At 41.5% G+C, this 144,179-nt stretch overlaps 4 protein-coding genes and 2 long non-coding RNA genes across 7 annotated transcripts; 4 read left to right on the top strand and 2 right to left on the bottom strand.

Moving 5' to 3' along the window:
* Positions 1-19,352: 19,352 nt before the first annotated feature.
* sox14 (SRY-box transcription factor 14) lies at positions 19,353-21,664 on the top strand. Its single transcript, XM_084354051.1, has one exon. It carries the CDS (start codon positions 19,988-19,990, stop codon positions 20,702-20,704), a length of 717 nt encoding a protein of 238 aa, XP_084210177.1. The 5' UTR covers positions 19,353-19,987; the 3' UTR covers positions 20,705-21,664.
* A 57,106-nt stretch (positions 21,665-78,770) lies between these two features.
* Positions 78,771-82,804, top strand: LOC311258147 (claudin-18-like; the record flags this gene model as incomplete). Its single annotated transcript, XM_084354235.1, has 5 exons — positions 78,771-78,990; positions 81,521-81,685; positions 81,767-81,908; positions 81,993-82,106; positions 82,625-82,804. 5 exons carry the CDS (start codon positions 78,771-78,773, stop codon positions 82,764-82,766), a joined length of 783 nt encoding a protein of 260 aa, XP_084210361.1. The 3' UTR covers positions 82,767-82,804.
* A 6,094-nt stretch (positions 82,805-88,898) lies between these two features.
* On the bottom strand, positions 88,899-96,597 carry LOC311258993. The gene is made up of 4 exons (XR_014622804.1): positions 96,529-96,597; positions 95,812-95,922; positions 94,549-94,706; positions 88,899-88,978 (listed from the first exon to the last, which is right to left on the bottom strand). It is a non-coding gene; the product is annotated as an uncharacterized lncRNA (long non-coding RNA).
* hs2st1b (heparan sulfate 2-O-sulfotransferase 1b) lies at positions 89,037-98,020 on the top strand. 2 transcript variants are annotated; one of them, XM_084355773.1, is made up of 8 exons: positions 89,067-89,105; positions 89,548-89,657; positions 91,217-91,455; positions 95,081-95,166; positions 95,561-95,699; positions 95,810-95,907; positions 96,471-96,628; positions 96,743-98,020. In XM_084355773.1, the coding sequence occupies exons 2-8, from the start codon at positions 89,552-89,554 to the stop codon at positions 96,967-96,969; spliced, it is 1,053 nt and encodes a 350-aa protein (XP_084211899.1). In that variant the 5' UTR covers positions 89,067-89,105; positions 89,548-89,551; the 3' UTR covers positions 96,970-98,020. The 2 variants fall into 2 exon arrangements, with proteins under 2 accessions (XP_084211898.1, XP_084211899.1); XM_084355772.1 differs by having other exon boundaries at positions 89,037-89,657.
* LOC311258994 lies at positions 96,671-143,748 on the bottom strand. The gene is made up of 4 exons (XR_014622805.1): positions 143,709-143,748; positions 100,868-101,045; positions 99,602-99,696; positions 96,671-96,756 (listed from the first exon to the last, which is right to left on the bottom strand). It is a non-coding gene; the product is annotated as an uncharacterized lncRNA (long non-coding RNA).
* lmo4b (LIM domain only 4b) lies at positions 127,853-139,743 on the top strand. The gene is made up of 5 exons (XM_084355774.1): positions 127,853-128,441; positions 130,050-130,290; positions 134,951-135,047; positions 136,344-136,499; positions 138,743-139,743. The coding sequence occupies exons 2-5, from the start codon at positions 130,055-130,057 to the stop codon at positions 138,749-138,751; spliced, it is 498 nt and encodes a 165-aa protein (XP_084211900.1). The 5' UTR covers positions 127,853-128,441; positions 130,050-130,054; the 3' UTR covers positions 138,752-139,743.
* Positions 143,749-144,179: the final 431 nt, after the last annotated feature.

Here is a 144,179-nt window from a genome sequence, read left to right as displayed (position 1 = left end):
TGACATTAGCATTTAGCATTTGTGTAGAGCCTCACAGAGCTGCAAGTAGTTTCTTTATGAACAGATGAATATAGATGTGTTGAGATGACTCTTCTTGTATATAATAAAATCTAAAGTGAAGATCTAAAAGAAGACTCTGACCACACTCCCCTCCTCCTGCTGTTTGTTTCTGAGGATATCATCTGCATGTCTGTGCTCTGGTAGTTCAGAGGGCAGTGTGGAGAAACTCTGTGTGCCACCAGCGATACTGCCCATCTATTTATACGTCCCTACGCACACATACATTCGCTGTCAGTGACCTTTTTTTCTGTTGTCGATAGTCTTTCTGTGAAATCACTAACTGGAGCAGGCCGAGAGAAATATATAACAAGTTGATGACACATGGGGGAGCACAAGACTGTAATCACAGTCCAGACTGTAAAGACAGACGCCGTGTGGACAATTTGCATTAATGTCCCGGAGACACAACCAGTAAAGGAAAACTCCTCCAATCTGAACATCTTGATGTAATCGATTGATTTGTAAAACTATTTCAAGTAATTTAACAACAATTAACCGAATGTTGCTGCTAAAACCGTCTCACACATGACGAGTGTCTCATTTGCTGTAGGTACACACAGTGTAATTGTTAGCCTCTGTGTAACCCTGTTTGTTGTTACATATTTTCCACTGCGCAGACCAGATGAGGAAACTAGTTGGAACAAGAACAAAGGGGAGAGGTGGTTGTCTGTGGTTCTGTCTGTCTTCACCCTGGAAATATTGATAGTTATTTTCTTTTGTTTGTTTTCACAGTTTTCCAATTCAGCCCTGAATTGTGTGTCATTTATAACTACTGTATGAACAGAGCAGTTGGAAACACCCTTCAGACTGGAGGAGTGTTTCCATGTCATGTTTACAGTATACTGACTAAAGTACTGAAGTCCTTTTTCTCCACTACATGTATTTACTTCACAGATAATTATACACACAGCATGTGATTCTCAAAGTGCTGACTACATGCATCGACAGTAATCCAGTAATATAAGTAAATACTAATATCATGCTGAGAGAGAGGCCACTTGACATGAAGAGTACCTTGATTTATGATACTTAAAGTACCGATTGCTGATACTTTTGTACTTTTATGGTTATAATGTAGAATTCAGGACTTTCACTTCACGCTAAATTGAAATTAAGAGGTAATAAGATCCTTATAAGTCCTTGTACGATGCTTATTAACATTCATAACACTATATCAGTGTTAATAACAGCAAAATAAATGTTTACTTAAGACATTTATAAGCACTTACAAGATTGCACTTATTATCAATTAACAACGCTTTTTGCAGCCAGCTATAAAAGAAAAATATCTTTAAAACAAACTGTTAACACATGCATAATAAATACAATATATCACAATATATATTGACAAGGCAAAATCAAATTACAATTTTTTTGACAAATATCTCGATGTCGATACTTCGATAATATTGTAGGGATGACTGAAGTCAGAAGTCAACACTTAACAATCAGCAGCAGCAGGAGGATGTTTTAATATCCAGACTTTTCCCAAAATGTACTTTTATTTCCTTCATTGAAATGAGGCGGCTGTGCTTCACCTCAGAGTCTTTAGTCTTTGACAGAGAGTGATGAATAAGCTGCATTTACTCAACATTAAGTTAATTACTGTCATTTGTAACAAACAGGAATGCAGGTGCCATGAAGGCAAACATGAGATCCAGTGAGGTCCTGGCTAAATATGTGTAATCTCATTCTGCAAGAGCCTGCAGGTCATTTATTTGGGATGCTAACATGTTGATGAAGTTTGTTTAATATTGCTTTTTATTTCACATTTGAATAGAGTTCCTGACTTTGGTCCAGAGAAGACGGTTTTCATAGTGATGACTTATTAGTAAAGACCAAGATCTAGACACACCGCCCAACATTACATTTCGCGCTCCTTTCTGACAGGACCGTTGTACACTCATAAAGGTTGGAGGACGTTATCAACTTCTTTGCTCTGCTCAGACACAATCCAGAATTCATTTCAGCCTTTTGCAACCTTCAGCGACGCTCAGCCGCCTTTCCCTCACCCCCTTCTTTCTCAAAGCAACATGAAACAAACCAGAGAGCAAGCAATTTTATTGTTCAGTGGTATCTTTAATTGTGATGAAAAAGGATTATGTAGATTTCTGTAAGCCTCCCTGACAAGACATATTTTAAAGTGAATAGGCCATAGAACAGGAATATGTGTCAGTGGTGGAGGCTTAGTGGAACGTCTTCTCAATAATAGGGTAATCCTGGAGTCTAGGGATCCCTCATTTACCCTCTCAGCCGAGAGACGATGTGCACTGGTCTCCAATTATAGCCCATGGTCTCTTTAAAGACAAAGGGAAGGACTCAGACTGTGTGACTAAGTGTCATAAAGATATTGCCTTTATCTCTATTACTTCTTCCATTATAGAGAAGTATAGAGCCGCTTTGCCAGTTAAAAAAAATACAATAATTGATCTTTTTTTCCAGAAAAAAACAAAGAAACAAACAACAGCGCAGCCACACACTGCGGTTCAGATTGTATGTGCCTGACACCTTTGTCCAAAATGATTTATAATAAGTGAATTCAATAAAATGAAGAGATAGACGTCAAACCTCAGAACCATAAAAGGTATTTCTTACTTATTAAAGCTGTTCAATGCGTGTAGACTAAATGTATTTCTTGATTATACATATGATTTAAGACCTTGACGTTTACAACACTTAAATCTCAGCTTGCCAAACATTTGTCTCATGATGACGAGTCACTGAGGTTTGTCGAAGGCTGTTTAAAACCATGACTGTATTATTTAAAACTTATTACGCCGAAGCTTCTCAGCCCAGCTTGTGATTTTGCCCAGTGGCCACTTGTGGTATTGCAGTGAAAAATTCTTCTGCAGGTTAAAAAATATTTTACCATTTGACCACCATTACAAAAATCTGTAAAATTGTTGACAAGCCAGCTCAAACTGCACAGACTTTGATAGATGTCACTAAGTTGTTACACGAGATGGTCTAGTCTAGGGGGAGCTTCAGATATACGTCACCAGCTCCCCTCGACCTTACCCTTGCACCACTAAGAGCCACTCTTGTCGCCGAGCAACCTTGACAGTGTCCGGGTCCCCTGTTTTTTCTAATAATTGTATCGTTAGCTATTTGAGTGACTTGAAACCCCAATCTTACATGTTAAAGTGTATTCAGCTGCTATTTGGCGTTATGTGTCCACGTTCCAACCATTACCAGCACGCGATGAATCTTGGGATACAGTGTGCCATGAAGGATGCAACGGTTGGATCCGCCACGGCAAGAAAACAAAGGTCGCATTCCTCAGGCGCATTTGATGGAGACTTCAAAATGCGACGGCCTTGTCGAGCCGCTGTGACGCACGACGAATGCGGCCCCCAACTTGAGACACAGCAATGCTAAACCAGACTTCACAAAGTTGGCTGTGCAGGTGGTGAGAAATGACATCTGTGTCAGAGACTATTTAGTTACAAACGACCCCTCACGCAAATAACCATCAAACAGACAATGCATAACAAAGCATTAAAAAGATAACGTTAGCATAGTTAAAAAGTGTTAGCTTAGCCCTTCCTGCTGTTTGCAGATAATCCCAGCCTCCTCCTTTGAATTGTATTAGTAATGAGTAGCATGTAGCCTATTACCAGAATATATCTCTGAAACCTAAAAGCTTAACAACGTGATACATTTTCTGTACAAAGATATCGATCAGTCACAAATTCCCACATTAATCCTCAAAATGTTGATCAAGCCTGACAAACATTTGCACTTTAACATAAACTGAGTCTATAAAGTCGGGGTAATCAGATTTTTGGATCATTCCAGACTTGTGATGTGTGTTTGAAGACCACCTGCTTCCCAAAATGGTACCGCCTTGGTTTCCTTTTGGATCTGAACCAAATTTCTGCAGCCTCTTTTCTTTTTAGTTCAACAAAAACACAATTTAGTGCCAATATTTTACCAGACAGTCACAGATTCAGTGAGATTCTGGTGACACTGGTAGCTCTTGAGAAAAAATGACAATACGAGCTGTTAACTGGCTTCACTGTCGCTGCTTGAAATGATCATAACTAGTCATTTTCTACAGGATCTTTCATCAAAGATGAATTGAAAGAAGAAGTTGAGTTGGCATAAAGTGAGGATCGGCTTCCTGATGTATGTGGGTCAGGCTGTGTCGACCCTCTAACTGAGATGAAACAAAGAGTGTGAAATAAAGAGTGAAAAGAGCTGTGTGATTTGTGTAAAGCATAAACAAAGACGAAGACTAATTGCTGCTGGAGGTCAGCATTCAAAAATGCATATTCAAAGCACAGGGTGTTGCCGTAAATTTATAGCAGTCACAGTTATTTAACAACCTGAATAGGCAATTTCGCAGCGGATCTGCAGAGAAAGGGGACATGAAAAGTTGTGAAGAATTGATGATGGACTCTTTGAGAGGGAGCGAGATAAAATTGACCATGAAATCTGGAGCTTGGAATTAAATTGGTTGGAAGAAGAGGTGGGGGGGAGGTGTGAGGTGTGATCACAAAGACGCAAGTGTCTTTATGAAAATGCCAAGGTTAATTTGGACATCAGCTAAATGCCTAATTAAATAGGAGAATATCTGTTTGGACAAAAAGCCCCAATAAGGAGAAATGTAGTAAATAGCTGAGATGGTTCGAGTGATTTGTGTTCAGTTTGGCATTTCGGCCTCATCGATGTGGGCGTACACAGCTCCTCGTCGTTCAGAGCCATCAGGAGTTAATGTGTAAGTATGAAACAATATTAAAATGGGCAGATGGACAAGGAGGTGTGATGTATTTGTTGACCTGTGAGAGGTCACTGAAAAAAGGAAAGAAGCTGTTGCATATGAACATTTACGTAATCACATTTAGTATCACCCTGTTTGACAACATTCATAACACTTAATTTTACATTTATGGACATTTCAAGGTAAGTAAGTAGTAATTAACAAGCAACAGATCTGGAATTACTTTGAAATGTACCCCCAAAACAACCCATTAATTACCTCAAACTTTATTGAACATTACCCCCAATATTATTTAAGAATTATATTATGTTATTTTCCAACAAGCTGTTTATAAATATCTGGTAACGTGTTCAATACATTCCCTGGAAACTTTTGACTGGTTTCTGCTCAACTTCTGCTGGTCGGTAAATTAAAGTACATGTTTTAACCATTTACACTCTCACCAATACAACAATCAACAATCTTTCTCTGTCACACTCACACAGTTATTATACACAGGTACTTAAGATTGTAAATATTATCATTTTCCCCATTATTAATTTATTTGCTTATGTATTGTCCCAAAATATAAAAAGAGTGATATTTCACTTGAGTAGTGTGAAGACATTATTATTATTATTATAAGGTCTCAACAGGCAATTAAGGAATGAAACTTTAAAAATGGGAAACTAGTCACTTAATTCTTTATTATGAAATTGTACTATTGTACTTAGCAATTATGGCGGCTGGTCTGTAAAAAAATGAAATAATTGACATTCAGGAAAATTTTTCCAAAGTACGATTTGTTTGCTCAAGTGACTGAAATTAGTAAAACTGTTAATAGTTAAAAAAAAAACTACTTTTCTGACCTGTAGAAGTTGGACAGAAACAATAGTTAGAAATTAGACTGCAACAACTCACATCAGTTCATGGCCCGCTGAGGGCAAGTTAGACAGAAATTAAAATGTCATGATCAGAAGAAGTTGAGCAGAAACCAGTTGGAACTTTCCTGGAAATGTATTTAATAAATTAATAGTTATTTATTAACTGCCTGCTGGAAAATAGCAGGGCATTATTACCAAATCATGTTGGAGGAAACTACAATCAATTTTCAGGTATTTACTATTTACCACCTACATACCATTGGCTTGAAGATCAGTAAAATGTGTCTTTATCAAGACGATATTATGACCCCACAAATCCTTGTACTTTGCTGGCCCCCCATTTCATTTCAAATGGAGCCTGAACCCACTGGTTCCCATTAATGTCAATACAGTATTAAAACCCACTTCCAGAAACTTGAAACTTGCTTGAGATATTAGATCAGTCACAGTGAATAGCAAAACTTTTGTTTCTGCCAGGGTTACAAAACTCTCCCCAGGAGCAATTGGGAGGATAAACAATGATATTCATCACATACAAAATCTGTGTCTCACCTTCGAAATCATTCACACCATTTGGGCTGTGCTCTGTGCAGGGCTACATTTGTTAAACAGAGTCAGGTCGACCGCTGAAGTGTATAATATCAGCAGCTTCACATTGAAATGAAACTGACACTGTTACCTGTTTAACTTCTAACTGTTTCAGACATGTTTTGTTACACAACAATGAGCTTAAGAAGATGTTTAAAGATGTAATTCATTATATATCCTCGGTTATTGGTTTCTTTGGGATGTTGAAGGAATTTTTAAAGATCAAGGGCATCCTGTGATATCATGATAACGACTCTCTAACAAAAACAAATTGGCTTCTGGATATAATAACCGTCAGGGGTTTCATGAACTTTTCAAACAGCAAAGTATTTAGTGAGTTTGTTGAGTTTGAAAGTTCAGAAAAGTTGGTCATCTCTCCAAAAATGTAAGACTAACATTGCAGGACATGTTGCAGTTGGAGTGTAGGATTGCAATACTAGACCATTGGACTGCTTTTCAACACCTGGCGCCTACATTACCCACAATGCGGTCTAGCCAGAGTGACATCACTGGAGGCAATATATCAGGTTATGCAGCTTCCTCTTCCTACTTTTTTCACATGTGCAGTAGCTAGAGACCTATAAACACACTTTAATGTGTAAAATTGGTGGAGTTAACCTTTAACAGTGACAATAAAGACAGTTGAAACATCAAGTTTGTAACTTAAAATCAGTACAGCAAAGTGTATGTCTTACCCTTTTGGGAAAACTTTTATTTAAAATCAAAGTCGAATGGAAATTTACAAAATTTATGATCAAAAGTTGATTCTCCATTTTCTTCCCTAATGTGGTCAATGCAGTCCTTCAGTGCATGGTTACGTATATGTTGTGAGTGCCACACTTTCTTTTTGCATACAGTGTTTGTGTTCTTGTGGCTTGATTTTACTAAAACTGTCAGGTGTAGCTCTCAAGCAGGCCTAAGCATAAAACACAGACTAAAAGGCAGATGAACAGATTTATTGCAGAGTACTGAGATGAGATGGGATGACTGGTGACGAAACAGAGAAGGGGAGGGATTGTAAAATGGACAGGAGGCAAACAAGCATTAAATCATTTTTATTTATTTATTAATAAGGACAACATGCATTCATCAACATCTCTGTATATGTGCCAGAGTTAGCCAGCTGGCTAATCTTCAACTGCAGTCCTTTGGTGAAATGTTGGAAACTTCAGGAAGACTCTCAAAGACCAACTGTGGTGATGAGTCGGAGGAAAGTCTTGGCTGATAAACTGCAAGCTGATAAGTTGATTGTATCCAGACACATAAACACACAGGTGTACAAATAGGAGGGTGAGGGTTAATCAGGATGTAGTCACTCATATTTGCCCCAGGGCCTACAAGCAGGTTCATCCAGACTGAACAGGGTGTAAACAAACCATTTACCTCCTCTGATGCAATACGGATGTCAGAGTCACTTTCTTTCATCTGGCAGAGCACTGTTTGTAGGAGAGTGAATGGAGAGATGAATATGCCCAATGGGACCGTATTTTAGAAATCATTTGATTTTAATAGTCGATGGTGAGACACCAATTTTTAAATCTCATTTGAATTGTGCAGTGGATTACACATATGATGTCTGCCAATTTAACAGATTATTTTTTTTTTACAATGTGTCACAAAGATAGTGAAATAGTTAGTTTTGTGTGAAATACATGGTCTCACTCAACATTCATCACCAACATCAACATGGGCGTCACCTCGGCACAGAGGAAGTATCCAAAAGGTGAGTTATGTGAAAGCAGAGTTAGTCAGTTCTGTGAGCGAGCTAATATAAAGGACGGCTCTACTGGTGAGTGTTAAACAAGACAACTTAACTGACACAACTGCTGTGTGTGTAGTCTTTCAAATAACACACTTTCACAATGTTAAACTTGTTTAGACACACACACACACACACACATTCATACATACACACGTACATATATACATACATACATACATAAATACATACATACACACATACACACACACACACACACACACACATTCATACATACACACATACATACATACATACATAAATACATACACACATACATATATAACACACACATACATACATACATAAATACATACATACACACACACACACATACATACATACATAAATACATACACACACATACATACATATGTACATACATACATGCATAAATACATACACACATACATACATAACACATACATACATACACACATACATACATACATAACACATACATACATACATACATATGCACATATATACACACATATATACATACACACATACACACACATACATACATACATACATACATAAAACTGTAGATAGATAGATAACTACACAAAATCCAAAATTCAAACAATTAAAAACAAATAAATACATTATAAAACCAAAATAAATATAATTAAGGTGAATGCTTGGTTAAACATGGAACAACTGCTCACATGGTTTAGAGCTATACGTAGAAAACAAGAATTTTCTGGGTTCCCAGGTGGCTCACCAGGTTGAGCAGGTAGCCCATGAACGGAGGCTGAGTCCTCGGCCGTGGCCTGGTTTGATTCCAGGCTGTGGCACTTTGCTGCATGTCTTCCCCTCTCGCTCTTTTCCCCTTTTTGCGTCCAACTCCACAAGCTATCCAGTCTAAATAAAGTCCCTTAAAAAGCCCCCCGGAAAAATAATCTGAAAACAAGATTGCCTTTTTATCTAACAAGCTGGACGCACAGACACACAGTGCACTAAGGTACTGAATCATTTTACACAATCATATTCATTCCATGCTGCAGCTACTGTATATGACTAACCACTTGGTGAATCATTGACTCTCCAGCAGCAGCGGTCCACCAGAGTCAGAGATGGGCGATATCAACCAACTTATCCGAGATTGCTTGATTCAGAAAATGGGTGTTGGATTGAGAATAAAATCGAGCATCTCATTAACATGAGACTTCATCTACATCAAAGTCACTTCCTCGACGCTGTCACTTGAAAGAGTCTGGTTAGGACCAGGGTGCAATCCGTTGCCCGGGGAGGCCCTTTGTGCATCATGGTAATAGAGAACAAAGAAGGCCAAAACCTTATGCTATTAAAATAGATTCACCAAAACCAATTGTAGTATATTAGCCTGGAAATGACACAGAGGAACTGACGAGGGTTTTTAGTGGCAAATGGAGTTTCCCCATACCATGAAATTTGTATACTTGGCTACTAAGAAAACAATTCTTGCTGGTACGTTGAGCAGCCTTCCTGTTTTCACTGAGCAAGTGACACTGGCAGAGTGAGAGAGTGTGAAGCCTCTTTAATTGCCTTTGGTCACCCACAACGTTGAACCGGAGCGCCACGCAGCTTAGCAAAGGAACCGGGCAGAGGGCCTGATAGATATTTTATCGCCCAAGTTAACGGTTAATGAATTCCCAAAGTGAAATCTGTCACTTCAAAAATAAAGAGGAAGGCAAATTAAAGGGAGATAGAGAGAGACAGGGGAAGAAAGGGACTGGAGAGGGTGACACAGTTTTAAAATGCCCTATCTTTTGGCCATCCCCGGTTTTTCAATGGAATAAAGAAAACTCAGCCTCTTTCTTCTCCTCTTTTCTTCCCCCCACTTCTTTTTTTTTCTCCCTCCCATCCTCCTATCTCTCACTCCGCTTTTCTCTGAAAAAATTCTCATGAATGATTTATATGTGTCTTGTTATCAGCAACGATTTCTATAGACCCCAACGCATTCACCAAGACATTTGTGGCGTAATTGTTAATTTTAATGCCATAATGGCTTCAGATGGGAGCCCTGATTAGACATTTATTACACAATTAAATGAAACATACTCAAGAATCACAAAAGCCTTCCGTAATTATTTCAGGCCATTAATAAAATGGGCATTAAATTATATTGGACACAAAAGAGAAGTGAAATAGATTTCCATTAGAGCAATAGAGGCAGAGAGGGGTAATAGATCCTGCCTGAATTCACTCTGAAATTAATTGTTGCCCAGCCTATTTCCACACACAGTGGAATAAATGAATGAGAAAAGAGAGGAAGAGAAGAACGAGTTGGTGGCCGTGAGAGTGAGGGGAGGGGGTTACATTAAGAGCCTCTGATAAAAAGCTTTTGTTTGACGTACTACAATGGACCCTCGATTCAAGAGAGAGAGGGAGAGGGAGTCAGACCAATTTCAATCTTAGTCCACCCCTCCAGAGTTCTGAGTCGAGGTTATATCCTCTTTTCAAGTTTGGTTTGCTTTTGAATAAACAGCTATCAAAGATCTACCTGCGAAATGCATATATCTAAATGTGACACTTATTAGAAAGCAAAGCGCGGGTCAGAACGTCAAAAAGACAACTGCCACGTAAAAAAAAAAAAGGTGGAACAAATGCATATGACAGGAAATCAATCTTTTTCTTTCACTAATAAATGACCTGACGGGTCCGAAGCAGATTCTTCGAGTGTTTGACCGTAAGTCACCTTCAAGCTGTGACATGATGGAGGTCAAGCTCCACAGACTAAATCATGGGATTCAATAAAATCTTTATCTTTTAGGTCAAATGTCAATTTTTTTTTTTACAAAATGACCAAATAACAGTCAGAGAGGATACACAGAAGTAGAGCTTTTCTTTGAAATAATAGAATTATGATCATCATATACCTCACGCTCTGTACTTTAATGAAAAGTGGTGATATTACTGTACATAAGAAGCAAAGACAAAAGTTTGACATCAATATTTCTTTGCTAATCTTTTGTGAAGTATCTGAAAATGTAATGTGAAGTCAAGAAAAAAAAAAAAAATAAGAGCACTGACAATGGAAAAATTAACAGAATTTATTTTCCGCATCTCTGAACAGTGAGATTACGACAGTTAAAGCACATCAAAGCCCAACGTATGGCAAAGACTTTCTGAAACCATTTCCAATGGGACCTCTAAATTGAACCGTCTTTTGAACTGGCGCTCTCTTGAGATCTTCTGTAAAAGTGTAGAAGAAATGGAAACTGATATCTCACAAGGCTCGAACAGATCATTCAACAAAAATTAATTAATCATTCACTGATACAGATTTGTGGAATTGTATTTTTTTTTTCTCCATCAGACAGTCGGGCTTCAAACGCTTCTACATTCTTCAACTGTCTATATTTCATTATTTATTTTTACATTCATCTGTTTTTGATTTTTACAATACCTACAGTTCAGCTCAGATTTCACGAGTCCAATAAAGGTTTTCCCCGCTTCGTAATTCAGGACGCAAATTCTGTAAACAAAACAGGGAGAAAAAGTTCAAGAGAGGTGATGTGTAGAAGTTTGAGAGCAGCACTGTGGGATATTGATTTTCAATTTCAGTCTTGAATTCATCACCTGACTCACGGGAGCTTTGCACCACGTCTCCAGGTTCAGGTCTCAGTACTGCCACTGTAGCCCTATGATGAGACATTAAAACAAGAGAGGTTGCTTGAAAAATAAGCCACACACAGTGTTAAAATGAATATGAGTGGAGGATGTTCTTATGTTTTTGTATCTAGTCTTATTGGAATTATCGACCTGTGCAGGTTTACGGCTTATACTTGAGTCTTAGTTTTACAGTTTCACAGCACATCTTTCTCAGTAAATGCCACATTTGTTTCACCTCTGGGTGTCTAGACTGTAATATAACCACCAAATCCAATTAATCAAAACATTATATTTTACAATATTCTTTGTTGTATTCCTTAAAAAGTATTTCTCCAATAATTAAAAAAAGGCCAGACGGAGCCTGAATGTCAATGCTGGGCACGCACTCCGACAGACAAATTACGTCCACTGATGAGATATAGCTTCGGGCTATAATGAGAGGTAATGAGTGAGTGTAAACGTGTCACAAGTGTTATCGTGGATATTTTATTTAAAAAGAACAGCAGTTATTTAATTTGTGAATTTCCCCAAACACAGAATGGTGTATAACGGTGAATAACATCACGGTGGTGATTTGGGAGCCAGCTGTTGTCAGAGTGGAGTCGTGCACATCATCATTTTGCTCGTCATGATCCTGTTTAGTAATGAATATTACCTCAGGCTTTGTATGGCATTAAGAAAGTGGAACTACTAATTTAAAAGAAATTAATTAATTGAAATTAAAATTAAAGGTGAGCCCAGTTATGTGTTACATAATTGACACAAAAGTGACACGAAATATCTTAAGAGTGAATTTTTCAAGTTCTCGAGGAAACAAGAACTCCATCTTGAGGACTCTGACTTGGACAATGTCTCGGTACAGTCAGGACATTAACCTTTTCTCCTGAGGACAGTGTGTTTTCCAAGTAGTTTGTTGGTAATTATAAATGGTAAATGGACTAGCATTTATACAGTGAAACTCAAGTCTACCGACTACACAAAGCACTTTACAAAACTTGTCACATTCACCCATTCATACACACATTCATACGCTGATGGCGGAGGCTACCATGCAAGGTGCTGACCTGCTCTTCCTTTACAAAGCACCCCACGATATTCCTATGCACAGGCATTCACACCGACGGAGCAGCCATTGGGAGCAATTTGGGGTTCGGTATCTTGTCCCAGTATACACTGACATGCAGCTGGGGGATCTGGGGATCGTACCACCGGCCTTACGATTAGTGGACGGCCGGTCCTACCTCCACCGCCGCCCAGTTCATTGCTTGTGATAACTCCAAGTCTTTGGTAATATGATCAGCATCCAAGATGGGCAAGCAAAGGATCTGAGAGCATTCTTTACGACCACCAGGCCCCAAGCAACTACTGCTGTGCACCCTCAGCAGACAGTGAGTTGTAAAATCAGCCAGTCCAACCGAACAGTAGCAGGAACTTAAAAGAACAATAATTTGAGACCTGCTGAGAACCTGGGAGATCTTCGGTTCAGAACTATACCTTCAGTTGTGGTATTGCAGCAGCCATGGACAAACCAAACACCAGAGCACTGTCCAAAATCAACTTGTTTCCCCCAGCCTGGTAGGAACTGCTCACATCGTTGTTGAGGAGTACTCACATCCTAGAGCTGACTTCTCCAAGTGGTAGATTCCTGGACATCAGGAAGGGAAGGTGCCCTCAAGATCCTTGTTGAAGTGTCTCATCTGGCTACTGGATTGGGGTAAAACAATGAAAATAAGATTGATGGAAGATCCCAAGAATTAGCAGAAGACTTTACAGAACTTGCATACAATATCCTGGAGAAGATGGTGCAGTTAGAAGCTATGATTGATCACGGGTTGGACTGCTTCATTGCCAGTAGAAAGCTGAGGGTGCAAGACAAAGTGGGCTGTCTTGGAGGAGATGATGATGGTGTTCCTGATGGAAGAAAACCAGTGAGCATGTGGAGATGTGGGACCATCATGGTTTCACTTCAGGCAGAGGCAGAGGAAGTTTGGACATTCGCCTCCACTGAAGACCATCAGGATAATTGCCTGAAGCAGGAAAGCGTGCAACGGACAGTATGATGACCGGTGAGGTTGAAGGAATTGAGTCATTGGAGAACCGGAGCTGGTACAGTTATTTGTGAGGTGGAGAAACAAATCCGGTTTCTGATTCTTGGAGAGTGAAATGAAAAAGTCCAAGTTGCTTGAGGAAAGGAGGGAAGGAAGCTTCTGGACCTGGGACGACCATGACACTGTTACAGAGCCATTTAAGAGCATCACAAGGTCTCAAGTCATCATCAGCCAGAAGCAGATGTGTTCTGTCTTGCAGGAAAGGTGAAAGGAAAGACGTGAAACTACTGGAAGATTCAATCTGTAAAGAAGAGCTGGGACTTTTTGTATGAGGTAGCTTAACAGAACAGTATTTCTATCAGAGCAGAGAGGTTATCCAACTTTTCTTACCTTGTTCACCTTGAAAAACTTTGTTGTGTTTGTATTTTTGGAGGGACACTCGGCAGTTTGGTCAAATCATCTATTGAATGCTTTTTTGTGGCTCCAGATGAAGCGGCATATAATCTGATAAATTGCCTCCAGTGATGTCACTTGGTGGCTAAATGGCATTGTGGGTAATGTAGGCACCAGGCTTTGAAGCATGTGTGGAATAAAAAATGGTGATATTTCTGGTTCTGCTGTATCGATTTTGATAATTTGTTTTTAAACTGTCCACAATGAGTCCAACAGTGTTATAGAAGCGTGATGCTTGAACAGTGGACTGCTTTTCGAAATATGGCACCTACATTACCCACAATGCAACTTAGCTACTAAGTGACATCACTGGAGGCGATTCATCAGATTACATGCAGCTTCCTTTAAAGGCTTTATACTACTTTTTTTTTTCCAACACATTTTTAGTAGCAATCCCCAAGTCCTGTAAACATACCTACCCCTTTAAGGTGCGAACTTGAGATGCTTAGACGGTTGCAAGAATTGAAATTAAAAAATGTTAAATGTTATCATCAAAAAATGGTTCACTCAGAATCCAAATCGATGAAAGTGTTTGACTGTTTATTGTCCAGTAAACTAAGTAGACTTACGCTCTGTATGGCATGAAACTAATGCTGAAATATGTCCAGTTCTATAACAATCATGTCTTTTTGAAAATAATTTTATGATTTATATATTTGTGTATCACTATTTGTTCTGTTCTAAAAATATATTTTGTTATTGTTTGGCAGACGTTCAGCTTCTCATTTATACTCCGTAAATCTTATCTAGTGAGTCACAGTCTCATGTAAAGGGCTCAAATCCCCCTGCAAAGCAGGCCGGCTCTAAATGAGTTTTTTTCTCTCTCTTAATGAAGGTCAGGAGAGAGTCACATCTTTCCTTTTGTGATAATTTATCCCTATCTCCTGTTATCTCTTCTGCCCCTTTAATCCTAATTGTATTGTATAATTGTGTGATGTGCACCTCGTGGTCTTTGAAGTATTGCCCCTATCCTTTCATTATTACCTGATGCCTTGAACCTTTGTTAATTTTTTTCTTTTCTGCTCTGCTCCAATGTTGCACAATATAAGCGAGAACAGCTTAAGTGTAGTCATTTCAAAAGATTTTATTCAAGTCTGATTTTACTTTGTTACCGAGAAACTGTCACCACAAAGATATGATATATATGTATATGTATTTGTAACATATACCCCATGTGGGGGATACATCTCACATACTGCTGGCTGCTGTTTTGATTGCCTCACATTGTCAATAAATGGTACTTATAAGCAGATAATGCATGAAAACATCAGTATTATGTGCTGAATTTGACTTTTGGAATTATTTCTGTAGCCTTTTCATTCAACGTTTCAAGTATAATTATCAACAATTCAAGCTCACAATTACATTTTTGTACCATTTCCAGGGACATTTTTGCCAAATCCAGTCGAAACTGGCGACAAATGCCTTGACCGTGAACACTCAGTATATTTGACGTGAAAATATAAACGAGGAAGAACCGAATTCTTTCTATAAACATGGTAGAAAAAAGGATTGTGTTATGTACCGTAGTTGTTAAATGGCTCCAATCTCAGTTAGAATATTTTATTGTGGAGGAATGTGAGCAGTGTCGTGACAGGAGTCAGTGAATTACAATTATACTGCCCTTTAAAAAGTTTTAGTTAAGATCGGAAGTACAAATTGGTGATTATGACAACAAGTGAACACTGTGTCTGTCTGTGATTGTGCACGTATTTTTTTCCAGTTGGAGTTAGTTCAAACTGAAGGTGTCGCACAGTCATTTGAGAAAATCAGTTGTTTAGACTGCAGTGTTCAGTCTGTGGAGCCACTGGAGCATTAGTGTAAAAAAAAAGCTCTGGCTAATTGCCGGCACAATGCTGCCTGCAGAACGGTCCTTCAGCCAGAGGGCACATGTTTCCATCACCTTTTTACAACAAGGTGCTCTCACTGCCTGTTGTTATAGTGCTGCTAATGTAAGAGGCTGACATGCAGACATGTGCATTTAAGGTGCCATAATTCATTAGTTCAAAATGTGGTTCAACTGCCCTTCACAGGCACTGCACAGGCTTAAAAACATTCTGCTGGAGGAGAAAGAAAAAAAAGTTAGGAAAGTTGTAGACCATGTGAGTTGTCTCAGTTTCTAATATTTTTTTTATTTTTTTTTGACAGAGAACCATCACTAAATAGGATGGAAATACAATAAAAGGCATTGAAATGTCAACCCTGGCTTTTAAGAGTTTTTTGAGGGAGGACGCAAGTGTGCAGTAAAGAAAACCTCTTACCGCTTCAGCACCATGGACAGTTACGGTGGGGGAGCTTACCTCAATGCTCTCCACGGGAGCCCAAGTTGGCTAATAGGCTCTCTGTGTGTCAGGCCGCTCCCCATTCACTTTTTAAGGCGAGATGGATGGACATGTGTCCTTAGATAATCCGAGTTTTGTGTGTGTGTGTGTGTGTGTGTGGGTGGGTGGATGGGTGGGTCGGTGGGGGTCTCGTGCGCGCGCGCCTCTTAGTAATACTGAGTTGTAATTGGTTAAAATAAACTTTCAACACTTCACAATTTTATTTATTTTTTATTAGTTGACAGCTGTGGCGCGCCCGTTTCTGTCACTCCAACTGTCTTTACCACACCAAATAAATCAAACACACACACACACAGAATATATATATATTATATTCTTATTTTCTTTACTCTTATTTTTCGCTTTCTAAATTTAGTTTCGGCTGATTTGTGTGTTCTGACAAATCAAATCGCTTCACATTTTTTTCCCAGACGCCTGGAAGTTTTGGAGACGGAGAGAAGTTTGCGCACGGTGACGCGCAGCCCACATTTTAAAAATCTATTTTTATTTACAAAAACTGTAATTTCACCTTTTATTATCTCAGACATTTAGACCCTCATATGCAGCCACGATTATATTTGAGGAGCTGCCGATGGGGAGAAATAATAATAATAATAATAATAATAATAATCATCTCAATCCCTGACAAATTAAAACCTATTGCATTTCTCATTATCCCGTTAAATTGTCGAGGGAACTTTTCAGGCGTGCGTTTATTAGACAATCCGTTTTTTGAATAAGAAAACATAGTTGACTTCTCCCTCGTGAGTAGGAGGCTCAGCCCCTAAAATAATTTCCCCCGTTATCTGATTCATTGATCTCGAAATGAAGCCTGAGCCGGCGCATGTATAGCAGCCCTAAACGCCGCGCGTCAAATTGCATATACGCTGCTCAGTCAAAGATAGCATAACACAATTTAAAACTTCAAAAATAGGCTGAAATACACAGTCCGAACATGCAGGATACTACCTCACGGCTGCTGATGGACATCATAGCCCCGCCGATTGAGGGAGAGGGTTTTTTGGGGGGAGCGTTTTCTCTTCGCAGGCATCCATCCGGTCGGCGCTCGTGTTCGGGGGGGGAAAAAGGAAAAAAAGTCGGGGGCGTCCTCTGCTGTGGGCCATATTGTTCTGGAGGTCGGGGTTAGGAGGATTTTTTCTCTCTCTCTTCTCCCCAAACGAGCATTTCTTTAACGATAATTTCAGGGTTTGTAAAGAAAGACATGATGGAAATCTTCTCGTTACAGGGAATGCCGCTCGACGCATGCGTGTGCGGGGAGACGGGGAGAGAGAGCGTGAGAAAGAGACGCAGATGGTGCTGAAATATGGGAAATATCACAGGCAGGGAGGAAAATCAACTCCATTTTGTCCTGGTTCGCTCACAATAAAAATAAAAATGAAGCAAATTTGAGCCAGAAATCCTCGTGTTGACATCTTCACATGTCTGATCTGTAAATGTACATAAACGTGTTTTAATTTAATTTAATTGTCACGTGAGCACATAAGAGACATCAGTGTGTGTGTGTGTGATGAGACTAAAATCATCTTTGAAGTGGCGTGTGTGGCCTATTTGGGACGCACACACACACATACACATTGAAAGATGAGGCGATAAATGCTATATGTGGTGCACGACATCCGCGCGTGGGAACGTGCACGCGCGCATACATACACACAGCTATATAGACGAGCTTAAATAAATGCAGCCCACTTAGCGGTGTAACTAACAAGAGACGACTCCTGAGGTTGTGTCTCCAATCACAGCCTCTGATGGCGTGAAGAGGAGAGAAAAAAAAAAAAAAAAAATCAGCTGTCGTTTTATGCGTTTCGTTTAATAATCACAGCTGAATGAATCATATATCAGGCACATTAGCCCGAGGGCTATTAGGCAATGGTCCCCTCATTGAAATTTGCATTTTAAAACGATCGCTCGGTGCCTCCTTAAAAACACACACACACACACACACACACACACACACACACACACACACACGCACACACACACACGCACACACACCACACTGTCAAATAGATGTGAGCTAATGCAACAATCACGGGGGGGCTCTCACAATGATGCTTTTTATAAACGTTTAGCAGTTGATGTAACATTTCTCTGCTGTTTGTAACTCTGTCACGACGCGCTCGAGCTCTCCATACGTCCGACGCGGAGGGCACGAGCGTTCAAAGCGCGTGTGTTCGTGTCAAAGGTCAGTTATTGTGACTTTGTGTAAAGAGTTACACGCTCAGAGGAGGTCACGTGTGCTGAAAAACTAAAGTTAAATACTACATTTGTTTTTCATCACCACGGCTGAAGCCTTTCCAGAACAGGTGTGTGTGTGTGGGGGGTTAAAGTCCTGCTGAAGTGTCCTTGAGCAAGCCTGGTAGGTGCAGAGGGGCAGCCATGTTTGGCTCTTCTTCTTCTTCTTCTTGTCCTTATAATTAAAATTATTATTATTATTATTAAAACGCATTCCCTCACGACTTTAAAAGAAATGCGCACGGATGACAGCTCCATCAAGGCCCGTCTATCTGTATTTTTTGGGGGGTTGGGGGGGTGGTGGTGCGCCCTCCACATACATTCCTGCGTGTGTGAAGCTGTACAGTAAATTGGTTGCGCGGGTGCAGTCACCTCTGTGGATTGGAGTCAGGTTTTTAACTGGGGGAAGAGGTTGAAGGTCCGTGTTTGTTGCGATTCATTACATTAAATGGAATCAGGGAGGGATCCTGAGTATTACCCCCCCACCTCCAAACACACACACACACCTCCTCCTCCCTTACTACCACCACCCGCTCTTTGTTTATGTTGTAATGTACATATATATTTTTTTTGGCGGGGGGGTGCGAAGGTATTATAATAGGCGCTCTTCGTGCTGATTGGGCGCTCAGGTTGGTGAGTGAACGCCCTGCAGATTATGTCAGATTGCGTGCAGAAACCAAACCAGCCCAGCCTTTGAACTTCACCGCTTTTGGCTCGTATTCACGCTCTTCCGCTCATTTCCAAACCAGGTGCCTGCCGACGAGCCTCAGAGAGAGAGGGAGAGAGAGCGAGAGGGGGAGAGTGCGCGTCGCAGGGAGAAGAAGAAGAAGAAGAAGAAGAGGAAGAAGAAAAAAAATAACACTTTTTTACGACTCCTGCGAAACCTGACTGCGGAACATTGCTTTCACCTTTGAGGATTTTTTTTTTTTTTTACGCGTGTGTGCATCTCGCATGTATTTTTTCCTCCTCTCCTGTATCGCCCCGACGCGCGTCTGCGAAGAGAGTTGTAACTGGACTTGAACGAACGCGCATCAGTGTTTTAACTCGGGAGGAAGAAGAATAAAAAAATAAGAAGGAGAAGAAGAAGAGGAGAAAGGCGAACCGGGCTCTGGATTTTTTTTAATTTTATTCTCTTTCATTTGTTGCTGCTCTCCGCCGCTCAGAAACATCCCCAGACGTGGCATGACTGGTATCAGGCATCAAGACAGGTGAATAGTTTCCCTTCCCTCCCGATAAGAACTTTTTCCTCGTCGTTAACATTGGGGATAAAAGCACACTTTCTTTAAAAAAGAAAAAAAAAAAAAAAAAAAAGAAAGATGTCAAAGCCAGCTGATCACATCAAGAGACCCATGAACGCGTTCATGGTCTGGTCCCGGGGCCAGAGGAGGAAAATGGCACAGGAGAATCCCAAAATGCACAACTCGGAGATCAGCAAAAGACTGGGCGCCGAGTGGAAGCTGCTGTCCGAGTCTGAGAAGAGACCTTACATCGACGAGGCCAAGAGGCTGCGGGCTCAGCACATGAAGGAGCACCCCGACTACAAGTACAGACCCAGGCGCAAACCCAAGAACCTGCTCAAGAAGGACAGGTACGTTTTCCCGCTGCCTTACCTCGGGGACACCGATCACTTGAAGGGACTTCCCGTCTCGGCCGCGGACTCTCTTTTGGGCCCCTCGGACAAAGCCAGAGCGTTTCTGCCGCCGACGTCCGCTCCTTACTCCTTCCTCGACCCGAGCCAGTTCAGCTCCAGCGCCATCCAGAAGATGACAGAGATGCCCCACGGGTTGAGCACCAGCACTTTGCCGTACGCGTCCTCGTTGGGATACCAGAACGGTGCGTTCGGCACCCTCGGGTGTCCCAGTCAGCACACCCACACCCACCCGTCGCCCACGAACCCGGGCTATGTCGTCCCGTGTAACTGCACAGCCTGGTCAACGTCAAGTTTACAGCCCCCGGTGGCCTACATACTTTTTCCAGGTATGACCAAGACTGGGATAGACCCATATTCATCCGCACATGCCGCTGCCATGTAACCCTCAAGACTCTTTTTTTCTTTTCTTTTTTTTAAAATTCACTTGAATACTGAAAATGCATGTAAATATATTATGGACAGCGCGCCCCATTATAAAGGCATGAACAGTATTAACTCGCCTTTGGACTTGTTATGGCAAAAAAACAAACAAACACAAAAAAGAGAAAAAAAAAAAAGAAAAACTTTTCCAGAAATCCAACAAGTTCGTGAGTCGAGCAGAGGAGCTGGATGTGGTGTAAAGGACGGTGCCCTGTGAACTGTAAGAAATGTAAATGTTATAACGTTTATGGCAACCAGAAAAAGGGAGGCCTTTAACTTTATTTATTGTGTACATTTCAATGCTGATATGCTGATTTTTGTGTTGATTATTGATAGGGTTACTTCTTTTATTTTGGAAAAACATTTGGCTTGCACAATTAAGCAGTCTTCTTTCCTGTATAGGCCGAAGTAGTCGACATTTTTTAAATTTTGTTTTTGGCACTCGTAATTTTTTAATGATGTTTGGATAGGGTCAAAATCAGGACCTCTAGGCTGGATTATATACGGGTCATATTGTTTATATTTATCAAAAACTGGCACATAAAACGAGACGATCTATTTAAGATGACAACACGAAGAAGAAAAAGAAAACACACCAGTCATTTAACATCCAAATGTTTTTATTTTGCTTTTGTTTTCCTTTTCTTCCCCTGTGGTTCAGTGCTGATATAGTCACACGCGTCATTTCTTATTTTATTTTTGATTTCCTTCTTTGTTTTGTTAATTTTGGTTTATTTTTTTATTGAGGATAACTTCTATTTGAATTCAAGGAGTTACATGTGTATTATCATCTAAGATGGTAATTTTAAAAATCTGTCATGTTATGGAAAGGATAATGTATCTAGAAGGTTGATACCTCCTGCTCTTTGTTCAACTGCTGAACAAAGACATTTCGAATAAAGACAATCTGTCTTCAACGCTATCAATGTTGCTGTATTTTGGGAGGTTACTGGGGGCTCGAGATGGCGCAGATAGAGAAATATTGTGCTGCGGGGAAGTTAAACCTTTCCAGAATAAAAGGCCCTAATTTAAAAAAATGTTTAAAAAATACTACAAATTAAAATAATAAATGTTGGAAATAATAATTCACCAGAAGCGAAACTTAAATGCAACAAAAGTGAGAATTACGCACGTTAGACCCAACTTGACCCCCAAACGGATCAATACTCCTGATAGGCTGAACACTTTAGAACAATAACACCAAAATCAATCCTCTTTTTCCCTGATCGATCCTCTCGCGTGTGAAGCTGTCAAACTCCTCAACAAGGCTTTTATTTAAAAAAAAAAAAAACCTCCTCCTCCTTTTGGCTCAGCGCTGCGACCTTTTACTTTTTTTTTTAAATAGTTTGGAAACAGGTTTGAGACGTGTTCACGGGCCGCTGCAGCTCCGGTGAGGTGTTTACGTGACACTGGGATGAACCGGTTGTGATCTTTTTTGATGTTTGACAGTTCAGGAGAGGCCTCCCTGGAGGGATTCCGCCTGTCCGACTCGTCTGACTGCTTAATCACTTCAAGGAGGAGAGCCTTCTGCTTAATTATAGGTTTAACTAATGGAACAAACTGAATGCGAATGTGGGGTGATGGCTTTTTTTCTTCTTCTCTCTCCTTTCTCCTCTCTTGTTGTAACTCACTGGCTCGGCTGTAAAGCAGCCCACCACTTGACTGTAGTGCGGTTTTTTTTTTTTTTTTTTAAATCCCTGCGTGTGTGTTTACTTTGCAACGAAAGAAAAGAAAAGGAAAAGGTGCTGCAGCCAAAAACCAGCCACTAAAGCCTATTACCACCAAGTCACTCACACGTGTTTAAACGTGTCTAAACTTGTGAACGATCGCTCTGACTCTCATTAGAGGGAAGACATTTAAAATGTGGATCCAGCGCATGGAGAGGAGGATTTACGCACGGAGACGGAGTGTGTGTGTGTGTGTGTGTGTGTGTGTAGGATACAAACCCCTTCCTATTAGGGGGCGACTGTAGTATTAATTAATTAAAAAAAAAAAAAAAAATCATTCCAACATCCAAATTGTTTACTTATCTGCCAGGAACATATGCTGGGGAGAAGTTAAGATTCACGATTCTTGCACTATTGCCCAAGGTGCAATTCAATCCTGGGGAGGAAGAGGAGGAGGAGGAGGAGGGAGGGAGGAAGAGGACGTGCAGATTTTTTTATGACAGACTTTAGTCTCTTATCTGCGGCTGTAAATTAGGGGTGATACTTCATTGAACCGAATGTGAAGTTTTTACATCAAACCCCCCCTGAAGCATTCAACTTCTGGAAATGAGACAGTTATAATTACTTTCAGGAGGAGACGCGGATATATTTATTTTATTACATGATGAAAATGAGGCGAATAACCTTCGTTACATACGTCTGACTATTGTTTTTAATATCCCTCCGCTATTATATTAAAGCCGTTTCAAGTTGTGCCGACTCACTCACTCACTGCGCCACCTGTAATTATCCAACTTAGTCACGGAAATTGAGTGTGGTTACAACAACGCCCTGAAATAAATAATAACCCCGGACGATAAAAACGGCGTGTGTGTGTGTGAGAGAGAGGTGTATAATGGGAGGGAGAGGGGGGGAAATTATGATTTGGAAATTATAGGCTGGGTTTTAAATCTCTCTTTTAACTCTTCCCCTCCTTTTTTTTTTTTTTTTTTTGTTACGTTTTCTTTTTTATTGGAGCACAACAGAGAGAGAATTCAATCTGGCCCCTTATCTCTCCAGGACTCCTTTTCAGAGCGAGATCAGAAGAAAAAGGAGAGGATAATTGTTCTTTATTTTATTTAATTTAACGCGACAGCCGCCGCTTTCAGGTCATTTATATGCTTCATTTGGTGATAAAAGTCAACGAGGAGGGAGGAGGAGGAAGGAGGAGGAGGAGGAGGAGAGGAGGGGAGGACACACCGAGCAGAGCAGCTCCTTCTTCTTCTTCTTCTTCTTCCTCCACTACACTTAAAGTAAGAAAAAAATATAAAACAGATGAAACAAAAATAGCAGAAGAAGAAGAAGGAGGAGGAGGAGGAGGAGGAGGAGGGAGGACAAGACGTTTTTTTTCTTTTTTTAATTAAAAGCCATGGGTCATTTACATTATTGTCTTTTAATGTCACCCTGAAATCATCTGCAGCAAATGGAGTTTGATAAGTGGCTGTTGAGAATGTGGGTTTTGTGTTAAGGCGCACTAATTTGCTAAAAAAATCAAAAAAGCCTCGAGGAGAAAAAAAAAATACTATTGATGATGATGATGATGATGAGGATGATGATGAAGAGGGTGATGCTGTTATTTCTCCTGGAACGATTAAACGCCAAAACACCCGGCTCGCTTATCAAAGATGCCTCCAATCTGTCGCGTGTCAACGCGAGATTTGACACAAATATATATTGAGAAATTATTTTTGGGGGGGATAAAAACTGATCTCATTTCAGCATATTAAATATTGTCTCCGAAAGACCAAAAAAAAAGGAAGAAAGAAAAAAAAAAGAAATCATCACTGGCTAAATCCTGGTCTATCTAAAATTGAATCTGGGATACCATTTTGACGGGGGAAAAAGTAAAAAAAAAAAAAAAAAACGTACAGTTGTGTTGTTTGAAGACGCGGGGGCTTGAATTTGGGGGTCCCTGAATTCTCATTTGAAAGAAATGAAATCGTGAACGAGCTGATAAAGAAGAAAGGGAACGGATGAGCTGAGAGAAAAGGAATCACGCCACGGTTGTTTAATGTGCTGTGCCAGACGGAAAAGTGATTTACACCAAGACTTTATTCCTCCCGACACATATAAAGACACTGCATGTCTCTCTCTCTCCCTCTCTCTCTTTTTTTAAATTTCATTTTATTTTATTTATAGGGCACGCACACACTCCTGCCACCTATATGGTCAATCCTCTGGAGTTCATCGGATGCAGATATGGAAGAAAGCGCATCTATTACACGGCTCGCTTTGGAAACACTCGCATCCATCAGCTCCATTTTTACGCGCGTAAAAAGTTCCCCCTGCACTCTGTTCCCATGAAACAATCCAGCTCGCTCTCGTTCGTGTTCGTTAACTTCTTGTTCTGCTCGAGTTTTTGCAATGTGGAAACTTTCCCTGCAGCTTTTCACTCAGGGGCCTTGAACCCTGAAGGGTCTGATGTGTGTGGTGCTGATGCTGATGATATTCAGCCCCGGGGCCGCTCATCAACACGTCCTGTAGGCCTGTTACTCACCTCATCATATTCACATGGTTTAACACTATAATTATACTTTACCATGCAACTAATGCTTTTCAGTTAAAGTGCTCAGACTGATCACACGTCCTGCAGACTTCTTAAATATTTAAATAGTTAAATTCCTGAACATTTTAGTGACAATTTCAATAAATTACCACCAATCTTTTTTTAAAATGTTTTATTTATCCAGTCAGGCAGGTTTATAATTAAAGACATACATCACATTTTATTTAATATACAAATATACTCTAACATGAAGAAGTTCTGCACACTTTGATTTTTATTTTGCAATTTCTTTGTCACAATCTTGGAAAAAAAAAGAAAATCATGCTTTCCATTTCTCACTGAAGCCGAAGGGAAACACTGATGAGTGATGGTTGATTTGACAGAAACACTCGCGTCCTCTAAACTAACTGTTCCCACCTTTTTTTATCTAACAACCCCTCAACATTAAGCTAATGTCCACTTGTGTCTCTCTCACACGCTGCATGTGTCAGTGTGCTCAGTCCCACCTCAGAGTGGTTTTATCTGCTCGTACTGTTTATCTGAAGGTCAGAAAATAATCACTTCAGGTTACATTAAAAAAAAAAGGCAGAATAAAACATAATGTTGTGCAGCAGGACTAAACACTCAGCTTGTTCTTATCTCAGCATCTCGCAGCCTCTCTGATTTATCCCATGAACCCTTGCAGTCGTCCTGACCCCTCGGTTGGGGAGCTGCTGCTCTCACCACATATCCTACATGTCTCACGCATTTAGCAGAGATTAACATTTTTTTCTCCACGCGAGGCTGTGATGCTAGTTGCCTCATTATGCAGCCCTACTTTTTTTTGTGTGTGCTCGTAGTCTTTTAAATTTATTGACAGCAGAAGCTGCTGATTCAGAGCTGCTGAGCCTCCTCCAACAAGTGACCGCACGCTCGCAGGCCACTTATCAGTCTGCCTTGATTTCCTCATGCATATTTATTACTATGCATGTCCTGCCTGCTCAGACACCTTCCATACATTAAAAACAGCGTGTCATAATTTACAGTCAGGTGTGGGTTGCGTGTGCGTTTGTGCACGGGTGTGTGTGCTCCATTTCATACGGCTACTTTTTGAGTTATTGTGCTGTGTCTTTGAATTTGAATTTTTCATGCGGCATAAACTTTCCATACATCAAATCGTGTGGATGGATGAGTTTGTGTGCTCATTAATACCCCAAGATGCTACTTGAGGAGTCCAGTTATTTATATACTGAAGACTTCTGCAGCATTTGTGTCCTTAATTTAAAAAATATTCAAAATTCTCACCACAAAAATGCTTTTAAATTAACCTTATTTTATTAAGTCATACAATAATTTTAAGCTTCTCGGCCGTGTAGAGCTAATTTTTTTGTCATATTAGATTCACCAGTCCTGCAGACCTGCTCATATTCAGTTTGGATTCCATATTGTGTTAATTTCTTCAGGATAAAACTACATTTCTCCCTCTTAAAAAAAAAGCTAATGATCTAAACTGGGCCTGTGATGCAACTGAAGATACGCAGTGTTCATTTTATGAGTTCTGAAATCTGCTCAAGGAGCTCAAAGGTTATTGAGAGTCCAGTTTAAGGTTGCAAGTGTGATACAAGACTTCACGACCACCGACCGTGATACATTTATCCGTACATTCAAAAATAAAGTTGCTTTACTCAGAAATTTCATTGCTCTGATTTATTTTTCATCTGATGCAACGTATAGTTTAAAAATATCTAGGGGGGCGATGATCTCCTGGTCACCTCCGGGATGTGATGTGTGATGTCTTCACACGTTTCTGGTACAGAAGCGTTATGATCATCGAGAAACTTGTATGAGCTCATGCGCTTACACGACTCTTCCTTTCTTTAATCACAGGCTGCTTCTTAAACGCAACAATCTGTGAAACAAATCTCGACAAAATCCCCTGTTGGAAAAACACACTGAACTATGACGTATCACAACAACATCAAATACAATGATGGTGTGGGGAGTGCTGGATAGAGAGATGGGTCTAATCAGATATGTTCAAACTTGAGTGCAGAAGTTCATCACCATGTAAACTCTGTCTCACACTCACACTTTAATGTTATTGGACCCAATGCGCAGGGCCCGTAGCTAACACTGAAGACATGGAGGTCACGGGCCTGGTAATATTTCTGTTTAATGACCTCAAGAGGACTTTTTTCAGGCGGATTCTGACTCAGGATGTGACTTTTTGACCAAATGAATTAAAATGAAAAGGACTTGAATAAATACATTTTTCAAAAAATCTTTAAAACACCTAGAAAATACGAGTTTGTTACAAAGCTCGGTCGTTGCCACGTCAACATGTCTTTGCTCTCTGGGGTCGGGTGTGTGTTTTTGGACCCATGACATCAGTCGTCCAAAAAAAACTCCGCTCCGGCCCTGACGCTGCAGCCGGATCATAACATAAAGGAGTTTTTGCAAAAAAAAAAACTGCCAATCTTGAACATTTTTAAGCTGAAATACTACGAGGAAGGTAAACAGAGGATACACACACCTTCTGATATCAAGTTGACAAACACACACCTATGCAGGGTGAATGCAGAAGTAGACACACACACACACTCCACACACACACACACACACACACACACACACTCAACACACACACAGAACTACCTGGATGATTTAGTGCCTTCAGCGACTCAGGTTGAGGGCAGCACTGGCAGTCCAAGCCCGTGGAATCCCTTGGTAAAGAGGATGCTAATCGTAGCTTCTTGTGCCTGAGCATGTCTTCCTGGGCCAAATGAGATTAGAGGGAGTGGGATATGGCGAAGCGACGTGCGTGGGGTTCTGGAGGTGAAAGGTAAAGGCACTTATCAGGAGGGTTCCCCTCGGGGTCCTCGACGGCTGACTCAATCAAAACCCTGCACGCACTTCTCACTGGATTAGACTAATCAGGAAGGAGCAGGGGATGTATAGACCACTTATCTGAAAAAAAAACATTGGGCTCTCTTTCCCTTTGAAAAGACCCTACAGAAATGTTTGTTAATTTTATTTATTACAGGATGCTTGTCGATGTGGCAATCTTCCATGGCATCATTAAAAAGGGCTCTTCCACTCACTGAAGGCACGCACTGTTTACATGCTGCAGAGATAGAGGAGCCTTTGATGTTCCACATTTCCCCCCTCGTTCACTCATTGTCATTATTATTTATATATTTACTTAAGATTTTTTTTTTTTTGCTTAATTTATTTTCTCCATTTGTGTTTTTTCTCTTGCCACAACAGATCAGACTGATGGAAGGTAGTCAACATAACAAAAGACCCTGAAAGGTATATGAATATTTATTACCGGGACGACTTCAGAGCCAGACAGGCCGTTAGCAGTCAAAGGAATAGTGAGAAGATAACAGCAATTTTCACACTTATGATTACCTTCAAATTAATCTCTATTTCTTGAAGGGATGTGGGGTAGTTGACTAGCATATCTTTCATTTTCTCGATTAAAAAAAGTTATTTAATCCAAGTTTCAGCTACTTGTTTGACAAAATAATCCAAAAACAATTGGACGTTTTAATGGGAGCACATGTAGGGAAGTTAAAATACTGGAGAAATTCAAGTGAGATCTTTCACTCTGTGGTTTATCATTTATTTTAGTACATGCAGCCTCTCAGTTCATTCCAAGGATCTGTTTTAAAGTGAGACTTTGTCATGACACGTACATACAAGTGAAAAGTTCAATCAGTGAGCAAGAAAACCCTTCTTTGTTTAATTTAATATACTCTTTCTCAACTTTATTTATTTAGCTAATGAGGGCTAATGTTTGCTAATGTTAGCAAATATTAGCAAGTACGGCTATGTATTTGTAGGGTGCAAACAGGACTGTTCCTTTTAGTTATTCAGAGCACCACATCTGAAATGGTCATCCTAGCTAAATGTAGCAACCGTTGGCTAATGGCTGAATAAGCCAAAATAATTCAATGCTTAGCTAGCTCAGAAGCTTTGAAGAAGGCTATCGGTCGCTGTTGATATGTTGAAATGTTAACACTGTTAAGCTAACGTTACATTAGTCGAGCAGACATATTTAGCTAATTTAGCTTTTAGCTTAGTTGTGGGTTTATCACAGATGAAACAGTAAAACTGGCTCACGTCATTGATGTTAACTGCTTAACTGCTAACCGATGCTACAAATGACCTGTTCGTACATTCGTGCAGAGAGTGTGTCCGATCGGATTTACGAATGCACCCATATGCATGTGTGCATTTAGCATCTTGTACTTAGTGTTTGTGGCCACAGTTGCAGCTGTTTTGCAACATGTATATAGTCTCCTGTAGCGCTTCAGTGATATACCGGTCTTAAGGTATGCTGTGGTATGAAAATTGTAGCATGCACATTTGCTTATGTACAGTATTCAATTCTGCTGTATTATTGATATTAAGAATATACTATTTAAAGTTTATATCAAGTTTTGTGTCTGTCAGCATGTACTATTTTGTGAATATTATAAAACATCCATTTTTCATTCCTTCAAGGGTCACTGCAGCTTATAATAATGATAACAATGATTGTTGTGAATGAATTGTGTAATATTTAGCCGTGAATCCTTGATATTGTACTGTGAAAATGTCACACTGTATCAACCCCTAGTCTTATGTGAACAAAACATTTGTAAATATATAAAAGTTGTCAATTATCGAACAGCGCCCTGAGTCTATTATGAGGTGCGAAACCTTTCATTTCCCGTCTCCTAGAAAATATGTATCCGCAACTAGTTTGTATAATAAATATTTTTTTAAAGGAAAAAAAAGTTTAAAGTACTTATCAAGTCGAAAGAAAGTTTGACACTGAACACAGTTAGTAAACTTCTCTATGATTTTGTTTATGCCTTCACTTCACTGAGTTTTGCTTAAAAGAAGATGATGATCTCGGTTTATTAGCACAAAAAGTCTTCAGTGACTTGAAGGACAAGACACAACGTGTCCGTTAACATTAAACAGAAACCACGATCTTCAAACATAGATGTCACAGCATAGACTCAATGTTGCCTCTCAATTATCAAAGCAGCAATTATGTTTGCCACCACAAAGTAATTAAGAAACTATTCAGTAATATATGAACCTAACTTATATACATGTGCCTTTCATTCTGCAACATGAGGCTGAAATAAAGAATAAAATAATCCACAGATAAATGGAGCTGTTATCACTTACCCTCTCTATGGCACTGTACATGTTCTGATATGGTAAGTCCCGATGAATACAAGTTGTCAAGGCCTAACACACCCTGAACTGAGCAGCTGCAGTGTCTGACGAATGCAAAGGAACAGCCTTGAGTGCCTCACATCGGTTGTTCTTAAGTCATCCATTGATAATTCTTCAACATATTAGGCCTGTATTTGCATGCTATTTAGATCATTTGCAAGGAAAAACCTTGTAGGCGAGCGGAGCGGTAATCTTTTGGTTCGCTGTATTGATTTACCTTGGCTCGGGAACAAGAGTCTGAATGAGAGGTGCTCTCTTCGCTCTCCATTCAGTCTACAGCAACGCAGAACGATGTGCACTGTACGGCGCCGTTATCACCACAAAGCAGTACAGTGTTGATTATGCCAACTAATTACGCCAGCAAATACTTGAGGAAGCGCGGAGCAGCAGATGAATGAGATATCAGCCTTGTAGAGAGGCTTGATTCGCTGTATTGTTGAATAATGTAACATTCAGGTGCCTCCCCAGTACCTGACATGATAGTGAGCTTCATACAAGAGCCTTGGTTAATTTTCACATTGTTTCAATTGTTACATTGTTTTTTGGAGACCAGATCATCGTATCACGAAGCTTTATGTTAACTGCGACGTTGCTGAGGAAGGCTGGGACACGTAATTATCTTAGTGGCGGTTCCTTCACGTGTCAATGAATGCAGTCATACCGTCGCCCTAAGGCCATGAGATGACTCAGAGGATCTGGTTCCACTGAGTATTTACATTACTCAATCACTGCTGATTTACTTTAGTCAGGTGAGGTATTTTTTAATGTCAGATTCTAACTTAAAGGGGCTCTGTGGATCGTCTGCGTTGTGCCGGACGCCAGTTGTTAGTTTGTGTTAGCGGACTCCACTTCTAGACTAACATTAGCTACTGTTGCTAGGTCTAATTTTTCAAGACATGCTACAATGTGGCCAATAAAAGAGCGATCGACACATGTTAACTGCTTCTAATTGTTACACAGAGCCCCTTTAACCTTGGTAAATTTACCGATAGTCTGATATAACAAAGAAAACAAACCAAAAAACAATCTAATTTTGAAATGAGGATGTTGCTGATGATAGTAAACATGTCCCCTCCTTTAAATAAAGCAGAACTCATCTGGGACGATCACCGAAAAATCCAGTGTGACACTCGCATCGGTGAGGGACATAATTGCAGCATGTTTTGTCAAAATGAGATCATAAATGTTATGTGTGACGAATTGATGAACAGAAATATGCAGCCTACTGGCCGCAATGTGAGGAATCACTGTAAGAATATTTCAAGAGTGGTGTGATGAGATGCAACATTGGTGTCTCCAGCACCAAAGAAATGAAGAGGACACTGAAGGACTGGAAACGCACACAATAAACCAACGAGCAAGCCAACACCACCAACAGAAAGACAGAAATGTTGAATGCACTTCAGTGTAATGTGTCCAGAAAAGGTATTCTGGGTGCAAATGAGCAGTTTCCCCTCAAAATCAACATAACCGCCATCAACTCTTCACAACACCTTGAATGCAACCAAGGCTGGATAATCAACTGGGCCGTGTGGGCACCTGCCCTCCGCTCCTGGATACTGCACTGTGCAACTAAGAAGAGAGGAACACAACATTAACAAAACAGTAAAAATGTTGTGAACTTGTGTAACGGGTCAAGGTTTGGAGAGACTCCTGGTAAGGATATGAGGCCTAAATCACAACTGGCCTGTTCCTCGTAGTCAGATTTACATTCTTAAGGCTGGATCAGACGTCCCAGTTGACTTACTTCAGTGTGGACCACTAGCTGCACAGCTAACTGTGCTAGCTAGCTAATAGCGAGGATGAATTTGAGGTGGCCAATTCTTACATATTGAGCATTTGATAGCTTAAGACCAGATGATACCGTGTCTGTTAAAGTACATTAAATAAAATCAAGCAATGTCACTGCCACTGCATTTGTCATGAACACTAAATGTTTTAAACTGTACAGTGATGTATTTTTGTGTGACAGAGCGTATAGAGAGCGACCCCTCGTCTTTGGCACTTGTCTTCACGCCGCCGCCGCCTAATGTGAGCTGCTTCCCCGACCACGTGACAAACACTCTGAAGTGCTCCAGCTGAACTTGCAGTGACTCGAGCTTCAGGGGTCGGGGATGAGCAACTTGCAGGACTACCATGAGAATGTAATGAATGTAAAAAAAAAAAAACGTTTGAGATTCTATGCGCATAAAGCCGAGGCTCAGACTTGCTCTTTGAAATGAAACGGGCCAAATAATCTGAATTCACAGCCAGGTTAGATACAACATTTTAGGTTAATGGCAAAAAAAAATCATCCTGTGCTACTGTGATATTTTTACTCGTATTGCAAATTTCTGATATGAAGCTGAAGATATTAACTCTTTTAAAATTCTTGCTTTGCACTTGGACATTTTTAAATGTACAGTAGGGATGCAGCAGCCCAGCCCAAAGTGTTGGTGACTTTTTAAAGAAGCTGCAGTGGCCACAGCATCATTGTGGGGTATTATACGGGCCTCTTTTGTCTCTCTGGAAAATGTCAAGACGTAATTGATATATTTCTCACAGCGCCCTTTATCTTTGTGCCATGTTTCAGGTCCTATGATCTGGGTTCACGCTGACCTTTACCAGTGCACTCTTTTCTCTCGCTTCTTTTTGGGCCTCACTGAAAATAGCTCAATAGGATTTCAATGGGGTGTCTTTCATTTGAGACAATCTTCTCTTCCCTTTCCTACCCGCAGCCCCTTTGACGCCGGCTATTTATTTTGAGATCCAACTTTTCAGCATGTTGTTTGATCTGAGATTTACTCCGGTGGCTTTGTCCGCTGAGGTCTGAAAGCTCAGCAGCGATGGAGGAGATGTGCTGATGCTACTGTCCTCTGCTGTTCATTTTTTTTGCTAAATGTTGTATCATCACTCCAAAAGAGCTGAAATTTAAATTGTTTTCAATATTCTTTTGGAACAGCCAGTAAAAGTGACACTGTTACAAAGTGAAGGTGCACAACATCAGGTGGTAATTACTTAGTCCGACACTCATCCTGCCATTTTCACCCTGATGTTTCATTTTAATCAGTCTCTTTCTCTGCTTTCATAACCACCTGAGCAAGGACTTGAAACTGAAACTATATTTATTTCCATGTACTGAGCACTTCCATTGTTCATCAGGTAACAGAGTTACACAGAAAAGCACCAGCCGTCATGAGCCTAATAGCATCACACCTCTCTGACTAGCGTAATTTTTCCATTTCTGCAAAGACTCAATTAAACAAAACAGTTAACCTTGAACAACAACATCTCTGCTGTGGTTGGGACACAACCATAAACTGCTCGTAAGCGTGACGACATGCATGAACTTAACTGACCAACTTGAATTTTGTTATGTATAAACAAAAGGTTAGTCAAAATGTTACAAAGATAGATGCAATTCCAAATTATACTCTAATATTTTGGACGTACAAGGGTTTTGGTTAAGAGTTGCAACATAAATTCTACTTCACTGTGGTTTGCTGTATCCATCATTTACCCACTGAATCCTTAGCCTGGAAGCAACACCTATGGACCTATGGATGAATTTACTTAAGACTCAGTGGGAGGTCATTCGTTTTATAAACTTTTCCATAGCTACTACTGCAAAATCTTACCGGCAGAATTAGAATTATTTAACCTCATGATAACCTTTACATAGTAGCATCAATCTTCTCTCTGGGATCACAAAAAAGATAGAGAAGATCAGCTGCCGTACCACCAGACTACACAGCAGCTTCACTCCCCAGGCCGCGAGACTCGTCAATTCATCAACAACATTTTTGAAACCCTTTTTATTTACTTTCCCATAGCTACAACTACAAAATCTTACCGGAGGAATTAGAATTATTTACCCTTATAGTAACCTTGACAAAGTAGCATCAATCTTCTTTTTGGGATCATAAAAAATATAGAGAAGATCAGCTGCCGTACCACCAGACTACACAGCAGCTTCACTCCCCAGGGCGTGAGTCAATTCATCATCAACACTGAGTCAAACCCTTGTGTTTTGAAAAATGTCAATAAATTTATCTTGTGACCCTGTAAATATGCTTGAAATGTATTTAAAATGTTAATGCAGGTTATGGCATTCAGATGGTCACTGATTAAAAATAAAAAATCTGAAGCATCTGTATTCAGTATTTTGTTGACCCTCTCTACTGTTGCAGCAGCCATGTTGCATCGTACATTGTGCCGTCACCTGTTGTAACTCTTTTCCTACAACGATGTGGACAGAGCTACAATTGTGCAATCTTGTGTAAGACCTCAAAAAAATAAAACCTCAGGACAACTTTTAGATGTTCATACCATGAGTGTTCAGCGCTGCTCTGGTCAACAGACACTCATCTCAGGCTGCAGCTTCACTCCTGCTGTGATTGAAGTCGCAGGCTTGAAAGGATTGCTTTCACGACCATTGGCGTTGGTCGCACAAGCATGTTAAAATAAATACATAAAAAGGTAAACAAAAAGAACAAGACACAGTATGATATGTGAGCGCTATACAACATCAAGCTAACCTAGTTTGCATGTCTTTAAGGCTATGTAGTGTATAAATTTACACCCCTTCTACATCTGTACAGTAAATATAGAGCAACAGCCAGTTAGCTTACCTTAGCATGACACAATATGGAGTTGTTACGCCTAGGTGGTGGTGTTTTTTTCACATTTATGCTAAGCTAGGCCAACCAGCTAATGTCTGTAGTTTCAAATTTAGCGTACAGAAATGACAGAATATATCAATCTTCTCATCTAACTAGTCACAAATAACTGTATTTCCCAAAATGTTGAACTAATCCTTGAATGTGATGAGCAACAATACTACAAATCAGAGTATTTAAAAATTAGGTTCCGATTCTGGATAATTTAGATTGTGTATTACTTAAAACTCAACTGCACTCAGTTGCATTTCTGGGTTGAATGTTGCACTTTCTTTCTATCCATGTGTTTGCTTCAGGTAATCTTTTTGTGGTGGAACACAGCATGTATTTGTAACTGTTTGGGTCTATTAGTCCATTATTGTGTAGCTTTTTTGTTAAACAGTGCGCCACAGATTTATTTCACCCGGCCCAGAGAACTCATCCTTTTCTCCGACCAGTCACTGCTATCCTCATCCCTCTTAGCAACATTATACTAAGTTACTGGTAAGCTCACAGTTGCCCTCCGGATGCTTGTGCCACTAGCAAAGAGTGGTGCAGAATGCTCACTTGCTCCTTGTCCTCTCCACTTCCTCCCGGTCCTTATCTCTTGGCCATCCACACAGACTTTAGCTGTCCTGGATTCTCTCTACTGCAGCATTTCTTCTGCACCGGTGACCTTTAGCTCAGGTCATCACAAATTCCTTATTCAGGCAGCCGATGGGGCGCTTCAGCTCGGTCTTCTGTTTGTGGGGAAAAAAAATCTACAGAGGTTGTAGCTGATACGCCAGTAAGTCTATAATATCATTCAATAAGCATATTCTCAACAGAGTGAGGTGAAGACATGTGGTACTGTGTTATTAAATCTGCCTATAAGATAAACTAATGTGCCGTTTAGGCATAAACACTTGCTGAGTAAGAACACGGTCTGGTCTTAGATCCTTGGATATGTCACAGATATTAATGTATTTTATATATTTCATTACATGTTGAATTTAGTTATTTAAATAGTATAAATGTTGCATTAAAGAATTAAAGCAGTTACAATGATGAATGATTACAATGAATGTTTTATGTTTTGTAATAATTCTTACTAAGGCCATGTTCATTTCAAAATTATTACGACCTCATTTTCAGGTTCACGCTTTTATTTTGTGAGTCTACTAGAAGATGTTTACATGACTTAATGGTAAAAAAAACACATTATTTTTCTCATACTGTCTCATACTTTTATGCCTATCTCTTTAAGGCCCCCCTCCCAAAGAAAAAGGAACAATCTGCTCTGATTGGTCCCCTCTCACAGGCCTGAGCAGGCACCGCCCACCATGGACCGAACGTCATGATACTTTCACAGAATTTATACGGTATCTAGACCTGCTGGAAATCAGAAAGGACATGGAAGTCTCACTTTCTACAACATGGTAAATAAGGTAAAATCAGTCTTTGTTGGAACTGGAAGCAGCTGGTACATTATATGTTTGCAACCTATAGTTAGGGGTCACAAGTAGGCATTGCTATGTTTTAAGGGGTCAAAAGGGTTGGGAACCACAGTGCAATTATTTACTTTATATCCCATTATTATAACTTTATTTGGTGACCTGCATTGTTTTATATGGTTTTATAAAAGTGCTAAAGTTCTTGAGAACACAATATTTTAAGACTAAGGAAAGCCATAAGAAATGACAAAATTGTTATATGACTGTATGGAGCGACGGTTAACTTGACTGCGACTGTCATTAGTGGATGGAGCACCTGCATCACTTGCCCTTTTTACAGACATTGAGCAATACCGCCACAATGAGGACCATTCTTTACAGCGCCTTTGTAGCATGCTGTTATTCAGCAAGAAGAGCCTGATGTCTTAAACAATGGCGTCGCTGTTTAGTGTGAAATTTTACATACGAGGTGGGTGGCACTTTCTAAACAATAATGATGGCATGACATGGCAACAAAAATCATTTACCCCCTCTGTTATACGGTGGTCGATCTGGTCCTCTCAACTGTGCGTTGTATCCCCGATTTGCCGCTCTTCTTCTTTGAGTTAGCTGCTAACTGCTGCTAGCTGCTTTTGAAAGCTCCTGGTTATAAGACAACATACAGCAATTTGACCTGATATGCGTTCACAACTGTGTCTCTTAAACAACACAATGAATTGTGTTTTGAAATCTTATTGCTGAAATTTCCAATATTTCAACATATTTTGTTTGTGCCAGTAGATGTTATGTGTCTTACCCAAACATCCTGACCGTATTTTTAAGGTGAAACACACGAGTTTCAAGGCCAATCTATACCGTGTGGTTAAAAATACTGTAATCTGTTTGTATACATTTCCCAACAGCAAAAAATGGATATTGGCTCTATGAAATTACATTCAGTGAGGAACACTGACAGATTCTTGTTATGAAGCTTGTGCAACTGTTGTCATTTCCACAAGGACTCATTGTGTGGTTGAATTTGTAATCCCTTTTGAAATGCAAAAATATGCTTTATATATGATATGGTTGAATGCATCCAATTATGGCCTTTAATTTTTAAATGATTTGCTCTTGAAACGCATTCCAGGCAAGTGTTCCTCGCTCGAAATTCGTGTTCTCTTTAATCTTGCAGCGAGTATGGACTGAAGGGAAAACTACACGGAACCAAAATGGGCTTTCATAACTTAAGTGAAAATCACCCAACCTCACACAAGTGTGAGGCTGATGGCCTTGCAGTAGTGTGTCATTAGCATTCATTATAGTCCTATAAGCCAGAGTAATTACAGGCCCAAGTGCAGGGAGGAATAGCAGTTTACACTGCTAGTAATTTGATTTGCATCTACGCTAATAACTTCTTTTGTGTGTGTTTATGTGCCGTGTCAGAACACAAGTGCCATTTGGCTGCAGGCTGTATGAGGCAAAAAAAAAAGAAGAAAAAAAAGCCTTTTAAAATTCTGAGATTGAGTTGCCTTTGCTTTCAGCACTCGAAGCTCTCAATCTGCTAAAGCGTTCAGATTAGCGTGATCACAGAACAAGTGATACTGCATTTTTCTGAAAGTCGTTTTGATGGGTTTTGAAGGAAATGTGGGGCATTAAAAAGGAAGCGGGGAAAGCAGACGGGCAGCTGAATGTTTTTCAGTGCGGCTTTTCTGTGCAACCTTCAGAACGTCTCTTTGTTCTAATCGATTCGTGAGGTGAAATGGTATCCCGGTCTTCACACCTACACGTGGTTTATGACCTTTTAAGAACAACGCTGTGGATCAGACGATCTGATTATCTCCATATAGAAGCGCAACCCTGCTCATGCCTTTTCTCCACAAAGTTTTAGGTGTGTCTTTGTATCATAACTGCTTCCTTTTATGACCCTGTTAAAGGCCATTAAAGCAAACGTTGTAAGAAATTAAATACTTTTCCATACAGTAAGAAATATACTGTAAACACCAGATCGGGATGTGAGAACAAAAGGGAAGAAACCCCTTTTGCTGTAAGTGTCATAAAGTCAGATGAGAAACAATTGCCTCTCCTCTGAGGTGTTACAGAAAGATAGATGGTAGACGACATTTACATTCTAATGAAGTAGCAAAAGGGTCACCGTCCTGGGAAAGAGACGATCCACCAAACATCAAAGGGTCATTGTTCTGGAAAGAAATGTTGTAAACCCCCACTCTGTTTGTATTTAAGTCAGAAACATTTGGAAGACGGGAGAGAACACTTCAGGTCTTCTCTCCATGCTGCATGTATTAAAGAGATCTGATTCATCACGCTGAGTCTACAATTCTTCTGAGATTTAGCAACTCTCAACCTCACAAAGGAGAATTTCCACTACAATTTGGCGACGAGGATGGGATGGACGCTCTGCTGATTGACGCCTGAGCCTGGACTGAAGGGAGCTGCCGGCAGGGAAAGTTCCGCTCCGACAAACGGAGGACTGGATCCCACCTGAAGTCAGGCACGGGTGGCGGACAGCGGACGCTCCATCTAAACAGTGAGTACAGCGTTTTGAATCATTTGCTCAATTTGAAATCCTAGGTTGCTCACATAGGTAGTGAGTTCACATGTGTAAGGGATCCTGGGGGTCGCCTTCTGCCATATAAGTCCCTGGGGGTATTGGCTATTTGTGTGTTTTTTGCCTTGTAAGTCCCTGGGGGTATTGGCTATTTGTGTATTGTGTTCCATGTAAGACCCTGGGGGTATTGGACTAGAAAAAGAAAAAAAAAAAAAAAGAACTAAAGAAACTAAAGTAACAACGCAGCAAGAGGCTGTTGTAATCTACTAAGTAAAGCTTGCAAAAGAACTGATTATTATATATATACAGTGTGCTTTTCAAGAGGCTAAAGGAGTTCTAGATAATCCTTATAGTCGACTAAGAAAGTGAATATGAGTGTTTGGTGCAGACCTGATAACAGGTAATATAATAATATAATATAATGATATGATCCTATATGAGATACTGTAATATAATAATATGAGTATGAGTACAGTATTCTATTTATGATAGGCCCCACTACAATGAAATGGGCGTATGAGTGAAAATATATATGAAATACGTATAAAACAATGAACTTTGTGGTGACATTCAGTGACTAGTATACAGCTTGTATACTACAAGGGTGCGTTGCTCGGAACGAATGTGTCATACAAACCACCTGGCTGAATAAGTTACACAAAGGCAGTGTCTGTTTGATGAGATCCAACCATACTTTGTATGGGAAGATCAGTGTGATTGTGAAGTTTGTGTGAATGATAAGCCCATTGGAAGTTTTAAGCAAATCTGTCCCAGTGAGTCATTTCAAAACATGGGGAACAAAACGGGGAAATTAGAAGCTCTAGCTGACCCTCTTACAGGCCCTGCTAAAATAATGGCAGAAAAATGGGGAAAGAGTGTGGTTGAGGATGTTCCACTTTGGCACCATATAACTCAGGGGGTGTTTCCATTGAAAGGCACATTAAGCATAGAATGTTTAGGAAGGTGTAGAGTTATGTTAGAAGAAAGGAAGAAGAAAGTAGGGAAGAAAGGTATTCACTGGCAGGCTTTCCAAAAGTGGGAAAGAGAAGCAGAAATTAAGGAAGCTAAATCGCTAGCAGGATTAATGATAAAACAGAAGGTAGGAGAAGAAGAAGAAGAGGAAGTTTTGAAACGTAGGGCAAGAGAAAGAAATCTACCTCCTCCTTATGCCGTCTCCCCACGGACAGCCCCCCCATCAACAACACCTCCAACAAAAGCGGGGGACACAACCCCTGTAGCCAAGACACCACATGATGACTCTGAAAGAGAGGGGGAAGGGAACCAGGTATACCCCGACCTTGCAGCTCTCTCTCTGCCCCCAAAACCACCACAGACTAACTTTGTTCCTCCAAAAAAGACTTGTTCTCCAATGACAGCTTCTTCTGACTACTGGTTGCGGAGTCAAGGTGGCAAACAAGATGTGCACCAAATGCCCATGATGATGTTCCCTAACCCCCAGCCACGGCCAACAGGTGAAGAGGAACAGTCCCACTGGGATCCAGAAGTGTGGGTATACAGACCATGGCAGCCAGATGAACTGAAGGAGGTTGCAGAGACATTACCTGATCCACGAAAGACCGGAGGTGAGAAATGGACCATAGCAATGCAACAATTATTGACCATGTATGAACCAACCCTGCAGGAGGTGGAAGCAGTTTGTCGCAGGGCTTTTAAACTCCGATGGGCCAACATTCGACCAACAGACTGGTCCACACAGCCGAGGGCTAGATCAAGGGAGTTTGGGGACATGATGACCAAACTGTATGATGCTGTGAAGAGCGCTTTTCCACTGAGAGTTTGTTGGCCTGAAATCCACAACACAAAACAGAAGGAGGGTGAGTCGGCTGTTGATTATCGTACACGCATGGAGACTGTCTTTGCAGCTCACTCTGGCATTGATGAAGAAAATGAGGCATACAGCGCCCTGATGAAGACTGCTCTGATAAATGGCCTCCATCCAAGCCTCAAGAACCGTGTCATGGCCACATGTGTGGGCTGGGAGACTGAGCCCATGACAACTGTATGGACACATGTTTTACACGCAGAAAGAAATCAGGTAGACTTGGATTGTAAACAAACAAAGAAACTCCATTCTGCTCAGATGATGTTTTACCAGCAGGGGACCCCACATAAACCAGGACAAAAATGGCAGTCCCACCAGAACAGCAATGGCAGTTGGGGCAGAGGAAGGAGGAGACCAGGACCACATGTGTCGTCACAAGGGAAGTATGACATAAATGACAGAAGAAAGTTACAATGCTACAAATGTGAAGGTTTTGGACATCTGGCACGTGATTGTGCTACACCAGAACATTCTCGAGGAGGAAAGAGAGAGTCAGGGGAATACTGGCCACATGCACCGCCACAAGGACTCTCTGTTGAGGCTCCAGGATTCCCGTTGACACAACCATAGGAGACGGTGGAGGCAGGTCAGATCATTGAGCAGCACACAGACATGCACACACAATTAGACACACATGATAGCACAGATAGCACAGACAAACCAATTATAACGTACCAGCAATGTGTACAGTTAACATTAGACTCCAGGACACCCCCTAGTTTGATTCTTAAGGTACATAATGTTAATGTGACATTCCTTGTAGACTCAGGAGCAGAGGTCTCTGTAATCCAATCTAAAGTACTCCCTAATGCCCCTAAAACGACTAAAGTCCTAAAAACAATAGGAGCATCAGGCATTCCAGGATTTGAACCTGTATCTGAACCATTAACTGTATGTTTTGGGGAGTACAAAGGAGAGCACCCATTTCTCCTTTCTGATGTGTGCCCTGTTAATTTACTGGGCCGAGACCTCATGTGTGCTTTAAGCATTGAAGTGCACTGTGACCCTGCAGGGATCAAATTAACATGTGTTACTGCTGGTCTATACCCGATTTGCATTTCTGAGAGTCATTGTCATTCAGGCATACACTCTGTTGTTCACACACACTCAGAAAAAGTTAATCTTATGCCATTGACTGCTGAAGAGGAAGCATTGCTTTTGACAGTACCTGATAAGTTATGGGCTAAAAGCAAGGTTGATTTTGGAGATATAAAAGGTGCAAGTCCTGTTATTGTCCAGTCAAAATCAACTTTTAGACCCTGTAAAAGGCAATACCCCCTCAGTGCTGAAGCTGTTCAAGGCATTGCTCCTGTCATTCAGTCTCTCATAGATAAAGGTGCCGTTGTGGAATGCCCTAATTCACCATGTAACACCCCCATCCTACCTGTAAAGAAACCAAATGGGACATGGAGACCAGTCCAAGATCTCAGGGCAATTAATGAAGCTGTTCAACACCCAGCCCCCACTGTGCCAAATGTTACAACAATGATGTCACAGGTTCCAGCAGATTCATGTTGGTTTACTGTTATTGATTTAGCAAATGCTTATTTTAGCATTCCTGTTCATCCTGACTCACAGTTCTGGTTTGCTTTCACTTTCAATGGTAAGAGGTATACTTGGACGCGAATGCCACAGGGTTTCGCCTCTAGTCCCACTCTATTTGCTATAGCTGTAGCCGAGAATCTGTCGCATTGGCGGCCGGTGTGTAACAGTACACTCGTACAGTATTTTGATGATCTTTTGATTTGTTCTCCTACACAGAAGGATTGTCAAACCGACACAGTGTCTTTGCTATGTTTTTTGGCAGAAAATGGTCACAAGGTATCAAAAGACAAGCTGCAGCTTGTTGCGCAATCAGTGCGTTATCTTGGCCATATAATCACACCAGAAGGTCGTAAATTGGGGCCTGAACGCATCCAAGCAATCTTGGATGTTCCAAAACCACAAACGAAAAAACAAATGATGTCCTTCTTGGGTTTAGCAGGCTATTGCCGTCCATGGATTCGTGATTTTGCGGAGATCTCCCAACCCCTGTTAGACATCACACATGGGGGTAAACATTTGGCCATGACTGACTTTTTGACTTGGACTCCTGATGCAGAAAAAGCTTTGACTGACTTAAAACAAGCTTTATCAAGTTCCCCTTGTCTAGGGCTACCTGACACTTCTAAATCATTTAATCTCTTTGTGTCTGAACGTAATGGTTTTATGACAGCAGTTCTAACGCAGTCACATGGTGACAAACAACGACCAGTGGGATACTATTCAAAAAGGATTTCCACCACAGAGAGAGCTATGGTTTCATGTCTAAGATCGGTTGCAGCTGCTACTGAAGCAGTATTGTCCACAGCTGACATTGTTGCTATGTGTCCTCTTACTGTGCACGTTCCACATGCTGTACACTCTCTCATCCTACAGGCAAAAACCGCCCACCTGACTCCAGCGAGGCTGTTGCACTGGCAAAATGTCTTGTTGACAATGGCTCATGTCACCTTAAAGCGATGTACTGTTCTTAACCCATCAACTTTGCTCCCTATAGCTCAAGATGGAGAACCACATCTATGTCAGGAAGTAGTTGACACTGTGTCAAAACCAAGAGATGCATTGTTTGACACACCCCTCATTAACCCTGATTCTGTTTTCTTTGTAGATGGTTCTGCGATGAGGAATCCAACAGATGGATCCCCTTGTGTTTCATATGCAGTATGCAATGAGCATGCAGTAATTGAAAGTGCTAAACTTCCAAATAACCTGTCTGCTCAGGCAGCTGAATTATTTGCATTAACTCGAGCTTTTATTCTAGGAACAGGACAAAACATCACAGTTCACACTGACTCTCAATATGCATTCAATGTGTGTCATAACTTCCATGCATTATGGAAAAATCGAGGTTTTCTTACTTCCACAGGCAAACCTATAGCACATAGAAGTCTCATCATCAACCTTTTGTCTGCATTACTGCTACCTGCGTCTGTAGCGGTATGCAAATGTCAAGCTCATACAGGTGCTGTTGACCCAGTATCACAGGGCAATGCAGCTGCGGACGCAGCTGCAAAGACAGCTGCTCTTTCACCTGTCTCCCCCACATTGCAAATGCCTTTGTCTGTCCAACATGATGTTTTTTCCCTTAATGATGTCTCTTTACTTCAAATAGGAGCTGATGTTGGTGAAAAAACTCTATGGAAAAAGAAAAAGTGTAATGAACTCGCATCTGGCCTCTGGGTTGGCACGAACGGCCTCCCAGTGTTGCCAAAATCCATATTCCCTTTTCTGGCAAAATTGACACATGGTCATGACCATGTATCAAAAGGGGGAATGTTGGATATTGTAAATAGTTTGTGGTATGCGCCAGGATTTTCATCTTTTGCTGAACATTTTTGTAAAAATTGTGTAATTTGTGCAACTAACAATGTTGGCAGAGGTGTAGCAATGCCCCTGTCAGCCCATCCTAAACCTGAAGGTCCTTTTGAGCATTTAATGATGGATTTTATTGAACTTACTCCATGTAGGGGATATAAATATTGCCTTGTTATTGTTGACATGTTTTCAAAATGGATCGAATGTTTCCCATGTAAACATGCTACAGCTGTCGCAGTAGCAAAAGCATTGTTGAGAGAAATAATTCCACGTTGGGGTCTTCCCTCAAAATTAACAAGCGATAATGGGTCTCATTTTGTAAATAATGTAATTCAAAGCCTCTCCGAAAGCCTGCAGATAAACCTGAAAACACATTGTGCCTACCATCCAGCTAGTGGAGGTGCAGTAGAGAGAGCTAACCAGACCCTAAAAACAAAACTGACAAAATTAATGGCAGAAACAGATTTATCATGGGTTGAAGTTTTACCTCTGGCATTAATGTTTATGAGAGGCCGGCAACATAAGACAACTGGACTGTCTCCTTATGAGGTTCTCACTGGCCGTCCAATGAGAATGATTAACACCCCGTTTCCTCAAAACAGGTTAACTTTGACAGGAATGGATGATGATATGATAAGGTATTGTTGTGCACTTAACCATGCTTTGAAGCTTATCTTCCCTAAGGTGAAAGCTGCCCTTCCTGAGCCTACGTTGGTACAACTCCACAACATCCAGCCGGGCGATTGGTTAGTGGTAAAGGACCTCAGGAGGAAACATTGGCGCCAACCCCGGTGGACAGGACCATACCAGGTGCTGCTGACAACACCCACTGCTGTCCGGATAGCTGAGAGGGACACGTGGATACACGCATCCCAGTGCAAGCCGTTTCCAAACCATGCCGCTGACGGGAGGACCACGACCTAGTTCTCGGAGTGCTGAGAAAGGATACTGTTGGAAGATCATGGCTGCGTTTTTCATCGTGGGATTGGTCACCACAGTGATCATTACCCAATCATGGGTCATAGCAGAGCAAAAATTGGACTCCAAACGTCCTCATATATTCATACCTATCACACCACCCACTGATTCACTTGCAGTCACCAATCACACTGATGCCAATTTTACAGATACGCAGACACCCCATCCATCACAGAAGGGTGAAAATGGACTGTTCTCAACAAAAGTGAAAGAAGACACACAAAGGACAGATGACATTAACATCCCAAAAGGACATGGAATCGAACCTGTTACAACAGAGCAGCTGATCCGAAAAAAGAGAGAATTGTTTAAACAAAATGATTGGAAACCCTGGGGGTTCGATGCTGGTGAACTTATTGATAATTATAAAGAGAAAAATAGTTGGTACGCTTTTATTAGGTGGATGAAGTCTAGAATGTACAGTGCCAATATGACTATTTTAGCCATTCAGAGCCCTCCAGCAAATTGGCATTCTCTTTTTCAACTTGAGGTGAGACACTGTCCTTGCTTAGATCCAGTTGTTAGTTTAGTTCAATATTATGCTAACCATCCACACATGGATGAGAGTACACGAAAGTTTTGCAAGTTTTCCCACTATACATGGTATAATTCAAATAAGAAACTACATAATCATACAACAGATCAAACAAAAGTATATTTGTCTTGTATAGCATGGTTCTGTGATCATATGCTCCCACAAGCAGTCCCTTTCAAATCTACCTACTCAGAACCAACTGAAATTCCTATAGACCAGAGTATTTCACATAGTATTTGTGTATGTTCAAATGGTAATGGTCAATTTATGGGCGTGTCACATTGTCCAAATCCTGTGGCTAGTCTAACTGCATACAATTCAAATTTAGATACTACTAACATTACATTTAGAAATGGAGAAACAGTGATTATTAATAATTTTCTTCAAGCTCCAGCACATAAAGGCATACCACCTATCGGAAATTTCTATTGGTTGTGTGGCAAGGAGGCATTCATTTTCTTACCTCCAGAGTGGTCTGGATGTTGTTATTTTGTTAACCTGACCATTACAAACTTAGCGTTACTTCCTATAAATCTAAACCAACATTCAGAGAAAGGTCACATTCACAAACGGGAGTTGGCACAGTTTGCTAACCTTGAATCTTATCACTGGCGTGTTTCTTTAGGTGAAAAATGGGGTATTGGTTTATTCCCATGGTATGGTGTAACATTCCTAGCTGACCACATTGATAATATAACTTATTCGATGTCCGCTTTTGCAAATGAAACAATTAAAGGTTTCCAGTATCTAGGTGCAAATGATAAATCCCACAGATTAACCCTGTTAAAACACGAGATGGCTCTTGATTATATTTTGGCAAAAACCGGAGGTCTATGCATGACACTAAATTTTACTGGTGAGGCATGTGTCACACTCATCCCTGATAATTCTGAAAATATTACCAGTGTGATCACAGCACTTGAAAAGATTCGCGATGCATTTGGTCCTTCTGAATCAGCAGGTTTTAGTTTAAACAAATGGCTAAATAACTACTTTGGCCCCTGGGGTACTCTAATCATTCATGTTTTAATTCCTGTTGTGATTGTGTTTGGTATTGGTTTATGTTTTTGTACCTGTGCACTCACGTGTATGCGCGCCCTCATATACAGATGGATAAGTGGGGTAGTTGGAGGAGAAAAGACTTTATATGTTAAAATACCACTTGAGTCAACCAATGATGATGAAGAAAATGTTCATTCCATGATGGAATGGGCCCCAGGAAATCCATATGATGATTCAAATGACGAGTTGGTATAGTTTTTCATTTTCTTTTGTATTTTTCATTATTTGTTTTTAGAGTGTATTGCTTTTTACTTTTTTATTTTTCTATTTACTGTACCAAAGAGTCAAGTCAGTGAGTTTGTTGTTGTATTTTTTTTGGTTTTGTAGTTATTAATGATTTTTGTTTTATTTTTATTTTAATTCATTAATTGATTCTTTTTTAAATGTGTTTTTTGTATTTTCTATTTTCCTGTAATGAAAAATCATAATTTTGAGGTCAATTTCAGTGAATTTTTGTTATTAATTTTTCATTTTATTTTTATTTCAATTTTTCTAAATTTAATTCCCAGAAATGTGTGTTGACACTTTGTGTCAAAAGGGAGGAATGTAAGAAATTAAATACTTTTCCATACAGTAAGAAATATACTGTAAACACCAGATCGGGATGTGAGAACAAAAGGGAAGAAACCCCTTTTGCTGTAAGTGTCATAAAGTCAGATGAGAAACAATTGCCTCTCCTCTGAGGTGTTACAGAAAGATAGATGGTAGACGACATTTACATTCTAATGAAGTAGCAAAAGGGTCACCGTCCTGGGAAAGAGACGATCCACCAAACATCAAAGGGTCATTGTTCTGGAAAGAAATGTTGTAAACCCCCACTCTGTTTGTATTTAAGTCAGAAACATTTGGAAGACGGGAGAGAACACTTCAGGTCTTCTCTCCATGCTGCATGTATTAAAGAGATCTGATTCATCACGCTGAGTCTACAATTCTTCTGAGATTTAGCAACTCTCAACCTCACAAAGGAGAATTTCCACTACAACGTCTGTGTTGCCTGCAAGTTGCAGTGCTTGTATCCTGTTCTACAAGTGCACCGGCAGGCCCAGAGGGAACTAATACCTGTGGTGTCTGTGCGCTGTCTTGAAAAGAGCCCGGCTCCTTCTTCTGATGACTGACTGAAAATAGAGAAGCATTCCCCAAAGCTGATGAGGTCGGAGGGTTAAGACTATGCTTTTGTCGCGGGACAATAACATCCTATTTACCTGGCGGGGTCCCGCTTTCTTCTCCATGCAACTGTGACCTCGGTGTGAAAACCAGACCTTTGTCTCGCTGACAAATAGAGGCTCAACGTTCAGATTCGCTTGGTTACACCTCAGTGGCCCCTCGCAGCGAGGCCTGCGGGCTCCTTATGTGGTCACAATGTTAGCCTCTGCTGAAAATCTACCTGGGTTTTTCATTAGGTTTGCAGGTCCTAGCAGTATGACCTGAAACCCAGGTATGTATATATTATCTTAAAGATCATACTGCATGTGTTTGACCAGTTCTTCAGTCTGGGGGAGCTGCTATAATCAATAATTGAATGGATCAGCTGAGTGTGAGTATTTAAGTTCCTGTGTTCTTTTGGTAATTGTTCAGTTAACACTTGGTAAATGCCCAAAAACCAGTTGAGGCGTTATTATGGATCCAACTGCGTTTCTTGCTAAGACCCGTCTCACTCTGCGCTGATTGGTTTGCTTTGTTTTGTTTTGGCAGCTGCTGAAAACGATTGACGCAGGTTGACTAGCTAACTTCTCACAGCCTGTCAAATAAAACCACACTGAGTATTAGTTTGTCGGTTGCAGTAGCTAGCAAAGCATCATTAATCAGAGCTTTGTCTGGATGACGGTCGCCAGTGAAACCTTTGTTCCTGGATCTAACAATGTGGTTTGACACAGATATGTCACATTACCGACGTTACTGTTGACCACAGTCTGTGCACCTACTTGACTTCTTTCAAAGAGCTCTCAATAACTCTCCTGATTAAAAGTGTGAGTAGCGTGATTTAGGGCGACTAGCTTCATTATATAAAACTACAGTTGAGGCGCTATTATGGATCCCACTGCTTTTCTTCCTAAGACCCGCCCCACTCTGTGCTGATTGGTTTTGCCTTGTTGGTTGGGTTGGTTAGGTTTAGCAAAGGGGAAGAAGCCAAAAGTCAATGTTGAGTTATTTTAACTTACAAACGTAGTTAAGTTATGATGTTTACGTGTACGCAAACACACAATGTTTGGCGCAGGGTGACGAGCTAACGCCTCAAATAAAACCACGCTGAGTATTAGCTTGTGGGTTGCAGTAGCTAGCAAAGCATCATTAATCAGAGCTGCGTCTTGATGACAGTCGCCAGTAAGAAAACGATGTTAACAATGCAAAATAATTTCTTCCTCTATTAGATCAAATAAAACCAGATATGTCACATTACAGCAGCTACTGTCCGTGCACCTACCTCTAAAAATAATTCCTCGACAGGTTTAATCATTATTTTTCTCTCCCGAACGAAGTTCTTTCAAAAAGCTCTCGATTACTCTCCTGATTAAAAGTGTGAGGAATATATCTGGGTGATATCGGCATGTTTACCAGCTGCTGCTGATGGAATCTAGTGGCACCGTCCCAGCTGCTTTATTATTAAGGAGAAGCCGGGGCCGTGCCGGAGCAATTGCCAGCAAGCCAGTAAGTGAAGAGTCTTAACTTGTTAAATGGGGCGATGCCGTGACCATTAATTCAGCCACCCACTTTGCCTTTATGCTCTGCTGATGTATTGGCACTGTCAGCGCTCGGATAGAAGTAAATAAGACAATCGAGGTGAAGCTGTTCATTCTGAGACGGAGGAGTTCAAGGCTTTGATAACTTTTTAAAGAATATAACAAAGAGCATCTTCTATCTGTTGTTTTCTGGTCTTTTACCCATGATTTAGACTGTTTGATAAGCAAGTTTAAACCAAGATCTGCTCTCTAGCCCTGGCTGGTCATCTGAGGATGTCAGTTATAAAAAGCCACCTGATAGCTAGCCCCCCGAGCCCTTCTTCTTTCCGTTTACCCGTTCTCCTAATCCGCCGCTAATGGTTAGCAATGGAGGCCCAGAGGAAGATTCAACCGTTGGTGTGTGGAAATCCCTGCTGGAGTGGGAGTGTCGCGCTTGAGGAAGTGCTCAGCGAAGCGCGCCAGAGACAGCGACGGGACCCTCATGCCATGTGCACCAAAACGCTCAAGGTGACCCGGCAACACAAATGTACCAGCCGCGACCTCACACACACACACACACACACACAAAGAGACACACTTTTGATTGCGATCGGTGGCAAAAGCTGCCTTGTAAAGTAGGGATCTCTTTCTGGAAATGTTTCCAAATGTGTCACATTGTCGAGGGTGAACTTAATGTGTTCTTGTGATGAGTTCTCATGTATTCTGAGAGGAGGATATCTGACGCAAGTATCAACTTGAAGCGTGTAAACCCAGGCGCCGACCAAAACAAAAGGCATGGAAGGAGTGCTCAGTATCAAACCTGCTACAAACCGCTCCAGGTGTTTAGGTTGATTGTAGAGGAGTGGTGGCAGAGATGTGATATAGCATGATAGTACATAAACTGCTAATTAAATGTTTCAGGGTTGCAGCCGTGTAATTTCCTTCATCGGCTGATAAGGGACTTAAAGGTTTGTTCTCGCCGTCTTCCTCGCAGTGCTTTGGCCTCAGCTTTGTTCGCCTTTGATGGATGGTTTCATGTCATTATTTCACAGGGTGACTCCTCATACGGACTTATTGTCGCGGCCCGCGTGCGAGGGACCCGGCGGAGGCAGAGTCGTTTCACCTCATTGTTTTAACCCCGGGGCCCGAGGGTCACGCTCAGATGCCATTTGTTAGCGTCCGCGTAAGTGTTGGAGGTCTGAACTTTGACCCTGCTTATGTCTGAGTGGGATGCTGGTGTCAGGGCTGAACAATGGCAGGGTGACAGGACAGACTGATACGGGTGTTGTCGAGGACGTTGCCACAGGCCTTTTTGGGCCGGCAGTCGTGTCAGTACGGTGAAACACAAACCTGGATGTGTTTCAAGTCAACCGTTGCTTCCTGTTTTTATTTAAAGGGGCTCTGTGTAATAATTTGTTTAACATTTAGAGGTGTTAATCACTTTTTTATCGACTTTAAGTGAGCGAGACCTTCTCCATCTCTGTAGGTTCCCTATCAAAGCCTTTGGACAATTTGTTTAAGCTGTTTAAAAGGTGTATTATTTGAAAATTGACCGCCTGTCGAAGTCATATTCAAAACAAATAGGGGACAGCACATCACCAGAGTAACCACTAACTAGCTAGTTAGCTCAGTTAGCCGTGCAGCTAGCGATTTGGACTGAGAGCTGGGTTGTAACTCCATACCTGTTATTTCATCACATTCTGTTGATAATTTTAGTAATTGTTTGTACGTTATCATCTAAAATTCTTACATATTTCAGCTATAATGCTGCTGGACTGTAGATTTTTTCGTGAGGGTCTCGGGTCGGATTTTCCACGACAGTCCAAAGGATGTGACTCGTCTCAGTGCCTCTCTCCGTTCTGCTAACAGAGAGCAACAGCAGCTAGCGTCAGCTAACGTAACCTAACAACCAGAAGATCCACAGAGCTCCTTTCACTTTGAACACAACCATTGTTCAATTGTGCATTTTTTCCCCCCCGCACATTATAAACTTAACACCCAAGAAGAAATCTTGGACATGTTCCAGTTTTAAATGTGTGTTTATGTGTATGACTGCACGGGGGAGAGTTGATTTGCATGGCATTAACTTATGTGAGCTTTATTTAGACGCGTGTGCGCTCACAAAAATACCAATTTAGGATTTTATTCTTCGACAGCAAAGTATGTTTCACACTGTCCTCTTTAGACCAAAATGAATGTCAGAATGGGGGAAAAAGAGAGGTGCTAATCTCAATGAAGAGAAGGGTAAAAAAGGAGATTGATATTAATATCAAATCAGGGCATGTGTGGGAGAGGCAGCGTAGCGCGAAATGCTCAATCTAAACCGCGGGGACGTCCGTCGAGGAAGCACTAAATGTGGACTGACCTCCTTAACCCATCCACCAGGATCCTTTTTGCTGTAATAAATAATAGAGGATTGGTTGGGTCAAGCAAAGCACCGCTGGGTGCCCTCTCCTCCCTCGCGAAGGGGTCCGTTTGCTGATCACCCCCGAAGACACAATACACAATGTGTCCCAGAAGCCTCAATCAATTATTGATGCTTGATGAGAGAGGAGCCAAGACAATCTCTTAACTTCTAACTTCTTGGTGATATGAAAGTGAGATTGAATGGTCCTGGAGTACACGGCACACCCTGCAGGTTAATTGTGGTTAAGCATCATTTGTGTGCACGCAGCGTGATTGCTGCCCAGCACAGCTGAGATGAGACTGACCCCGAAATGGGCGCTTTGAAATTGGTTCTGAGCACAGATTTTGTCTGGAGTCCTATTAAATTGTGAATTTATTTGAGCTCAATCTAGCAAGTGTGCATGCCTCGCACACTTGCCTAAAATACTCCTCGCTTGCAAGTTTCAGTTTTTTCCGCCTCTTCCCGCTCCCTTTTTTCCCTCTCTGCTCTCTGCAGCCGCCCGTGTTTCGCTACTTCATCCCAGGAACCGGTCGCCGCCTGATACAAGCGCTGAACAAACATGTTCAGATCAAAAAAAACAACTCCCATGTAGTCTCACATTTCAGCCCTAAATGCATGTAGTGTCCTAAACAGAGATTATCTGGGCAGCTGATCTTGATTGTCTTCCCCTTTTCGCTCCCAGGTGGCGGAGCGAGGTCCACATGTTTGCACAGGCACAGCAGCAGTCCCTTGGGGCCAATGCTACTGCAGCTAAACTCTCTGATGCTTCTGATTGCACATCACTCTGTGTGCGTGTGTGTGTGTGCGTGTGTACATGTGTGTGTTTATCTATCTATGCATGCAACACGCGGACACATACACACACTGACGGTGCAGTTGATAGACTATATCGCACCCTATTATGCCACAAAAAGATTGAGATAGCACCTGGTTTGTACGATGCTAATCTCCTTCGTGGAAACGCAGTTTTACCTGAAAACTCGCGCGATAATCAAACGCGAGACTTCTTAATCTGGCTGTTAGATTATAATAGATATAATATTATGATGAAGTAATGAACAGTCAAATTGCATTAGTGGCTTTGTGCTGTGAAAGCTGACTGATTTGCCATCACTTGGATCCATGACAGTTGTTTATTGATGCCTTGGGGCCAGACGACAAAATGATGAATAGAGAGGAAGTAATCAGAGGCACTCTTGAGATGCACCACAGATACGCTGTCTCCACAGGGTCTGCTACAGTGCCATATAACAATTAGACTGCCGGATGATTTTATTAATAGTATTATTCTCATTAAAATGCATCCTGTCGGAGGGAAAAAAAAGTCACATCGAGCTGAATTTTCATTGGATTTTTAAAAAAAAGAAAATCAAGAAAATCTAGCGAATCTGCATGTGAACAATGTGGAGAAACAAGTTTATTTCCACTCGTGCTTTTATCTGGAGGGCCTCACACAGTCGTGGTCTGCGTGGGGATCTCGGGTGCCCAAGGTTAAAGCACGTTACGTCTGCGTTTCGGCAGCCAGTTTGCTCAGCTTTACACAATTAAAGAGAATTAAAGTCTGTTTTTTTCTTTTCCCCCAAACATAATTACAGGGTATGAAATGAGTCATAGCGGAGTGTTAGAGACTCAACAATGGCGGAGGAAAAACTTGTTCATCCGATTGTGACTGCCAGAACATTGCCCCGTGGAGACAGGAAGGGAAACAAACACACACGTAAACACACACAAACACAAACACACACATGCAGATATAACAACAACAAAAAAAGAAAAACATCCAAATTCATATCCTCATTCTTTCATTCTTTTATTTGAACACAGATGCATTCACTCCTGTGTCAGTCACTCTTTCAAAAAGGCTCGTCTTGACTTTTTTTCCCTTTTTCTTTACAGTAAAGCTGTGTTTACTGTTTTTTTGGGGGGTGCTGAATGCCAAAGATTTGGTCTTATTATGACAAAGTGGCAGACTAACCCCCCCTCCCCTCCTCCCCGAACTCTTCTTCTTTTCTCGGGTAAATAGAAACACAAGGACACAAAGTGTGATGGGGGGGTGGGAGGGTGGGAGAGGAGCGAGAGGTTGCTCGCCCTGTGGGAGGATTTGCCCGCGAAAATATTTTTGCAATCAGGAATGAATCAAAAAGATAATAAGTGTTTAAGAATCTGTGAACCCTATGGAGCGTGTTCCCTTCCCCTTTTATCTGATGCAACTATCGGTTGTCTTGTCTTTATCAGCTTACAGTATGGGATGCCACACAGCAGCAGCAGCAGCAGCATCAAGCAGCAGCAGCAGAGAGCACATGTCGGAGGGGGGGAAAATGCTTGGCAGCAGTGCCCTCTTGTGGCGGCTGGCGGCACTTGTGGAAACTTTAGAGAAGTCCTCAAAAGAGGAGCCTGAAGTTGAGTTCAAGCAGAGGAGAAAACGTGACATTATCTCGACTTTTGTTGCTCAGAAACATGAACTCAAAGAGGACATTTTTTTGATCATCTCTTTAAGTTTGGAGATTCACTGTGACTGAACCATCAGAAGAAGAAGAAGAAGCATCAGAGCTGCAGAGAAGACTGACTGTTGTGGTCAAGTTTTAAAGTCTTGACTCTGTCTGAGCCAAAAGCCTTGTTTGGATCCTTTTGTCCGCCGCCTGCCCAAATGAGCCTCTCTTCCCTGCCACGGGGGATGAGAAGACAGGAGATAGGATTATGCGATGACTTGTGTTCGAACGATGATGAACAAGCCCTCGTTAGCGAGCACTTTAATGTGCGGACAGATAGCGTGCTCATTAGCTCTAGTAATGACCACTTCACAGTGTATTGCCGCTCTAATTGCATGTTTTGTTCTCGGCCGAGGCTGCGCCGCCGCAGAGTGGGAGACATCTCTCTGCCTTCTCCCTTCCAAGAGGCGGCCGCTATCGCTCTCGAACTTACCCGTCTTTTCTCTTCCCCCTGCCTCGGCCATCTATCACGGTTTGGGTGCACGCGGCGTATTTGTGGTCACCGCTCTGTCTGAATGAGGCACGGCAGATTAGAAGCTCTGAAAATCATGTCGGCTAAATGGAACAGATGAGACTGGATGAAAACCTCGGTATTGTGCCTGTAGCTAGGGCAACAGAGGTTCCAACTCAATTGTACTTCTGGCGATTAATTCAGTTATGCGGCAGTAATAATTTTTGAAGATATTGAACGATACCATGGAGCAACCAGGAATATGAAAAACTTAAGATCTCACCTTTTGATGCAGAAAAAAAAATATGACTAGCTCGCAGCATCAAAAGCCCTAATCACATCATATTTTCTGAACATAAAAGGCTCTCTTCCTTTTCCCCATTTTATTTCCCCCGCTGTAGTGATATGTCATGTCAATCGTTATATTATGCACAAGTGCTGTCTTTTTTATTGTGAATTCCAGATCGGGTGGGACATTTGATATGGAGGCTCTGAGGATTCTGATGCCCTTCTATTTTCCTTGATTTCGTTACCAGTGGGACATTTTTGCCTCCGTAGTCTTTCATGTCCCTCCCTGCTCTGAAAGTAAGTTGTTTATTCTCGACGATGACTATCTGCGGCTCAAAAAATATCTTCTGAAAAGACTTCTGAGCAAATCTGTCCAGGCTTGGTCCCTTTCTAAATCTAAAGCTTGGGTAGAAGCCTACAATGGCTTAGAGTCCTTGGAGGAGGCAGCTTTCTTTTACTCTCTTTCTCCATTCCCCGTCATCTTTGTGATACTTGTGAACACACAGCTTTATGACAAGGAGCTAACTTAAATCAATTTAAAACAGCTTTTGAAATGCCTTTCGATATGCCATTGTGTTTACTTGAAAAAGAATGAAAAGAAAATCTGAATTGTAACATCTGTCATATTGGGTGCCCCCCTCCCGTGCAGCTTTCGTCACACGCACAATGAGGTATTGATCGATTCAAGTCCATTTAGGGTTTTGAAATAAATATATAAGAAAAAAAAAAAAAAAAAAAAAGGAGAACGTATAATCTATCCGGGCTAGAAAGCAGAGAAAGCAGGGAGAAAGAATCGGAGGGCCTGCAGGCAAACAAACGCATTAAAGACATCCAGAGCACAGAGGCAGCCAAGCTATGCTAAGCCAGCAGGATGATTCATTTAAGCACATCTCTCGTCTCTGTAAGCGCCACAGTCATTGTTGCTCGGCTGTGTACACTGCAGTGAACAGGGGGGCTTTAAGTGGAAGAAGAACTGCGGTGGTCATTCTTTGGAACAACAGTAAAAACTATCAAAGTTTGCTGAATAAAGAGCCGCTCGCTCAGTTCATCTGGTTACTGTATTTCAGACCTAGGCTTGAGTGCTTTTCGCTCCCCGAGAGGATCAAGTGCCACTCCAAATCGTAGGGAGGTACTGACCATGAAAAAGACCTTAGCCTCATGTTCCACATTATATCTCATACACCATCAGCCTGGCGCACAATGCGACTCGAGACCCTTCAAGTGACATCTTAGTACGGAACAGAGCGGGTAGAATTGCGGCGAAATACCTCTTTGCAGAAGCCAACCTGAGCTACAAGCAAATCCTTTTAATCCAGTACAGTATACTTAAGGACTGACCATTGGTAAACCCCTCGAGAAGAGAGAAGTATTAATAAGCTGTCACAAGGCTTACTCATTCTGTGATTTCCACAGACACTTAACTGCCATGGTGAGAGGCAGGGGAGGGCTCGGGGATGAGTGCTCACCCCTGATCTTTACCCCTCTTAAAGCAGTAGGGAAAATGGAGGCAGGCAGGGGATTATGGAGTGCAGTAATTGTGGAGAGGTGTTGGAGTCAGGATGCAGCGTTTCTGCTGGATTAAGACAAGAAGACAGGCTAATCTTGGATTGGGAGAGGAGACACAAGGGTCGGAGTTGTTCTGGAGCCCTGAGGCCGTTTGGAAAGCTTAAGTGGCGAAAAAAAAGAGAGAGAGAGAGAGAGAGAGAGAGAGAGAGAGAGGGACCGCTTATCCATATACCTCTCTTGTGCTGCGAGACGGCCCCTCTTCAAAAAATCATCTCCGAGCGCCTGAAACGCTCCTATATGTTGTCGTTTAGGATGATAGAAAGCAGGCTCGGCGCTGAAGTCTAATTTCAGTGCTTCTAATGCTAAAAGGATGAGGTTTTTGGGAGAATGGTCACTTTCTTTTCCCACCGTGCTGACATTCAGCAGCCCTTGATGCTTATTAGCAATAATAATAATGACGGAAAACGCTGGCAAATTGCATTTCTCCCACTTTATTTCCCCCCTTCGTTTTGCTCGTCTTCCTCCGGATGCCTTTTGTGCCGCCACAGTCCCCCGGTTGCTTCCTCACTCCAGTTTGTTGTTGTGCCTCCATTGTCTCCCTGAGGGGAGGTGACCCCGTGTCTGTTGGTTGTATCAGCAGCCCTGCATTGTACTCAGGGGGGGATTTAGACTCTCAAAGCATCTTCCCGCTGCAGCTTTCCCAGCAAACACCCAAAGTGGTATCTCGCCTTTTCTCTCGCTCAGACATTAATCTTGCTCTACCCTTCTACATCAAAAATGCTTGTATTGTCAGGGAGCGCTAATGTTTGCCTCCTATTCACTATATATACACATATATGTATTTTTGTGTCTGAGGGAATCAGTCGAATGCATTGTTCCCAAATCATTGTAATATCTATTTAGAGTGGCAACAGCACTGGCTGCCGATGCTCAGTATTCATGGAGCATAAACCAGCCTTAAGACTTAGAAAAGCTGAAAGGGCTTATCCCTATATTCTTAAACTCCCCTCTTTTATGTTGGTCTTAGGCATTAAGGATAGGATTGTGAATAGCAATTGTTCAACTGCTGCACTGAGAGTGAGTGTGTATACGTGGGTGGGGGTGTTTTATTCCCTGGCAAAATCCTTTTCCCTTTCTCCCGGTTTTTTTCAACTGTAAATATTAACTGTGTTCTTAACTCTTAACGGTGTATGGGACAGAGTAATGTGCTTTTAAGGATATATTATGTGAAAGATTTTCCACTGCATACACTGCTGCTTGAAATAAGAAAAGGCTATTTTATGGAGCCTGAAAACAAATTTGCCACGGCAGAAGAAAAAGATGAAGAAGAAGAAGAAGAGGGGAGAGGGAAAAAAAAAAGCAGATAGAACTTCGCAGTATCAAGTCGTCAGCAAACAATGAAGACGAGATCTCGAGGGGGCTGGGCGAATCTCTTTAAAAAATGATTGCATCCCGCTTTTTCTTTCTTCCTTTCTCTCGTTCTCTTTTTTCCCCCGCTCCCTCGCTATGTTTCAAATCCGTGCTTGGTCTTTCTTCAGAAAGTGTGTAGTGCTAATGCATTTCAAAAGCCCTTTTTCAAAGCACAATAGAAATATCGCCATAGAAGTTTAGCGGTTCCGCTGAAGAAAGTGGCTCAGTCATTGAGAGCTGTACTCCATTGTGCCGGAGCCTAAGACATTCTCGCTGAGAAGTCGCCCCATCGTTTTGCAGTTTTCATAGCTGTGGCTGGAGTTAAAAAGGTTGTCGAAAAAGCTTACATACTTCTGTGTTGCCTCATAACCTGTTATAATAATTACCATTGTGGATCTAATTGTGTTGCGGATCTGGTTCATAAAGAAGCGGCGAAAAAAAAGAGCACAGATTTCAAGTTAAGTTCTGCGCGATCGTTGTCCTGGACGCCGAACTTCGTAGCGTAGCGTAGCCTGTACACGCTTTATTTAGGTGTAAGAGGCAGACTGAGGAAGCCACCATCACTTGTACTGTAAAGTGCAGCCAACTGTGTGTAATCAAAATGGAGAGTGGCACTTGGGGGATTGTGACAGCTGCAGCCACTCCTGTTGATATCAAAGAAGACCTTCTGAAACCTTGAGGATGAGTTAGCATGAAACAAATTGCTCCTAATTGTCAGGAGGATAAATTGTGACTGTGAGCGTTTGTAATTCTGTCAAGCTACCATTCACCCCCTCATCTCCATTCATCTGGGCTCAAGCGCTTTAATTGAGAGGGTCTGGACCGGCTGAGTGAATTGGTAATAGAAATAAGGGACCCAGTGTGGATATTTTAATCAGCACTGACTTCTGTACCGGGGCAGAAATGAGCCGGCGCACCGTGGAGCGGCGGGGCCATCCATCTCCAGAGCCTCATGTGGAGATGGAGGAGTGGCTTCTCCATTGGATGCGACAGTCACTCAGGGGTGCTAATGGCTCGGCAGTCACTCCTGATGGTTATTGGGATTTATGCTCCCCATCAAAAACAATAAAGTTACCTCTCTGATTCAGCTCAGGCGGCACACAGAGAGGTTATTGTTGCACCAGTGCATTTACTCAAGTACTGTACTTCAATATACTTTAGGGACGTGCACTTTATTTCCCTTTTCTGCTGGTTTTTACTTGTATTCCCCTACATTAGAGGGTAGTAGGGTACTTTTTAGGCTGCTTGATATCAGTTGTTTAACAGCTATAGTTACCTTCAATCCAGATGTTATGCAGTAGTGTGCGGTACTATGTGGTAGTTTCACTTATAGCAATAGTTCTGTCACACACATGGACCCAAATGCAGACCACCAGTCCAAATGATCCAGAATCCAAGAGAAGATAAGCAAACAGACAAAACAGAGAACAAACCATATACCCAAGGTTGAACACATGAGGAAAAGACACAGGACTGCAGGATAACAGGAGTTACAAGAGGATGTGAACTGAACAGACGGACCAACAAAGAGTGAAGAAACAACACAGGCTTAAATACAAACAAACCTAATGAGGGGATGAGCTGCAGGTGGAGCGAGGCGGAGAAACATAGGTGAGGGGAAAGTAACGGAAAAACACTATGACAGGACAGGACTGTGACAGGTTCAACATTTTGCAAGAAAACACTTACTTGCGTTCTCGCCCAGAGTTAGATGAGAAGGTTGATACAGTCTTCACAGCTGTACACAAAATATGAAGCTACGTCCAGGAGGTGGTTAGCTTAGCTTAAAGCATCTCAGGAACTTTCATACTGTGTTGCTCTGGTGGCCTCTGTGGACAAGAGTGGAACGAGCACTACCGTCTCCTGTCATGAAGCACTTGATATGCCAGCGCTAACTTTCTGTTTTGAACACAGCTGTGTGAGATGCAAGATGACGAGGTAATGTTTATATTTGTGACCATGTAAGATTAATAACTGTAATATGTTGATGGTGAAACACAAAGTAAACTATGTTTTAGTGCTGATCGTAGGTTTTTCTATAACATAAATTTGTTGAGAAAAAGCTAAGTTAGCAAGCACTGGTGCATGTCCAGCCCAGTGACAACAGTATCCAGTATCACTGCCCTGAAATATGACAAAATAGAAACATCAGAAGGAATAACGTTAAGATAATCAGCTAAAAATGATGTGCAACTTTTAGATGTAAAGTTAAACTGTCTTGTTTCAATGCTGCATACTTTTCAAGAGTTCATTAGTCAATTCATGACTCAATCTAAGAATAAGTTTGACATATCAATATGTGAAAACATGGATTAACCTCGCACAGGAATTTAATTATTTCTATTTATTACCTGGGTTACGTTTTTGCCGTAAATTTGTGTGTTGTTCTTCAGAACCTTTTTTTAATATCAATGTTGGTCCCCAGTATCCCCAGTCACATCTGTGGATATTGGCACATAGGCCTAAGCTCCTGAAACCAGGGTGAGCTTTTCTACCTTCATATCAGAGACAGGCCATCTGTTCCCTACTCCCAGACTTTAGGCTTCATATTTACAAGCTTACAAGATATATTTATTGTCTCTAAACAACAAAACTCAATCATTTGTGCTACATTATGTGGACGATGAACTGACGAGTCTCACAGCCGGCAGCAGATACTTCTGTATCTTTTGTCAGATGGCAGAAAGGTGAACAGACTGTGGCTGGCTGGATGTCATGTTTTAGTATCCTTTGGGCTCTGTGCAGACGTCTAGCTTCACCGATGTAGCTGATGCTCTACCCACTGTAGTGTCTTCCTGTCCTGGATCCGGTCCCGGGTCCTGTCCTGGTCCGTGTATGAGCCATACCAGTTTGTGATGTTTCCACTCAGGATGCTTTCTATTGCTCCTCTGTAAAAGTTGACAGATTTATTAATGGACAGACATTCGAGTAGTGTCTTCTCATCAGGTAGTCTGTATTTTTAAATATTATAAGTATGGTTTTGACTAAACAAGACTATTATTAACCTCTGGTGTCTGTACTTCCTGAGTGCTTCTTCCATCACTGATGCTAGCTCAGTTTTGCTGTATCAGTGCTGATGGCTGGATGTTTAATGCTAATCATTCACCCCACGTCTGCAGTAATATCACACATGACAGCTGAAGCTGTTGTCCATATAAAAACACACGTACCCTAGTAGTCCATAAATAGGCCGACAGGACTATTTATAAAATTGGACGACGGGGAACAGATGAGAATGGATGTCTATTTATTTAGCTCGGGGATATTTGGCGTGGTCGGCACATGCTAACTTCTGCATATTCTAATTTGTCCTTGTCATGTTTATCATTAATCTTTGGCCCTGCTTTGCTTGAGACATGGTGATTTGTTGAGATGTCCCCTGGGAGAACTAAAAACATTCTCCAATATGATAATGGCATTATGCCCGCCTCAGTGAAAATGTGTCATATAAATTATACATTATCAGTGACTACATGCATCATATGTTGATATGACAGTCCTCATTCTGCGGAAAAACACTTGGATGTGTCACTTTTAATGCATTTTTCACCGTCCCCGGGCTCCAGTTAGGTCACCTATCAAAGCTCGAGTGTGGTCTTTGATTATAAATCATAGAAACAGTTCATTTTTATTCAATGAAGAACGAACAGAAGCCAAATGACAATGCAAAAAAAACAACATGAAATAACACCCGTCAAGAACGTCACTGCTCGGTTTTTATCAAGCGGCGTACAGGGTTTCTTTTTTGCCTTACAAGAGATGGACAATCATAATTTTACCATTATGCGGCGGACATATTGACAACGACGATGCATTAAGTTTACATAAAAATGATCCTGTTTGAGGTGATATTAGCCTCCTTTTCATTCATCACTCATGCGACAGAAGCGTAAACTGTTTTAGGCTGTCGCTTGACAAAACTCATCAATCAAAGCGATACTGTTACAGCACGCTTGATTTTATTGAGCATTATTCACCATTGTCCCTCCGTGAGCACTCTTTCTGAACACAGTGGGCTCGTATATCAATAACACACATTGTTAACTATCGATTATTTTAACCATCACAAGATTAAAGGTGCATTATGTAGTTTTTGGGGAGGAATTTTAATCGGAAGCGAAAGATGTTTTATGCCTAAACAAACTCTATGTTTTCATGATTGAATAAACTGAATAAACAGTTTATATGTGGCGGACCCTGCCACCTTTCTAGCTTCAAACATTGTTCTTGGGACCTTATTTTCCTCTGAGAACAGCTTGTTTACTCAGTTATGGAAAAATAAATATTTCTTAGTTTGTATTGTTACTTCATTAATATTATAAATATTAAAATTCTGAGTTTGAATTTCTTCTCCCAAACGACATACTGCCCCTTTAAGGATCAATGATTAATCACAGGAGTTTTTCTTGTTGTTTCATCAGTCCGGTGCAGACCCTTTCTTGTTGTGATCAGTGTTACTTTTTGCATTAGAAGCAAAGAAGCTGAATCAGAGCTCTTATAGGCCTCATTTTGGTGCAGTCGGGGAAGAAAAGGAAAGTAGAGACATGCTGCTGGCAGAGATGAATTAGAGCTGTGGAGAAAAAGCACTCTGATACTAGCAGGTGACATTTTTTCGCCCGGCCTCTCTGTTCCCTCTCTCTTCCATTTTCTCTCCACCAAAAAAAAGGGAACAGAGGGTAAAAAGGGTTGCATTGTGCGAAATGGGACAAAGTATAGAACGTATTCAAAGAAAGTATGAAATTCCCCCAACTTCAGAAAAGCCATTTAGATCATCCGTCCGAGTGACGTAAGGGAAAATAATATACTTGACCCTTTTGTCTGTGCACTTTGAGAAGTTTGTTATAATGGCAAGCCCTGTAATAATTCACTGTACCTCATGTATATTAAGTAGAAATTCACTGGCTTTTATGATAAATTGCCAGAGTAACGCCAGGACACCTCTTTTGCATTTCAATGCGAGAGAGTGTCAGATTCTTATTTCATTACCAGGCGACACATTAGCTGATGGATTTTAATTTTCTTTTTTTTTTTTTTTTCCCTCCTGCAAGCAAGAATCCACAGAGACCGGCCCCGAAACAGAAAGGGGGTTTGAATATGAGGATAGGTGCAGAATGAAATAAATAAATACAAATCAGTGTCAAGAGCCCTTTATTGCAATTTTGAGGCCATCACCTGAAAGAAAAAAAAAAAAAAAAAAGGGTGGAGAGTCAGTTTATGTTCCTTTGCATACCTTTGCGGATTGCCTGTCCGCAGCGTGAAGCGATGTATCCCCGGCATCACCGGCGGAGCTCTCTTGCTGAGTGGACAGAAAAAAAATCAAGGTTTAATTCATATTGTGATAAAAATCTGGATGTGGTTGAATCTGAGACATGCTGAGCAGGGGCAATGTGGAGCAGACCTGAGGACGTAGCCCCTTTCACGGCGTCACGCAGCGGGGCGCTGAGCTGCTCCTCGGCCCTCTCCGCCCTTTTCGCTATAAAGCCCCCAAACTCTTGCCGAGGGATCCTTCCCGCTCGGCTACGGGGAGACGAGCACAAAACACAGGTGCCAAAAGCAATTATCAAATTACCTAAGCCTTTCTTGCTCCTGTTTAATCTGTTTGTAGCAAATCCAGCTAATAATACATGAGGGTATTAAATGTGGCCCTCTATAGAGGTAATAATTACACCAGCTTGAGTTTTCAATGGAAGAGAAAGAATGAACAAAAACTAGGTCAGTGTGAAAACTCCGCTAAAACATAACTTCTCTGTCGGGTCCCGGCCTCTCTGTTGTTTGGGGGAGTTTTACCGGCGGAGGAAAGTAAATGAGAAGTGCTCACAACTCTATCAACATGAATGTGCCCTGAAGCAAGGCACATGACCTTTAATAGTTACAGTGAATGGGAGTATGCTAGCCTTATGCAGTAGCAGCCCATTAAGGTCATTATGGTACTAAGCTTACCTTTACCTGTCAGCACATGGCGAGCTACAGCACGCATACATGTATATGCATGTCCAGTATGTGTATTGTATTTATTAGGGATAATATTGTGCCGATGCCGATACTGAAATATACACATATTATTTTCCACCTTATTGTCCCCCCTGTAACTGAGTTAACATATTGTTAAACTTGGCAGACGCTGATTTCCAACTACTTAGTCAACAGTTTGCGTTGCATGCACATAATTGAAGCGTCATCGCCCTGACACATCGGCAGAGATGTTCACTTCGGGTCGATGGCTATATTTCATCTTAAAGTCTGATATCGATGATGTGCCCATATTATCGTGTATCTCAAGTGTTTATGTTTAATATCTAAAAGTGTTCTTTTTTTCAGAATTATGAAGTAAAGTCACAGTCAAACACAAGACTGGTAGGTAACTTAAGTCTCACCACAGAGCCACGTCGTAGCTGCCCTGGAGCTTTTGATCATATCACATGATCTTCATCAGCAGATGAAGTTTGCACAGTTGTCACGGCATTTCGATGTTTAGATGCAACAACTACTGCATGTCTGTCCGTCCTGGGAGAGGGATCCTCCTCTGTGGCTCTTCCTGAGGGTTTTTCCCTCAATATGGCAACTTTTCCCTCACTTGAATCGAGGGTCTGAGGACAGAGGATGTCGTCCACTGTACAGATTGTAAAGCCCACTGAGGCAGTGTGATTGTGATTTTGGGCTATATAAATAAAATGTATTTGATTTGATTTACATTTGCTTTAGCTTCTTGAAAATGAATGAATGCATGCATTGATTTATTTATTTGATGAGTAGGTAAAAAAAAAAGCACAGCAGTCAATACATGCATTAACAATCACAGAGGATGAAAACACATAAAGCCAAAAGGCTTATTCCCATTGTGATCCTCTTGTATACCACATAACATACCACAAAATACCAGCAGAACAACAGCAGGACAGCAGGCAAGACAATGAACATATAAAAGGAAATAGCAGGCGGCAGGATGGCTAAGTCTACATGCTCTTGTTTTCTTCTTTCAGAGGGAAATAAAATTCAAGTTGTACGACTCTGTAACCGTTCCCTGAAGGCATGTTTGATTGTCCTCAGTCGAATACTCAATTTTAAGTTTGTGGGGAATTGTTTTCATTGTGCTGCTGCACTGTAGAGAAATGTGTTTATGTATTTGAAATGTGTCTCTTTTTCAGACTTCTCATTCATGTTGGCTTGTAAAGCTGAAGTTTTAATGAAATGACAGAAAATGATTTGTTTAATGGCAGATATTAGATAGGAAGAACGGAAAAAATAAAGCAAAAAAAGGAAGAATGAGCAAAACATTTTTTTTACTTCTCTATAAACCTTCGCTTTGCCCAGTTTAATCAAATTTTTGGCCTTTGTTTCTCTTCTGTCCACAGGGGGCGCCAGAAACAACAACAAAGGAAAGTTCCCTGTAGCAGCTTTAAGTTCCTTCAAGTTCAAATTGTATTTACTGAGCTCAATATCACACATATTGAATAGGGAAACAATTTAAAAATGTAGGCATACTTTCAGAATAAGCAACATGAGATGTACAATGTGGGTCACCAAACATCTGATTATGCTAACCTAGCTGCTATCAGGTTATCTAGGCAAATATTATAGCTATTACGATGCCATTTGTGAAATGTAAATTAAAAATAACCACATCATTTCATTAAGTTTCAGATAGAATTCAAAGTACAATCTTTGTAGCAAGCTAATGTTGCGTTAGTCAGTAAGATCAGTTAGTAGCAGCTCTCCAGCACCTGGTGCTACTGGGTGTAAATACTTAGCAAAAGCTAATCTCTATGTAAGAACTAGTTTGATGCAATGTGAGAACCTCCACTTAAACATTTGCAAATAGGCGCTCCACGGCCACAGTATATCATTGCTAACTGGATCCGTCCAGTAGGATAGCGGGCTGTCATCAGCTCCTCGTATGTAGCTGTTGGTATTCGGCCCAAACCAGTTCTGTATGTTGAATATTTCCATAACTCCGAGGAGCAGCGCTGCAGCCTTTCTGCCTCCCACATCCGACTATATTCACACTCAATGACAACAAGAACCTCCCTCCTTTCATACCCAGTCCCTCCGTCTGTGGAAGCGTGTTCCTACCATTCATTGTCACCGCATTAACCGTAGGCTAGCATAAAAGTAATTGGAAACTGATGCAAGCCAAAGCTTCAATTAATGCACCACCAAAGTCCCCGTTCTGTGTAATCGGCAATAATGGTTTCATGTTTGGGAGGGCGCTTGGTCACTCGCATTCAGCACTCACCTCCTGACAGAGACTGTTAAACCCTGCTCAAAATCCCCACTCCACAGTAATCTTCATTTCAGTCATTTTCCTTCTTTTTCCATCTCTGATGACAGCTCCAGTGTCTTCGCATTGCTTGCAGTCAGATCGTGCGCCCGAGTGAACAGGAGGTGTAATTGACTACTGACAACTCAGCGACAGGATTCTTAATTATTACTCTAGGGTATGGTGGCTGGCTGGCCTGGGTTCAGCTCTCTTACTGAGTATGCTAACAGAGTCATTTTTCCTCTTCTCTGTGGATATTGAAATGCAGTTTTGTTCGCTGCATTTCCGCGTCAGACCCCGAGACTTTGAATTTAGGGGATGATTGCAAATGAAAATGCATGTGCTGTTAGTTTAATGCTGCACAGATTTTTTTCCACAAGTGCACTGCGGGCTACAGAAGTGGGTCTCTGGCACTACAACCGTATCAATTACTGACCCTTTCAGTTCTGCTACAACCGAGTGTATTAACAAGATAATGCAGATGTCCTTTGTGGGACTTCTGAATCTGATATACTTTTTATTATCGACTATTACTTTAAATAAAATATATAAAACGTTAAGGCTGTGAACATGAGGATACACGACACCTTTTGTTTCCTTTTGCCTTTGTGTGTCAATACTTCATCTGCCCTTACAGTGATAAGACGTTACACTGACTGCTTCTTCTTCTGCTACTACTACTACTACACAAGAGCATAATTCCTCTGGTCCTTGCCTGTTTGTGCCTGCACTGGGCCTGCTGAGTGTGATAGAGCAAGAGTAAAGCGGGTGAGCATCGCTTTGTGCCGCAGTCTGTATCTTTTGTGCGGGTGGATATGGAAGAGGGCGTGAAACAATTGGACAAAATGGCCCTAATGTGCTTAAAGAATCTTCTGTCTTTAATCAAAGCTCACACACATGCACCACAAAGGCAGACAGAGCAAACCCAATTCTCCGCTGCTTTTGCCGAGTGACTGTTCCTCTCCTGGCTTCAGTGCTTCTCCCCTTTGTGCTGGAAATCAGGATCAGGTTGGCTTTGTGGAGTTTTTTTTTCTCTCAGCTGTCATTCTCACAGATTCATTGCCTCATCTCTTAAGGCAGGGACAACAGGGATTTTGGCTTTAAGAGCAGACAGCGAAGTGTAACTTTGTATATGTGTTGTCGTGATTATATCCCCATTGTTTGTTCCCTTGATCCACTCAGGGGTCACAATTTACCAGCCACCTATTTCTCGTATTCATCTCGCCTCACAAAGTGGCTGAACTTAGGAGTGAATACAGTCATGATTCAAACTGAAATGACCACTAGCTAAAACCCTTGAACAGTGATTGTCATTGTAAGAGCAACTCGGTGCAGAAGCCCTGTCAAGCTTAGGATTTGTGCATGTGTCAGAGCAGTGTGCTTGGAGCTGAAGTCAGACGAGTGTCTTTTATTTTAGCTTTTCAAAAAAAAAGAGCAAAAGTGTAAAGAATGGATTAAACCAACACGTCCTCATAGGCCTCGCTACATGACTAAATAGGTCTATTGCCAATGACTTCCAGAATGACTTCCTGTGTATCACAGCCCTAAAACAATGTGACCGTTACAACACCTTTGTCATGTGGTCATGCTACAAAACACACTAAAAACTACAGGACAACATTGTGGTTTGGGTTAAAATGAGTAAGTTAGGTATACATGACATAAACCTATACGTAACTTAAGTCAAAATAACTCTATAACTTCCTCCTTTGCTGCTGTTATGATGGCTATGGCCACTAGAGGCCGCCACCGAACAATAAACGTGAATATGAGTCGTAATAAGCTGCTTGCACCGTCAACCTATATGGACGTTTCTGATGAGGATGGGTTGGAATGAGAATCAGAAATACTTTATTGATCCCAGAGGGGAAATTGCTTAATAATAACTCCCCTGCTGGCCTTTAGAAATAATGCAGCAATAATGATAATCTTTCTACTAACAAGGCAAAGGAGCATGAGAGCAAAGAGCATGTGCTGGGAGTGACTACTAGGCTCTGCCCTGCTGTACACAGCACCTTTAGCCAGCATTACCCATGTTGCATCTCTCAGTAATCATACTAAGAGTCTTGTAATCTTAAAAGTGATAACATACTATAATAATACATATACAAGTACTGGACGTGGCTTCTGGGTCTGAAAAGTGCCTTAATCATGTATTCTTCTTCAACTGGGTCGACTCCACTGGCAGCAAAAATAAGTCCAAATGTATGTAAGCTCATGAGAAAATGACCCCACTTCTCACTTCAGTTACAACCTCAGTTGACAGTTTACTAATGAGTTTATGGTCTCAATCAGTAGTTGTAAGTCATCTTCAACACAGCATGAAGCTGATTTTGTAAATTATGGTTACATAAAGATAGACAATAAAGCGGGGTATGCTTTTGAGCGTGTCCTCAAGCTGTCAGTCAGATCCAATCAGGATAGAGGTGTAGCAATACGCTTATGTTAAAATGAAATAACAGTTTATCTCTTACATTTTTCTTATCATACTGACTACAAAAGCTCTACACTGCAATTCAAAAACATTTTCTTTCTTAATGATGTCTTCTATGTTGAATCTCCAACTGGTGAGGAGGATACTGGCTTTTTCCTGGGATGTGCAACGTTAGCCTCGAACTTTTAGCGTGATATCATGCTCGTAGCCATCAAGTTGCATAACTAAGACCCCTGTTGAAGATAACTTGAAGGAGTTAGCCGGGAACATTAAAAAGTTAGTCAAATAACAAATTTCTGGAGCTATCTTGACTTCAGTTCAATGGTTGCCAGTTAGAAATGAGGAGCTGTTTTTGCCTACCTCCTGTCTGAAGTCAATTATTTTAGAAACCACTGAGAAGCATTACCATTTGAAGTGCTCATAGCCTAGGCCAGATGAGAACAGTAAGAGTGACATGCTCAGCAATAGTAAGTAAACGGGGGGATGGGATTTAGCGAACGGTCAATTGTGACTTTTAAAACGTATTCAGGCTTTGTTTATGATCAGCGGGCACAGTTCACGCGGCTATAGCGATTACCTGATGGCCCACTGACATCGAATTTTCTTTTATTCCTGGTCCTGCCTATCCGGCACAGTTAAGAGATCAAGGGAGCGATCAGAAATGGCAGCTCATCCCATCTGTAATTTGATGATGAAATAGATGGGAATGAAAGGAAGAAGAAGAAAAAAAAAAGGGTGCATACCTGGGAGCATAAAAAAAAGGCATGATGGTTGCTTCATGACCGCTCCTCTTGCCCTTAGTGTAACATTCAGGGGAAGAGTGTCCCTTTGTTATCGCCCCCCTCTCCCTGGCAATTATCACAAACTCCACTTCCCCTGCCCTCCGGAGCCCAGAGAACTGAGCGGCCGGAGTGGGAGAATAGCTACATTTATAATTTTTTTTCTTCTCTCTTTCCATAGATTAATTTTCTAGGAAGCCCTGTCACTGCCGTACAGGAAAGCGGAGAGAGAGGAATAGAGTGTAAAAAAAAAAAAAGAAAGAGGGGGAGACGGGGGAGGGTTGGGGTGGAGAGATTGGGGCTACAGTGCACAAGCCTTTTTCGTTTTCGCTCTTTTTTTTTTTTTTTCCTTGACAGATCATTTTCCATGCAGGGGTATCAGGGGGTCTGGCCGATAATTGGCATGCAGATTGCAGCTGATGGCGTCCCGCAACAGAAGAAAAGAACTGGCTAGTTAGAATAATGAGCCAGCCTGCCTGATGGATGGGCGAGGGAGGAGGTCATACAAAATGTTTCAGACACAATTCCTACCTCCCCCCCCTTCCTCCTCCTTCCTCCTCCCAACCGCACCGCTACCTGCACCTCCCATTTTTATTTTTCTATTTTCCAACAAAGCCCTGATATTTCATTATTTCCTCCTCTCTCTACCCTTCTAGGGCAATGAAAGCATCCCATCTTCCTCTTTCTTCCCCTCTCTCCTTCCTTTTATTTATTTATTTTTTTCCCTTCTTCTTCTTCTTCTTCTTCCGAGCCCAGCTGTGAACACTTCCTCTGCCACAGTGACAGTACAGTTTTGGGTACGCGGAGCCTCTAAAAAAATGTCACAGCTCATTAGGAGCCTGACACCCTTAAGAGACTCTAGTGTTTTAATTACAGTAAAGGAGTTAATTACTGGCCTCTCAATGGATTTCTGTTTCCTCACCCTCCGCTAGCTATAGGAGAGTTTCAAATACAGGGAGCAGGCCGAAATATAAGCTCACAAACGTAAGGAATGTACTTTTTTTTGTTGAAAACTTTTAATGGGATTTCCAAGCGGGATGGGATGATTGCTTTTACTTGATTGTAATTCCCAGTCGTGAATACTATAGCGAAGTAAACTTTCCTGCATTGCTTCATCATCAAGGACATAATGTAGCCAAAATGGATACTTCAGCCCAGTCGCCAGCGTGAGATGTAGTGTAGGCAGTTAACGTCTCTGTAAACCACTGATGCATTCACATGTATACATGTCAAAGGCCATGTACAAACTGTGTGATCTCACATTCACATTACATTTTTATGAGCTGACTTTCATACCTGGTGGTGGAGGAGGTGGTGGGGGAGTTACAGGCGAGAAGGCTGACCATGGTTCAAGACTGTGTTTCAACATTTGAAGTGTAACATCACTGGTTATAGTGATTTATTTCCACAGAATTTAAACAACGGTAAGCGTGAGGAGAGTCAGGACATCTCCAGTCGCGTATGTGTCGACAAAACTGGGTGTTGTTAACGGGACCTCGGGACATCGCTAGCCGTGTTTCTGGCAATAAAAGCGAATATTTGTGATGAGCAGTCAGGACATCCCCAGCCAAGTTGGTGATGACAAAAAGTGGATATTTGTTACAAGAGGTTGGAACATCTTTAGTCGTATTTGTGGCGCAAAAAACAGGTGTTTTTAACGAGACCTCAGGACGTCTCTAGCCGACAAAAAGCAGGTATTTGTGATGAGAAGTAGGAACATCTCTAGCCGTAGTATTTTAAGCTAAACATGATCTTTTCCTAACCCTAACCAAGGAGGTTTTGTGCCTGAACCTAACCAGATCATAAGCTTGGCGTTATGATCATAAAATAGAAAATGTCACCTGCAGTTATGTTACGTTTCAACATATGTGTTGTTTGCAGAAACGTACATTGCCAACATTTATTCTGGTGGTTGTTTTGAACACTGTAAAATCATAATAAAGTACATTTGATCTTTGATGTGAGGATAAATTCCTCTGATTCAGATCTTACGTTAACTTTAAACTCGGCTTTTGTTCTTTGCATGAGTCGCAGTTAGTATTACATCCCGGGTCCTACCCTGCTCTTACCTCTTCAACACCCTCATGGTTGCATTTTATTGTGAATTCCTCTAATCCGTGCGGCTTTACAGATAATTAACCCAGACTGTCATTTTAACTGCGCACGTCACCGCGCTTTTGATCTGCCTTCCAGGTCAGGTAGGTAAACAAAGGAATTATAATAGCCTGTAAGTGTTATTAAGTACCTCGTCGTGCATGAGAGGATCAAGCACTTCTGCTTGTTTTGTTTGTTTTACTGACAGTTTGCTGACTGATCCTTACCTCCGCCCCGGAGCCACCACCCATGAGTTCACTGTGGTGTGTTCGGAAAGTATGAAGTCAGAGTCAGAGTTCAGAGTAAAGTTGTGTTGAGCTACACAGGATGTGTGTGTTTAATATATTTACAGTAAGGTGTGTATGTCATGCAACTTGAACATGAGCCTGATTATCAGGGATGGAAGGTAAATATGTACTTAATTATTGTACTACGCTACTGTTATACTTCTACTTGATGATATTTAAAATTTCAATCTTGTACTCTTTACTTCACTACATTTGCATGAAGAGAAAGAAACTAAGGTTGCAAGCAAACACACGACACCCAGATGTCTCCCAGTTCATTATTACATGCCTGTTGTACCAGAGCCTCACTGGCATATTATCGGCCGATATTGGCCTCTCACTGATGTTGTCCGATATGCACCGATATATGAATTGGGTTTTTTTTCACAGAACATAACTTTCACTGTTTGTTTAATTCAGTTCAATTAAGTTTATTGTTGTTTATGTGCTGCCTCCATTACGTACATATCTTTGTGTTTGATGACCACATTTGAGAGATTCTTGCGAAAAGCGTGTTTATGTGTATATTCTGTACATATAAGAGTAATTGCCATTGTATTGATATCGGCACTGACACCAAGAATCCAGTGTCACTCGAGCTCTCTCGTACAGTACACACCATTTACTAATTATCCTTGCGTGCTGTCAGTATTGTTGAACAACTATTATAAATAATTAGTTTCAAATTAGTCAACATACTGGCAAGCACACGCAATACGTGTGGATACTGACGGATGGGTTCATTTGATGTTGTGCAGCTTTATTCATCTGATCACACAAACGGTAGAAGAACTACAAGCATGTGTTTTAAAACAATGGGCAGAATTTGTAATAAAGTCATTATTTACATTACATAGGTAAATATCAAAATCTATAAATGTTTGCAGATGAACACACAACTCAAAAAAAGGATTTAAAGTGTGCTGAAACAAGTTTGATACTGGATTAGGTTTGATTAAGTCAAAGGGGGATGTTGGGCCTTGGCAGAGGTATGCACTCTACTCCGTACCATTCTAGTTTTCTCTTCAAGTATTTTGTTCTCCAAGATATTTTTGGAGCTGTTGAACCGTCTGCAGTTCTTATTTTGTAAGTAGCTCCTCCATTTTTCTTCATGCATTGCATTGTGGGACGATAGTGTCCATCAACAGCATGCTGGAAATTAACATTATATTCTGATAAATGTTTGTGTTTACTTATTGTCTCTTTTGCTGTTTGAGTAGACAACTTAAACAAAACCTGACTGCTATTGATTTACATTATGGCGCTCAGACACGAAAAATGGGGCAGATTACAGTCGTTTCTTGAGGTCGGTCATCTCAGAAATGTCACAATATGTCAGGTTCATCCTCTCTTAACATCACTAATGCATTACACATAAGTATCTCTGTCACTGTGGACGAATATAAGTTGATAAAATAAAAGTTTGACGCTGGAAGGAGCAACAAAATCTCAACCGATGTTTGATCAACTTCTGCAGCGGCGGCGGCGGCGGCTCTTCCCAGCAGCCCTGCGAGCTTAATCTCACTTGCACCCTCATCAACACAACACAGAAGGGAACAAATTTACTGTTTCATCCTCATTCTTCCGTGCACGCTAAGGAGCTGTATACAGTACACACCAGATCAAAGCCTTAATTGAAAAATAATTATAGGTACTTAATCATAGAAAGCACTGGGCTAATTGAAGTGAAAACAAGGAGGCAAACGCAGACCCTCAGAATCGTGGCAGAAAGAGGATATTGTAAAAGCTTCTTCTTCAATCCCCATTGTCTTCCAGATTAAATAGGAGAGGGCTATTAGCAGAGTTAATTGGCTCTCTAATTTAGATCTCGCCCCACTGAAAGCATAACGGATGCGAGCCTGTCGACCAATGATGTGTGCACTCTGTCACACTGTCCTGCTGGACTGTGATTGGTTAATTGCTCAGGGATTTTTGAAGTTTCCTCTCATTCTTCAAATGTAACAGATTTGTGGTGGCAGTGGCGGCGGCGGCGGCGGTGGTGGTAAGGGGGGGGTGTTTGTCTCCCTGGCTGCCCAGGTAGCGCTCATTGTTCGGGAGGTTTGAAGTGGGGACTCATTTACCACGACTAGATCACTCGCTCTGCCTTCTGGTTTCGAATTAAACCTGTTTTATTCTGTTGAACAGTTTTAATTCTGTCACATGCAGCCTCACGCACAAAAGGAAATATATATATGAAAATCCTGATTGTCCTCCTCCTGACCTGCTCTCATTCTGCAGAAGTTCCCGATGCCCTCAGAGAAATAGCACATTCACTCCAGGCTCTGTGACGTGAAAAGGCCTCTCTTATCACACTCCCAGCAAGTTTGCTCCCCGCTGCGACAGCCCGCCTGCGTTTCTCTGCACTCGCTCTGCCCTCTAGTGTCCGCCGGACCGCAGTGCACGGATCACTGAGTAAAAATCCATTTAGACGCCCCAAAAAAAAGGGAAGGAAGAAAGTAAATGGACCATTTTTCTACCATTTTTTTCCCCCCGAGACAGCCTTTCATCATTTCAGCACATCTCTTTCTAGTGTTTTCTTATTGTAGGCTGAGTGGTAATGGAGCTCTTGACTGGAGTTCAAAATCGAAGTCGGTGTGTGGACATTTTCTTTCAAGGTCTGTCATGAAACAACTTTTTAACAAAAGTCGGAGGAAATGACAGCAGATTGTGCTGCGTGCAGGTTATATGATGTATGTTGGACTGTATCAGGAAGCATTTGCTGTCAAGTTTTAACCCTTTAATATAGTATTTTCTCTTTTGTTTCCACTAAATCTGCTTTTTATTTTTAGCCAGTGTTAGCAACATGCTAGCAGCGTGGCTCTAGGTTGGTCTCTTTGTTCCCATATCTGAACTAATTACTGAATGGACATTTATGGTCCCCAGATTATTGTTTTAGTAAAATGTCTTGAGTAAAAGATACAAAAGATTTACCCCTATGACCTGATCACCGGCCTGTGTGAGCTGATGGGTACTGTGCATGTGCACCTCTCAACAGAGACGACAAAGAAGACAGATGTCTCACTCCACAGCTGCCTCCATCATCAGCTCCAGGGGAAAACAGATAATATTGAGTAAGACTTTTTAAAACAAGTTTCATGACCTCTGGGCGCAGTCTGATGGGGTTTATGATCTACGAAGGGAGAAGTTTAACACGCTTCGGCCTCCTCACATGGAGTCGACAGCCTGTCCAGTGCTCTCAGCGTAGATCGTTCTAGTATCAAGTGCAACTTCAGAAATACAGTCTGCAGTATAGAGGAGCACTCCTGGAACAGAAAGGTAGGTGGGTGACAGTTTATTAAATGAGTAACATTTTGAAGCCATGTGCATCTTTCTTTGGCATGTTTGTGGCGTCAACCACGCCACACCTCAAATAAAAACAGAAATGAAAGCATATAAAAGCTAATTTTGCTGTAAAAAGTAATAATAGTGAAGCATTTAGCAGCTAAAGAGCGAGATTTTTCTGGGAGACGTCCGACAGCCTGCAAAGCTGAGACACCTGAGGGCATCAATTGTTCAGGACAATCAGTAGTGGTCTCACAAGCTTGTACATGAAGTGCATCATCAGGGAAAAATGATTGTATCATGTTCAGTATCAGCTTGTTCCAGCTCTTCACTGGAGCTTTACCAGACCATTCTCACTTCATTCATCACATGCAGCAGTCTGGTCACTGGCCTTATGCTCACGTTGTGTTGGCTTGAACGTCATTCGGACGTGGACCTTGAGTTTGTATTGACCGGCCCAGTGGTAGACTGCTACCACATGGCATTGACTTATTGCTTTTTTTCCAGTACTTAAGAAAACCTGCTTATTCACAGCAAACGACATCTTTACAGCTAACGGGCAAATCCCTGTGTGTGAAGTAGCTTCTCTTTTCATGTACATTTGTAAGGGGCGGCTCATGATAAGTAAACAGTGGCTCCTACAGATGCTGAAAAGTTGTTTGCTCAAGGTTCAGCCTGCTGGGAGACAAATGGCTTTGCACAGCAGACAGCAAAAATCATTAGCGCCGCACGCAGCATGCTAATGTTATTTCTATAGACAGTGATCGAATCAGGTCGCCGGGGAGAGAGAGCAGTGTGTGTGCTGCACTGGGTGGGTCATTTGAACTACTTTCACAATACTTTCATCAGTGATTTACTGTGCAAAGAGCGACCTGAGAGGTCACGTCTGCCTTTAAACACATTACTTTAACCTGATTCGCCACTTCTTTTCAGCTCCTGTGGATTTTTCTCCTATCAGCATGTTAAATATTTATTTAGCTCTTGCCCTGGAGGTAAACGCTGAGACTTATTATGTGAAATAAATAGACATCAGCTGCGGTTAACTTTAAGGTCTATAACGTCCATGTCACATCATATCATTCTCAAATTACTGAAGAATATTTGAAGATTGAAGTTTTGAATATTTTGAATTTGAGGTGAGAACACAACACAACTTGTATCCTACTCTTACTTCCTGTGTGTGTGTTATACATACGAATACTTGGCTGTGTGTTACTCTCAACGAGGCCTCAGCCCAGTTTCGACCCAGTCCCGCCGTCTCACATGTTTCTCGTCGACATATCAGCCGCAGGCAAATTGGTTTCAGTTCACTACAATCATATCAGTATTTACTCTCGCCTGACTGGCTGCCGGTGCCACCAACGATACAGAGCACCCACCCCGACCACAGAGTCAGAGTATCGCTTTAACACAGACGGTTAATGTTCTGCTTCAAAACAAAACAGTCCAGTTACAAATATGTACTTAATAACACTGAAATAACCTCGTGACTGGCTCCGTCGAACATATCAAGATGTTGCATACAAAGAGTCTTCCTATACTCTTCTGTAATGTTCAGTGTGTTACTTTGTAAAGCTTTAAAAGGGAGAAGATATTTACATATGTGAGAATCCTGGCTGGTATTCCTACATACCAGTCCAACCCGTCACATTCATGTTTCCCATCTTATGTTTATGACTCAACCAAGATGCTGCAAACAGGATACAGTTTTCTTCACGTGGGCTTAAAGATGTGACTGAATGTCTCGTGGCAGCTGGTGAAAGCAGGTTTTTTTAAAGCCCCTGAAAATATTACGGAGGCTATTTACCTAAAACACAGAGCGCAACATCACATGTTAATGACTAAGAAAGCAACAATTTAAGTTAAGAAAAAATAACTTAAAGTATTTATTAAAGGCATTCTCATACAATGAAAGAAATAAGCTTATTCACCTTCCTTCAGGGCTCCAGCAGCTGTTAGCTTAACTTAGCACCAAAACAGCTGGAATGGTTCGATACAAAGGAAACAAATGCAACAGATGGTTTGTCGCACAGCACCGTCTCAAAAGTCGTCCTTGGGAAACGTTTGGAAAAGTGCAGGTGCCATCTGTCTTTCACAGGCTAACTTCCACCAGAAGAGCAAGAAAAACATATTTTCCATTGAGAAAAGCCTTCAGTGTCATTCTTTGCTCTTCTTTCAATGAAATTTACTCTCCAGGTCTGATATAACTGATGCTATAGCAGCAGCTACGCTAACCTCTTGAGAAGGCGCCATTGTTGAACAGACGCTCCTCTCGCTGGTCGTCGCGCCCGATCAACACCTGTAGCTGTCAGCGGTTCCTCAGAGGATGCTGTTTGGTTCAAACCCCTGTATTAGGCCACAAGCACACAGCTTGAAGCTTGTGCCTCACAAAGTAATATTCAGTTGTTGGGGAGGTGTTAAAGCTGCTGTTAGTGTTATTTTCCTATTACAATAAGTGTTAAATAGCTCTATATTCAGTCTGTATTCAGTCTGTATTCTCACAGTAATCACTGTTATCGAGTGTTTGGCCAGTAGTCCATGTCTCTCCTCCTCCTGCTCATGCAGTAAATGCAGTCAATGCAGAAGCTAAGCGGAAAGACAGTCGAGTCATTTTGGCTTCATGCGCCGCTGAGCAGCTTTCATAGAAATGAATGGGACTTTGCCTCCGTGGCTGTGTCCAGGTATTATTATGACATCCTTGCTTTAAACCAATCTCATGGTTGTGCAGTAGGCTAAATAAAGGGCAACAGCCAGCAGCTGGTTAGCTTAGCCTTCTACAAAAACTACGAACGTGGGAAACAGCTAGCATGACTCTGTATGAAGGTAACAGTTGCACCTAGCAGCACCTCGAAATCTCTCACATATTATCCTACTGTGTGTTTGTTCCTGACAAAAAACATGTTATAGAAGAGTCAGTTAGCCAGCTATTTGCTGTTTGTTAGCTTTTTGCGCTCACCTAGCCACAGCCAAAACAATAGCCATGCTAGCCTCCAGGATTTTACTACTCCAAGACAAGAAATAACTGGAAAAAACAACTTTAAAACCGTAAATTCTCCTTTCTACACTTTTTATGTGTAGATTAAAAAAAACAACAACTTGTTAATGGTCAGCTTTATGTGTAAATGCAGGAATATTTTGTTAATTCACAGGAGCAGGCTAGCTGTACCCCCTATTTACAGTCTTTATGCTAACTGGCTGCTAGGTGTCGCCTAAGTGGTTCCTGACCAGAAAGCAAATTAGCTAATTTCCCACAATGTCAAACTATTGCAATAATAGTTTGACCCCCCAAACCGTAGATACTAAACTGCTTCCTCAAGACTTGAAAACATTGACTACACAAGTGTCACAGGTTAATTCAGATATTGCTCAATCCTGAGTGACACCAAGTTCTTTTACAAACTGATTCAAAACAATGACGAGAAAACGGACAATAAAACAAACACACAAAAGGTTTCATGTGAAATAATCAAGGCTGTTGTAACTTTGGGGGTTTCAGTCCAGCTTTAACCAACAAAAGTAGAATCTAGATCATGTTGTGTAGCTCTGACAACAGGACACATCAGCAGCAGCTGTACAGTCGTACTAACTTCATATTCAAAGAAAATTCCAATGACTGTGTGTTTAGCCCTCTGGGAACCACCTCATGTTCACCCTTTACCAACCAGAATTAGTAAGCAACATTAACCTTATTTCATTTATCACCCTCGCTCCACCCAACTCCTTCTGTACGTGACTGTGTGCAAACAAGCAGGGTCACTTTTGGCTTCACACCTGCTGATATCATATTCAAACACGCTGCCGCAGCGCTCAGGAGAGGCCGTTAGCTCTTTGAATTCAGGACTGTTTGAGGAAAAAAGACGGCAGGATGGCGGCTACTCTCTGTCAGGTGATGGGCTTCGTGCTGAGTTTGATCGGGATAGCGGGAATAATTGCGGCGACGGCGATGGACCAGTGGGCGACGGAGGATCGCTTCGACAGCGTCGTGACGGCCGTGTACACGTACTCGGGCCTGTGGAGGTCGTGCGTCCGCCAGAGCTCCGGCTTATCAGAGTGCCGACCGTATTTCACCATCCTGGGACTGCCAGGTACGTTTACTCTTCTATCGCCTCTTCATTAAAGGTGCAGTACTACGAATTTGTGTTTAAAGTGTCAGAAAGTTAACTAAAATGTATCATTTATTACACAATTAACAGAATGTGAAGAAATAACAGCTTTGATCTTTGATCTTTGATGCCTATTGAAGTGAGCATGCTAACCAGCTAGCACCCAGCCATTTTTTTACTGTAATTCTTACATATTGCACCTTTAAAATGGTCCGAAAAATGAGGTTTATCATGATCGACGATCAAAAGGAATGTTTTAAAAGCAACGTGGATGAAAATACTGAAAAGAAAGATCATAAAAACAACAACTGGTCGATGCAGAACGTCATCAGATGAAACTTTATTGTCAAATCTTCAGGATTTAAAGCACACAGGTCCATATGGCTGAACTCTATGTTGTATTTACTTATTGATGTTAAACTGGAATATTGGTCCAAGCAGTTGTATCATCAAGCTGGCAGAAATAACGATCCGTGATGACATCAAACTATTTCAGTTCTGTTTCCTTCGAGTGATGGAAAAATAACACCGCGAGGTCAAACCACACCCTCCTGTTACTCAGAGGCGGAAACTCTCCACCGCCACCGTTTCCCCGAAACTGGGACAAAAGACTCATGACAATTTTTTTAGGTAAACATCTGATAAGAGCTGTTCCTTGTCGAAACACACATAACGATAAGCTCACTCTGCCATTTCACCACTCCGTGACATTGGTTGACTAACTTTGTTTGAGCGCGGGCCGTCTAAAATGGCTGCCTCGATGATTCAGTTAATAGGATTCATGCTGTCCGCTCTGGGCGAGTTCTTAATATCAGCCGCCACGGCGATGGACGAGTGGAGCTTACAGGACCGATCTTTTACAGTAGTCACGAATGTTTACACCTATTCTGGCTTGTGGAGCTCGTGTGTGGGGACGTCGTACGGTACGACACAGTGCAGGCCTTATTTCACCATCCTGGGGCTGCCAGGTAAGAGAATCGCTCTCAGGGAGGGAAGAAAGGACGTTTATCGACTATCCCTCCACATGTTGGATTAAGCAGAACATTTTCCAAAAGGACCTTGGAAGGTACTTTAGAATATTTGGGAGGTTTTAGGGGCAGATGTGCTCCCGTTTCCTCCCCCCCGCCTCCACCGCTGCATAAAAAATGCAGTCGACTGCAGAAAAGATGGTGTCTCTCCAGAATCAAATGGAAATTTGATGAGACATCCAAAGCTTAGCTGAGCAAGCACAAGCTTTACCAGAGTGTCACACAATGTAAAGTACATTTCCACACTCTGTACTTAAGAGCTGAATGTAGTGTAGAGCATATTGTATATAAGGTCTTAAAGGCTTAAGTCGAGAATAGCGCAGGTACAATATCTGAGGCCGATGAAAGATGGCATTTAGGTCAGTGTGTTTTATTACAGGACGCCTTATTTTATTAAATTTGATATCGCCGCAGCTGCAGTTTTGTTCTTCATACTTTTTTTTTTTTTTTACTTTAACTATAATCAAATGGCACAAATGTAATCCTCCTTTAAATTATATTCTTGACAGACACATTTTTTAGGGGATTTTACACGAGAGGTTCACTTTAGAGCAACATAAGTAAATGTACATGTGCCTTTGTTGCATCGTTGTTCTTGAATATATGTTTGTGTATGTATGAACTGCATGTCGGTGTATTTATGTGTCTGAGTGTGTTTTTTTTCTTCCAGTTTTTCTCCTTGAACTGCTTTTGTGTGACATGACAAAAGCAGTTCAGATTAAGAACTCGGTAATGAGTTTTGCTTTCGTATCAGCGACGATACGCAAGAAAACCAAGTTCAACACTTCTGAATGAGGTTATCTGCTTTCACAAGTCGGATAATATTTAGTGGAGTATTGAAATAACAACTGATCTGCCATGATGAAAGAAAATACCAGGGATATTTTCTCTCATATTTTTTTTTTATGGAGGGGAAAGAAGCCGGTGCTGGTTGTGTATCTTTTGTTGTTTTTAATTGGCGAACAATGTTCATAACTCATAATAATTTATAGTGATTTATATCACAGCGGCAGTGGTGGAAGAAGCGTGCAGATGTTTTACTTAAAGGAGAAGTTCACGCAAAAATTAAAAATTCAGTCATTATCTCCTTACACCCAGGCGGATGGAGAGTCGGGTGAAGTTTCTTAGTCCACGAAACATTTCTGGAGCTTCACAACAAAACAGAGTTGCAGCGTTCTCCTCAACAACTGAAGTAGATGGAGACTTGTTTTAAAAAGCAAGATGATACAGTTCAACCAGTGTAATCCAAATCTCCGGCAGCCATGAGATCCCAGATTGATTTGAAAAGATGTTATTTACACCATCAACATGCGGTCGAGCTTGTGCACCACTTCAGACGGGGTGTGTTTAAGTTGAAGTTTAAGTTAAAGCAGAATAAAAACATACTCAAGGAAAATACGATTAGCTTCTTTTATTGCCACTCGATCAGTTTTACAAGCCTGTGTGACGATACATTTTCTGAATGGTGTAACTTTGACCTCCAGCTCTGCTCCAAGCCGTCCGGGCCTTGATGATCGTCGGTATTGTTTTGGGCGCCATCGGCTGCCTGATCGCCATCTTCGCACTGAAGTGTCTAAAAATGGGGAACATGGAGGACACAGTCAAAGCCACCATGACTCTGACATCCGGGATCCTCTTCCTTCTCTCGGGTACGGTGAAGTTCGCAGCGTCTCTGTTATCGCTGCTGAATCATTCTCCACTAACTCCGCTGCTTTCTTCTTTATCTTCAGGTGTGTGTGGAATCGCTGGGGTGTCCGCCTTCGCCAACTTGATCGTGCAGAGTTTCCGGTTCACGACGTACGCCGATGGCGGGTACGGTTCGTTCGGAGGAGGAACGTCTATTGGTGGACTCACAGGAGCTCTGGCTCCGAGGTAAAGACAAATTAAGATGGTGTTAATCTGCCACAGCACTTTTTGTTATGTTTTCCTCTGATCACTGTTCGTTCTTTCTTCAAGGTACACTTTCGGCCCCGCTCTGTTCGTGGGCTGGATCGGCGCAGCCATCTTGGTCATCGGAGGCGTCATGATGTGTCTGGCCTGCCGCGGGATGACTCCGGACAATAAGCAACGGTGCGTCTGCTCCTGGAGGAAGCAATAACTAATCTGTGACCTTTAACAGAGCGAGCAAACTTCTCTCCTCGGGCACAGTGGAGATGAGTAAACTGCCTAATAGAGAGGAGATCTGGCAGAAATGTCTAGTAAGCAGGTGCTACATGCAAATTACAAGTGCAGATTGTATGTTCGCTGCCGTTAAAGACAGAAATCTCGGCTTCTGACAAAGCCGAACAACGACATAAAGCACGCCTGGATGTATTTTGTTGTGCTGTGGGGCTGTACAAATCTTAGGTCCTTTCAAATTAAAGGACACAAACTCAGCAAAATGTAAATGCAAGTTTTTTTTCCCCTCTGCATATATAATGCAGGGCTGCAAATGCTTACGCAGCTGCTTGTAAAACGATACACAACCGGTCACACTTGTAGTTTTATTCCTTGTGATATGCTTTTAATTATACTGTGTTTTCTGACATATTTGAATGTAGGCTTTTCTGTCTTTAAATCAAAATGGTTTATTCTCTGATCTTCTCCAGGTACGACGGGATGGCCTACAAAGCCGCCTCTCAACACACCATCTACAAGTCGGACACCAGGCCCCGTCCAGCCTACAATGACTCCTACAAGGCCCACAGCATGGACGGGAGGCAGTCCAACCAGAGATTTGACTACGTGTAGACTCAGTTCACTCTCACAGATACCTCTTTTTTTATATTCTTCAGCCCTGTGATGATCCATTCTTCTTGTTTATTGCCTGCATTCATGGGAAGAGTGGTTATTTTTGTATTTCTCTGTACTTTAATCTAAAAAAACTGTTTTAACGATGTCATATAGTCCCAATTATGAAAAGCTGTTTTGTGCTTTTTCCTTCTTTATAATAAAAAAATGTGATTTGTATTTTGTCTGATTCAGGATTCATCACCACAGCATGTGACACGATATAAAGACAAATGCTTTTTGTGCTGCAAGTTCAAACTTTGACCAATTATAACTGAGTGTAGATTAATGCATCACTTAATTAAAAAGGGTCCCACCTAACAAACTAAATCTCGATTAGTTTGATTTGTTGCCAGGTGTAACTGCTGCATAGATGCTGAGCTAATAAAATGAATGTTAGCTCGTTAGCACAGAAGGCTATAGGACAGGATGAGATGTAATGAATGGTCGACATGTCTGACCTGATCAAAATGTTGTTAAATAATGAAGTGAATTTTTGTGAAATGAGTTTATGTTTGACAAAACTACAACATGCGGATATCGTTAGCATTAATTACAAAATAATGTTGGTTATCTTAACTTAATTGAAAACAAGTCTGTCTCCATGCAAGCTAATTTACCACACATATGTATATATATTTCTTTCTTTTCTTTTCTTATTTTCTTTCTTTTTCTTTCTGTTTTTGCTGTTCTTGTTATTTGTAGTCATTGTGCGTTGTTGTATAACAAGTCTTTATGTTGGTGTTATAGTTTTGTTTCACATGTTTTATTCCGTGTGTCGTCTCTGACAAATAAACCAATAAAATAAAAAACATAAGAAACAAAGTCATGGCGATATCTTTTGCCCCATAAAACAGTTATTCTTATCAGTTCTGTTGCAGCTTGTGATGCTGCAGTTAGCCTACATTTTATATTGATCATTGATTTTATAACTAAGTGTAGATTTATGCATCAATAAATTAAAAAGGGTCATGCCACGTAAACTAATTCTCATCTTGAAATGAGTTGTTACTGAATATTTAAACTGCTGCATAGCTGACAACACTAACAACAGTAGCGTTAGCTTGCTAATACAGTTGGCTACATTACAGATTTAAACTGGAGGGGAAAAGAGGTAATATATATGGTCAACATGTCTGATAATGATGTTACTTTTTGGGAAATTAGCCAACGTTTGACAAAAATCAACTCAATGTAGCTCAAAACATGCTGATACCGTTAGCATAAACGACATAAGTTAGCTTAATTGGAAACAAGCCTATGTCTCCATGTATTTTACCATGTATATATATATATATATTTCTTTTTGCTTTCCATTTTTGCTGTAATCTGTTTTCTTATTAGTCTTTATGCCTGTGTTAGTTACATTATGTGTTTATTACCTACCAGGGACAAGGACTAAAAATTAGCTACGGCTAGCAGAAGTCCTATATTTTATTTAAATGTAGCAATCCTACATGTCTCCGTCAAATAAATCAATAAAATAAAAATATGTTCTAAATCTGCTTTTGTTACATGTTGTGATGCTATTCTAGCTTACTTTTTACATAGCTGATATGTAAAGTGCTATTGATTTGTCAGCAGATATTTCGTACTTTACGCACCACTAAGACGTTTCTTTAGGTTGAACTAAATCCCTCGTTTGAAACTGGTCAGATGTCTGTATAGTTGATAATAATATACCTTTCATAATGTATTTTATACACATTTTAAAAGAAAAGATTTAACATCGCACATTTTAAATAAGTGGAGAAAATGAAATCACATCCAATTTTTTTTTCCCAGACAAAGTTAATTTAATTTTGTATCCTGTCAAACACAAAAGGATGAAAAACAAACAACAAGCATATTGATTATTGTGTTGTTGTTTATCCCATTAGCGTTATCAAAAGAAAAAGCAGGGGTCATCAGTTTATCCCTGGTAGTTACCTGTTATCTGCGGCCCTCCAGCACCATTTGATAAATAAATTAATTGTCACATTTTTTCTGGGTAATTGAATAAAGTAAACGGCTCCCGCATCTTTGATGTAAGCCTTGCTCACCGGTCGGACCCTGCGCTCCGCTCTGTGTGAATCTGCTCTGTGATACCGAGGCCACACACTTCCTGTTCCTCCTCTGGGATCTGCCTTTATTTCCCAGGGAGCTGCAGGAAAAAAGGGTTTGGATAATTTGCATGAAATCACATTTCTTGATAATACAATTAATGGAAGTAATAAGTAGGTGGTGACAATTAATGGCACCCAAAGTGAGTCATTCATTGTTTAATTAGATTGTAGCAAAGTAATGTCTCTGCATGAAGACGACGTGACAAACCTTTTTATAAGCTGCCTTTCTGCTGGAGTCTCGTCTGTGTCCGACACAGGAGGCCTGCAGTGAACGCACTCTGAGGTGAGCTGAGGACATCCTTTCAGTATTTTCTATTGTACTACAGATTGCTGCAGATCAGACGCTGCTCTGGCTGATTGAATCTCAGCATCAACTCATTTTAACGTTAAAACCCCAAACATGTCAATAAGTAAATGTCTGTTTTTGTCATTTTTTGGTGTCACGTATCCATGAAGCTTCTCTAGGTGTGTACAATAGTGATTATATACAACCAGAAATCAAAATAAAAGCCTTATCTTTATTTAATTTCCTTTTGTAATTATTCTTTGGGTGACATGTTGCAGTTGAAGTGGACTTTACTAAAAGCCAAACTGTGGGACTCTTACTGATTCTGTTAACCTGAGCTTGATGCTGACTTTCTGTTTTACTCAGATGAAAATCACAGCTGAGGTTTTGAGAAGGTTCGACCTTGTAGATCCAACTCTTGTGTCCTCATCCTTGGACCTCTGGCTCCACCTACTGGCTAGGAAATGCATCGCTGCTCTGCTGGTGAGGTGGGACGAGATGCAGTGATATTAATGGAGCATGTTAAGCATGAGGAGACATGCACCAGATGCCCCTTCTTATCTTTTCGCTATCTTTTCACAGAACATCCACTATGAGTCTGTGTTGACCTGCTCCAAGTTCTGGACACATGAGTGCAACATTAAAACCATTTTTGTACAAATGTTTTGTGTAGTTTACTTGCTTAAACATGGGACACTGATAATCACCACCACATAATATTAATATTGATATTAATCATTGTAATTATTATGACAATAGCTTCCTTTCAAAAGCAGAGTTACAAGGTGTTATTCAGCCCAAAGCCACATTATTTTACTGTACGTTAGCCGTCAGCTAGCAGGCAAAGGGGTGGACTGTGCGTCTGAGCGTTGAATTCAAGTCAACTCTCAACTGATGGGCCAGCAAAAAAGAACAAAAGAAGGGAAGCCACCTCAGTCCAACCCTTACAGGGCCATCGAAACCGGGATCTTCCCTCTATCCTATCCAAACATTCCCCAAACTAAACCCTACAACAGAAATAGCGCCACAAAACTGAACCACCGGACCCATCGCAAAAGGCAAACAAATGAATAAACAAAGCTACTTGTGCTGCTGCTGCTGCTGCTGCTGCGGCTGTCAGGCCAGGAACTCTGGGTGTTTATTCCTCCAGAAGGTCTGGATCTACAACCAACTCTCACCTCCAGAGCTCGACCAACACACCACATGTTGTCTTAGTAAGTAGGTCAAAGGTCTAATATGATAAATTGTCACGGTATACTTATGCAACAGCACTTCCAATGTTGCACTGCAGTCAGATCTAACAATAAAGACATGAGGACTGTTTATTAGTTCATTAGCTTTGCCTCAATCCCTCTCTGTTCTTACAGTATAGTCCAATGGGAAAGTATCAGGTCAAGTGACAGAGGTGTCACAGTAACAGGTGCCGCTGTCGATGGAAATGAGTGGAGCTCAGACAACAGCTGTGTGCCGGGCTGGGCCAGAACAGACCCAGAAGGTAAGCAGTGAAACAACAGAGCGGGGCAGCTGCGGGTGGAGGCTCGGACACGCTGCATCAAGCTCAGCCACATTAATCTCTTCAGTAACAATATACACATTAAAGAGCGCAGGAGACAGAAGTGTAATGTCAGAGTTCAGTCTTGGTCTTTCAAACAGATTCTGACAGAGGATCTCATGTCAAAGCCCGTTCAGCCCGGGCCTGAGGGAACCTGAGGGTCCATACAGACACAAGATCTGTACTTAGATTTCTGACATGAGTAGACAGACTTTGTCCATTTTACTGTCTGCTTGCATATTCACAAGGAAATGTTAACTAATGTACAAAAAAACATTATCAGGATTGTTTACTCACTGAGCACGTTGGCATCCCTGTGAGCGAGGACTGGTTCTGTATCAAAAGAGGAAATGAGAGACAATGTGACACCACGACTCAGATAAAGAGACGAAGTTCTGCTTCATGTGGGAAAGTCAAACACACTTTATCATTTGTTTTTACCTGCCAATGAGATTAAGCATAGAAACTAATGCTCCATTACATTTAACAGGCAGATACTGAACTTTTTACTCCATTACATGTATTTATTAATTTATTTTTATAGTATTTTACACTCAACAAAAATATAAACACAACACTTTTGTTATGTTTCCTATTTTTTATACATTTCTGTATCACAGTCATGTTAAGTCCATGTTTCAGTCCTCATGAATATCTTTCTTCAGGATAATTATGTCATTTTCACCGATCCAGACACACCTGTGCACCGATCACACATCTTGATACACCACACCTGTCGAGTGGAAGGATTATTTAGCAAAGGAGAAATGCTCACAACATGAACTGTAAGAAATAAGGGCTCAAGTTTTTAAAAATGATTCTTTTCTGTGCATTAAAAAGTATTAAATATTTTACTTCAGTGTGGTTTTCTAGTACTTTTACTTTTGGTATTTTAACTATAGTTGATGTTATTACTTTTCTTTAAGAAAGGTTTTTGAATACAGGACTTTCACTTTTAATGAAGTATTTCTACACTTTTGTTGTAACTTTTACTTACATAGAAGATCGAAGCACTTTATTTCACACCTGTTCTTTAGAAATCTGCAAACATTTCTTCCCCAATACAGTCTTTTACCTCATGTGTGTAAAGACAAATAACTATAAACCATAACTGAACTAAAGACCATTATAAGAATAACTGATTGAAAAACGTTTGGTGAAATATATTTTAAATAACATCCCAGAACAGTCAATCTCGGACCAACAACACAGCACAACCTTGACCCAAGTCCACAAGTAAATAAATGGCTACATGTTCATTTCAACTTCCACCATCACACTGTAGGTTTAAGGTTAACATCCACTGACCTCTTACTGTTCGTCACAGCCTGGGATCCATAAAAAATAGGAGAACAAATGGTTACTTCAAACATCTGCATTTTAATGATCAAATTATTTGGTATCTTAACACACTTCCCTCCTCGCTGTAGAGGAGGAAGTAAACTTATTTGAGAATAACACACATGTAATCAGTAGTTTAGATAACAGAGTTCAGGCTTCTCTTCTTCCTGTTACCGGTCTGTGCAGGTTCAGATCAGCTGCTCTGTTATAAGATTATTATCAAAGTAGCTTCATTACTGTAAAATATTTGCCAGTGTTCATGTTGCATGCATGATGTTGTGATCTAACAGACGAAAGCTGTCATCTAAAAGAAGACCCACAGTTACACTTGTACTTTGCTCTATGTCGTCCCTGCTGACCACCACAGCTGTGCTTTCCATTATTTAAGGCTCAGGCTCATTTCATGTCACTGTGTTTAATTGGAAAGAGAGAATCTGTGTCAGCGGTGTAAAACACTGACACACTGAGAACATGCTCCACTTTTAATGGAGATGGAGATATAAGATAAGAGGCAGGGCAGGGACAGTTTCTGTTTATATTTTTGTCCATTCGTGTGTTATTGTCTATCTATAGTTTTCTATAGTTTTCTATTTCTATTTCTATTTTTATTATATCTTGTTTGTTTCACTTACACACCACAGCAAATGCCTTGTATGTGAAAACTTACTTGGCAATAAAAGCGATTCTGAGCGGGAGATAGATAAAAGGAAATTAAAAGGTTAAAAGAGCGACATTGAAAAGGATAGAAGCTTTTAATATATACATTATAATATATTAATATTATATATATACGCACACAGTTCCCACTTTTTTAGCCATTTACTGCCGTGATACACGCTGTGGTCCAGCAGGGGGCAGTAGGTGCACATTTAACATCGGTGTCATCAACCTGTAAATACAAAGAAAAAGACGAAGAAGAAGAAGAATGAGGAGGAGACGAAGAAGAAGAAGAAGCTGACAGCAGCTACATTCCAGTGATGCTAGCTACCTGCAGCAACAAGCCCCCGCACACTCCTGTACTGTACTTGCTGTAGTTTTGAATCGTTGTTGTCGAGCTGTTTTCCTCCAGCTTGTGTTCGTATTTAAATAATTGGACCTTCATGTTGAAAGAAGTCTGAATTGACACAGCGGAGTGATTACCGTCTTAATTTTTAAAGCTGACGTTAGCCTGAGCTGTACGTGGCTTAATTATGATAGTTAGCAAAGAAGCTAGCTAATGTTAGTTTGTTTGGCTAACGGTCTGTGAAACCTGTTAAACGGCTGTTGGGCTGTTTTAAACTAATGACGCTGAACAGCTAACCTGAGCAAAATGTATTTTATTAAGCTGGAAGTGAGTCAACACAGATAAGTTGTTTCAGCAGCTGAACTAGTTGCTCCTCTGCTGGATTAGTTAGCCGTTAGCACTGCTCAGTTGTCTCTGCGGTATGATTCACCTGGTTGTTTGATGGGGCTCTTAAGGATCATGATGCCGCACAAGTTACAGCTTTTGGCTGTTTTGGCGTTTGGAGTGTCGATGCTGTTCATTGAGAACCAGATCCAGAAACTGGAGGAGTCGAGAGCCAGACTCGGTAAGACCCAAACAAAGGCGGTGGTTAACTTTGTCAGCATTGATTATCACAGAGTTGTTGTGCTCATGCAAAGTGCTGTCTGAGTCTTGAATATGAAGGAATTAGCTGACACTAAATACATTTTATTTTCTGTAATATTAACACAAATAATTAAGTTTGAGCAGGCAAATGTCACATAGTTTCATACGCATAGATTATTTCGGGCTCTCACAGAGGTGAAGTTAGTTTTAAGTTGGATATTGGACAGACATTCACTCCGGAGACACCCAGCGGCGTCTCTTACTCAGCTTCACCCAGTGTTGGCAGCAGGAGGACGGTTATCTCTCCTCCCAGAGGGGCTTAGGGACCATCAATAAATGACCCTGTTGTTTGTTTGATTTACACAAACACAATGTTTCTTCATGCTGACTTAATGATATTAGTGAAAATTATGATAAAAAATATTACTAAACTGATTTCATGTAGCTCACTTATTTTGATTTCTAATGTGTTATATGTATGTATTATTACATGGGACAAATAAGACACACTCTTTTTTAATAATATAATGTCACTTTTACTTTGAAATATCAGCTTCAAAATCATTTTGATGGTACAGTGTCTTGTAATATGACCTGGGATTTGTATTTATGACAGTGGTGTTGCACTTGTTGAAACTGTGGGGGGCGCCAAATTGCAGAAAATGCCAGTTTATACATAATGTTTCTTTAAATGAAGAAAAAACAATAAGTCTATCTTCACCTTCTGTTTACAATCATTTACATAATGTGTTTAAAATAAATAATTACAATGTATTATTGGGTGCACCTAAATGAAAAGGATAGATGCACCAGTGCAACCAGTGTGAAAGTTAGTCTGGAGCCCTGGTTGGCTGTAAGAGAAAGCAGATTGCATTATGTGCTGTACAGTATTGTGCTGCCTGCATAATAATAATAATAATAAGAAGAAGAAGAAAGGCCAGGAGACCATCCATCTGCCTTGAATGTAGCTCAACAAACATCCTGCAGACACATGGCCTCTCTCCTCATGATGTCAAACACAGAGACAGCAGGATGCCTGCATTATATTGAGCGACACACAGCCGGTCCAAGATATGCTCCCAAGGCCATTCCTGTAATTGGTTTTAATTAACATTGCAGTGGAGAAAAGAAGTGGGAGAAAACACTTTTAATTATGCCTCCTGTCAATATTATCATCAAAAGCTTAATTACTTTTTTTTGGTGTTATTGTGTTTTGAAGGTCTAAGTTGTTTTTCTTAATTAAGGGAAGCTAACCAGCCTTGATGCCCTTAAAATTTAAACTACTTGTTCATTTATACAATTGTCTTTGTCTTCGTTGTCATGTTGGTGGCCTCACACCTGCTGTGTGCGCGCTGCCAAATGAGGATAACAAGCATCAACTAACTTTTAGCTCATTAAAATCCAGAGTAATGCCAGGCAGTTCATCATCATGTAAATTGACGATTATAGTGATTGACTTTAGGAGCACTTGCTACAAAACAAGCAAACAGTCAAAGTTTTCTATCTCTGACAGTCTGATTGTGTTTTCTGCACGTACAGAACGCACCATTGCCAGACACGAGGTGGCCGAAGTAGAGCAGCGTCACAATGAAGATGCTGTGCGGGAATCGCCGCCACCGGCAGACAAAGACGACATGGTCATCATCTACAACAGAGTGCCCAAGACGGCCAGCACGTCCTTCACCAACATCGCCTACGACCTGTGTGGGAAGAATCGCTTCCACGTGCTGCACATCAACACGACCAAAAACAATCCCGTCATGTCTCTGCAAGACCAGGTGAGACCATTGTTTTTATTGTCAGCATTGCATCTAAATACAACAAACATAGTGATATCAAAATCCTATTCACATCAGAGTTATTACAGCATTTAGAGGTGCAATATGTAATAACTGGCCACGTGACAGGGGGCAGCATATCTGTATATAACTGTAGCTGCCATTAGCTAGTTAGCTCAGCTAGCTGTGCAGCTGTCTCTGTCCAAACATGGAGCTTGGAGCACCGGGGAAATATTAGTTTTGTTCACTATTGGACGATCACCTCTTAATGTACAAAGTTGCTAGGGGCAAGCTGGTTAGCATGCTAACTTCAATAGATAGCTTTGCAACACAACACATAGTTATCTTTGATATATGGTCAAAACGTTTCTGTTAGTGATTTTAATTAATTCATGCATATGGCACCTTTTAACTTTTCCACTTTAAACTGTGAATACTTAACTTTTATACAGAATTTCAGTCACTCAAAGCTGCAAGACAGAAACTCGACTCCACTTCTCATATTGGCACATTTCTATCATAATGCTAATAATAACACTGTACTTGTTACAACAAAGAATCAAAGATAGAAGAGTCCTTTGTTGGCAGAACAGATGCTCAGCTCATGACAGGCTTGTGGGCACTTTGATCATCACAACTGATGATCTGGAATTAAAAATAGGCCTCTGCTGTGGACAGAGTTGTGCTGGGTGTAACGTGAGACATTTTTCACATGAATGTGGCTTTAATACTTTTGCATAAAAAGTGTTTACATAGTGGCTTTCAGCCCTGGCCTGTAACAGTCGTGTTTTGTAAGTCTCTTACTAATTCTGTTTCTGTAATGTTTTGAATAGCATCTGCTTATCATTGAGATCCATTAGCGAGTTGTGTGGGAGAATATGCTGGATGAAAAGATGGAAGTTTAAGAGTGCTGCATTTCTCTTCTAATTGAATCAAGTACTAGTTTCTTGAAGGCTACAAGGTCAGAACACAACCCCGTAATATTTGTGTTTGAGGTGTTTTAAAAGAAGTTTCACAGACAGGAGCCTCTCATTCACTGAAGCTCAGGTTTCAATAGTAGATTACAGACGGATGGATAGAAGGATATTTCCTTCAGAAAGACACTTGCTGTTCCTTCTCTTTGGATTTTAAATGAAATAATAACCATGGAGTTTTACTTAAGGCTGCAACTAACTTCATTATTGATCAATCTGCCTGATCATTTAGTCCAGTGTTTTTAATTCCTGTCCCCACCGCCCTGCATGTTTAAGGTGTTTCCCTGCTCCTTTGGCTTCAAAGCCTGGCGCCGTTCCTGGGCGCTTGAACGTACCTGTTGCATGGTTGTGGCGAGACACAAAACGGCAACAACAACAACAAAAAGGGCGTCCTATTCATTCATTGTGAGCAAAACCTTTTGCCCTCAGTCTCTGGAATGGGAATAAATAAGCGGACTATCTATGAGTGCTGGTGTTGTCTTTGTTTTGAATAAACAACAAAAAACAGATGCAAGCGAAGGCATGTCATTAACTGGCATCATCCATCTGAGCTGCTCTAATCTTCACTGCAGTGCATCATAAAACCTTGAAAGAGGAGGAGGAGATAGTGAAGTCAATTTGGGCCACGGATAAAAGAGCGACATTAAAATGCCGATGTGCTGTTTTGGTTTTGACACCTACAAATTTCAGCTCAGACGTCAACAGATTGTCTTGTTTTGGGTGCTGTTTGCCTTCAGTCTGGTCTGCAGCAGTGAAACACAGAATCGGCTGCGGTGAGTTCATGTGATTCACCTGGCCAGTCGAGAAAACTCTGCTTTTGTCATTAGAGTCATTGCACCGTCCCAAAATTGGCGGATTGTGTAAACGGCCGCAAGCCCTTCAGTTTTTCCGATATGCATGTGAGCAGCCTCGGTCTTTGTTGAAGCTGAATGTCAACACTTTACCCTTTATAGTTATGTTTCATCTGAAACCCAAACAATGATAAACACACGACTGTTGACATATTTTGCGACTGCTCTGCAGATAGTTAGAGAGGTCGAGAAGCAAAGGTTGATGAACAGCGACGAAGCATTATCCCGTCACGGCATGCTGATCCTCACTCTGAAAAATGCTGATGTTTTAGTTAGATATCTGTTTAAGTTGCCTGAGTGTGTTTATAAGATCAGTTTTGCCTCTTGATTAACTGGATGAAGTATTTCAGGTTCAACACACCAAACACTTGGTGGTAGAAGTTTATGGAAACAGGAGAATCTTGTTTAAAGCAGGTATTAGTTAGATGTTTTAAAAGCTCCAGAAAATATGTGTGTCATCAGCACGCATTACAGCCTGAGTGCATTTCTATCGCTGCCAGTGCAACTTAGGACACATAGTGTAAATGCCTCAAAGCTATGCTCGTGTTATTTTTGGCTGCTAGTGCCAAGGTAATATCCTGTCTGCCATCTCACAACAGACTGAACCTCCCCCCCCCCTCATCAAACAGCCTGTTTCCCTGCTCGTGATAAAACAGAGACGAGGAGGGAGAATCAGTCTGCTGCCACATCAGAGACCACCTCGTTCTACAGCAGGAACATTTACATCTGTTCCAGGAACAGCATTTAACTCAGCCAAAACTGGTCAGTGTGTTTGACTCGGGTCATATTTTTACTCCGTCAGAGTGTGTGTCAAAGATAACAGTCATAAATGGAGGTGCCGGCTTTTAACAACAACCCGGGTGGAATTTGGTTCTGCTTGAGGTCGCTGCTGATATTCCTACTTCTTTTTAGAGCCGCATGCAGTGAGACATCGTGCAGCTGTTCAGACACAACCATCTTATTTTGATAAGAATTAAAGAAACATTTTCTAAATGAAAGCAGTGTTGGGTTTGGTTTTATACTGTCGACCGTCAGTGTAGAAGTGGGACACAATCCTGTTTTATTCACTGCCCGACTTTAATAGCTTCAGTTCCAGTCACTCTTACTAAAATCCCTCTGAGTGACTCTCCTGCCACCACAAACCAGATGGAGGATGCTCCCTTTAAAAGCATGTTGATACTCTCATCTGACTCACCTTCAGTCGTCAATCACACAGTAATAAGTTTACCCCAGGCTTCACCTCTCAGGCCTCGCACACTTCATCCTACCTTTTTTGATGGATATTGTTGTATGCAGCTGGAGAGAGGCGGAAACACGTCCCTCTGGTCAATTCTGCTCCACTGCACTCTACTAATCACACACAGAGATGACCTCTATTATAACCTGCAACACTGAAGTTAAAAGGACCACAGACTGGTGCGATGATCTGTGGGGAGAGAGTCAGAGTGTGAGTAAACAACACAACGTAAAACTACTACATTACCTCGCCTGTGAACATTTCTGTCAGTCACTTATACAGACTTTCATCAGCAGTGGTAACAATGTACAACATCAACCTTCATCCTTTGTTTTCACTGATTTGATTGAGAGACCTGTCGTGGCAGAAATCACACGCTGTGTTTTAAAACGCGAAGATCAGAAGAGTCGGTGTCTTTTGTACAGACTGTACAAATGTATCATTGTTGAGCAGAGCGAGCCTTTCCCCCCCTCTGTCCCAGTGTTTTTGTTGTCGCTGCTCTTTTCACATTCGCCGGAGTTTCCCCGCTGCTCCGTAATGAGTTTCATTATCTTTGTCTACAGGTGCGCTTTGTCAGGAACGTCTCGTCGTGGAGGGAGATGAAGCCCGGCTTCTACCACGGCCACGTGGCTTATCTGGACTTCTCAAAGTAAAGCCCTTCATTTCCTCTAATACCATTAATATCCAGATTAGTTACAAACAGTTAGCGGAGCAGATAAAGAGAGGTCATGTATTGATTGCTAACGTGTGCTTTAGTGTTGATTAATTGCATTGTTGTCCTTATCTCCCCTGACACTATCGTTTCAGTGATCGCAGGTAATTATCCTAATGGTGTAAGTGTTCCTCAGCGACTCTCGGTATCAGTTCTCTGTGATGCTGCCACCCGCTCGCTGATGGAGAAGCTGATTCTTTAGTGGAATAAACATTATTAATTAGGAGCAGGAGTGTGGCAGCTTTATGGTGTGTTGGATTAGAATCTGCTCAAGTGTCTAAAATGCTAATCGAATCTTTAAAGATATCTCAACTCCCTTCTGTTTTATTAGATATGGGGTGAAGGGTAAGCCGATGTACATAAATGTTGTGCGGGACCCCATAGAGCGCCTGGTGTCCTACTACTACTTCCTGCGCTTCGGAGACGACTACAGACCGGGTCTACGACGACGGAAACAAGGCGACAAAAAGGTCTTTAATTAGAGCTCATTAGTCTGACTCAAATTAGTGTGTTTTCAGGGCCAATTGTTTTTTTTCCTGCACATGAATATACACTAACAAGTGAGTGTGTTGTCTTACAGACCTTTGATGAGTGTGTTTCATCAGGAGGGTCTGACTGCGCTCCAGAGAAGCTCTGGCTGCAGATCCCTTTCTTCTGCGGACACCATTCAGAGTGCTGGTGAGTGGTCCGCACCTGCCTCATCAAACAGAGCCCAATCAGAGCAAATGTGTAATTAATTGTTGGCAATTTTCAGAAAGCAAAAGCCACAGTTTTTAAAATTAACTTGCACAATTACCAGCATCTAAACGAGCTGCAGCGAGCAAAAGTTTAAGCAGGCGGCTGCTGATTCGGCCAAAGATAGGTGTGAGGAAGGAGAAGCACCACTCTGTATTATTTTGGTTTACATTGTTTTTGCTGATTTGTGCATGACTGTCCTGTATTTTGGCGTATTTTAATGTTGCGTTCCTCTGCTTTGATGACACGTGATGGTTAAAATTGAACTAAAGTCCAGCAGTGAAGTTGCTGCACTTGGTCCCACTCCTATGATGTCTCTGGTCTCGTCTACATATACGCAAACAACTACTACTGAGAACTCATGAGCGTCTTGAGATTTCCTCTACTTCTTGTAATTCTGTTCTGAGTGTGAGGGGGCACTCACAGGATTGAGCCTTACTCTGATGGTGTGTTTTCAACCAATTAATGATTTATTGATTATATTCTCTGTGCTGTTTTGTGTGCAGGAATGTCGGCAGTAGATGGGCCCTGGAACAGGCCAAGTACAACCTGGTGAATGAGTACCTGCTGGTCGGAGTGACCGAGGAGCTGGAGGACTTCATCATGATCCTGGAGGCGGCACTGCCACGCTTCTTCAAGGGAGCCACAGATCTCTACAGAACAGGTACCAACACTACACACACATGGCCTCACAGTCAGTGTTACTGCTCAGTGTTTCTGTGGTGGTTAGGGAAATCATCATTTAAGTGAAGCATTCATGTCACTGATGTTCCTCCAGGAAAGAAGTCCCACCTGCGAAAGACCACAGAGAAGAAGCCCCCCACCAAGGAGACGATAACCAAGCTGCAGCAGTCCAACATCTGGAAAATCGAAAACGAGTTTTATGAGTTTGCCCTCGAACAGTTTCAGTTCGTCCGTGCCCACGCCGTCAGGGAGAAGGACGGAGAACTTTACGTCCTGGCTCAGAGCTTCTTCTATGAAAAGATCTACCCCAAAGTGAACTAAGAGGCTGCACAGGGACTCTGCAGAGACTCTGTCAGAAGTCATTAACACTGGGAGGAAAAGACACAAGTTCACCAAGTGATGCTGCTGAATGCTTGAATGCTTTTTTCTAGGACTCCTACGTTATGGAAAATCCCTTTCAGATGGTACTGTGGAATTTTCTACAAAGAATGTGTCTAATTTTTTTTATTGCCGGTGCAGCTGTTGAGAGAACTTAACACGGATAAAGCGTCAGTCTGGACTGTGCGAAAGAATTCAAGGCCAGGAGAGGCTGAAACAATCACTCTCAAAACCCAAACTCGAGCAGTCCTCGATTCATCCGAGTCCTGTATTTGCTTTTTTTTGTTGACTGTCGAGAAAAAAGCAGCAAATCTCGAGTAGTAAGCAAAAGTTACATATGTTATTTCTGTCCCGTGACAGATTTGCAAAGGGAACGAGCTCAGAAAGCTGTCCAGCTTTTTGTGACATTAATTCATTTTGCACACTGCAGTTATTCTTGTTTACAAGTTACAGAAGATGAAACTGTTGCAGAAGAAACACATCCGAGCTGTATTTGTACATTCTGTATGAACGGTGACGTGTTCTTGGACCAAACGGTAGCAAAAGAAAATAGGTCGGACCATTGCATCCCTCGGTGCGTGACTAATAATTTTTTATCCCGCTGAGATGTTCTCAATTTTTTAGACATGTTTAACACATCCTATCAGTATTTTATCACAGAGATCATGCTGTGCGTCTTTGATAGTAACTGATAGCTGCTGTTTAAGGACCACAGCTGGAGAAAGTATTACACAAAAATGAATGAAACGTTTTGAGTACAGGGTTCAGCAGAGTTTTGACTCGGTCACAGGGTCATTTTCAGCTGAAAGAGGTCAAACTGATAGTGCCTTTACATTATATTACAACACTAAGGACTTTTTTGTTCTCCTTTTTTTTTTTTTTTTTAAATCGCATTAATTTTCCAGAAATCTTTTTTATGTTTATTCTTATGAACTGCACTTCCTGTTTCTCTCCCATTTCTCACATAATACATAAATACATCATTTGCAGACTCCCTGGCTCGTTCGTTTCCTGCTGTGTTCTCTACTGATTGTATCTGATGTGCGTGGTTGTGTACATTACTCGAGTATTTCCATTTTCTGCCACCGTACACTTCCACTCCACCACGTTTTGAAGGTGAATATTGCGTTTGTTTTTAATCCATTATGTTTATTTGATAAGCTAAGCTACTAGTGACCTTGCAGATAAGATGCTGCACCAGTCAAAGTAGCATATTTTCTATTAGATTTATTTATTATCAGATAAAATAAAAATGGATTCGGATAATCAAGAAAAACTGAGTATTGCATCCGAAAGTACACAGAATATACATACATGTAAATATCAGTATATATTTTTAGTTGTTTTGACACTTGAATACCTTTTATATCAGTTACTCTAAGAATATTTATCAAGTACTACTACAGTATTTGAGCAGCATAGATAATTAACATCCAGGTCCTGGTTCCTACATTTCCCATAATGCGTCTCTGCTGATTCTTCTGTTAAACCTTCGCTGCTGTGAAGTTTGATGTTTACGATGTGATTGTTCAGCATGAATATTAATATTCACGTCCAAACAACATGCAGTTATAACCTTCACAGATGGCTCTCGCTTAATTATAGAGAATCTCCTGAGACTGATGAGAAATTGACCTTAATAGTTAATATCTTACCATATGTTCTCTTCTCAAAGATGTTGAAAAATATGTTCGTCCCTCAAACTTTTATCAGACAGAAATCCTCCTAATATCCTCTTGTGTCTCCAGATAATTCGGTCCATATTAATTGATTTGCTGTTGTTTGATTGTAGTTGTGGTACTTTATGTTTGATCCTGCTCCAGCAGTAGTTTGTCCTCAGGCTCAGTGGTGCTTTGACCTAAATGCTGATGTCACCACGCTACAGTAAAGGAACAAAATCAATGCTAACGTGCTGATGCTAAGCAAATATAGTTTTTAATTTGTTATCCATTCTAATTCACTTTGTTAGCGTGCTAACATTTGCTAAAGTAAAGCGGGGGCTGATGGGAATGTGAGTACTTTAGCTGTCTAGTCATTTCATTGGTTATCACAGTGATGGAGCGTCACCGAGGACGTTTATACAACTTCTGTACAAATTTGGAGGTAAAAAATTGAATTTTTGACCTGATGATGGCGCTAAATGAAAAGTAAACAGCTCACCAAAGAAGGCTAATTACAGTTCATCCTGAGGGGCACATGAGTGTGTGAAGGAAATTTTAAGGAAGATTCATCACAGTTGTTGAGACATTTAACTCAAAGCCACAAATGTCAACGTCATGGTGGCACTAGAGGAAAAAAGTCCAGGGATCACCAAAGTTATCAGGACTCATTCATCGAATTTAACCCAACAACTGCTGGATGGACTTTGGGATGGAGGGATTGATGTATCAGTCTTGTTAGGGCAAAATATCCGGACTATATGTCCTTTAGGCTGGGGTTGGTAAGATTGTAGAAACCAGCAAGAGCGAGCTAAGTTGCTGAGGGAGATGTGTTAACGACTAGGTTGCTATGTTCAATAAGCTCTCTTGAATGGCAAGGTCATGAAACACAAGCATAATAGTCATCAAGAACTTACCTTAGTCTGAAAAGGCTAACCGATGTAACAGGTCCTCCTTACTGCAGTAGGTGTGTGCTTTGATTCAGTGATTGCTTTGGGGATGTTGAGATTTTCTAGGAAACAGAAATGCAAAATGACTCACCAACCCTTTAAAATGGGTCAAGTTGCAAACACCCTAAATTTCCTACATTTCCAATCAGCTAACTCATTTGTATAATTTCTTGATTAGTCACTGATGTCTATGAATGAAAATGTCTAAAACCCAAAGATATTCAGTTTACATTCATTCATTTAGACAGAAAAGTAAAAAAACGGAGAAGCTGGAAGCAGTGACTGTTTCTGGTTGGAAAAAATGAAGGTGAACGGACGATTAAAGAAGTTGCCATTGCCATAAATCAAATCTTCAAATTCTAGGTTATACTGTTTATATTAAAACTGCACTTCTTTTGATTATAGATGTTTCAGCGGCGGCAGAATATTTTTAGCCTTTTTTCCACAGTTTTTTATCGTCGCCTATGTCGGGATCGGAGCTTCTATTTCATACACTACATGGGGGCAATGACTGCTCCCATATGTGGACCACCAGTCTTGTTTTCTCACCCGCTTTTTCTTTCTCGCAGTGATTTACAGAAGCCCACTCACTCTTGACTCCATTTCTCGTCTTTTGGCTCCATAATTACAGAATAATTGCCTCGCTATATCTTACTCAACAGGGAGTACTTAACCACTGAAACCGTGAAATAACAGACTGGGACGGGATGATCTGCTGAAGTCAGCGGTATTACCGACTCTTGCCTCCTCTCTGATGGGAGAATAGACAGGAGGGAGGGAGGGTGTCTGCAGGGAGAAGCACTAGCACGCTCCACCAGTCCACAGCCTGTTCTTGTGTCTACACAGAGACGAGCACAAAGGCCCCAACCCATATTTGACGCTTTGTGGCCATGGACACAAGGAGAGGCTGCCCGTCTCAGAAAATAGAACTCAATTAACAGTTTCGCTGCAGGCATATTGGAACATTGTTTCATTAACGAGATGAATACAGTCTGATAATTACTTCATCTCAATTAGAAAAAAAAAAAAAGGCTACACTCTGTATTGATTGTGGCTGATGAGCTTGAAGGTTAATTAGGAACACAATATTTCAAAAGTCTATCCTGCTTTGTTGTTGTGGGAACTGTTTGTTGGTGGCTCTCAGTTTTTTTTCCGGGCTGCAGGTCTCCCTGGTTGATTTCGACTATTCAAAAAAAAAGATGTGTCTTTTTGTTTCAGCGTTATATAACCCACCTCTATCCTAACCTTGACTCCAGCCCGTGTTTGAAGTGCACAGTTCTGGCATCAGTGTCTGGTCTCGCTCTTCTGCCCTGGGCCACTAGAGGGAGCCGTGGTCCTTCCGAAATCCACCTCGGAGCAGCATGGGAGCTCGGGCTGACTGAAATGGTTCACCAAGCCCCCATTAATGCACCTGTGCAAAGCCAAATGGAACAAACTAATAGTGCATTACCATTAACAATACAAATTACACCATTAGGCACACTTGGCTCTCAGGGCCTTGTGATAGCTATAAATAGTTTCACTTGGTCTTGGACAATTTGTGCTGTACTTGCATAATGACAGCACTCAAATTAATTCATGGTGTGCAAATGGAGTACCCATATTGCTGCATGTTGTGAAAGGGGACATTTTGGGCTTTTTTTAATGATGTGCCTCTTCCTGCAGAACCACCTTTGCAAGAGGAATTGATCAGCAGGGCCAGCAGCCCTGACATAAGTAAAATGTCTCCATTACAACCCATCTAGAGCATTTGATCCTGTTATTGCTGAAGCAGTGCAGAGTAATGACCTCTTTTTGTCAATGAAAGTTGGCTGGACTACTAGAAATGGCCCACTGGATTGGTTTTGGACCTTTTTTTTTTTTTTTCAGCGGACCATAAGAGACCCAGCACAGTTTTTGCAGCTAGCTGACCTCAAAGTGGTTTCACTACTGCTCCATAAAACAAACAGAGCAGAGCAGAGGCAGCTTGACTGCCCCTCACTGGGACTGTGGACAGGACCTTAAAGCGCTTAGCCAAAGGGTACCATTATGTGTACTACTTTTCACTGTGTTTTATGTAAATGCGCCATGCTGAAATGGAAGGTAAAATTAAGCCAGCATGTCAAAGGCACTGGGCCAAGAAAACTTTAAGTGTTCCTGATATTCCAATTTTACTGGAGCCTGGTGCAGATGATAGATTATAGTCGATGGGGGGAGAAAACGATGGAAGCCGTCGCTATCATAAAGCATTGCCAGATTCATCCATTAATGGTCTCTTGCCTTCCAGCCTGTTACACGTTGACATTTGATGATGTCAAAAGGATAGTTAAACAAGACTAAGAGTCTACAGCCATGCTAGCAGCTCCGCAAGTCTGTACTTTGGCACAAAGTAGTCCCAGTTTGTGCCTCATTAACGTTCCACTTGAGTCACAGAGCTAAACGTTGAGTCCTCTAAAAGATAATACCTGGTGACTAATAGACGAGCAGCACAAGATGGGGATAGAGAAATAAGTGCTTTGAGGTAAGTGCTAACTTAAAAATGCTAACATGATGATGTTTAGCAGGTAAGACCAAATCTTGTTGCACTCTGTCCTGTAGTTGTCAAGATATTAAACTCAAAACCACTGATGTGAACACATGTTGGTGGTAGCATTCATCCTCAGAGGACCATGAATGTTCGTACAGAATTGTATCCCAATCCATCTGGTAGATGTTGAGATAATTATTTTGGATAAGTTACAAAGGTTGAGCTGGTAGCCCTCAATGAAAACTCATCGGATCGTCCCCTGGGGACCTTGAATGCTTGTACAAATCATTATGGCAATTCATTTTAAAGTCGCTGAGACATTTCACCCAAAACCAAAAATGTGTACTTCTTGGTGGTACTAGAGGAAAAGTCGGGGTATCACCAAAGTTAAACCACATCCTCTGGGAACCATAATGTCCAGGAACCATAATGTCTGTACGAAAATGTATCCCAATCCAGCTGCTGATGATTGAAATATTTTGCTGGATGATTAAGAAGTGTCAGCTGGTTACACATGATGTAAAGCCAGGGAATCATCCACTGGGGACATTAAATGCCTGTAAACATTTTCATTGCAATCTATTCAATAGTTAAAAACCCAAACTGTTAACCCTGTGGTGGCGCTTGAGGAAATGTCAGGGCATCATCAAAGTTATTACAATTCATCCTGAGATGATTCATCCTCTGGGAACCATAATGTCTCTACAAAAATGAATCCTAGTCCCTCTGGTAGAGATCTGCTGAGATATTTTACTGGTTAAGTTACAAGTGTGAGCTGTAACACTCAATAAAATCATTGGATCATCCTCTGGGGACCAAGAATACCTGCACAAATGTCCATTGCAATCCATTCAGTAGTTGTCAAGACAATTAACTAAAAATTAAACTGGCCTTTGAGGAAATGTCAGGGCATCACCAAAGTTATTACAATGCATCCTCTGGGAGCCATGAATGTCTGTACAAACTTTTATCTCAATCAATGTGACTGTTGTTTAGATGTTTTACTAGATCAGTAACAACTGTTAGCTGGTGTCCCTCGATGAAAACTCATGGGATCATCCTCTGGAGACCTTGAATGCCAGTATTAATTGTCATGGCAATCAATCCAATAGTTGTCATTTCACTTAAAAACGTGAAATGTTAAGCTCTTGACGGCACTAGAGGATGAATTAGAGCATTACCAAAGGTTATGGCGATGTATCCTCTGGGTACAACGATGTCTCTACAACAAATCACAGATGGCACTTTACCTGAGCAGTCTATCAATAGAAAGACAACTGTGCTACGACTCTTTTTTTATACATACTCTTATCAATTAAAAAGACTGTGGCCAGGAAGATCACAGCATCACATCCATCATTTACATGTAGGAGTACATGATGTAATACATAATGGACAACATGAGCCTGTGAGCACAACAGGGAGGTTGACCCTATACAGGAAACTCTCTGATACTCTTAATTAGATTGCTGTATTGTAGTTTGACCTTGGTGGAAGACACTCTACACGGCTCCGTCTCTCCCTCTCGCTCTCTCTGTCTTTTCTCCTGCTCTTGGTTTGTGCTGGCAGCCTCAGAGCACATAGTGGTGCATGGGCATTTTCTCCTGGAGGGTAGGAGAGAAATGCAATCAGCAATTCAATCGTGGCCATTGTGTAGCAGTGCTGATGAGCTTTGCAGAGTAGATAATGGATTAAATTATTTATCCCCCCCCCCTCACCCTCCTCCTCAGTGCTTATTGTTGCCTCCTCTTTGTGCTGCTACAGCGGTACACAGACGTAGGTTGAAGGCCTAGATCACTTGCTGCCTTTCATAGATCTAATTTTTCTAATTAGCGCTTGAATGCAGAATGTTCTCTCCCCCTTTACCCCCTGCCTCCGCCGCCGCGTTCATTGTCAGATACGTTCCATGAGGTGAGCATGTGAACCTATCAGCGGCCAATTCTATGACAGAGAGTGCCGCCGTCGCCGTCACTCCTCCCCGCACTCTCTCTCTTGTCGAAACCTTAAATGATCTTAATAATAACCTAATCAAGGCCAGTTTCTTTCAATGAATGCTATTAGGGCTGCAGCAGCTGTGCAGAGGGGGCTGGCTGATCTGGGATCGGGAACACTTTGACCAAAATGTCACGCCTCTAATTGTTTTCAATTATGTGGCGACCATATGGCGGAAATAGGAACGCCGCAGGAATCCAGCAGAAATTGAAACGTGGACAATCCATACGTGATATTGATTATGGAGGTCAACAGCCTCGTACTGCTCCATATACAGTACGACTGAGATGTTGCTGCAGCAGCTGTGAGCGTTATTATCATTAGTTCATCTGTAGTTCTTTGACGACTGTGATGTTCTACTGATTGCTTCAGGTTGAACATGCACCTGATGGCGTTAAATGAACCAGAAGAGTGCAGAGCTCCTAAAGCCAGGTGTGTCGAAGCAGTTGTTGATCAGTCGCTGCACCTACCGGCTGATTAAAGGGGTAACCCAGTGCCCAGTAGCCAGCTGCATTGTGGGTAATGTAGGCAACAGGTTTTAAAAAGCACAGTTTCAACTCTCTTCATCTTACCTACATCTTACTAATCAGCGGTCAATGTCGGTTAAACCAACCGCATTTTTCCTCGATTAAAACAACCAACCAATCACGTCGTTGCCGTCAAATTTTAAACCTGTTCTCCTCTCTGCTGCCGTCAGCCGTCGTTTCAGTGCAGAATTATTGCAACCCTCCTCCACCCCATTCACCTCCAGCTCATCATATCCAGATCTTCAGCCATTCTCTCCATCCCATCATTACCACCAGCATCTAGGCTATAGTTTTCTATATTACTATACACTTTAATGTGTAAAATTGGTGGATTTACCCTTTAACGGGAGTGAGGGGTCAGCAGCAGTCACTAAAACAGTTTTTACCACCCTGAGTGTGGCATGTGAATACGGTCTATGACTGACTTCCTGCACAAGTTGCTCACTATACTATGAAGAAATGTATCATTATAGATCTTAAATAAGCCTATTTAAAGAGCATTTAACCTCACAAAAAATACAAAATAAGATAGAAAACTCTGATGTGCCAAATCGAACCCTGTGGCGGGCCAACTTAGATCCGCGGGCCTCACTTTGGACAGCCCAGTGTGTTCACTGTATCGAAGGAACAGTGCGATCGTGTGGCTGACTGATGTGTTTTTAACGGTTTATCGACAACAATTAACCTCTGTGACACAGAGGAGGCTTTGGATACACAGACAGCACTTGTTAGGATGATCAATTCAATGTTGGGTTTTTTGTCTTTTCATATTGACAAGAGGGGAAGATTTCCACCAGGCCACTTATCTTTAAAATGTGTGTATTCGTCCACGTTTAAGCAAAACAACTGGAGACTACAGTGTGCATTATTAGCAGCATCAGAACAAGCAGTCGTGCAGTCTCTTGTATCTACATTTGCATTTACGCATTAGTCCCTGCGAACGCACAAACAAGCAAATTCATCTTTCCATTGCTGACACGAGGCCTGTGAGGCAGAGCTCGTTTCTCCTCACCAGCAGCTAATACAGGCCCCGTTTTAGAGTGTTGACAGATGATGCAACTGTTGTGGTCACATCCAAAAAAAAAAAAAAAAAGTGCCACCAGTGTATCACATGCAGACGGGACTGATGCAGACTCCGTGTCTACAAACAGCCCCCATTATTCTTGTTGTGGCCGGTGGAGGCTTGCATGTACTGTAAGTTCCAGAGCAATGTGGCCTGCTTGTGTTACATACTTTTGTGGGCCGCCTCCCTGACAACTGGCAACAAAGGATCCATTGAGCAGAGGCAGCGACGAGGGGCTTTGATGGGTAATCTGCATGCGTTTGTAGAGGGAAACTGGAGCTGGGTTAAAGGAAACAGGTGCAACTAATTACAATATCCCCAGTCCTCTTTTCCTCTGGATTTCCTCCTGCTTTCTCTCCTTTCATTTTCTTTATCATCCTTGTTTTCCTTATTGCGAAATCTTTTCGCTGGGGTAAAATTCCCTAATGAGACTCCACTACACACACACACACACACACACACAGATGCACACACACACGCAGCAATAACACAGAGCGTGGCAGCTTCGTTCGCTTCTTCCTCACAGGTCAGACATCAAAGTGGAGAGGTGAAATCTACGAGGGAAGTAACAGGAAGACGTTTTAATTTAATACTTCACACCACACGTGTTACGGCTTTGTTCTTTGCACGGCGTCAACACGCTTTCCAACCTTTTGATATACTGAAAGCTGGGTGACATTACTCCTCAGTACAATATGGTCTTTTTCTTCCGTCGGAGTGCACGTATTCTCTGCTCCTACGGGCGGTCTACAGTGCAAACTAATGGAAATTTGAGAGGTTTCCAAAGCACCTGGCACTAAGTGTTACCTCTACAGTAGATGTGATTTCCAATGTTTCAAGTATTTTTGGGCTCTTATTTCTGAGTCTAGCGCAGCACTCTAATACATGAGAGGCCTTTCTGTGTAGACACACTAGATATAAATTTTAAAAACATGATCCATGGTCAGACCTTTTCACTTCCAAATGTCTCCATTCCTCCCTTTTCCCCTCGGAGGTTGATTTGAGCAGAGGCCATTGGCCAAATCCATACAGATAAATCATAAAAATAAGCTGCTCAATACGCAATACATTATGTGTTTGGCGCACTGTGGTATTTTAAAATCATAAGCAGATTTTTTACGGAGTTACAGGCTGATCTTAAATTTGGCAGCGTGTACAATAGGAGGGATTTCCATGTTGATGTTGAGCCTGACACGACATTGACATAAATTGACCATTCAGTAGATAGAATGGGAGCTGAACCTTGGCGAGGTAGGTCTGTCAAGGTTTGGATTTCCTCCATGGTGCAAGCTCCAAATGTTAGCATGTCTGGCTAACTAGCTTACTACCTGAAATAGTTACAGGGAGCACACTCTGCTATTCAGCCTGCCCACTGGGACGTACGGTACCCGCAAAAGTGGAGGCAGCATTACAGCAAAAAGGAAGTGTGTCCACAATTATGCAACCAAAACAGGAAGAGGCATTGTTTTCTGTGGTCTCCATCATCCGGTAATAGTGGAACAACTGGAACAACTGTGGAAACTCTACACTGCAGAAGAAAAAAGGCCTCCCGCTGACGGAGAAGGCAAAGAGGGAGAGTGATAGAAACAGAAGTAAAACAAGAGCTAACAGACGGGCATTCACGCAGTGGAGAGCACCGCTGTTGTGGAAAAAGTTGTTCCCCTGCTGATATGTGTTCCCCCCTCACCATGGGGACTGGAGACAAACCAGTCTGTTTTTTCATAATGCTGAGATCAGGGTTTCCACGTCAAGTTGGGATTCTTATGGTTGTTTTTTGCTCTGGACGGTAGCCAGCCAGCTAGCGGTAGCAGTGTTGCTAAGGCTATCTTTTTGACAGTGGCGCCAACAGTAACACAACAGCTACATTTTAAATATCCGTTTCTCTTTGTTCTTTTGCAAACTGAGCATATAGTTACCAATCTCTTGCAATGTTAGTCTAGAGAAACATTTGCCTGACATAGGGATGAGCACTTAGTTACGTTAACGTTGCTTTATTTTCCCAAAGCAGAGCGTTTTGTACTCAGGACTGGGATATTGTTCTTGACGCTACTCCATCAGAGTTCAGTGTTATGCAACCCCCTCCCAATCATCACCCAATCAAGAGAGCAAGATAACATTACGTTTGACAAACGGATCAGTATGACATGTCGTTGCTCCGACCGGCCCATTATTCCAATCCCCCCCCATTGTCCGAAAAAAATGTCCCATTGGACCAACCACCCATTTGTCCAACATTTTGAGAGGACTACAGAATGGGTTGATGGTACCACTGGACACTTGATGTTTGACACTTATTTGTTAATCTTTACATATTTATACCTTTCTCGTTTGCATGCTCAAACCATCGTCATCAGATAAACGACCATACAGTATCTGTCCACTGTGAAAGCGTCCTGTCACAACCCATATTTACGTTTCTTGTAAAGTAGCAATTTCTAGCTGGCCTTAGTAATTATTATTGCAGCAAAGGAAGAAGTCTGGTGAAGTAGTATAAAGAGAGTGAAGGAGTAGAAAGTCTGGATGGATGGTTCGGTCAAACAAGCACAGGACTTTTACCTATAAACCTAACCAAACTGTGAGAAGATGACAGAGGTCCACTACGTCTGCTGGTACGCTGCTATGGTCGTGTTGTTTTGTGAACTGTGATATATGTTGTCACCGGCAATCAACCTATTCTGTCATTTAGATATGAGGATGTGTTGGCATACTGTTGCATAACAGCAACAATCTGTACCCACATTCATTTTGACAGTGTGCTGTTACACAAGGCCATCCATAACTTTCATTGGGCACATCTTTTGAGGCATAATTAACAAAATTGAGCGGAATATAAAACTGAGTCTTACATCTATCTATCATATAGTCAATATGACTCCGTGTCAATGTAGCAGAAAAATGACTCAGACATTTTTTCTTTTTCTGCCAGCTCTATTTGACATAAAAGCTTGATCAGGCTGTTAATTGATGCCCTCAGATCTACGCCTTTTGTTCTGCTTTATCTCCAACGTCTAGTCCTTGAGCTCTCCTTTCTATCACTGCACCATCAAAATATGGAGTCATTAATTTGCAGTTCAGTGTCGCCACGCTGTTTCATCTGCTGCAAATATAGTCAAAGATGTTCAATAAAACAAGGTGCTGAACTTATGCGTTTTTTTCCCCCCGTGTATGTTGGAGAACTCGTACTTTTATCCTCTTAAAATCACTCATAATCTCGGCAGGATACTAAAAGGTGACTCCCTGAAGAAAAAAAAGCTGTTATTTAATTACACAGATCCGTTCAATTCACGGCGAGTGAGTCACATTAAGACGATTCAAAGCCCGCTATCTTACAACAACACATTCCAGAGTCTATGTTTCATGCAGGGTGCAATATCTTCTGCTGCTCCGCCACACCTCCAGGACAGATTAGCTCCATCTATGTGTGTGTGGGGGGGGAGGAAAGGAAAACAATCTTGCACTAACAAAACCATTATTAGTTCATTATGAATTAGAGAGCCACATCTGCAACTAATACACGGCCAGGTGGGATTTGTAAAGAGAGTACAGTGTAGAGTTTGTTCCACTAATGCATTATAAACACTGTGAGAACATGTGGCCTTTGAGGTTACGGTTACACTGAATATGGAGCTTGATGTTGCTCGGATATAATGTTTCTCACATGGGTCAACATTTTTCAATTAAACAATCCGAGATGAAACGAAGCGGCGCTCTTGTTTTCGCTCGCAGACTGCTTTTATTTCAGCGCCTCGGTCTCACTTTTTCTGGAATTTCAGGACTTGAGTTCTCCCCCTTTTTTTTTCCTGTGTGCTTTCGATGGCGGGACCCGGACCCATTTGTGAATTAATAGGGCATTAATCAAATCCGATTAATAAGACAAAAGAATGACCAGACTCCAGATGAATGATTTAAGATGAAAAAAACATATCTGTAAAGCAATTAGGAGCCTTTTCATTGCGGCGAGAGTTTAGACGAGAGCAGTTAATTTGGTCTCAGTGTTCATCTAAATTCCATTTAGCTCTAGTCGTCCTGTCAACTCGGTGACTTGGAAGGTGGGTAAAAGGCCATTTTCCCAGGCTGCTCAAACAGATTTTGGCTTGAAAGAGAAGCACCGCAATGAGAGAAAAGGGACATCAAAATTGGCCTCTTGTCATCAGGCCCCGGTATGATCCCCATTTGCCTTTCTCCGGGCAATCCGTCAGCAAGCCTTGATCAAAAAGGGATACGTCTTCGAAGCATTCCCCCTTTCCAAGAGATGAGTGTCCCTCACTGTCCCACTGCAATCACTTCCTGTGAGCCAGGAAGCCCCAGACAAAGGCCTGCCTCTTTCTCCCCGACCGGCATGGGTGCCGAAAAAGAAATACAACACATATTTATGAGATTATCTGGCATCTCATGTTTCATTATAATGAAAGAAAGAATTGTTTCGGCCTCGCAGAGTTGAAACATGTGACACCAGGAAATGGTTTGGTGCCGTTACTCTCTTGTCTGAGAGGAGGAGTGTATTTTTTTGGCAAGAGGGACACATGAGGATGATGCTGTTGAGAAACTGGTTGGACAGTGTGGAATCAGCAGGGGAGAGAAGCCACACGCTGCGTGGAGAGCTGTAAAGACGCCATGTAAGATGGTCTCGCAAGAGCAATAATGGTGTCACCTTATTGCACTTAAATTTTAAGACACGGATAGTATATTTTGGATGAATCGAACGTAGGCAGCAGTAGTCTAAAAGTGAGAGAATTAGGTTTGTGTCTGTTGGACTCTCCACACCAGCTGGGAAAATCTCAGTGAGGAGGAATGAGTAACATTTTCGCCTCCAAAAACAACCACTTTGCTCCCATTTGTTCCGCTAATGCCGCTCAAAGGCCAAAAACTAGATGCCTGCGGTTACGAGACCAAGAAAAGAACATGCACGCTTAGCAAAACCTCTCCCATGATAAATAAAGGTTGCCCTGCCCGTGTTTGCTCTGGGTGCCCGAGTGACACAGGACTCAGTTTCAGTGGGATCATCTGAGGCGAGAACCCGGAGCTACAGAGACGTGGTTAACGACTGGTCTGAAGAAAATGTCCTCGTTTCGACTTTGCTTTAGAGTTCAAACTGGAGTCAACTCCTGTAAGTGCAACTACTGGAGGCCTGAGGTCTTTATTTGGCACTTAATTGTTAAACTTTATATATTTTTACACTTTATACATCAGAAAAAGGACCACATGGGTCGACTGTGAGAGAGCAGCATATTACGACCCGTATTTACGCTTCTTGTGAGGTGGCGACCTCTGGTGACCGAAGAAGTGTTACAGCAGCAAAGGAGGAAGTGAGAAGAAGTAGTACAAAGAGTGAAACGTCTGCATAGGAAGGAGGTCAAGGATGGATGGGTTTGTCAAACAAGCACAGGACTAAGGGGGTAAATATGACAAAGCAGCATGAGAGGAGGAGAAGTGGGCTGACCTGTGGCGTTGGCCCCCTTCGGTGCGTTGAGGTAACACGTTTATTTTCTGTAATCAAAAGCTTTCACTCGATGCTGTTCATTAAGTGTCTCATGGTAGAGTTCCTCCTGTGACGTGGCAGACATAAGGTCTCCTCATGTCCACTGAACACATACAACAGGACACTCAGCTCAAAGAAAAACAAGTTGACGTATGAAAGATTTACAGAAGATACAGGAATTACAGCACTGAGAGGGAACATGCAACCTTCTCTGAGGCTCTACACAGAGAAGGGTGTTATGGGTAATCATAAGTTTAAAAGGAGTTACATTTACTTAAGTAAGATATATTTTTTTTGTACAATTTTAAGGTACATATGGTAAAAATACGGTACTGTTAACTCACCAATAACTATGACCCACCGTGCTTTTAATTTTTTTGCCTTCAGTGTGTGAAAGATTTTGAAAGTTTAAAGGTCAAAGTCTGCACCAACAGAAGCTCCTCTATCCCACAGAAAACACTGCTCCTGAAACGCCTCGCCAGAAGTCCCGCCTTTAATTCTGTGACTTTGTGACATCACACTACATCATAATACTAACACATAATAATTAATTTAGCACAGCTGCTCTGTTGTTAGCGGTGCTGGGTCAGGCATGTGTTAGCTGACCAATCAAAGGAGACTGGGTGTTCAAGCTACCTCCAGCAGCTGGTTAGCTTAGCTCAGCACAGCTCAGACTGGAAACAAGGGGAACCAGCTAGCCCGGCTATATCTCCTCCTCATTAACTGTCAAACAGAAAGTGAATAAGCATGTTTCCCCCCAAAATACTATTACTTGTACTTACTTATACTACACTATTAATTTAATATTAAACATACAGCCTCATCTTATACGATATATAATGCTATCGTAAATGGACTAATACTAGAGATAGTTTTTGATGCTGCTGCGCTTTGTCTGAATCCGTGCCGTCAGAAAATGCAGGAACAAACTGAAAATCTTACTTTTCATCATTCTCGACTGGATATTACTGATCGGGCCTTTAGGTCAAGACTAAACTTTGAAATGCCTTCATATTTTATTTTAATGTCATTTTTGAACAATGTTATTTCAAGTTTTTTGTTACTTGGAAGTCAGATGTTAGTTTGGATAATTAGAGTCTTCAGTATAAAGTCTGTTTCTGTTCCTCCGTGTGTCGGAGGAGTTATTGTTTTCTTGCTTTACATCTTTTTTCTGTGCGTGCCCGGCTCAGACACCTAGGGCACAAATTCACAACACAAAAGAGACAGTTTTTCTTCCACTAATTGATTTTTCTTAAAAGCATTAATCTTGCTTCACTCATCGACCATCAGAAATCACAAAGAAAACAGAATCTTCTTTCACTGACTAATTGCACTTTCTGACACGGCGTCTGATTTCTTTTCCTACAAATCCAATGGAGCATTCATTTTTGATGTGACACACACACAAAAAAAAAAATTAATGTTCAAGGTCACCAGAGGATGTTTTTTTTCCCCCTCTCCGTCTGAGGAAAAAGAAGTGGAAGGGTGCATGTACACCGTTATCTGCCTTTCATCACAAGAAACCTAAGCGGCTATAAATGAGGCAGGGCACTAGAGCTTTGCAATGGTAAATAGGGTGTCTGATTGAAAGATTGGCCCACCTGGCCGTGACTGTCAGGAGGCCTCATCCAAGCGCAGGCAACCACAAAGCTCAGCCGGCGTCCTGCAGCACCCACTTCCCACTCCGCGTCGCCCAAATAGCCTGGGACGGGACCCGTGTCTGAGGAGATTGCTTTCGGAGCGCTGTGACTGGACCCTGATAGAGGAACACTTATCTCTGGGTAATTACCCTCTGTGCACAATGAATAAAATGAGAGACAGCTCCATAATCTAAGGTCTGGCAAGCTCGAAGATTACACAGCCACTCATATTATTTCGCCAAGACTAATATGCAAAGATGATAAGCAAGTGAGGTTATCTTTGGCTTGTCTTGATATAGAGTGGGAGTTGTTCAGATTTATTTTACACTGAAATGTATTTCATTTTAATTAGTGGAACACACATCTTATAAAAACCACTGGATCTGTAGCGTTCCCTTGGAAACATGAAATGACTGTGCAGCGTGTGTACCACGGGGGAATTGAACCTGCACGCTTGTTTTAAGTCCGACCAATTTGGGCCACGTGCACGCAAAGAAAACGAAAGGCATATTTGATTTGGCTCCTTAGGAAGGTGAGAATGTTTTCACAAAGTCACTCCACGCTTATGGATATTTTGAGCTCTCCATAGTCCCTTGTCTTTGTGGAGGGTATAAGACTTCACCACTCTATTGTTGAGCTTTGTAATTGGCTGTGTGTTCATGACAAAAGAGGCTCATGGAGGGACCCTGATGAGAAACTGCCTCAATCCAGTTCCTCTGTTTCTGGATGGGCTTAATTAGAATTGCTGCAAAGACCCTTAGGGCCAGAGAGAGGGGCCTATTTCATTTTCCTGTTGTCTTTTGTCATCCTCACATCGACTTCCCTAATTATTTCAGAGCCATGGAAATCTGCTCCAAGGATTGGGTAAGTGTCGGAAGAGGTCAGTCTCTTAGATTACCCAGAAATGTATCATTAGAACTGGGACAGGAGGGAAAGTTTGGGCGGAGAAATTACAATGAGGTGCTGCACCGAATAAATGTGTCACGCATTATCATACGACGTGCGTACGGCTTGATGTATGAACTACGCCACAGTCCAGCCAACAGAATTGATATTAATTATACAGAAGGTTCCTTTAGTCATTCGACATTGGTCTGTACAATAATAAGAGATTTCGGTGGATCATATGGGAGTTTATTTCAGAAAAACGTTGTATGGTAGTGAATGAAACGAGACAAATAATGTTGTGATCCCACTTGAATTGAAAATGAATCACATATGATGTTTGTCATTTGAAAAGATAACAAACTTGGACTAAATTATTAAATAGCGTTGATTAGTTTAGCAATATCAGGTCACTAGGCTACTCATGCTAAGCTGTATACAGCAAATACTACCATCTCAGAGGCGTGCATATGAATTTAAATACCTTCTTTTGGCAGATTTAATATAATATAATATAATGTAATATTCCCCCTAAAGCTGTGATTTTTGGCAGTTATCTTCACTCTACGAGTGACAAACTTACCAAACGGTCGCGTGCCCAGCTAGCTACATTGTCGCCAAGTCACCGTTAAAAGTTGAGGCTACTTTGATTTGTAGTGCGTCACGACTGTCAGGGTGCTCAGAGCATTCGGTGATTGGGTGAATTAACCTAAATCATTTAAACACATGCTTGGATGCTAATCTGAGATAATTTTGTTTTACTGACGTTAGCTTAGTCTGTCGGTCACTGTTGACAATCTGTGTTTAAACGTTAACGATATTTAGCTAACGTTACATTAGACAAGCGGACATATTTAGCTAATTTGTTTGAGTTGTTGGATAATGCTGATAAAATAGTAACACTTTTGGTAAATATAGCGTTACTGGCTAGCAGTTGAAGCTTTCGTTAATTCATACAGAAAGAGTATGCTCTACTTCTCTGAACAGCCGCGCTCTCGTTTCAGTGTCAGGTTATATTACAGACGCGGACAAAGCAATGAAAAGTCTGATGACGTCGTGAAGAATTTGTTTTTAGCGTCTCGAGCCAGATGCAACATCATTTTATTCCATGTGCCTTGTCTGGTATAGAGTTCTGAATGACAATAAAAGGAGTCTTGAATCTTGAAGGATCATGGGAGTTGTAGTCTTCATTGTGAAGCAACTACCACTGCAGATGTAAATATGTCTGCGTGACTCAGGCAGAAGTCTGTATCGACCAGGTAATGTTTTCATTTTCCTTTATGTTTTATTCACTTTTGAATTTCTGATGTTTCCTGATGAAATGCACAATAACCATGACTGATATTACAGATTTCTCTGGATTTGACCATTGCTGGAAACCTACACAACTCAACAAAATGCTGTGCATATTAAAGGTTTAGCAGTCGTTGTTGACATTTTGTCGTGGAAATGTTTGACATATTTTTTATCTTTCAACCAGTTAGAAATATTAAAGGTGCACTATGTAATTTTGGGGAAGAGAACGATCTTCAGTGACTGATTTTTTTATGCCTAAACAGATTAAATAAACAAACTATAATAAACACACTGATCTTAAAGTTATACAGTATGTGGCGGACCCTGCCACCTTTCTGCATTATTACCTCATTAATATTGTAAATATAAAAAATCTGAGTTTGAATTTCTTCTCCAGAACTACATAGTGCTCCTTTAAAAGGTTCGGACAGATTCAAAACATAAACCTGTGCATTTAAGAACAGCTGTGGAAACCCGATCCTCGGACACGATTCTGAGACTCTACAGTCGCAGTACATCGAGCTTATTTCGGTGAAACTGTATCCAGTCGGCCAAGGTGAAAAAAAGACAGACAGCAGTCAGCACAAACCTGGTCACACACACGCTACATCTGCACACATGGAGTGAAAAATGCATCCTGGTATAAATAGTCCCTGACTGTGCAATCTGGATCACAGAACTAACGAACACACATAAAATGAAAAATGTGCAAAAGAGGCCGCGGTGCCATTTTTGTACACAGTGTGACTCATTCGGACGCACTTTTCTGGTTGGAGCAGTTAATCACTTGACATAAAAAGCCTTAAGAGTCACAATTTACCTGTCAGATTTTACATGTAAAGTCAATCACATCGGTTCCCACTGAACATACAGGCTGCACTGTAGTAGAAAAGCTGTTTAGCGGGGATGTTGCGCCGTATGAGGGTGATAGGAGTAATCAAGAAGGGGAGGGGGCTTCACCATAGGAAGTTCCTGCAAACAGAGTGCACCCACTTTTTAAACCCCATTTGTCTTGTTAATGCTCCCCTCTGATTACCTGATTGCACTGGATGACTGTGGAGAAATCTGATTGCGTAAAATTATATAGAGCAAACTTTTGATTGGGGAGGGATCTGGCGAGCTCGCTGCCACCATTGACAGGCTTTGTGAAATTTGGCCTCGCTGATTTGAAATCAGCTAAGTGTCACGTCCCGTAATTGTAATCAGAACTTAATTTTTTATCCTTGTTCTCTTTTCGCAGCACAACTTTTCCCCTCACGCAAACTTTTGAAGCTTGAACAATACTGCAAGCTATGTTCTCCCATACAATAACATTAAAATACAGCGCGTCTGTTCACACATCGATCCTTTCACTGTGACGTCCACGTGGGTCAAGGACGACGGATGCTCATTACGTTCGGTGTGTGCATAGCTCTACCTTAAACACAGCACGCGATGAATTCATTAGCTTCTTCTCCCACAGATTAAACATATTACTTTAATCATATATGCTCTAGATGTTCTGGCTCATTCTCACTTATCACGTTTATCAAAAGAACTGAACCTCTTCTTCTGTGGTTTGGATCAAAGCTGTGTAAATGTCAAGAATGAAATTGAAAGCTACATAAAGGACTTGACATCTTTATTCATAGGCAGCAGCTGAATCATCTTTGAATACATTTTTTTTTAATTCTGTCAACTTTTTTTTATTCAAAATCATAAAAATAAAGTCAACGTTCCATCGATGGACAGGCTGAAAATCACGTCTTTGTGGACTCGTTGGCGTTATCTGTCCGTGTTTCAACTTCATTCACTCATCTCCTCACCCGCAAATCGAGTCTGGAGTCCAGGAGAGAAAGTGTGTATTCAGTGTGAGTGGTTTGGTTTGTAGGCACGGCGAAATATTTCCCTTTATTAGATTGGAAATTCAAGGTAAATTAAAGGTAGGTTGATTTTCTTTCAGATGTAATGCTCGTGACATTTCAATGATTGGAGCACAATCATAGCCAATTGGAAATCCATACTTCACAACATTGCATACTCTTCATTAATTAACTTCCTATTGATCGCTGACCTCGCCTCTTCAACTTATTTCCATTTTACACTTCAGCTTACAATTCAGTCGACTTGGGCTCGGGATGAGAGGAAGTGTTGAGCGCGGGTGGAAATTAATTTGATGCCATTATGCTCAGAATAATGTTTAATTCTCTTTCAGCAGGTCCTATCCCCTATTTGGAGATCTCAAATTCTTGCTTTCATTAAAACTGCCGATAACTTCATCTTGTTGATAATGGATTTTTTTTCAGGCGTTTTTTAAAGTGCAGGCTTTGGACTCGAAGCTCAAGGACCCAGCCAACAGCAGAGCTCGAGAGGCTGGAGGACGTTATGAAGTCTTTGCAGGGCTGACGGTCGGTGCGTTTCAGTCGTGATCGGAGCTCCAGTGTTCCGAGCATTAGCAGTGTTGACGTTAGTTAGCTGTATTAACGCTAGCTTAGCAAACTGGCAACCACATGAGGGGGCAGATGATTTGAACAACAGCGGTGGTGTGACACAAACTCAATCACCAATAACACCTTTAACTTACATATGATCCATTGTAACTAGAAAAGCAGTGACTATTACACATTTAAGTATCGAACCTTAGTCTTGAACATGAGTGAAAAAGAAGAATTGATAAAATATTATAATCGTTGCTCTGGTGTTCATTAAACGGGCCGTTTGTAGAGGTTTAGTTGAATTCTTGAAATGCCTAAAAGGTGATAAAGCTGCTTCTTCTCAGTTCCAAGCTACACAGTGGATACTGTGGCAGCATGTGCAATTTCCTGTATTTAGGATGGAGTTAGTTCAGGCTTACACAAAGTCGTATAGCCCCCCGAGCCTTTAATCTGGGTTTGTTCACACCTTACAGTCAAACATCTTTGCTGCAGGACACAAAAACTTGCCTTGTTTTGTCCAGTGTGCCGAGATAGCATGTTAGCAGAGAGCGTCCTAAGTTCGGTGACAGCTGTAGCGCACGCAGGGAAACACCTCCTTAACATTTTGGATCATCTCCATGCGGCATTTCTTTTTGGCTCCTGAGCCTCCAGCCACCTGCACGAGTTGTAATAAAACTGTCACAAATGAATGAAAGCGGGGAGGAGGAGGAGGAGGAGGAGGAGGAGGAGGAGGGGGTTAACACAGATGTCCAAATAAAGTGTGAATGATTCATTTTACTAAGATTAGTGGCATTCTCCGGCAGAAACTTTCCCATGGCAAAGGAGCTCCGCTGCTTTCATTAGTGCCCCGTGGATTGTCATCATAAATTGATTTTCTCTCTGTAAGACAAATTAAATTGCATATGAACTACAACAGACGGAACAAGAAAGTGTCTGTTTCTCCATTTTCTTCCACGGCTCCCGTTTCCCTCCCTTCCCTTTGTTGTCCCCCTTTTTGTCAATTTCCCATGTCTCTCACATCTAAGTGATCCAGAGTGTTCAAACTTAAATTAAGATCTCTGGCAAGATAAACAGTTAAAACCGGTTCCCATAGTTACGGCTCACACAGCGTGGTGATTGCATTATAATCCGACAGCAATCAACTCTAAATGAAACAGGGATGATAAGGGTGCTATTTTCTGTGTGTGTGCGTGCGTGTGTGCCGGCGTGCACGCTTGAATGTAGCTTATTTCTTCCCTTTGTTCGACTTAGATTTTTTATTACCTTCCAATCAGGTCAGCGCCGCAGCGGAAGGCTCTTTGGACAAACATGGCCGTGATGTGGGCAGAATGAGATTAAGACACTACAGCAAGGCCTCAGTGAAGGGCCCTCTGCTGCTGTGGATGAAACTCAGTGCCCCCCCGATAACTAAGGAAATGCTTCAATCGGCACTGAGTATGAGAGGGAGTTTGCCCTTCAGGTTGAAGCAGTGTCTCATCCTGCAATCCATTTACTTTATTGAATTAATCCATTTAATGAAAAATACATCTACGTGACAGCAGTCTGGACCTGCTAACATTACCGCTTTACAAAGACTCAAAAACTACATTTCCAGAATGTTCTGCTCGATGCCAAGTGCCGTCCCTCTTGAATCTTTTGAGTTAAACCACTCTTTAAAACATTTTTATCCCGGTATAGTTAGTCCTGTGTGCACAACATTTCAATTCAATGAAAATATGGTTTAGATCTTTTGATTACATGAGGTACTTATCTTTATTCTGTGTATTATCTGCGGTAGATGACCGTCAGCTCTCCTCCTGTGTGGAGAAGCAGCGCGTAGCACCGGCAGGGAAGCAGAGCATTGTACTGCTAAACCTCACCGACAGCAAGACGTATTTTTAGCCACGTAAAAGAAATATACAGCCCGTAATCCTATGCACTGATTGCGCGGCTGTCTGACAGCAATGTAAAGTGCCAAAAATGTTCAAAATACACAAACAAATATATATATTTTTTAGGTGTGACTTCTTTTAGGTACCGTAGCTGAAATACGTCTTGCTTTCGGTGACATTTAGCAGCACAATGCTCTGCTTCCTTGTGCTAGGCGCTGCTTCTCCACACTGATGGTCATCTACTGCAGGTAATACACTAACTAGGGATAAGTACCCCACATCAGAAGACTTGGACTATCACAATCAGAAAGTCTTTAGCCATGTGTGAAAGCATGCAGCGCCCTCAGGCACTCAGTGGACGAAGCCTAGGCGCAAAAAATGCACAAAACCTCAATGAAATTCAACATTATCCAGCAATGTGCTGCTGTGGCCAGTCAATTATCTGGTAGATTACATTGCAACGTGAACGTTTTAAAGTAGTTGCCTTCACACTTACTTGAATAAGTTTTAAAATCCTGTCTCATAATATTATAAATGTAATGTATGTGTTTTGACTGACACTGTCAGCCACTGTCAGGCCGTCAGTGAGCTAGTTGGCTGCCAGGTGGAGTCTTTGCAGTATGTTCAAGTGCATCTTTTTGGCCAAGAGAAAACTATTTACAGAAAGGTTTTTTATAAGATTTGACACATTTTACTCTGATGATACATGTACTTATAACAGTTACATTATCTGTGTCTTGTACCCACTCAAACCGAGACACAAAGTTGCACTGTGCCGCCTGGTCTCCTTCAGATGTGCCTCTCCACCCCTCTTGGTGCGTAGTGGTACAAATGAAGCCGTGAAAATACCAGTTGAGTGTTAGCACTTGTTTGTGCCACTGCCGGCTTTGTACCGCCGAATACTAACAAGTCTTCCAAACTAAAGGAATGATTGGCTAAACCCAACAAAGTTAAGGTTTGTTTTAGTTTAGAACAGCGTACAAATGAAAGGGGTGACCCGAAAAATGTTTGTCCGGCTTCGGCAGTAAAACGTTTTGGTTAAATTTACCAAAAGAGTAACTATTTATGGAAGCATGTGGTCATTGTTCAAAGAAGCAACCGTCGACTGTCGGCAGGAAAAAAGGTCTGCCGTTCTAAAGTCACACTCTTTATTGACCAAACCATCTGCACTGACTTCCTTCCAGTGAGGTTTTGCCGAGCTATAACAAGCCAGACTGCAGACACAACTCAGACAAAAGTCTGTGTCAAGAAAACGTGACTTTTAGGTATTGGAACAACAACGAAGGCTGTAATTTCGCCCTGCTTGCAAACCAAAACTTGAGATTGAATCTCAAGTTTTGATTTTAGAAAACCGGAGAGTCGTGCTGCTGAAATCATTCTCAAAATGTCCATGCATGCAGTGCTCCACGCCATTTATTGCAAATGAATGCAAGTTGTACTTAGAAAGAGCACAGGAGTTTGACCTGCACCTGTTCAAGGTCTCTAATCTTTACACACACCTGAACCACCACTAAGTGCCACTCTCCACCATCAGCTTCTCACGGCTTCGACACTGAACTGAGATACTTGCCTTGCTCATTCTTCCAGGTCTGAGACTTGGTGTCTCTGTGGGAAGAATGCCGCTCATCTGAGATGTCTGCAGGTTGTCAGAGCGAGAGGGAGAGGAGCGAGGGGAAGGCGAACCCCGAGGCAGCCCCAAGACAAACAAGAGAGGCATCTGTGAGTGGAAGCCATCATCAGTCATCCTAAAGAAATTATCCCCTCCGCCGTGTGCCGCTGATCAACAAGGAGCTGCGTGCTCAGACCACTGCCTCCTCGCCAAAGAGACAAAACCCTCTTTCATTATTGGCTTGTTTTAAGCTACGTTAAAGACAGCAGATATCACTGCTTCTTACCACTTCTGTCATTTGAAGTTTGCGATGACTCTATCAAAGATGGACCCTGTAGATTTGGCCTCGGTGAAAGAAAAATACTGAGAAGGCGAAGTGATGCCGTTCTGCAACACGCAGCCCAGTTTAAACAAAGGAACAACATCATCTCCAACACTGTATTGTATTGGACCACAGCGACTGTATGCACATTATGCAGTACGGAGCAGGTCGCTGTAAATAAAAAAAAAAAAAAAAAAGGGAAAGAGCGGTCATTCAGTAAAGTGGGGTTAGAGACAAATGAAATATGCTCCCAATTATGGCAATGGGTGTAAGGAGCTAATAAAGTGAATGTCCCTACAAGACACTGAACCCTAATGGATCCCAGCTAATTTGCTTTGACTGATGAATTTCCCACTCCAGTTGTGTGGGGTTGAATAATTATGAAATTTATCACAAGACATCGAGACTCATTAAGGATTCACGACATTTCATTAAAGCGATGTTGTTAGAGGCAGCACATGGTGTTCTGTTTGTGTTTGTACGTGTGCGCATGCAGAGAGTCTGAAATAGTGTGTAGAGGCAATTATCCGACGATTAAAGCACTTAAAGGAAGGGCTGTTTTTGCTTCTCTGTCATTTGGTTGCTGAATTCCATCAATCCACATCTCTCCCTCTCTCACACCATCGCCGAGATGATTTCTGGCTCTGTTGTGCACATTCATTACTGTCAAGGGCTTCTGGCTTGTTTGAAAATGTGCACCCTGATCCATCAGAAAACCTACAAAATCCATTACACTTATATAAAGATGTCATGACAGACTAGATAGGTTCATTACATAGCTTTGCAGGAAAAGGTTTGTGCTTGTGAAGCTCAAATTTTGTGCAGACATGAGCTTAAAGTACAGTTAATTTAGGGAAGCAAAAAAAAAAATCCCCTGTTGTTTAGAGTGGCATCAAATGAGAAAAGCTTTGTGGAATTGAATTTCCATTTTCTGTGAAAGTGACAAAGAAACACACTCATGTCTTTCTTGCCAAAGCGAAGCATTTTGGTTCGGCCGTGTTGCAGCAATGGGCACCTCAGAACATCAGGGTTGTATCTAGATGGTAACCCCAGACCTGCAATAGACGGACGGTCAGTGACTCCCAAAAACAGCATACATCACTGCTCCCAAAACAACATGACCATTGCTCCACCCCAAGCTACAGGGGAACTGGATCTTTGTCATACCATCACCGTCTGGTCAGGTTTAAAGGTAGAGGAGTTGATTCTGGAGAAAGATAGTTGACTGTTGAGTTTAATTCCCAGGTCCTCAAATACCAATGCTTTGGGTCGATATTCGGCCTGAAATTCAGACCCAAAGAGTTGGTATTTGACAAAACTCAATGGTGAACTATCTATTTCCAGACCGCTGACTTTTGGTTAGGTCCCCGACATCCTTGGTCTAACCCTACACTGACTTTTTTTCCGACTTCTTACCCAGACTTCCTTCTTTGCTGCTGCAATAATTACTATGGCCACTAGAGGTTGCTGCTTAACAAGAAGCCTAACATATAGGTCATAATAAGCTGCTTTTACAGTCTACTGATGTGATCGTTTTTCTGAGGATGAGCCATCATTTTTACTCAAACCATGGTCTCCTAACAAAATATTTTTGTGTCTAATCATAACCAGATCTTAACCACAGCTTTGCTGCATCCTAAAACATAATTAGTTTGTACAATGTGCACATTAAAGAAACACCACGTACTAATCTCGCAAGAGTTTCGCCAATCTTTTTTTGTTATTTTTGCTGCCAACTGCCTAACTGTGGGAAACTACACTGATGAGAGTGGTGAGACTAAACTGAACCAGTTAAGTTGCTGGCCGCCCCTCCAAACCAAAAGAATGAGCTGAAAGACACTAAAATGCCCCAAAGAGCTGAGGGCAACCAGGTGAATTCATCTGGGTTCATCAACATGACTGACAGCTTTCACATACACTAACCTATTAGATCTGGCCAGGTTTGGTCTCATTTTGCCTGAACAGCAACCAGAATCAAATACTGTGTTCAGCAACTGTAGCTGGCAACCCCTCGCTATTAACATTTGTAAAGAAATAGCTCCCCTTGAATCTAAAATAATCGCTTTTACATTTCTGTACTTATGCAGGTTAAACAACTGGAATACACTGTGTAAACAAGGCTCCCCATGTCCAGTCGTAATGCTAAGATAGGCTAAAGCTGTCTTGACTTAAAGTCAGTCCGGCACAGATATGAACTTAAAATCAACCTTCTCATCTCCCTCTCAGAAAGAATGCACATGATCATATTTCCCAAAATGTTGAAGACATTTAAGGCCAAGAAATGTTGCTAATACTTACTTGCTCTCTAATCTGTATTTTTCTGTGTAACTTTTGACCCATAAGCTGTTTTATATTTAAGTTCAATCTTTGTTTTTACTTTTTGTCTCTTGATCTTCATATCATCACTCTATTGGTCCTGACACATTTCTCAGAGTTGTTGCAGAGCCCGGCGCTGATGAAATCAAGACCTTGCGAGCAGAGGCTTTACAGAACCCCACTGACGTACAGGGGCGTATTAATTGAGTTGTTGATTTCTATGTACTTGAAGCTCACTTGTTTTTCTGTTTAATTACAAACAATAAATGAACAAGATCAATACCACCAAATAAATGAAGTGAGGCACATTTTGAGAGGGGGAATATTGAGCAAAACATTTCTGGCTGTTTTACTGTTTCGTGACCCAAGTCGAGCTGGAACCATGTGGGAGAGTGAAAGGAGTACAGAGAACGTACCACAAGACAAAGCGACACAGCCATGAACTCCGATTGAAGGCTTTGGTTACACGTCTTTATTCATTGTGAATGTGCTTATTTTCATGCCATTTCGACTACACATCGCATGACTGTGTCACCCCCATAACCATGAACCGGAGTGTATTGATTTGCCACGTCGTGAATAAAATGTCTTACAGCATCCCACAAAAGCACCAGAAATGTCATGATTCGTTTGATTTTGGTCGTCAAACTTACCACCAACATTCATACGTGACTGTCTCAGTTGTTAAATGTTCACTGAGTTGAATGAGCCGGTCTTGTTGTAGAATGATTTTAACAAATTGGCATTTTGGGAAATGTGCTCATATGCTTTCTTGCTAAATTACGCAGAGTAAGATGAGAAGATTGATACCAGACTCATGTATGTACAGTAAATATGCTATACCACCAGCATTTTGCTAGCTTAGCTTAGCATTAAGGCTGGAAAACAGGAGGGAAAAGTCAGCCTGACTCTGTCCACAGGCAATTCTAAACCTGCACCAGGTGAAGTCATACCTGCGGGTCAAACGAACAGGATAAGTAACAATATAAGTGTTAGAGAGCTTTAAAGGTGCTGGTAGGTGGATTTTGTTTGACTTTGGACAGAACCAGGCTAATCATTTCCCTGTTTCCAGTGCTATTGGTAAGCTGGGCTTACCATGTCCTCAGCCATATCCATATCATACTGCATCGATATCGAACTAGCTGTTTCTACTTTCCCTATTTCAATGTTTCATTCTTTATGCTAAGCTAGGCTAACTGGCAGCTGGGTTTAGCGTCATATTGAGTATAAAGATATAAGAATAGTGTTGATCTTCTCATATAAGGCCCATTCCATAGTTAGCTAACTAGCTATAGACTAGCACATGGTGCCCAAAATTTAGGTGCAATATGTAAGAATTTTGTGTTTAAAACATGAAATAACTTTATCAGTATAACGGAAATAACAGATTTATGTCAAAGATATTAAAGTATTTTGTTGCAAATTCTATCAAAGTTAGCATGCTAACTGGCTAGCCCGAAGCCACTTTGTGCCTGAAGAGCTGATAGTCCGATAGGGAGCGACACCAACACTTCCCCTGGTGCTCTGAGCTCCCAGCCCAGACAGAGTCTGCTAATATGCCCGCTTGTTGCACGGTTAACCAAGCTTACTAGCTAACGGCAGCTACAATTAGCAGCAGTTAACGCTTACTATGCTGATATGCTACCCCCTAGTTGTTTGGAGTATGAATTGGATGGGTAGCCAATTCTCACATATTGCACCTTTAACAAAAGCCCAGCAGCAACGTTGCTGCACTTGGTACCGCTCCTCTAATATCAGTGCAGACTGGCAGTGTAGGAGCACGGGATGCTAACGTCCAGTCACGTCTGTATTTATAAAAGTCTTTTATGACTACTGATGACGTATGAGGGTCTTGAAGGGGAGATTTCAGCCAAGTACTCCTTGTAACTCTGTTCTAAGGGGACAGACGGCACTCAAAAATGAGGGTAGGGGTAAGATTTGGAAAATGGGATCGAGCCTAACTTGAGGCAAGAAGATGAATAAGTGTGTTTTCCAACATGTCGAAAATATTCCTAATGTGTTTTTAGGTAAGTAGCCGGTTACTTAGAAGATTCCATTTGGAGATCTGTCCGAGTCTGCCATCCTCCGCTCGGTCAGTCTCTATCTGCAGATAATCTGAACTCTTATCTTCCCTCATCAGTCGGCTCAGCTGAACTGAATATCATTCTCTCTAACAGACACACAGCCCACACACACACACAGGCAGTAAAGTGTGTGTGTGCGATGCTATATCACAAACAGAAGGACGAGGCCGGTAAACAATCCCGACGTGATCCCATGAAAATGAGTGTGAGAGAAAGTTATGGTGACCTGTGTTTTTGTTTAGCTGGAGGATTGCCCCGCGGTGTGTAAACTTGCAGATTGAAAACGCTGCTCCTCTTTGTGGCTCAATGTCATGTTAATAGAAAATAACAGCGAGTGAATCCCAATCTGAAGTTAACCAGCGCGTTTGAATGTGGCCTCTCTTGCCTTTTTTTCCCCACAGGACAAGCAGCTTCATTATGAAGCACCGTGGTCTCCTTTTCATCTCAGTGAGATCACCCCTGTGGGGAGTATCAACACTCGGAGCCACATCTGACGCTCTCTTGTCCCTGTTTAAACATTGAAATAGTGTTCCGCCATATTGTTTTGTGTGTTGTGTGTTTTTTTTTTTCATCTGGTCTGCTTCATAATGCAGCTGCTTGGAAACTGCCACAGGACTCAAAGATCTCAGCGGAGAAAGGAGATGATCAATTTTCTGAGGGGAACACCTCCCCCTCCACCTCCACCTCCTCCTCCTCATCTCCAAAAGCCTCTCCCCCCCCCACCTCCTCCTCACAGCTCCCTGACCCCTCTACCTCCTCCTCCTCACTTCAACTAGCCATAATTATTTTGCAAAAGAGCTTCAGAAAAAGGAACACGCAGAGTAATTTCTCTTGCCCAGTTATGAAAAGCTCATTAAAATAGGCCTGGAACAAACAAAGCTTTTCCTGTGAGGCCCCTTTTCAAATTCACTCCATAATTTCCCACTGTTTTAATCATTTATATCAATTAATCATTCCTTGGTGGAAAAGATATTCTTTGCAATCTTCGGTGGTTTTTTGTTCTAGTGAGTGAGAGGCTTGATGAGGGTGTCGGGAGAATGTGCCTCAAACCAAGGTGGAGTAGCATCGGGCTCTGCCAAAGGGGAAATCAGCTTGATGCAGCGCAATCTCTTCGGAGCTGCGAGAATAATTAAACAATTAAAGTCAAGAAAAAGATCATCTTTATACATCTGATGTCTTTCTAATGAAGCCGGGGGCATCTTATAATGAAGCTGTTTTGTCATGTAAAACCACTCAACCCGGTGAATTTCAAACAACTTTTTTCTCCGAGGCAACTTTTCTCCAATAGCAACGCTTTTTTGTTTTTTTGTGTGTTAGTCAGACCGAAGACGTCACTTGTTTTTCCACAGAGGCTGCCGCTTCCTCTCTTTTAGGTTTAAAAGGCTGAACATTAAACGAGGAGGAACTCCCTTCTCTTTCAGCATCGTGTCAGAAAACATGTCAGCGCCGCAACCTTTAATAAAAGGTGTTGCAATCTTCTCCACATTTATCATGTCAGAAAATAAAATAAAAACAACAACTGTGCTGCTGGATGGATGAATGAATTACAGGATCTCAGCCAAATCGAGGTCTTGCAGATTAGCCTTAATAGGTGTTGAAACCAATGACCTGAGGCTTAATGAGGTCGTAAACGACAGCAGGGCCCTCGCTGCGATTATTCCCGGTGACAGACGATGGCGCCACTACGCAGCTATTAGGGCCGCGGTGTGTCTCCAGAGGTTGGAGGAGTCACCCTCGGTAAACTAAGTAGTTACTGAATGTCAACTAATTAAAACTCAGACGTGAGATGAATCCTGCTCACGTGCTTAGTTTAGAAAGACCAAAAAAAAAAAAATAAATAAAAATAAAAATGGAGACCATGTCAGTTTTATTAGGATGACATCACATTAAATTAAAGATTATAAATATTAATTATGAATTAAAGAGGACACAGGTGTGTGTGTAAGTGTCTCGCGGTGTCTTGTCTTTGTAAACTGTCGTCTACCTGTGTGTACATGAGACGCTCGCGCCTCTCTCTCTCTCTCTCACCTCCATCCTCCTTCCGAGTCATAAAACCTCCGCCTCTCTCTGATTGGCCGGATTTTGTTCTCCCCCCCCCCCTTTTGCTAAATGGAATGCGCGCTGATTGGCTGCGGCGGCGCTTTCGTCACGCGGCTAAAAGGGGTTTTTACTGGAGGTTTCTTCCTGTCAGCGACACATGTAGAGCGAGCGGGACGGAGAGAGAGAGAGAGAGAGAGCAGACCGGAGGACGGTCAATTATAGCCTCTCTGCCAAGCCTCGTTATTTCTTCTTCTCCCTCCTTCATTTTTTTCTTCTACCTACAAAAAAAAAACACGCACTTCTTCTCCTTCTCCTTCTTCTTCTCGGTTTTCTGAGGAACACTACAGCGAGAGACTCACGCCTTTTTTTTTTTCCTCTATTTTTTATTTTTTCTCTCCTCTTGCAATGGACTCCGACAAAACGAGCAGCGAAGCAGCGACAGTCAAACGGGAACCGTCCAGTGGAAATACTATCTGATAACTCCATTTGCTCGTCTCGGCGCCTCTTGCGTTGCTTTTTTCTTTTTCTCTCGGTTGAAAAAACATCCAGTCTGAAGCTCGCGGGAGCTTTTTTTTTTTCTTCTTCTTCTTCTCCTCGCGGAAGGTGGGAGGCCGACCGCGCGCGATAGTGTGTCCGCATTTCACCTGTACTTTTCCCCGGGACTGTTGCAGCTCTGCCCCCTCCTCCTCCTCTTTACCTGTTTACGTTCCTGCGTCTCAACTCGTTAACTTTACAGCCATTACACTCAAAAGAGACAAACGAGGTGGGTGTCCTCTTCCTCTTCTTCCTCTTCTTCTTGTTTATCTGTTTCTTATTGTGTGCGTCGCTTTCTAATTGTGTCTGTCTGGTATGCGTTTTGTTGTTATGAATGATATTTGATAGTGTTGCGACATTATCCTCCTCCTCCTCCTCCTCCTCTTCCTCACACACTCACACGCAATGTGATGCTACGTTTTCTCTCATTTTCCATTTAAAAAAAAAAAAAAAAAAGCAGCTTTTTTTTATTTAGCACATGGCTGCCTGATATGTTTCCCCCTCCTCTCTCTTCTCTCTCCTCTCTTATATTTCCATGACTTGGTCTCTGCGCCTAAATTGCCTGCCCGTGTAATTACTTGAGTTAGCCCATTTAAGTTAAAAGCCACCCTCCTCCTCCTCCTCCTCCTCCTCCTGTCCCCTCCATCCCTCAGAGGGTAAAAAAAAAAAAGAAAGAAGAAACTCCTCTGAATGAAACTTGACGATGGTCCGTCTTGTTTATCCAGGGAGTCACTTTCAGGTCGGCCCCCCTTTTTTGATTCATCTCCTTTTAGATTTAATCAGCACTGAGGTACTGCTGTGGTTTGTCCCTAAGAGCCATCGCTAATGGGCTTACTGAATGCTTTTCTGTGTGCACCCCCCCTTCCTCCTCCTCCTCCTCCTCCTCCCCAACTCTAATTAGCCTACCTGCCTTTCAACAAAGATCTGGCTTTATCCCTGTAGTCTGCCTGACCAAATTGGTAGAGGATTACATCTGAAAGAACCCACATTTAATTTTTTTGTGGGTGCAAAAAGAAAGAAAAAAAAACCTGCCTGCATCGCGTGAGATTACAACACTTAGCATCATTACAGCGGCTCTCGTGTCCGATGCATCCCATCAGAAAGCTGGTAAATATTGGTTTCGCACGTTGCGAGGGGGGGGCGGATCGAATTTGCAGGCTCGGGTCAAAGGCCGAGCGAGCATCAAGTGTTGGTAAACACAAGGACCGGCGAGCCAAACCTGCCTCACATGTCAGTTTGGAGCCGGGGGGGGGGGGGTTTCATACAGTTTTCCTTTGTGTTTTGGGCCAATAATCACCACCTTCCAGCTATTCAAGCTCGCAGTAGGAGTAGAGAAATTGATGGTGCTGAAGTATTGTGCTATTTCAGACATTTTTTTTCTCAGGACAGCTCGACAAAAAAGCCCCCGTGCTGCATAATTGTTCCCTTTCTGGCTCCTGGTGGTTATCAGTTAACAGACATTCATCATGAGAGGTCCAAAGAAGCAACAGCACGGGGATGAGACGGAGATCAAGGGCAGATTAGTTCGCTAAATGACTCGTAGCTCCCTTGTAAGACTCAGAACTGTTCCCTTTATAGAGATCAGCTATTATGCTTTGGTACGAGTTTTGCATTCAAAGACCATGCTGATGCAACAACATGCTCAAGGGGCTGGGGTTTTTAGATTGGATAGAAAATGCACTTGTGTTGTGTTGCGTACATGACCTCATTGCTGTGTATGGATCCAACGTAGCCCCTGTGACCTTTGACAGGTTCCCCGGCCTGGTTGTGTGTGTGTGTGCAAACAAACCTTGTGGGTGTGACAGCCACCGTCTCTCCTGTGTGTGTGTTTTTTTAGGGACAATGGTGAATCCCGGAGGCAGCAGCCAGCCACCACCGGTGGGCACAGGTTCTCTGTCCTGGAAGCGGTGTGCAGGCTGCGGGGGCAAAATCGCAGACCGTTTCCTCCTTTACACCATGGACAGCTACTGGCACAGCCGATGCCTCAAGTGCTCCTGCTGCCAGGCCCAGCTGGGCGAAATCGGCACGTCGTGCTACACAAAAAGCGGCATGATCCTGTGCAGAAACGACTACATCAGGTGAGGAGAAGAGTTTGTCGTGCACGCGTACGGTATTTTCGATTTATCGTCGATCGTTACTGCGAATGATTGGCTGTTCTAACATAACAGCAAGTCACATATTTTTATTTGACATCCTGCATGGATGTTTGAAGAAAAGAAAAGAAAACTTTGCTCCTTAAAAAAAGTCCTGGAATAGATTAAGAAAGCAAACCAAATCAAGTTAGAAACTGACATAAACAAGGCTTTAAAACTCAATTAACAGAGATCTTTGCTGGTCATGCAAGGATCAGCAGGATTGGGTGTATTTCTTGCCGAACATGTGTCTCAAATTGTACTAACATCATCAGTGTTCATTAGAGTCTCCTGGTTGAAGACTCCCTGGTCTACCCTGAAGGAGGTCAGACAGGCTGGCATGTTGACAGAGAGCACAAAGCAGTTGTTCTGCAGACCATCTGCATGTCTGTCCTGTTTGCTGTTCATGGTCAACTGAAGGACACAAAATTGGTCTTGTAAGATTCGTGTCTCCTCTGCGAGACACATGTACAGCATGTTATTATCTGGTCTTTGTTACGTTACAGGAAAAAAAGCACCATTTAATTAGCAAAGAGAGCCCTTTTTGAATATTCTAGTCGGTGTGCCAGACACCCAACCAGAGCTTACTGATGACACTCTCATTCTGGTAATGTAGAGCGGCCTGACGTGACGGCACCAGGTCCACTTTACTGAAAGTTCAGATACGTTCTTGAATCGGTAGAACCGGATTGACTAATTGACTGTTTTGACACTTCAGATCACTTTTCTATTTATGCAATACGTGTTTTTCGAGGGTTGTTAAAACACATGTAAATCTGTGTATCTGAGCTTTCGGGTGCAGTTAATTTATTTTTGCATTAATAATCTAAACTAGATGCTCTGCAGTCAACAACCAACATGCAACACTGCTGTTGAATCTGCGCGGATAATTCAGAATGTAAAGTGTGCCTGTGTCGCTCTCACACCCACCTCATAAAGAGGATGAGGAAGTCAATGGGGTACTTCATTCATAATGGGACTATAACGTAATTAAAATTGGAAGTGTGGGGTGGGGGTGGGGGGGTGGGGGATGTGGATACACCTTTCCCACTTGTAATGAGAGCATGCTTGGTGGAAGAGCTAAAACGCATATTATGGAACCATGAGATCTCTGTAGAGATAAAGACAGGAGCGGGGGGGAAAAAGAAAAAAAAAAAAAAACATCTGACAGTGAGTCTACACAATTAAATGCTTTAATTATAGTCCCCTTCCATTTCCTTTAGTCCTGATGGGTTTTATCTAATGAGATCTGGTCCCTGGCTTGTATCCGCTCCCAATGACGTGTCCGAAATGAATGAGAGCCACACTGCAAACAAAACATTTAATTAACCAAATTGGCTTTTGAGAGAGAGCAAGAGAGAAAGACAGATAGAGAAGAGGGATTATTGCGAAGGCCATTTGCCCCTGTCCCCCCCCCCACCCCCCACCCCCCCATCTTAAAGGGGCCAGACTCATTTTGGTAATAGACTGCTAAACTGCCCCGTACGACATACATTTTAAGCCGTTTTGCTTCCAAACTCGTATTAATACAGCGTGATATGAAAACGCTCATCTTGATGGATCAGGAGTCGAAACGCATCACATCACAGCCATAATGGGCTGTGTGCCTGGCCTGGGATGATACCCATCTCCCATCAATCAAGTAGGAAATATTCACAAACATCACAGGGACAAGGCACCGTCCCCTGTTTTTTTTTTTTCCACGCGGCGCTGCCACCGGAAAAAAAAAAAAGCTTTAATGTCAAAACTTTTGAGCCAAAGTTTGCGTTTGCTGTGGGGATCATGTTGTTTTAAGCTGGAGGTGATATTATTTCTGCGGGCTGCTAGTAGAGGGAGAATTAATTTACTTGTGGCTGCCGGATTCAGCGAGAATGCTGTCCCCCTTAATTGAATAAGCCTAGGTAATTAAATGGCACTTTTCCAATAGAACGTGTGAGGTAAATCTAATAGTTGGTTATTTAATATCACTTTGAAGTCTGCCCACTCAAGCACTATGACAGCACAAGAGAATGTGAACTATTAGGCCGGGGAAAAAACCGGGATCTCAGAAATTAATTAAATCGCATGCAATTTAGGGGAAACGTTTATCTTGATTTGTCATAACAGAATTAATTCAAGGCCTTCAATTCACTTGGGGCCAGATCTGTTACTCTGAATTAACCAAGTGTAATTTGGCTGATCCCCCACCACCACCACCACCACCACCACCACTCTCCACCCCTACACACACACCTCCCCATCCCCCCTCCTCCCAAAATACATGCACGCACACACACACACACACACACACACACAACACAGATCCACGCTCGCGCCCTCTCCCTCATCCTCGCAATCTCCACCACCCCACCCCATCCCCGCGTCCCGGCCCCTCCACCCCTTTCCTCTAATGCAGCTCTTGCCATTATGCAAAGCCCCGCTTCAGTATCAATATGGCCTAGTGCTTTTAAGGTGCTTTGGCTGCTGATGTAGAGAGGCATTTTTAATGGACTGTGTTGCAGAAATCATTGTTGTGGGGTAATTTTACCCTACTCAAAGGCCTTGGTGAATGAGGTCTGCATTTACCAGACAGCCCAGCGGCAAGCCATGCTATATTTCACCTGGCAGTCAGTGCTGAAATGAAATCCAATAGTCATTGCCTATATAGACAACAGACAGCTGCAAATGTGTTTTTTCCCTTTTTTATTATTTAATTTAATCAGACAGGTTGGTCGTAGCAAAGTCACATCCACTGGGGGAGGAAAACAGATAAATCAAGATAAAACCGTCCTCCAGAAACGAGTCCCGACCACTGATTTATTTAGGAGGGGGAAAAGCTGGAACCAGATGTGTCATTGCAATTAAAGAGTCCCTTGGCCTTAATTATACTGACCTGGGGTGTCGACTTCACCTCAGCGCTGTAGGTCACTGGCAGAGGAGGCCATTAGAGCCCAAGTTCAAACCGATATAGCAACTTAATTGAGCACCTAAAGGCTCTGGCTCCTTAAATCAAATACTATCAAGAGCTATCCCCTGGTAAAATAATTAACCTGCTATGAGTTGCACACTGTGGCGAAACATAAAAGGCTACGGTGGAAAAAAACGTCTTTTGTTTCGACACCTCTCAACAAAGCTTGCCCACGGAGAGGAACTCCTCGAGGAAAGAATTCATCACGAACACGAAGAAACATATTTTTCAAAATCTGAGCAAAGTTATTTCAGAACGAGGCGGCTTTGATATGCAGAAAACATCTTTTGCGGGAGGAAGTGTAGTTTCGCTTCTCCACACATAGCGCGAGCATAAGAGTCTTAAAGCGAGGCCTATATGTTCATTTCCCCGCTATCATGTTTGTCCCAGTGAAAGCAGAGAATTGGCAGTGTTGTGACGACAGTCTCCAGTTAATTAGTTTCTGAAATTGAGTTTTGATGGAGCCTTTCCAAATGATGCCAAGACAAAATTTGCTTCTGCCTAGGCTGTCTTATTGAAAGCCATTTCTGTGTCCCTTTGCAAAGAGCTCCGGCTTGTTTGTTCGTCAATACATCTAACAACTGCTTGGGTTATGCTCGGGATGGTAGAGGCATTTATTCCCCCCCTCACTCCGTCTCAGCATGAATTTGTTCAATACTTTTCATGAATTGTCCTCAAGAATGTCAGAGCATGTAAAAAAATGTCAGTCTTACAACAACTTTCCCGTGTTTTTTTCCTCTCTCTCGCGCTAATTTCTTTTTAAGCCAAACAACTTTATCTGATGCACGCACGCCAATGTTAACCACTCCCCCCTATCCCTTTCTTTTTTTCCATCCCTCTCTCCCCTTCTCTGCGGAGCATGTCAGATGCCGTGGTCTTATTTGATTGCTTAGGAAAAGTGCAGTGATAGAGCAAACACCCGGTGAGATATGATGACAAATGGGTCCAGATCCCAGTAAATTACTTTCTGCTCAAATCGAAATTTCATTCAGTTTGCTGCTCACCGAGATGAAGTAATCTAAATTGTGGACTCAGAAGGAAGATAGAAGGGAAGCTGGAGCAAGCATTTCATTATCAAGAGGCAGACGGAAAGAGAGGGAGGGGAGAGAGAGTGAGAGAAGGTTAGGGACGAAAGAGATGAGCAGAAGCAAATCTAAAGTGTTGACACCATGATTGAAAAGGTTAACCCATGCACATTATATATCAACCCGAGTAGCTACGGGTTTCTAATGGAAACACGGCACTGACAGAGCATTCACAGGAGTCCTAATGGCAAAAGCACTATGTCTCCGCCTGGATGTACAATCAAATCCTCTTAGGTCCTGATTGCTTATGTTCCAGGTTATTATTAGGTTGAAAAAAAAAAATGTGCACAAAAAGTAATATGCAGTTTGGGTGCTGGATGCTCGTGCAGAGCGGAGCGCTGGAGGAGTCATTCCTCCGTCGCTATTGTGATGATTTCATTTTTTTTCTTTTATCCTGTTTCTCTCCTTGCTCGTGTTTTCTCTCCAAGTTAGAAATGGAAACGTGAACTTAGCACATTCAGTCAGACGACTCGACGGACAACAGTGCGGATGCCACAGTTGCCACAGCTACACGTGGTGTCATAGTAACACTTCCGCTATTCATCTTCTTCTTCTTCTTCGTTTTTCCTCGCAGATTATTTGGAAACAGCGGAGCGTGCAGCGCTTGCGGTCAGTCCATTCCAGCCAGTGAACTGGTGATGAGGGCGCAGGGCAACGTGTACCATCTCAAGGTAAACTCAAGTTTAAAGAAGCTTTCGACTGGATCAAGTTAGGAACCCCACAAAACACTTCTGAAGACCATAGCCTCGTAATTAATGGTGTGTTTTGACGAGCTGCTGCTTACAATGGCTCTCCCCAGGAAAAATAAAGTTGTATTGACTTGAATTGATCGCACGATAATTTAATAGCTTGTTTGGATCACAGTTTCTCATGTGGTCGGTGAACTGTTGAAAAGTTTTGCCGCTCAATAAAACAACAAACCATTTTTAAAGAGAAACGTTGGAGTTCCTGGCTTCAGCTTCTCGATTGTGAGAAATGCTGCATTTCTTTGTCTTATGTGACATTAAATTAAATGTCTCTCTCACATCTGATTACATCAGCTGGCAGTGATGGAATGTAACTGAATACATTTACTCAACTACTGTACTTAAGTATCGTTTCGAGGTACCTGTACTTGAATATTTCCTTTTTCTGCTCTATTATCTTCAACTCAACTACAGTTTCGGAGGCAAATATTGTACTCTTGACTCCACTACATTTATTTAGTTACTAGTTACTTTACAAGTTGCACGTTGCACCAAAACCAAAGTAGCGCTTTTTAAAATGAATTGATTTGATCAGTAATTGGATAAAAAATTGTATACAGTTTATACTGAAATTTAAATATATGCATAATTGACTTTTGATATTTAAGTACGTTTAATATCAGGTACTTCAAGAACTGTATTCAGAGAACTATTTTAACGATAACGATGTCTGCAAAAGGGCTAAGTGCAATATTCAACTTGCAAAAGGAGCAAAAGGTAAAATGTGTTACAAGACAGGATTACTGTATAATAAAGTATTTAGTCCTGCACAGGTGTGCTAACCTACAAATCTTGTTCCCCAGATGTAAGAAAACAGTTTGTTCAGACAACAACATGATTTGAAATGTTTTTAATTCCCTGTAATCTTGAATCAGATCAATATCTGTCAGAATAGTTGCATTATCCCTTTTTGATTATATCACACAGCACTTGAATCTTAACCTTTACTCAAGTATGACTTTTGTTTACTTTGTACAACATTGTCAGACGGACATTTTTCATTATTTTCAGTGAGTTTAAAGACCAAACAATTAATCAGTTACTCAAGAAAAGCTGTTGCATCTGTACTTCCCACCTTCAGCCACCACTCACACTTGTTGTATGCATCGCGTTCACACGCGTGTGTTGTGCTCCAAGATGTTATTACATAATAGGATCTCGCGCTGCCTCGTTGTCCTCGAGGCCTGGTTGTGATCGGTTGTCCTTTCCGCCCTCCTGCAGTGTTTCACATGTTCCACCTGCCGGAACCGGCTCGTCCCCGGGGACCGGTTCCACTACATCAACGGCAGCCTGTTCTGCGAACACGACAGACCCACGGCACTCATCAACGGCCATTTGAGTTCACTGCAGACGAACCCACTACTGCCCGATCAGAAGGTAAGCGCCCTCCCCTCCTCTCTCTGCACCAGTGAGACATGACGAGGGCTCTGTGATGGTGGAGAGTGCTCCGCAGTTTTCTTTGTGGTCTCATTTCAAAGTCTTAGAAGGGGCAGGAGGCTGATGACTTCAAAGTAAAGTAGAAGTCAGTAAAAGCTTGTCATCACTCAGTTGGAGTCATTAGCAGGAAAAAGAAAAACATCTGTAATTTTCACGGCAACATTTTTCACTCTGTTTATATTGATGTCGTCGATTCAACTTCACTGCAAGGCATGCAGTGGATATTAAATCTTACAGAGCAGAGATGAATTTTATTTTTAGACAGCCGATGGATTTTTCCATCATTCTTGGTGTTGGAGGACACGCACTCAGAAAAAATCTGTATTAACCGTCAGCACAAAACATGTGAAAATGATTTTTTTTTGCGCCGCTGTCCTCGCACTCGGTTTGTTACGGGCAGATACATATTTGACTCATCTTGAATTTATTTGCTGTCCCGAGCCAGACTTCCAATTGTGCTGAAAAATGACCCTCTCCGCCATTAATACCCTGTGTTTAAACCTAGCATTTGACTACTGTATCAACAAGACCGGGATCACCTGGGCTAAGTTATTACTCCAAGGCCAGAAATATGTATCCAGGGCCCCGAGGTTGAACACAGACGGCAAAGCTGCAGCAGCCAGTATATCATGAAAGCTGTCATCATGGTTTTTCCCTGATTTGATCTTGATGCCTCCAGTGAAAGCAAAACAGAAGGCCTAATCATATACGAAGGATAACTTCATTCTTCAGGATAGCTTCATTCTGCCCGCAGGAGATATAATCATTTTTGCCTCACAACAAGGAGCTTTATTGATACCTTGTCTGCACACACAGCACACACAGAGATATGGGAGGTGTTTGGAGTGTGTCAGACTCTGACTGAAAGAGGAATTATATTGTTGGGAGCATGCATTTCACCTTGAGTGGTTTTGTGAGTAGAGGAGAGGTAGAACTCCATTAAGCCCCCTCCTCCCTCCCTGCCTCCCTCCCTCCCTCCCTCCCTCCACGTCACAGGCCTTTTAAGGGCTTGTCACTTCTACAAATCAGCTCTTAGAGCTCTTAGAGCTCCTCACATTTAAATTGAAAGCCGTTGCATTATCTAGCTTAATTTTAAATGTCTGTTTAAGTCCTTACTCCCACCCTCGATGTCTCTTGCAGCATGGCTGGTGTAGTAAATATGAGGCCTCATTGCTTATTTATGCGCTAACATCAATTGTAGTGAAAACTGCTGAATTATTGATGCTAAAATGCAATCTGAATATTGGCCCTGGTGCTTTAATTATAGCAGAGAGAATTATTAAATAAACAGAGACGCATCCCTCAGTGGGAACAGTCTCGGGATGCTTTTGTTATCTCCGCGAGTGAAAATAAGGAGAATTATCGCGCTGCTGAAGCACTTTATCACTCTAACATTCTCGTTGCTTTTTGCTCAAACAGAATTTGAGTGAATAACACAGACGTGCGGGAGGATAACACCTCTCCGAATCAATATACCTCGTGTATCCTCAACAGCACAACATAGGCTGAATGTAGAAACAGAGAGCGGGAGGATGAAGCAGTCACCGCTCGCACGGAAACACGGGGGTTATCTAGCGACCATTGTTTTGATTATGTGCGATTTCGCCGTGACATAATTGGTGTTGTTCGCGGCGCAGGACATTTGATGCTCCGTTATTAAGCTTTCTTCCCAGCTTCTTCCTAATCTCTTTGTTCAGAACAGACAAATTACCTCTCTCATACAGAGCTGCTTTGACCCAGGGGAGTGAGACCCTCCCAGCGTCAGTCACTTTAATTAGCCCCCAAGTAGGAGTTTGCAATTACTAATAGACTGAAGCCCTCCTAGTGATTTGAGGGATGAAGGGAAAAGTAAATCACCCTTAGAATCATGAAAAAAAAAAAAAGAAAGCAAAGAAGAAAAGAGCATTTTTCTGTTTCATAGGACTGAACACCTCCTGCAGTTATGTCGGAGCGTGGTTATAATTATACCAAAGAGAATCGCTTCGTGGATGCACTTTTAAGTTAATGCAAAGTAAATGGGACACCAGATGGTTTTCAAAGGCTGGCTGATCAATAAATTAAAACACCAAAGCTGCTGGAAAAAGTTGATGTGTCAGGGTGAAACATTTATGGCATTATGTGAAACTGATAATGACGGGCTACAGTTTTTAAAATGCTTTTTTTTTTTTTTTCTCACTATTCAGGTGTGTTAGGCAGGAGCCGCACAGGAAGACAGGATGTGTGCCTTCATTTTAGCCCTTACTCATTGTCACCCGAGACAGCGTGGATCAGCAGCACCCCGGCCTTTTTTAGCTGTGCTCCCAGGCCCTTTGCCCCACAGGAATCCTCCTCCAGCCCATCTCACCAGTAAACCTGACTTTTTATTTCTGCAACCCATGCCCAACACTCAGCCTTCAAACCGTGGCTTTTTTCCCCAAATACGGGCGGATACTTGCACTTAACGCACCTGAATCAGGACGCTGAGGACTCCGTGACCTTGGAATAATAAAAAAAAAAAAAAAGAAAGAGACCGATCAAAAATCCAAGGTGGACTCTCGAGGAAGAGAAAATTAAATAACACACACACACGAGAGGATGTTGTGACTGAAGTGAGGGAAAAAGACTAATGAGGTTAAAGAGGTGCAGACTTTTTAAACTCTGCATATTTGTTTAAAAGACATTTGGGGGGAAAACCGGGAACTTTTCATTTTTTCCTCTATTCCTTTTCTATCGTCATTTCCCAGCAACATGGTGTTTCCACTTTCTATATTTTAAGTGTTGTCAAAGGGGAATGTGTTTTTTTTTGTTTTGTTTGTTTTTTTCTTTGGTGGTATATACATATATATAAAAAAAGGGGGTTTTAAAAAAAACTGTGGCTTTTTGTGGAAAAACAAATCATGAACACTCTCTTGGTGTATTTGTAAAACTACCATGTATGTACAGTATGCATGTAAATGTCGTTGTCCAGGCGTGGCTACAGTACATCTGAACCCTCCGCACTCAGCTCCAGTCGTCCCTCGTCCCCCCTCCCCTCGAAAACCCTGAACCCATGGAAAACTGAAGAAAATTTGCTCATAGTCAGTAATGTAGAGATCATCACCAACATATAAATGCTGAATGAAAGAGAAATTTATTTGTGATATTTTCCGAGACATTTGCTCCAGTATGGTGTATTTAATTAATAAAAATATTGAAGATTTAAAAAGACTCCTTAAATTCATTGTAAAGTCCCTCATTTTTTTTTTTTTTTTTTTTAACCAATGAAGCATTCCAGGAGCGTCTTTATATCTGAATTAAAGAATTATTACAGGATCTCGCTCGCCAAGTGCCCAAGAATTTATCTTTCATGCAAAAAGCCTGATATTTCAACTCGTCTGTCCTTCCATTGAAGATCCCGCAGCGCTGCCATTCAGTCTCCAGCCTTGCAATCATCAAGGCGTATGATGAGCGTCTAACTGAAAATGGATAAACATGTATCCTCTCTTTTCTGTTCAAATGACCGTTTGCTATTCATCACTCTAATACCTGACAGAAATGGAGGAAAATGTCCCTTTGAAGATTCAATTACTGCAGAGAGGGAGAGAGGTGTCTCTCTTTGGCAGGCACAAATTGAATGGGCTATTTGCAGAACAAATTGGTGTTTGAAGTCCTTGCAAGACCTAATAGGTCTGAAGGAGGAACCCGGTAATGGCTGATGCGCTTATCTTAGTGAAGCCTGGGCCCCTCGTGAGCCGACCGCCGTCCCTGAAACAATGCTGCTTTACAGGATGAGACTTTTCATGCAAAAATCAGAAGAGTTAACGGACTTTTGTGTTTTTAAAATGCTGTGAAAAACTTGCAAAAGCCAGATGAAACCGCTCTGTGTTGAATGCCAAGTGTAGCTCTTATTCTAGTGGTTCCTTAATGGTGAAACACGAGTCCTGAAGTATGTTCACAGGCTGTAAGTGTTGGAGGGACTTCTGTCTTGAATTACTTTGGATCTGTCGACATATATTGCCAAAATATCAATATTTGAGTCAACATACAGTAGGTCCTCGTTTAAATCTGAATGGTGTAAACCAGACAGCACAAGCACAGGTGTAAATAATAAAATCAGTACCAGATATGGGCATAAAACCTCAGAGTTCAAGAGCATTTTCACTATAATGTCCTCCATAAGTATCACAATGACAAAATGTATGAGTGTAAAAGCAAAATTCTTCTTACAAATCTTAAAAAAAGGGAGTCAATGGTCTAATTTGTGTCAGATTAGGGCTCCTCATATGATGAAGTTTGAGATCTTCTGCTCTAGAGGATTCATACATATATATAAAAAAAGGAAGTATGTTAGAAATATAATTTCCTCTGTGTTTTAGACAAGTTGTAGTTGCCTCAGAGCTTCTTCTAACTCGCATTGGAATAACTTTTCAAGATCATGTTTGGACAGGAATCTCCTCCCTGTAGCAGTATTTCTTAGATGATAAGAGGCTGACGCTGTAACTGATCCAATACGACTGCTAAAAATTTGATCTCAGTCCAAGACTACTTGGAGACCTGACTCACAGGTGTCACAGATACAAAGTTAAAGGATAAGTTTATTTCAGTTAGTTGTTTTATAAAGGACTGAGGTAGATGGAGACTTGTTTTAAAACGTAAAACATAAAATCGCCCGAACCCTTTTTAATGCGGAAATCCTTGCTTTAGCCGCCAAGCTAAAAATGTAAGCGTGCACCTCGTCTGTATGGGTGCACAAGCTCGACCGCGTGACGCACATACAATAACATAACATAAAGTCTTGGTTCTTCAGGAGATTTGGATTAGGAGTAGATAATGACTGAATTTTCATTTTTGGGTGAACTTACCCTTTAAGGTGTTGCAAGAAGGCCACGCTCAACACCTCATTAAACCGTGATGCTAACAATTTAAACTTAGCAAAATTAAGTTGGGAATTTGGACAATAAGTGCATTTTGTTCAAAACTACAAAAATACAACATATAACAAATATTGGTAACATGTTATAACAAGCATCGTAAATAAATGGTTAAATTACAGTTAATTAACCGTAAGTTAATAGTTATTTAACAAACAATGAAGTTTATGCTTTATAAACAATTGTTTGTTGTGAAGTTGCAGCGGATGTTCATAATATTTTGTAAATAGTTGATAAACATTATGAAGTTCATCTTTAAACATTACTATAAAAGGTAGAACTGATGTTTATAAACCTTTATAATCGGTTAATAAATGGTTTATAAAGCATTTCATTGTTTGTTAACAGTGAAATAACGATAAATTAATGTTTAATTAACTATAAATTTACCATTTATTAATGATACTTATCATAAAGTGTCACCAAGACATTGTTTTATTTTGAAAAGCAAACACAAACATTCGTGTCGTCACGGTGAACTTCAGACCTTCACTCTGAGCTGAATCTCATCGCCAAAGCACAAAAGCAATATGGTCAGATTTACAAAAAAAAAACGACTCAAACAATCTCGAGGGATAATTCTGCTTTTTTTTCACGTGACATTTAAATGGAGCTTTGGCTGGAGGTTGACTGAACCACTTAAAACTGGAATTTGGGCGGAACGGCTACGTAAACATGGTGGAAATGTAGTCAGCATTAATACTCGGATGACTCAAAAAACATCATCCTCATTTAGCTTAACCGCTGCATTTGATTTAAGGGTCTTTTAGGATGATTGGGAGAATGAATTACGAAACATGCCACTGCTATGTTTTTTGGGAGGTGATAACCAGAGAGGCAGATCACGCGCTCCCACTTTCACCTGCTTATTAAACGACTCTCGGGGCCAAAGAAGCCTTTGAGTATCAGATTTTTGCAAAAAAAAAAAAAAGAATTATCCTTTAAGTTGATTTTGGGTTTGATTTTATGCTTTTAAGTGACCTCGGTAATCCACATCACAACAACACTATTCCGTGTTACGCTAACGTTGGCCTTTTCCATTATGAAATCCGCTTGCTTCCATTAAGCTGTTTACACACACACACACATATAAATATACGTAAGCTGCACACGTGATGCACACACACACACATTTCATACGTCATCAACTTATTGAACATGTCAAATAGCTCAGTTCCAGACTCACTGAAATTATATATATAAAAAAAAAAACTATTCACACATAATCCATATGTGAGAATTTGCTTTGATGTGGCGGAGCAGAGTGAGGGCTAATGGATCTCACCCACAACAATGGAGCACACTTAAATGGCATGTCTGCCTGAGGGAAATCACTTCGCCTCAACTCCAGCTCCTTCCCCCCTCTGCTCTCGCTGGGGAGTCTGCTGATGCACCACAACTGGATTACTTATGATTAGTCACCTTGTATTTATTTGTAATTAGTTTACGTCTTCATTCCGCCGCCAGTTTTTTGATCATCATTAATCTCGGGTGTGATTGGGAGATTTTTTAACGGAAGAGCAGATGTTGTGGAGGAGCTTTGTTCAGAAATCTGCCAAACTAGTTTCTCTCTCTCCCGCTCTCTTTTTTTTTGTTTACTGTATCCGAAACAATATACGTAACATCTTCCAGATGCTTCAGGAGAACAAACTTCAACACATTTTATAGATTTATTTATGGGGCAAAAGTACAGAGTTTATGACCCTGGGAGGGAGGCAGTGTTTTGGTCTGAAACTAACTTAAAAAATCTTAAGTTGCAGAACACAAACCGCAGCCTCTATTGGAAATTAAGCCATTATATTATTTAGTACATTACCCTGGTTTTGATCAGAGGCTCCATCCACTTAAAAAACAGTTTACATACAAAAACAAATGTCATGGCAGAACAGCGGCCTGGCATCACAAATGGTGCGCTACTCTTATTTTGTATGTGTACCCTGACTTCCAGCACTAAAGATACTTCACTTCACTGTTGGGGCGGACAATGAACAGAAAACACTCTCAAGAGCACCCCTGAAAGTTTTTAAGGACAACCCGGGACATTTTCTTGTCCTGTTTGTCGCGACAAAACCAGGAATTTTCACAGAGACCTTAGGACATCTACAGCTGTTTGTGGAGACTGAAACAGTAAGCCATTTAAGCTAAAACACTGTTTTTCTAACCGAAACCAGCTATTTTTTGTGCTTAAACCTAAAAACTTTGTGACAAGAGAAAAATAGCACCTTTCTTTAAAGTGAACTTCTGGAAAATATCTACTTACTATGGTCCACCAGCAGCACCAGCAGCACACTGAGACGCCTCCACAGGGACAGGTGTGTGAGCTGCAGGTTGATTGGCAGTGGACCAAACCACTGAGAAGCACATGGAGGGGGGGAACCAATGTTTAGAAACTTAAAAACAAATTGTTCCACATCTTTAATTTGCACAAGTGTTTTTAACTGCATATTATTATAAACTTTCAAATGATATGTTGTCACTGATAAATGTTATTCAGGGGGACAAATCTCTCTTTTCCTAGAAAGGGGGTCCGAAACCTCCCTGTGCCCCCGTGATTTCCGCCTATGGGCACAAGGCTACAAGGTTAAGATAACATACATACTACACACTGGTACAGAAGGAAAGAGGCCTCGCAACTGTGCTGAAGACTTTCTATTTTGTTTGGTAAATGTTTCAGAAAACAGAAATAAAAACGTGATTTTTATTTTAATGACCAGTTTTGATTGAAAAGACG

The sequence above is a fragment of the Pagrus pagrus genome (genome assembly GCF_965226575.1).
Source record: "Pagrus pagrus genome assembly, chromosome: 6".
Taxonomy (NCBI): Eukaryota; Metazoa; Chordata; class Actinopteri; order Spariformes; family Sparidae; genus Pagrus; species Pagrus pagrus.
The sequence above is the reverse complement of the archived record's forward strand: the minus strand, read 5'-3'. Positions and strand labels throughout refer to the sequence as shown.

Excerpts from the sequence above, each read along its gene's own strand:
- hs2st1b (XM_084355772.1), top strand. The coding sequence starts at position 89,534 with ATGGGGCTCTTAAGGATCATGATGCCGCACAAGTTACAGCTTTTGGCT. Across the intron at positions 89,658-91,216 it reads GGAGTCGAGAGCCAGACTCG|AACGCACCATTGCCAGACAC; the intron begins GTAAGACCCAAA and ends CTGCACGTACAG. Across the intron at positions 96,629-96,742 it reads CACAGATCTCTACAGAACAG|GAAAGAAGTCCCACCTGCGA; the intron begins GTACCAACACTA and ends ATGTTCCTCCAG.
- lmo4b (XM_084355774.1), top strand. The coding sequence starts at position 130,055 with ATGGTGAATCCCGGAGGCAGCAGCCAGCCACCACCGGTGGGCACAGGT. Across the intron at positions 130,291-134,950 it reads TGCAGAAACGACTACATCAG|ATTATTTGGAAACAGCGGAG; the intron begins GTGAGGAGAAGA and ends TTTTCCTCGCAG. Across the intron at positions 135,048-136,343 it reads GCAACGTGTACCATCTCAAG|TGTTTCACATGTTCCACCTG; the intron begins GTAAACTCAAGT and ends GCCCTCCTGCAG.
- sox14 (XM_084354051.1), top strand. The coding sequence starts at position 19,988 with ATGTCAAAGCCAGCTGATCACATCAAGAGACCCATGAACGCGTTCATG.